Consider the following 123,871-nt stretch of genomic DNA (forward strand, 5'->3'; position numbering starts at 1 on the left):
TCATCAAAGCAAGTGCCATAAGGCGGTAAGAGAAGCCAAAAGAGACTACGAGGAAAAATTAGCCAAGGAGGCCAAAATATTTCAGCTGTTCTTTTGATATATTAAGGGGAAATGACCCGCGTAGGAAGCAGTGGGGCCATTAGATGACCAGGGAATAAAGGGAGTACTGAAGGAGGACAAAGCCATCGTCAACAAACTGAACACATTTTTTGCATCTGTATTTACTGAAGAGGATATATCCAATATACCAGAAGCCAACAGGCTATACACAGGAAATGAAGACGGGAAACTGACTGGGATGACGTTCAGTCTAGAAGAGGTATGCAGACAGATTGATAGGCTTAAAAACGATAAATCCCCTGGACCGGACGGCATCCACCCGAGGGTAATCAAGGAACTGAAAGGGGCTATAGCTGAGCTGCTCCAACTAATAGCAAATCTGTCGATCAAATCAGGAAAGATTCCGGAAGACTGGAAAGTGGCAAATGTTATGCCGATCTTCAAGAAAGGTTCGAAGGGAGATCCGGGAAACTACAGACCAGTGAGTCTGACTTCGGTACCGGGAAAGATGGTAGAGGCGCTGATAAAGGACCACATCATCGATCACCTTGACAGACACAAACTGATAAGGACCAGCCAGCACAGCTTCAGCAAAGGAAGATCTTGCTTGACAAACTTACTGCACTTTTTCGAAGGAGTAACTGGGCAGATAGACAAGGGTGACCCAGTCGACATCATATATCTAGATTTTCAGAAGGCGTTCGACAAGGTTCCGCATGAATGTCTAGTTTGAAAAATTGCAAGCCATGGAATCGAGGGTAATATACTTATGTGGATTAAAAATTGGTTGGCGGATAAGAAACAGAAAGTGGGGGTGAATGGACAATACTCGGACTGGAAAAGTGTCATGAGTGGAGTGCCGCAGGGTTCGGTGCTCGGATGGTCTTCAACATATTTATAAACGACCTAGAAATTGGCACAAGTGAAATGATTTAATTTTCAGATGATACAAAGTTATTCAGGATAGTGAGGACACAGAAGGATTGCAAAGACCTGCAAAAAGACATAAATATGCTGAGGAATGGGCCGCAAAATGATAAATGAGGTTCAACGTGAATAAGTGCAAGGTGATGCATGTCGGTAACAAAAATCATATGCACGAATACAGGATGTCTGGTGCTATACTCGGAGAGAGACCCCAGGAAAGAGACTTGGGAGTACTTGTAGACAAGTCAATGAAACCGTCCGTGCAATGTGCAGCGGCGGCAAAAGGGCAAACAGAATGCTAGGACTCATTACGAAGGGGATCACAAACAGATCTGAGAAGGTTATCATTCTGTTATACCGTGCCATGATATGCCCTCACCTGGAATACTGCGTTCAACACTGGTCACCGTACATGAAAAAGGACATAGTACTACTTGAAGGAGTCCAGAAAAGAGCGACAAAAATGGTTAAGGGACTGGGGGAGTTGCTGTACAATGAGAGGCTAGAGAGACTGGGCCTCTTCTCCCTTGAAAAATGAAGACTGAGAGGGGACATGATCGAAATGTTCAAGTTATGGAAGGGAATTGGCTTAGTAGAGAAAGAGAGATTTGTTAACCCTCTCCAAGGTGAAGAGGGCACTCACTAAAGTTAAAAGGGAAAAGATTCCTTACAAATGTAAGGAAGTTCTTCTTCACCCAGAGAGTGGTAGAAAAGGTTGGATAAGTTTCTACTGGAACAGAACATATGCAGGTAAGGCTAGACTCAAATAGGGCACTGGTCTTTGACCTAAGGGCTGATGCGTGAACTGACTGCTGGGCATGATGGACCACTTATCTGACCCAGCAGCGGCAAATCTTATGTTCTTATGTTTGAAATTGCAGTAAATAAAAAAAGAAGGTGCATTGCCACTTTAAGAACTTAAAGTTCGTGAACTGCCCATACCGCACATGCACGAGTGCCTTCAAGCCTGACGCCACTCGTGGCTCTTCAGTTCTTAGTTTTCAGCGAAGCTAAGAAGTCGTGTTCTTTGAACGTAATTCAGATTTTGCCTTTGCCTTCCTGCTCACACATATATTTTAGTCATATTTTTCTTCGTTTTTTAGATATGTGTTTTATTTGAGTTAAAAAACAAAAGGTCGAGGACTCACCTTGCATGCTCCTCCCATCGAGGCCTCGTCTTTTTTCCTCAGCCATTGAATTTAATTTGGCTGAGGCAGTTTTTCCATCGATATCCCGACCACTAACTGGTTTTAAAAAGTGTTGTAGGTGCCAATGCAAATTTCTATCACTAACCCACATAGTTGGTGCTTACAGTGCCTTGACCTGGAACACAGTGTTGAATCCTGCGCACGGTGTTCTACCCTGCAAAAACGTAGCGTTAAGAGTTGAAAGCTCCAACAAGAAAAGCTGTTCGGCAACGGTATGGATACTGAGAAGACATCGCAACCTTCAACATCGAAAGTGTCGATGTCGGGAGATATCTTTCCATTGGGTAAGCCAACTAAAAAGCCAGCTTCACAACAGGTCTCGCAGGTCAACATTGAATCGAGTCCCTTGATGCTGACCAAGTGACCACCGCTCTTTCGTCTGGTCTCTCCTACTTTAAGGTGCGCATCCTTTTCACGGTCACCCTCGCCGAGGCCAGCCAAGGCACCGATGGTACCGACAGAATGCCAAATGGTAACTTTGAACTCGTACCGTGAAAAGCTTGAAGCACATTTCCAAGTAAGTGACATGTTCAAGCTTCTTGCTCCGCTCTGACTGTCTCCATCAGTACCGACCCAGCCTGACCATAAGGTCACCAGGTCCATGCGATACCATGGTTCTCCGTTACGCATGCATAAAAGCAGCGTGTCTCATCGCAGATCCCATTCTCCATCACGGTATTGATTCAGTTCTTCAAGACATCAGCATTTTTCATCCTCTCGACAATTTAAATCAGCTCAGCATCGTTCATCCTCAGCTACTTCGAAGCGTAAACACCACTCTCCTTCCCGCTCTTCTAAGCGTAAAAGGAAGTCATATCACACATTGTCATCTTCATTGAATCGACACCGGACTCGACATCATCGATTCTGACGCACTCCTTTGCCAAAAGACTTTTTTGACTCAGACTTACAGTCTGACTCAGCGAGTCAGACTGAACCCACTACAGATGCTTATGATACTACTTCTGAGAAGTCTCAAAAGTCTCTCACAGAGCTAAATCTCCAACTGAAATTAGTCTTTTCTTTTACAAAATTCATCCGGCAATTGGGCAATGAGCTCCTAGTCAAATTAGAAGCTGATTCTGCTCATAGTGCTGAATATTTAGAGGCTTTGGACTATGATAAGCCTCCTAAAGAACTTCTGCAACTACCAATATATGGTATTTTCAAAGAGACTCTTCATAAGAACTGGGAGGACCCCCCTTACTATTACTGTGGCTCCCAGAAAATTGAATTCTTTATACAAAATTATCTCTTCTCTTGGTTTTGACAAGCCATAACTTCAGCACCACTCCCTGGTGATAAAGTCAACTTTGAAATAATCTACTCCATCCAGAGTTTATGCCTCAGTGCTCCTGGGGTGTGAAGGGTGCACTATGGACAAGTTTGGCCGTCGCCTATACAAAAATTCCATGTCGGCTAACAAAGTCCTGAACTACAATTTCTATATTTCATGTTATGTCAAGATTCTGGTTAAGAAACTCATCTTTTGATAGGTACATCCCTTTACAGCAATTACTGGATTTTCATCACATCTCTCGCACCCTTGCCCTGGCTAGAAGGTATATGGCGAGATTGGCTTATGATGCCTTTGAATTATCTTCCAAAGTCTCAACTATATCAGTGGTAATGAGACGTCTGGCATGGCTCAGAGTTTCCAATATGGATGTCAACCTCCAGGATAGATTGGCTAACATTCCGTGCTTGGGTGATGAGCTATTTGGTGATTCTATTGAAAATGCTCACTGACCATGAGAAACATTGGGATGCTTTGGTTAAATCCAAGCCTAAACCTTCAACTTTCAAGCGATTCTCTTCCTATCAGAGGCATTTTTTCTTCCAAATCTACTGCTCCTAGTAGACCAAAGCAGAAGAAACAGAAATAGCAACATCCTCAAAAAAAACCCAGACAGCACCTCCACAAAAGCCTGCTCATTCTTTTTGACGTGCTTCTTGAGAGCATAGGTGCTGTTCCTCTATCCAGTCTCTCCCTCAACCCATCGGAGGACGACTTCAACTTTATTATCCTCGCTGGGAACTGATTACCACAGACTTCTTGGGTACTAACAGTTATTCGAGAAGGATACTCTCTTCACTTCATCGATATTCCTCCAGATCATCCTCCAAGAGAAAGTCATCTTCTCACCCTCAGGAGATGTCTCATCACCATTATCAATACAATGCTACTACCCTTTGGCCTTGCATCCTCTCCCAGAGTGTTTACCAAGTGCCTGGTAGTAGTAGCAGCAGCACTACGGTCTCAGGGCCTTCAAGTCTTTCCTTACCTGGACGACTGGCTAATCAAGGACCCTACCTCATAAGTAGCGACTTGCATGACAATTCTCTTCCTTCAACAGTTGGGTTTCAAAATCAATTTTCCTAAATTCCAACTTCAGCCATCTCAGAATACAATTCATAGGAGCTCTGCTCGACACCATTCATCTCAGGACGTTTCTACCGCAGCAAAGACAAGACAACTTGATTTAGCTTTGCATTTTTAATGGGTATAACTAATGGACAGACTGAATGGACCGTTCAGGTCTTTATCTGCCGTCATTTATTATGTTTGCACTCAGTTTTATCTGCCATCAATATCAGCCAGACAAATGATGGTACTACTGGGTCATATGGCTTCCTTAGTGCATGTTACTCCATTTGTGAGACTTAATCTCAGGATTCCTCAGTGGATTCTCGCATCTCAGTGGTCTCAAGCATTCGACCCACTCTCTCAACACGTTACAGTCACTCCTTTGCTTCAACAGTCGCTGCAGTGGTGAATGAACTCTTCCAATCGGTCTAGAGGATTTTTATTACATACCCCTCCTCATCAGAAGTTTCTGACCATGGACTTGCCCACTTATGCTTGGGGAGCTCATGTGGATGGGCTTCACACACAAGATCACTGGTCTTCCCAGGACTGCCTTTGTCATATAAATCTGTTGGAACTCATAGCGATCTACAATGCTCTCAAAGCTTTCCAGCACATTGTGATCAACACCATCCTTCTTATCCGCATGACCAATCAGGTTGCGATGTATTACATAAACAAACAAGGAGGGGTCTCTGTCTTTGTCAGGAGGCCCAGAAGATTTGGACCTGGGCCATTGCTCACAATATATTCCTGAAAGCAATATATTCAAAGGGAGCAGATTTCTCTTGCAAACAGGCTTAGCAGGCTTCTTCAACCACACAAGTGGTCACTCAATTTTGCAGTTCTGCATTGTTCCGCCACTTATTTCTGTCAAATGGGATGATCAGTGACACTCAGAAAAGCACACAGACAATATAAAGCATAAACAATAGCACTTTATTATATAGATGAAAATAAGAATAAAATAGCATCACCGTATCTCAGGTAAACACTCCCTTCACAATTGGGAATCCCTCAATAGATAGGCGAGTAGACACGGGAGACTGCCCCTTTAGACATCTTTTGGATTCTGTTCCTGGAGACGTCTTGGATTCTAAGGTTAGAGGCAAGTCCCGTCTTTTATATTGGGTGAAAAGCTGTTGAGTTCAAAAGCATAAACAGCTGGTCCTGCTATTACGATTAGTAAAACAGCTGGTCCTGGTCTTTTGTTCCTTGTTTTGACAACACCCAGGTCAAAGAGGTTACTGTCCTTTTGATGTTATTAAGGAGGTGTTTGCAGAGACTGGTTTACCATCTTTCTTCACTATCCCTTTGATGCTATCCGGGCGACACGCAGGCAAAGGAAGTCAGAACATTTAGATAAACAAGGAGGTGTTGCAGTTTACTGTCCTTTGATGTTGTCAAGGTAACACTAAGGTCAAGGAGGTTAGATAAGCAGACTTGAGAAGACATGTCACGTAGTATGCTGAGTTCATTTACCCCCGGGCCCTAGGCATAACATGTATCACATCTTCTCTTAGTGGGGAACACCTCAGATAGACCTGTTTGTGCCTCTCCAAAACCACAAACTGCCCCAGTTTTGATCCTGGCAGTACTCTCCTCACCGTCTGAAAGGGTTTCTTACTAGATTGGACTCACAAGTTTCTCTATGCTTTTCGTCCAATCCCCCTAATTTCCAAAATGCTTGTTAATCTCAAGCAGGAATCAGCCACCATGATTCTTATAGCTCCTCAGTGGCCCAGACAACATTGGTTTTCCCTACTACTTCAACTCAGTATGAAGGATCCAATACCTCTTCAAATTTTCCTGTATCTTCTCACACAGAATCACGGATCTCTTCTGTTTCCCAATCTTCCAGCGTTGCACCTGATAGCTTGGTTTCTCTCAGTCTTAACATCGGCTGACCTTCATTTTTCTCAGCCTGTCAGATTAATTTTGGAAGCATCCAGAAACTGTCCCTGCAGCAGTGTTACCAGAAAGTGAACATGGTGTTTCACTTGGTGTGCATCATCATGAGGCTAAATCCACCTCTGTATCTTCAGTATTGGACTATCTTCTACATTTATCCAATTCAGGTCTCAAAACCACTTCAATTAAGAGTTCATCTCAGTGCTATCAATGCTTTTCACAGACCAGTTGATGGTAAACCTCTCACTGCTCATCCTCTTGTGTCCAGATTCATGAAAGGACTTTTCATTGTCATAGAAACATAGAACATGACGGCAGAAAAGGGCCACGGCCCATCTAGTCTGCCCACACTAATGACCCATCCCCTAATTACCTCCATGAAGAGATCCCACATGCCAATCCCATCTTTTCTTAAAATCTGGCATGCTGATTGCCTCAATTACCTGTTGTGGAAGATTATTCCAGCGATCAACCACCCTTTCGGTGAAGAAATATTTTCTGGTGTCGCCATGAAATTTCCCACCCCTGATTTTCAACGGATGCTCTCTTGTTGCCGTGGGTCCTTTAAGGAAAAAGAGATCCTCTTCCACCTCGATACGGCCTGAGACATATTTGAACGTCTCGATCATGTCTCCCCTCTCTGTGTTCCTTGAGTGAGTACAGCTTGAACTTACCCAGTCGTTCCTCATACGGGAGATCCTTGAGCTCTCTGTGTTCCTCGAATGAGTACAGCTGCAACTTACCCAGTCGTTCCTCATACGGGAGATCCTTGAGTCCTGAGACCATCCTGGTGGCCATTCGCTGAACAAACTCAACTCTCCGCACATCTTTTTGATAATGCGGCCTCCAGAATTGTACACAGTATTCCAGATGGGGTCTCACCATGGATCTGTACAACGGCAGTATGACCTCGGGCTTACGGCTGATGAAACTTCTACGGATACAACCCATGATTTGTCTAGCCTTGGATGAAGCTTTCTCCACTTGATTGGCAGTCTTCATGTCTTCGCTAATGATCACTCCCAAGTCTCGTTCTGCTACAGACCTTGCTAGGATCTCACCATTTAGGGTGTAAGTCCTGCATGGATTTTTGCTGCCTAGGTGTATGACCTAGCAATTTTTGGTATTGAAACTTAGTTGCCACGTCTTTGATCAATGCTCTAGTAGGAGTAGGTCTTGTGTCATACTGTCGGGCATTGAGCTTTTGTCGGGCACTGTGCTTTTGTCTACTATGTTGCATAGTTTGGCGTCATCGGCGAATAATGTAATTTTACCTTGAAGCCCCTTAGCCAAGTCTCTTACGAAGATGTTAAATAGGATCGGGCCTAAGACCGAGCCCTGCGGCACTTTGCTGATCAACTCCGTCGTATCGGAGAGGGTAGAAACATAGAAAAAAGCAGCAGAAAAGGGCTATAGCCCACCAAGTCTGCCTATTCCAAGTATCCCCTCCCCTGAGTTTACTCCCTTAAAGATCCCACGTGAGTGTCCCATTTTCTCTTAAAATCCGTCATGCTGCTGGCCTTTATCACCTGGAGTGGGAGTCTGTTCCAATGATCCACTACCATTTACCACCACCCTCTGAAGTCTACCTCTAAGCCAGTCCTTAACCCATGCAGTTAATGTTTCACCTAATCCCATCAAACTCATCTTGCTCAATAACCTGCGGTGTGGGACGCTTTCAAACGCTTTGCTGAAGTCCAAGTACATGACGTCCAGGGACTTCCCTATATTCAGTTTTCTTGTTACCCAGTCAAAGAAGCTGATCAGGACAGCTTGATCCAAGATGGCCGCACGAGGAGTCGCTTGAGTTTCACTCTCCCGGGAACTCCTTAAAATACTTTTTCCTACTTTCAATTTTTACCTGTCGTGATGCCGAAGAGGAGGGGACGTAGCGCTGCTAGAGCCTCGCAGCGCTCCAGAATGCCCGTCTTCGGGAACATTGAGGAGTTAATGAGGAGAATGCAGGGCACGCCGACAGCTTCGGGGAGTTCCCCGCAGGAGACGCTTGGAGGAGGCGCGTCAATGACGTTCACCATGGGGCCGGAGACATCGTTAAGCCCTGAAGTAAGAGCACCTCCCCCACACCCTCAGTCGACCAGTTCCCCGCGAGAGGAGGAACTTCCTGAGGTTGGAGTCCTCTCGGAGGCTAAGGAGAACTACGGGGGGGACTGTGCTGCAGGACTCCCTGCTGGAGCAGAGGAGTCTGAACGAGGAGACTGAGGAGGAAGCAGTGGGGGATGAGAGAATTCAACAGACTGCAGGAGGAGACACGCTGCCAGAGGGTGAGCTAACTAAATTAAAACTACAACCATTTCAAATTGTGAAGCCCCGAGAGGTTACATTAGACTCTGTGGGATCTGGTAGCCAATTTGGCAAGATCCATTAACCCGCAATTACAACAATTAGAAAAGAAGCTAAAAAATCATGAAATTGAGATTAAAAATTTAAAGATTGGACTTGAGGACTCAAAAACTTCAACACAAAATATTCATCAAGAATTAAAAGTTTCCCAACAAATTACTGAGGTATTAATCAAAGACAATACTAATTTAAGAAGGAAGATGGAGGCAATGGAAAACTTTTCTCGTAATAATAACCTCAGACTGATAAATTTCCCTAGGGTTTCTGTGATAGCCCCAAGGGAAATGCTGAAACGCTACATGACGGAAGTATTGGAGCTTCCTGAAGAGTCATTATCACCATTTACACAGGTTTACTATCTTCCAAATAAGCCTCAAGACCAACAACAGCAACAACAACAGAAATTGGGACCTGATTTAATGAATATATCTAATATTTTGGAAATGTCTGATAGAGAATTAGTGACCCCGGCAACTTTACTTTTGACAGTAGCTCTCGCACCAGATAAAAACTGGTTGTTGAGACTTTTCTTTAAAAATAAACAAAAAGAGTTTTTAGGTTGTAAATTCAGATGTTCCCAGATTTGGCCAAGGATACGCAGAGAAGGAGACGATAATTTTTGTTAAGGAAACCTGGTGTTTTATCTCTGGGGGCGACCTTTTACTTGCGACATCCATGTAAATGTGTTGTTAATTATCATTCTCATAAATATGTTTTCTTTGAGCCATCTCAACTGACAACTTTTCTTTCAACTGCATCTCTGGAGAAAGAAAGTGCTTAGTTTAAGAAAGGGTGCTTTAAACTCATCCGACTAGTTATTGCCTGGTTTAAATAATTTCTTTGATTCGCCTATTTCCCTTCTTGGATCTGTTTGTGGACTTGAGTAGAAATTTATGCTCATATTTGATATATGTTTTCATTTGTATTAATTTCTTGCTAAATTTCCTTTCTGTACAAGTTGTATGCTTGAATATATTGAAAAATTCAATAAATATTAAATTAAAAAAAAAAAAAAGAAGCTGATCAGATTGGATTGGCAGGACCTTCCCTTTGTAAATCCATGTTGATGGGGGTCTCGTAGATTCTCCTCGTTTAGGATCGTATCTAATTGGTGTTTGATTAGTGTTTCCATAAGTTTACTTACTATCGATGTGAGACTCACTGGTCTGTAATTTGCAGCCTCCGTCCTGCATCCCTTTTTGTGGAGTGGAATGACGTTAGCCGTTTTCCAGTCCAACGGGACTCTTCCTGTACTTAGGGAAAGATTGAAAAGCGCGGATAACGGTTCCGCCAGGATGTCACTCAACTCCCTGAGCACCCTGGGATGTAGTTTGTCTGGTCCCATAGCTTTGTTCACCTTAAGTCTTGATAGCTCATAGTAGACACTGCTGGGTGTAAACTCGAAATTTCGAAATGGGTCTTCCGAGCTCTCCGTTGTCTGCAGCTGAGGGCCGCATCCTGGCGCCTCGCAAGTGAAGACTGAGCAGAAGTATTCATTTAGAAGTTTGGTTTTATCGGAGTCCGATTCTACATATTTCCCGTCGGGTTTCCTAAGGCGTACTATCCCATCTGTGTTTCTTTTTATGTCATTAATATACCTGAAGAAGGATTTATCGCCCTTTTTGATGTTCTTCGCTAGATTCTCCTCCATTCGGAGTTTGGCCTCTCTGACTGCGGTTTTGACTGCTTTTGACTTGGCCAGATAGTCCTCCTTAGATTCTTGCTTCCCTGATTGTTTGTAGGAGATGAATGCTATTTTCTTCTTTTTTATGAGGTCTGAGATCTCTGCAGAGAACCACTGTGGATTATTGTTTCTTCTCCGTTTACTTACTAATTTTATATAGCGGTCGGTTGCTTCGTGTATGGTTGATTTCAGAGTTGACCACATTACCTCTACATTATCTGTTTTGACTTGGTTTTGCAGCGCCCAATGGATGAAGTCTCCCATGCTTTTGAAGTTAGTGAAGTTGAGGTCCTTGGTTGATGTGTTTGATTTAGTGAAACCTTTCCTGAGGTTGAACCATATCATGTTGTGGTCACTGGAGGCCAACGAATTGCCTACCGAGACCTCTGTGACACTTTCTCCGTTGGTGAGTATCAGATCTAATATCGCCTGATCCCTAGTGGGCTCTAATACCATTTCTCTGAGTCTTGCTCTCTTAATAGAGGTTAATAGCTTTCTGCTGCTGCTGGTCGTAGTGGAAAGTTTGTTCCAATCCACATCAGGCATATTGAAATCTCCTAACAACACTGTGTCTCCATGCAAAGTGATATTCTCTATGACTTTGACTAAATCTATATCCATGTCATCCTGTTGTCTTGGAGGTCTGTATACTATTTAAACACAAAAATAAAAAATGAGAGAAAATGCAAAAAACAGAAAATGATTCAGAGAAAATATAACAAGTCAAAAAGAATCCCTTTATAGAAAAAATGTTATCAAAAACATCCGATATAGTCAGTGTAGTGTCATATGAACATCTTAAACAATTTAAAATTGTACTTTTATTATCATAATAGTATATATCATATTATTAATTACAATCTTATCCAATAACATGCACATATAATGAATAGACAGGACTAAAAGCACACAAATAAAATCCAGTGCTAGGACAGCCAAGTATACACATAAGATATAGATTATAAAGCACTTAACTTAAGAAGGATATAAATTTCAACTTAATAGCGTTCTTGATGAAGTGCAATGATAAATGCTGTTCCTAGGCCATCCAGCAAACACAAACAAGTTCAACAAGTCCACGCCAAGGTTCGGAGACCATTGAAATGTGCATATAGGTGTACAAAGTGGAAGTTGAAATGGAAATTTCACCATTTGTGAAGTGCAAACACAAGTGCAAGTTCAATATTGGTGCAAAAAGTTCCAAACACAGAAAATCATCACAAGAGTCACCAGACTCGCTGCTCTTCCTCTCCTCGACACAGGCCGTGTTTTGATACCAATCTTTATCAAGAGGGAGAACTGGGCGGGCAAAGAGGCAAAGCAAGGTCTGCCAGGAGCAACCCCTGACCTTGCTTTGGATTGGCAACTTACCTCGCCTGGTTTGTTACTTACGGTGTTGATGCTCCTGTACAGGTCATTGGTAAGGCCCCACTTGGAGTATTGTGATCAGTTTTGGAGACCGTATCTGGCAAAGGACGTAAGAAGACTTGAGGTGGTCCAGAGGAGGGCGACGAAAATGATAGGAGGCTTGCGCCAGAAGACGTATGAGGAGAGACTGGAAGCCCTGAATATGTATACCCTAGAGGAAAGGAGAGATAGGGGAGATATGATTCAGATGTTCAAATACTTGAAGGGTATTAAAGTAGAATAAAATCTTTTCCAGAGAAAGGAAAATGGTAAAATCAGAGGACATAATTTGAGGTTGAGGGGTGGTAGATTCAGGGGCAATGTTAGGAAATTCTACTTTACGGAGAGGGTAGTGGATGCCTGGAATGCGCTCCCGAGAGAGGTGGTGGAGAGTAAAACTGTGACTGAGTTCAAAGATGTGTGAGATGAACACAGAGGATTTAGAATCAGAAAATAATATTAAATATTGAACTAAGGCCAGTACTGGGCAGACTTGCACGGTCTGTGTCTGTATATGGCCGTTTGGTGGAGGATGGGCTGGGGAGGGTTTCAATGGCTGGGAGGGTGTAGATGGGCTGGAGTAAGTCTTAACAGAGATTTCGGCAGTTGGAACCCAAGCACAGTACCGGGTAAAGCTTTGGATTCTTGCCCAGAAATAGCTAAGAAGAAAAAATTAAAAAATTTAAATTGAATCAGGTTGGGCAGACTGGATGGACCATTCGGGTCTTTATCTGCCGTCATCTACTATGTTACTATGTTAGTGTGTACCCGCCCCCAACTTACTTAGTTTAAAGCCCTTCGAAGTAGGCGGGATAATCAGTGTCCAAAGACATTCTTACCCCTTCAGGTCAGGTGGAGCCCGTCTGGTCCCTGTAGTCCTTGCAGCGCCTCTCCATGGTTCAGGAATCCGAAGTTCATCTCTCTGCACCATCCGTGCAGCCAGTCGTTTGTCCTCTGGATCCGATCCTCCCTGGCTCTTCCCTTGCCCCTCACTGGGAGGATCGAGGAGAAGACCACCTGCGCTTCCATCCTCCTCAGCTTCTCATCCAGGGCTCCAAAGTCTTCAGGTATGCTCTCCGGGGTGTTCCTGGCGGTGTTGTTCATTCCGACGTGGATGAGAAGCATGGGGAAGTGGTCATGGGGCTTGATTAGTCTGTCTAGGTAGGCGGTCACATCTTGGATCCTGGCTCCTGGCAGACAGCAAACCTCTCTCGACTGCATATCTGGTCTGCAAATTGGTCCCTTGGTGCCTCTCAGCAAGGAATCCCCAATAACTACCACTCTGCACCCCTCTTTGGGGGGAGCTGATCTGTTGTCACCGGAACCATCTGTTGGACAACATCCTGCACCTCATTGGTAGGTCCTTCCTCTAACAACTGGAATCTGTTCCTCAAAGTGATTAGTGGGGTCGATGCAAAACTGCCCTGTGTACGAGAGAAGGAGACAGAAGAAGAGGAAGGTCTCCTGTGTTTGCCTGTGGAGGAAGTTACCAGCTGCCAGTTGTGTCATAATATTTTGTATTCTTTTATATTCCCTCATTTTTTTTGTTAAAAATTCATTTTTCTCCCCAAACTTTAGGTTTTTGAGCCTTCAGTCACTTTTGAACCTGTTCCCTCACTGGGAGCATCTACTCTTTTTCAATTTGAGATCTACTCGACCTCTCAAGGCCATTGAGCTCTTTGATTTCACATTGGCGATTTTTCTATTGATGTCCAATGCACCTAGCAGCTTCAAACGATGCATTTGATGCAATAAGACCATTTTAGGCACTGACCTGCATAACTGGTGTGTATAGTGCCTAGATCCTGATTATTGGGATATTTCATGCACACACTGGTCTTGTATACAGAAGAGATCGCTTAGAGCCAGAAAATTGCAGTATGAAAAACTTTTTGGTACAATTTCAGGGACCGGATGTGGCTGGAGACTCCAACCCTGATGCTTAACCACATTCAATTCCAGCATTGGCACTGTCTGTGTCGACAACTCACTCTACTTCCTCATCTTTGCAGCTGTCTGAATCAGGGAAGCCTCATAAGTGAGCTAAGAAGCAGAAACATGTCTCCCCTACCAGACATGTATTGGCATCATCTCAGGTATCTACTGAATTAATGTACTCCAAATGACACACTGATGACCAATCCCCATCTTTACAGGTGGTGTATCCTCAGAGGCATGTCTTGGCATCAAGATTTGCAATGCCTCAACACCCAATTCAACAAGTGCCTATTTGTACCCATGTCAACATTGGTATCAGCACCCAAGAATTTCACCAAGAACAGGCCACCATGATTCTCATAGCACCTTGGTGGCCGTGTCAACCATGATTCCCTCTGCTCCTGCAGCAATGTGTACAGGAACCCATCACATTGCAAGTCTTCCCAACATTGCTCACACAGAGTGAGGGCTCTCTTCTCCATTCCAATCTGTTTGTTAGCTCTCAAAGCATGGTATCTCTCTCCCAGTCAATAGATACTTTTCAAATATCTATGCCAGTGCTTCTAGGAAACTCTCTACTCAGTGCTATCATTTCAAGTGGACACATTTCTCAATCTGGAGTAATCTTAATTCACTCCAGTTGATCACTTGCCGTCTTCAGCCAGTTCTGGACTATCTAATCTAATCTAATCTAATCCTTAGGTTTGTATACCGCATCATCTCCACGTTCGTAGAGCATTTGCACCTCTCTAACTCTGGTCTCAAAACTACTCGAGTTAGAGTTTATCTCAGTGCTATAAGTGTTTTCCATACACTTCTGGATAAAAAAACATTACTAGTACATTCTCTGGTTTCCAGATTGATGAAAGACCCTTATAATACCAAACTAGAGAATGACACGGTGGCGGTTTACCCGCGGCCACCGCATTTTAGCCGCGGGTCACCCGCCGAAAACGGGGAAGAAAACTAGCAGTCGCTGCGGCGACGGGGACAAGGCCATTCACCGCCCGCGGGGCGGTGAATGGTCTTGTCCCCGCAGTGAGGCATGAAGGATCGCGCGGTCCCCGCAGCTCACACCCGCCTGCCCAATCGATTCTAGTGTTTAGCCAGCTCTCTCCCTTCTCCTCACCTTAGTTTGTAGATTTTCTTTTTCGGCGACCCGCACGCTATCAGAGAGCCGCGCACCCGCTGCTGCTCAGTTTCAATCTTCTGCTCTGACGCAACCGGAAACAGGAAGTTGCAGCAGAGCAGAAGATTGAACACTGAGCAGCCGCGCGTGCGCGGCTCTTTGGGAAAGCGTGCAGGTCGCCGAAAAAGAAAACCTATAAACTAAGGTGAGGAGAAGGGAGAGAGCTGGCTAAACACTAGGATCGATTGGGCAGGCAGGTAGTGGCTGCGGGGACCGTGCGATCGCTAGTGTTCCCGGCTCAAATTGGAAGGAGGGAGTGAAAGGAAAAAGGATTCTGGGCCAAGGAGATGAAGACGGAAAGAAAAACCCACAGCAGGAAAGAAAGGGAAGTACTGGCAGGTGAGCCAGATGCTAGAAGCAGGGGGGGGGGGAAGAAAGAGGGAAAAAAGCTAGATGGGGTTGAAAAGAAGAGACACACTGGTATGGAAGAGGAAGATAGGGGAAATCTGGACACAGGAAGGTAACAGAAAGAGGGGAAATTATGTGCATGGGGCATAGGGACAGAGACATAAAGGGGACATGCCATGGGGATGGTATATGGACACAGGGGGGGCAATGACAGATACATAGGGGAGATATTAGAAATGGAGAAAATAGGAGCACAGAAGCGAGATGGTTTGTGGGGATGGGATAGGGACCGAGCTTGCAGGCTCCAGTGGCTTGCACAAATTACATTGTAACGTGCCATGAAAATAAGAGGAAGGAAGGTAGATAGGCCACGCGAGAGGAGCTGAAGGGTAGTAGAAAGGAACAGATGGTAAAGGAGGGAGGGAAGGGTGGTGGTGGAAAGGAATAGAACAGACATTGAAGGAGGGTGGAGAGGAACAGACCCCCAAGGGAAATGTGGAAGACATAGTGGGAAGAAGACAGATGCCAGACTATGCGGGAGCGGAGGGAAGAAGATGGGTGCTAGACCAATTGGGGGGGGGGGGGGTTAAGGGAGAGGCACAGTAACAGCAAATGGAAGACGCAGAGAGAAGACACACAGTGGATGGAAGGAATTCAATGAGAAGATGTGGAAAGCAGAAACCAGACAACAAAGGTAGAAAAAAAAATTATATGTATTTATTTATTTTTTGCTTTAGGATAAAATAGTATATTAGTTGTGTTGATAAAAATTTATAAACAAAGCCCTGCCAGCTAAACATCTCTTTCTCTAGTTCAGCAGCAGGAACTTTGATTTATAAGAAAGGAATAAGCTAAATATTACAGTACTAAGGCTTATATGGATGCAGCGGGGACTGTGACGGGGCGGTGAATGGGATGGCAGTGGCAGTGACGGGGCGGTGAAAGGGATGGCGGTGATGGTGACGGGGCGGTGAAGGGAACGGCGGTGACGGGGCGGTGCAGAGGATGGTGGGCCGGTGACGGGGCGGTGACGGGGACAGATTTTTTCCCCGTGTCATTCTCTATACCAAACCACCAAGCAAGCATCCTCCAGTTGCTTGAGATCTCAATGTTATCCTTTCCACTCTGATGAAGCCTCCCTTTGAGCCACTTGCATCTTCATGTCTCAAACATCTAACATGGAAAGTAGTTTTTCTCATATCTATCACATCTGTATGCTGAGTCAGTGAATTTCAAGCGTTTGTGTCAGATCCTCCTTATACAACATTCTACCACAATAAAGTGGTTCTTCACACTCATCCCAAGTTCCTCCCAAAAGTTGCCTCAAAATTTCATCTTAACCAGTCTATAGTACTTCCTGTCTTCTTTCCAAGACAACAAAAATTTGGGGTGAAATAACTATTGCAAAAAATCATAAATAATTCATCAATCAATACTGAAAAGAGTGGTAAGGCTGAGTTTTCATTCAAAATATAAAACTCATTAGTGGTGAGATCTCAGAAATTCATTCCCCAACTCAATAGGGCAACCTAAGCTGATCCATTTGGGGGATTAATTTATCAATCACTGGTCAATTACCACTCACCAACCTTAATGCAAAATCTTATCGTGTTAAAACAATAAATATCAAATATTCTGTAAACATTATAAGTGTGAAACATAGCTTCAAACAGCAATGAAACTTCACAATTGTGATCTCAACGGGACCCATTTTCGCCCATGGCTTTGTCAGGAGATCAAGAAAAATGATTATAACTGAACATGTTCCAACCACATTTAACATCCAGTGACCTGGAAGACAGAAAGAAGATCAGCCTCCCATCTTCATAAACATTCAAACTCCTTTTACATGCACATCCAAACATTACTAAACATATACTGAACAAACTATAAGTACTAAACAATGTCTGCAACATTGGAGGACCGGGTCAAAATTTACTCTTGAGTTATAACCTGCATTATGAATCCTCACACAGAAAGAACCCATACTTCCCAGTAACATATCTGTTTTTCATAATGCACAATTTCAATATTCACAAACCTCTCTTGCAAAACTGTCTTACCAGTTGGCAGAAAGCTTGATGTGACCCATGTCACTATGCAGTTATCCTCACTAGGACTTGTGCTCCATAACTTCTGCCCTGTAATGGTGTGAGCCTGAAAAAATGCCGTGGCAAAACTAAAGTGCCACCTATGCTGAAAACTCATCCTAACCCTGCTTGTAAAAAGACCGCCTTAACTCAGTCTCAGCCAATCAAAAAGCCTCTCAGTCATTCATCCAATCAGCCTCTCTCCCAAATCACAGTCAGTCACGGCTCACCAATCGGCTCTCTGTTTGACTCACACCTCAAAAAAATACCTTCCATTCAATGGCCCATTTCAGACCCACAGGTGTAATACATATTCAGTTATAGTCATTTTTCTTGATCTCCTGACAAAGCCACGGGCGAAACAGGTCCCGTTTAGATCATGATTGTAAAGTTTCATTGCTGTTTGAAGCTAAGTTCCACACTTATAATGTTTACAGAATATTTATGATATTTATAATATTTATTGTTTTAACACGATAAGATTTTGCATTAAGGTTAGTGAGTGGTGATTGACTGGTGATTGATAAATTAATCCCCCAAATGGATCAGCTTAGGCTGACCTATAGTGAGTTGAGGAATGAATTTCTGAGGTCTCACTACAAATGAATTTTATATTTTGAATGAAAGCTCAGCCTTACCACTCTTTTTAGTATTGATTAATGAATTATCTATGATCTTTGGCAATAGTTATTTCACCCCACAGTTTTGTTGTTTATCATTTTTGATTTTTCAGTGGGGGTTTTTTTTTGGTCTTTTTATTTTTTTTCTTTCCAAGAACACATTCTCACCCTGGTAAAGCTGCACTTCATACTTTGAACTGTAAATTTGCTGTAGCTTACTATTTAGATCGCACCAAGCCTCTCAGAACTTCTACTCAGCTGTTCCTCTCATTCGATCCTAACAGACTTGGAGCTTCTGTCATCATGAGAACCATTTCTACATGGCTCGCAGACTGTATCTCCTTTTGCTATTTTTAGGCTGACTCTTGAAGGCCTTGTCACTGCACATAAAGTTTGAGCAATCGTGATTTCAGTAGCTCATCTACATTCCACTCCCATTGAGGACATCTTTAAAGCAGCCACCTGGTCCTCAATCCATACCTTCATATCCCACTATTGTTTGGAGAATCATTCCAGATGGGATAGTTGGTTCAGCCAAGCAGTTCTACAAAATTTATTCTCTACTTAGATGACAACTTTCCTCCAACTAGGCTCGTGGTAGTTCTCAATAACCCTCTTCTCAGAGGCATGATCCTGGCAGCTGGGGATTCCCACATGTCCTCAGATAAAGCATAGTTGCTCACCTATAGTAGGTGTTGTCCAAGGAAAGCAGGCTGATATTTTCACAATCCTCCCACCTCCCCTAGTTGGCTTATTAACTTTGTTACTGAATTATTGGTCCCATGAGCTGACGACAGGTAGGAAGGCACCGACACATGTGCGGTTCAGCCAGTCTTCAAAAGACTTAGTGACAGTGCATTTTTGACTGTCTGTTCTGGGCTTCTTGGATGATGATACCCACATGTGAGAATATCTGCCTGCTGTCCTGGGGTAAAATCTGCTGCAGGTAAATAACTATTCTGTATCCTCTTAAATGTACAGGTTCTCATACTAGGGGAAATATTATTAAAGGAATTTATTTTTGTGGGGAGAACTGTATGTTGTCTTAATGCAGTGAGCGGAGGATATAGATTGAAAGGAGAGAAACGAGATCGCTTGAACAGAAATTCTAGCATGTGCTCTGAACTCAAGCAGGCCTCTTGTCACTTTTAATCCGTTTCTTCACTAGCGTTTGGAAGCTAGGAATAAAGGAGGAATTAATTCCATAGATCAGGAACAAGGATGCAAGGAATGGAACCAGCCAAGAAGATTAGTGTAAAATCACAACAGTTTATTGAAAAATGACCCAACATGGCTCTATTCTGTCGAATTGTGCTGATTCTACTCCTTCCACCCTGGTATGATGGGTGTTCAATGATTTATCTACCTGAGTAGAAAAGAGTTTAATAAAGTTTTGTTTTATTTTTCAGTATAGTTCTCTGATAACTCCATACACTTCATCCACTTTTCCTGCAATGACTTTAACCCCTTTGAAAAGAATTCTTCTGTTTGACCTTCAAACCAGGACATCACAGCTTCCTTGACATCTTCATCACTTGAAAACCACTGTCCACAGAGAGATTTCTTCAAAACTCAGAACAGGAAATAATCTGAGGCATAAAGGAGGTCAGGATTGAAGGGTGGATGGTTCAACTGCTGAAACCCACATTCTTGGATGGCAGCCTGTGATTGTCATGACGTGTACTGGCGCATTGTCGTGAAGAAGCAGCATGCCTTCTGTGAGGTTTCTTCGTCTTTTCTCCTTGATAGACTTCTGCAAAACAATCATTGTGTTGGCATAACTTTCCCCGGTTATGGTTGTCTTGTGTGAAATGAGCTCCAGAAGCAAAAGTCCGTCATCTCAGAAGACAGTTGCCATAACTTTGCCTGCAGATTTCTCTGTCTTGAACTTTTTAGGGGTGGGGAATGACTTGTGCTTTCTTTGCATTGACTCTATTTTGGACTCGGTATCTCTGTAATAGACCAGTCTCATCTCCAGTCACCAAACAATGAAAAGTTTTCATTTGGTCTTCATGGAGCATCTTCAATTTCTCGTGACAGCAAGAGCCTTCTAATCAGCATTCTTGGAACCCATCTTGCACTAACCTTTGACATGCCCGACTTTTCATGAATTATTTTCCAAACTGTATCTGCCATGATGCTCACTTCTTCATCTGTTCGGGGAAACCTTAATTTGTCTGTCTGACAAAGTTAAATCCTCAACTTTCTTGCACATTTCTGTATAAGTTGTATCTACAAGCCATCCATTGTGAGGGTCATCTTCAATGGACTCTCTACTTAAACTGCTTGCTCCTAAATTTTACTTTGTAGGATGATGGGGCAGACTTACCATAAACTGCAGTCATACGTTCATGGATCTCCTTTGGCTTTTTTCCTTCTTTTATGAGAAATTTTATCACTGAACAGTGCTCTAAATCTAGCAGTTTCTTACTTGATTTGCACAAGGACTCCTCTGTCTCTTGGAATGTTAGACTCGCACTGAGCCGCAACTGTGAATGAGTAACCTTGAGACATGTCACAACATGCACAGACTTATTTCAATACACTTGCTACTTTCTTTCATATTCAGGAGCCCTCGAGGAGTATTCTGTAATATATCTACCTGAGTATGAAAGAAAGTAGCAAGTCCTTTCCTGGCTCATATTATTTCCTATTCCGAGTTTTGAAGAAATCTCTCCGTGGACAGCAGTTTTCAAGAGATGAAGACAATCAAGGAAGCTGTGATGTCCTGGTTTGAAGGTCAAACAGAAGAATTATTTTCAAAGGGGTTAAAATCATTGCATGTAAAGTGGATAAAGTGTATGGAACTATCAGGGGACTATATTGGAAAATAAAACAACATTTTTTGAAAACTTTTCTTTCCTATTGATGTAGATAAATTATTGAACACCTTTGTATTTGGAAGCTGACATTCCTTTTCTCAGGTCCCCACAGTTTGATAGGATAATGAAGGAAAGTTTACATGAACAATTTGAACAATTACGTATTAAAATTGAGAACTATACTCCTATTATAATAGAATGTTCTGTTTATGGTACACTGTAATGACTTTGTTCTGCCTTTATTTAGGACAGTTACCTTGGTGATGAGTTTAAATCTCAAATTGACGTGGCGTTGTCACAGGACTCAACTTACCAGGGAGAACGTGCATATCAACATGGTGGTGTGACGGGACTGTCACAGTACTAGATCGTAAGCCACTTTATCTTGGTATTTTTTAAAATCTCAAAATGAAGTGAGCAAACTCAAGCTGATCTAGCAGCTGGGCTGTAAAATTTGTAATATGTGTTCTACTTCAGCTGATTTTGTTGTCAGACTATGCATTGGTGATGCTCTTGGACATTGATATTCATATTTCATCCATGAGTCAAAACAATTTAGTGATAAAGGGTTTCAAAAGAGGGCAGCTGCAGAGCAAGGGGAAATGGCTTACAGGGAAATTATAATGTTGATAGAACTATGCAAGCTACTCAAGCCCAGATGCACTATAGTCAGTGATTGTCTAACGATTGTTGCTAAACTGGTTTTGACTGGTTTAGCGACAATCAGATTTGCCGTCACAATGCACAAAACTGCTCATGGTGTGTGGTTTATTGCACGAGCGCTCATTCTCCGACTCGGCCATTCAAATAAGCTCTTTTATATTAAAACGCCATGTAAACTAGTCAAGTGACTGTGATGCACAAAAAAACCCCAATGACTTTTAGTGATCCGACATGTCTTACCGATAGTTCAGCTCTGAAATTAATATATTTATAACATTTACCATACTTTTCTTTTTAAATGGGCACAGATGCTGTGCATGTGTTACACATGCACAATATCTGCTCCATTTAAAAAAAAAAAAAAAAAGCAAGCCAAGTTGGCCTCCCTCCAACAACTGCAGGTCCTCGAACCCCACGATGATGATGGCCACCCCCACTACAGTGATGCACCCAGAGAGACAGGAGGGATGCCCACTCCCTCCTGCCTCAGCAACCCAGTTGTGCATCTGATCCACCCCTCGACCCCAAAAGACAGCCCTGATGTTCTGGTGGACTGGGGATGTCAGCTCAGAACCCCCCCCCCAGCCCCTCTACCTCATTGTAGAAGCCAGCAAGAGGGATGCACACTCCCTCTTGACAGTAGGCCTGCCTCTTCAAAATGGTTGGCCTTCCTCTTCCTGATGCATCTTGAGGTGCATCGGGGAGGGGCCTAAGGCCTTGATTGGCCAGGATACTTTACACCCTTCCTATGGGATGGGGTCTTAGGCATCTGGGCCAGTCGGAGTCTTGGGCCTCTTCCCAGTGCATCCCAAGACACACCAGGAAAGAGGCCTAAGGCCCTGATTGGTCCAGATACCTAAGGCCCCACCCAGATGCACCCCAGAATGCATCGGGAAGAGGAAGTCCCACCATTTTGAAGAGGTGGGCCTGCTGTCAAGAGGGAGTGGGCATCCCTCTTGCTGGCTTATACAAAAAGGTGCAGGGGAGGGGCTGGGGGGGGGGGGTGTTCTAAGCTGATCCCACTAGTCCACCAGAGCTGTCTTTTTGTGGTCGTGGTGGGAAGTGGGATCATCGTGTGTGTGTGTGTGGGGGTGGGTGGGGGAGTCCAGGATGCACAACCGGATTGCTGAGGCAGGAGGGATTGGACATTCCTCCTGTCTCTCTGGGTGCGTTGCTGTCGCGGGGACAGCCTTCATCATCAGGGATTCGGGGACCCGCCATTGTCTTATGTGGGGGGTGCAACAACTTTTTTTTCCGTAGGGACAGATATTGATTGTGCGTGGGTAACAAACGCACAACATCTGTGTCCATTAAAAAAAAGTTTTCTGCCCCGAACAGCTGAATAGCAGGAGGCAGCTTTGGGGCTTCCCCTTCCTCTTAGCTGTTCGAGTTTCCCCTGCCAGCTCTGCGCATGTGTGTTACTTTCACAGCGATTCATTGGCAGGATTGGAAAGAGATTCTAATCATTTGCTTGCAAACTTGTTTGAGCATCAATCACTCTTTTGGAATTGGCCAAAAATTGGACCACAGCGGACCCAAGCAGTACCAACCCTGTTTAGTACATCTAGCTTCCTAATTCTGTAGCCTTGTAGTGCAGCACATCGCTGTTCTCTACTGAGGTTTCCCTATAACTAAAGACCATTCCAGACTGGTGAAGTTGATGGGTCAAGAAGTAGGTGATAAAGTGAGAACCCACGTTCTCCATAATCCTTCCCTTATCTGCAACCATGGGCCTTCCTCATTTTCTTTTTGGTTAAGAACTTTTTTTAGGTGGTGTCATTGCTCCATTTCACCTATACTTAAACAACTGCTCCTAGACTGAACTTTTTTTTATGTATTCTGTTAACCATCTTTATGAAGAGATTTTTAAAGATGTCTAAAATGTGTTGTAAAATGTGTTGTTTTTTTCTTTTTTACCATCAGGTTGAGGAAGAAGAGCTAAGCTTAAGTGGAGCTTAGTTCATCTGCATTTTATTCTGGGTAATAAGAAAATAAAATAAAATGGATACCTGTTTTCCACTGCTAAAACTGAGGCACCACTGTGTGAGAGCAACAGGAGAGAGAGAGAAAGAAGGAGAGAAACCAATCAAGAGAGCGAGAGCAGGAGAGACCACTGTTAGCACACTGAGACAAGGAGAGTGGCAGAAGAGGAGAGAGAAGCGAAGGAGTGGTTTGTGCGGGACTGGATCTCGTATATCGACAAACCTGCTACCATCCAGTCGCCCTGACAGAATGAATGGTCAGCTGAGTCTCTGCTCCCGCAGCCCACCCAGGCTAGAGAGAAGGGCCTTAGGCAGCCACCATTTCATTCCATGCTTGTTTTTGAGAAGGGCATCATTTTTCAGAACAGGAGTAAAAATAAAACCCTTATCTCAAGAGTTCACAACATTAGCATTTTGTTCAAGCACCAGAACATAGCAGAAGTGTTCAAGGTTCAGTAGCCATCCAGAAGAGATTGTCAACAGTGTGATTAATTAACCAAAGTACCAGCCCTTCGTGTTGGGAGATTAATCTTGAAGTGTAGAGTTAAGTCTTCAAGCTGGCTTTGATATAACATATCATCAGGCCCACTTGCTCAAAAAGAGTGTTTACTACTAGCTGGCTTAAAAGAAAATCTGTTTTGGGAAGCAGGGAAGTACTGGGGTTTGAGAAGTTTGTTTCTGAAATCTTAGTGATGGATTTGGGAACTCCTCGTTCTGAGAAATGTTTTGGAAGTTTGAAACTAGTTACCAGCATTCAAGAGAACTTTTCAGTGTAATTCTGAGTTGCAGCAATGACTTGGTGATCAGCCGCCTCTTCCTAAAATAAGGGATAGCAGAGATAGTAAAGAGGAGCTCAGAAGCTCTTTCAAGAGAAGGGTTTTTCATTGTTTCTGTATGCTTTAATTGGCTACTGACTCTAATTTGTCAGACCAACCTTTCTGTAAGATGCTATATGCTTGAAAGAGAGTGGGTTCCTGTGCCCTTCATGAAACAATGCAAAAGAGGCCTATTAATAAACCCCAGTGAAATTGGGATGAAGTAATGGAAATCGGGGATTATACTGGTTTGGAAGTAAAGATTTTACAGTGAGTTTTGCAATGGGTTGGAAAAATAGGGAACCAGGCAGTTGTGTAGGGAAGGTGGCCTTTGGTAGCTAGGTCTAGTGAGCGATAGAATGGGTTAAGATTTCTGCACAACTTCTGTTCGGTGGTTTAAAATGGGTGGCCTAACAAATCATTGCAGCCATAGTGGAGGTAAATGGAGACCTCAAGGAAATAGAAAATGTAGTTTTGGCATTAGTAGATTTGGAAGAGGAGATACTCTGAGCACAAACAGCACAAGTAAAAGCCACCATTTGGCTTATAAATTACTCATTCCCATGGCTGGAAGAACCACTGAAACAAGTCAGAAATGGGAACACTGAAAACCTTTAGCTTTGTCTGCACGTGTAAACTGCTAGCATCTGTACACCAGAAAATGTGGATATTCCCTACCTCCACACCCACACCATTTTAAAGCAGGTCCCAGTTAGATTCTTCTGGGTACAAGTTACCAGTTGCAGGCACTAGAACAGTGGTTGATGTTCAGATTTATAATCAAGTGATTCCCAGGTGTGTTGGGTTTCATTGTTAAGAGAAATTTAAAATGTACTTTGAACTTAACTGTACTAGAAAAAAACAACCCCAAAAATTGACTAATTGTGCATTCTTGGCTCATTTTTTTTTTTAGAGAACTTGTGTGTGTGTGTTGTTTTTTTATTTTTATTTTTTGCAAAGTAGAAAGGTTGGGTGTGGCTGTTATTTGCCACAGCTTGTCTGAAGCAGCTGCCTTTGAGCCATGCACACCTCATATTGGTGAGACATTTTCTGGTCTCTCAGCTGAACATAGTATGTTTAAAGAACTATGGGGAAGAAATAGTCTCTAAAATGAAGCAACTGTTCTCCAACAATGAAAGCCTTCAATATTTAGACTTCTAAATCCACGAAGAATGGGCCACAGGCCACCTTCCTTCATGTAGGATGGACTTTTTTTATTTATTAACATTGCCGAAGGGCTTTTAATTTTTTTTCCTTCTGGGTAGGCTGCATATGTAGTTTTCGGACTAGGTTGAAGCTGTAACCCTTTGTGCAATGTGAATCATTGGGTAGTGTAATCCCCTCCCCTTTATTTCACTGGTTGGACTGCTTGCCTCTGCTTTGTGCTGCTTATTCCCCACCCTACCCCCTCCTTCCAATAGTAATTATTCCTAAGTTTTAGAAACCCATGAAGGTCAACGCTAGCACTGTTGTTTTTTTCCCCGTCTTAATTTGTTTTAAACTTTTGTCATCAATAAAGTACAATTAATAAACAATTTTTTTTTTTGCTATGACAAGAGTTTTATTTTAGTGTGGCATTAAATTTTGTGTTTCCACATGAACTATAACATTTTCACTAAATTTAGCATTGTATGGTTGCTTTATTATGAAAACTACCTTATATAAACTGAGACGTAAATATGGTGAAAGTGCTAAGTTGCATATCTTTGGTTAGGATAAAGGAATATGATTTTTATTAGGTCTAAAGTGAAATGTTGTGCATGTGTTAGTCCACTTTCCAAGGTAATATAAAGAAACAAAAAACATAGGAAATAAGGTGATACCTTTTTTATTGGACTAACTCAATTCATTTTATGATGAACTTTCGAAGGTAACACTTCAGATCATAAAGAAAGCAAATATAGACAGATATCAGTATACTGTATATAAGGAAAACATGAAAGCATTTTAAGGATAGGAAGAGGGAGGGGTAGGTGGGTGGGCAGGAGACAGAAAAGTGGCAGAGCTGTTTTAAATGCTTTTATAGTGGGAAAGAAAGCCCAGATCTCTGTTAAGTCCTGTCTGAAAGGTGTCAAAATACCTTGTTGTGATTTCAAAGGTTGTACGTTCTTGGATTGTTTTAAAGTTCCCTTTTATTCTCACCATAAAATCACGTCAGTATTGCAATTAATATATCTATGTAGGTTGATTCTGGTCTTTAGCATTTGGCTTGTTTCACTAATGTAACATACCTCTTTGTACTTTTTGCACTGAATGATGTATACCACATTAGATGATGAACATGTGAAGGATCCTTTTATGCTGAATATTTTTCCCATATGAATGAATGACCTTGGGATCCTTTGAAATGTGCTTGCACAGTTTGCAGTTTGTCACACCATAAGGATATGTGCTGTTCTCCTCTTCTTAAGAATCTCTCCAGACTGGAACAGCTCACTGATGGGATAATAGCTCACCATGATCAGCAAGTGGAGACTGAGACATAAACTTTTGACTGTAGTACAAGTGGGCTGTGCAGTCCCAAGTACTATCAGTCTATTCTCATTCTCTAGGTCAGGGGTGTCAAAGTCCCTCCTCGAGGGCCGTAATCCAGTCAGGTTTTCAGGATTTCCCCAATGAATATGCATTGAAAGCAGTGCATGCACATAGATCTCATGCATATTCATTGGGGAAATCCTGAAAACCCGACTGGATTCCGGCCCTCGAGGACCGACTTTGACACCTGTGCTCTAGGTGGAGGTGGTAAGCCTGTGCAGTCTTCCCTGGTTTAGTGTAGTGCTGTTGGAATTTGTTTAGTGGCCTTCTAGAGGTGCTGGATTGAGCTTGAGGGACCCTTTTGGAGGTCTGTCTGACCTCTGGGATGCCACACTCAATGTGTCGAGTCCCAGTCCCCCATTTCCCCCTGATGTGTGTTGCTGTTTATCGGGAGCAGCACAGAGCAAATAGCAGGACATAAGTTCTGGTCAGAATGTCTTATATGCAGACATGATTAAAACCTTTAAAAGATAATTAACAAAAGATCAGGAAATTAATGTATTTTTCGCTCCATTAGACAAACTCCCCCCCCCCCCCCCGAAGTAAGTGGAAATAAGGGTGCGTCTTATGGGGCGAATACCCAAAGTGCGTGCCCCCCCCCATGTTACCTTATTTTAATGCTGCCACCTTTCCTTGCTGGACGCTGCTTCCCTGAGAGCGGCGCACAAGGCTGGCTGGCTGCCTGGTCCCCGCCACTTCCCCTGAGAACTGACGGCTGATGCGGCTGCCTCTTCTGTTCTCTCGTGGCATAGCAGTGCACCAGGCTGCCTGACCAGGCAGGCAACCTGGTGTGCCACTATGCTGCAAGAGAACAGAAGAGGAGGCAGCCACGTCTTCCATTCTCAGGGGAAGTGGTGAGGGACCAGGCAGGCAGCCAGCCAGCCAGCCTTGTGTGCTGCTCTCAGCAAGGGAAAGTGCCAGATTTTTTTTTTTTTTTAAAGTAAAAGTACACGGGGAGGAGGAAGAGGGTCGGGGCCTGCCTGCCTGGGGGGTGAGGAGGGAGAAGCTGGGGCCTGCCTGCCAGCCAAATTAAAAATAGGGAGGGAGGAGGGAGAGGCCAGGGCCTGCCTGCCCTGACAAATTAAAAATAGGGATGGAAGAGGGGGAGGCCGAGGCCTGCTTGGGAGGGAGAGGCCAGGGCTGGCCTGCCTGCCAGCCCTGCCTAATTGAAAATAGGGAGGGAGGAGGGAGACGCAGGGGCTTTCCTGCTGCCTTCCTGGGGGAAGGAGAGGCCTTTCCCATCCGCTCACCCTGGCCCAGCCTACCACTAGACCACCAGAGGGAGGACATGGTGCAGAGCTTGGCAAGGAATGTGGGGTTGGGTGCAGAGCCTGGTAGGGAGAATTTGGTTCAGAATGGTTTTTCTCTTGTTTTCCTCCTCTAAATTTAGAGTGCGTCTTATGGTCAGGTGTGTCAAATGGAGCGAGAAATACAGTATAGAGAGGAAAAAGGAATAATATTCAGTATAATTGAGTAATTATGCTGATCAAGCAGAACTTAGGGAAATATTGGGTACATAAAACATCTGTAGAGGTAAAAGTTTAAAATTGTAAGTGTTCTTTCTCCTCTCTGTTCAGTTGAAATACATTTCAGTTTTCCCGCCTAAAGCCTGGTTTTCTGTATTCTTTGTCTAGAGCTTCTAGTAGTTGGAAGGAAGATAGATGATCTCTCACTCCTGAGCAAGGGAAGCCTGCATGTTAGAACCTCTTAAATGAACTTTAATAATTATTGAACATGTGAAATGTGTATATGTTTTGGGATCCCAAAGAATGAAAGAATGTGTGGATGTATGTGTGATATTTAAACAAGAAATGCAGTGTTCTCCCCAGAAATTTTTTTTAGCCGGATGGCATGAAGAAGTAGCCGGGTGGAGAGGGAGGGGGAAATTTGGGTCATTAAATCCAGTGGTGTACCTAGTATATATGACTGCCAGTGCTGATCTTTTTTTAACAACCCCCTCTATATAAAAAAGTTATTTTTAGTAATAATCCATTACACAACAAGGGTGCACATAGGAAAAGGCAGCATCTTAAACACTGCAGTGAGCACTAGAATACCAACACATGCATTGTAAAACTATATAAGCCAGATCCTGCATAGTAAAATGATCTTGTACTGTCAATGCTAACAGAAAACCATGTCCTTTTCATACACAAAGAAGACAAAAACACCTCCCAATATGGAATAATCACAAACTAAAAATAGAAATATATAAACAAAAGTTAAACTGAAACGCCAAGAAACCAGACTCTGCACAGCACAGAAACAGTGACACATGTCCCCTAATACTGTGTAAAATATAAAGACAGTAGATGTAAATTTGAAAAATCTGATACATAACAATCACCACTTTACAAATTAACAAATAAAAATAAAACAAATAACAAGAAATAAGAAAATACCATTTTATTGGACTAATCCATTTTTCAATTAGCTTTCAGAGGCCAAATCTTTCTTCAAGACAGTACAGTATACTGCTGTTATGGTATCCTGTCCTGACCTGAGAAAAGGGGTTTAGTCCCCCCTCCCCAAAATGTCTTATTTCCATTTCCTATTTATAAATTTTTATCAATACAGTTACAATACTACTTGATTCTACATAAAGCAGGGGTGTCAAAGTCCCTCCTCGAGGGTCGCAATCCAGTCGGGTTTTCAAGATTTCTCCCAATGAATATGCATGAGATCTTTTAGCATACAATGAAAGCAGTGCATGCAAATAGATCTCATGCATATTCATTGGGGAAATCCTTGACATAAAGCAACAAAAAAATTTTTTACCTTTTGTCGTTTCTGCTTCAATCATCTTCGCTCTCTTCTTTCTATACAGCGTTTGTCCTCTCTCCCTTCCATGCAACATCTGCCCTCTCTCTTTTCCCCTTCCACCCAGCCTCTTCCCTCTCTTTCTGCCCCTTCCATCTACTGTCTACCCTCTTTGCCCTTTCCATCCAGTGTCTGCCTTCTCTCTCTTCCATACGACATCTTCCCTCTTTTTTATGTCCCTTCAATAAACTATATCCTGTGTCCTTTCTCTCCTTTGTACATGATTCATCTCAGCTTCATCCCTCTCTCCATTTTTCTGTCTCCACCCTCTCCCCTATGCTCTGGCATCTCTCTTCTCCCGTCCTTCCTTCCCACTCCACCCCCATGGTCTGGCATCTCTCCTCCTATCTCTCCCTCCCTGCTCTGGCACCTCCGCTACTTACTTTCTCTCTGGTCTGGCATTTGTCTCCTTAGTTTCCCTTCCCTCCCCCCATGCCTTGGCATCTCTGTCCTCTCCTTCCATCTCCCCCTTCCCCTCAATTATCTGGCATCTCCTCTCCTTCATTTCCCTCCTTCCTTCTTTTCCCCTGGTCTGGCATCTGTCTCTCCCCCCCATATGCCCTGACATCTCTCCCTCCCCCTCCATGGTCTGGTATCTCCTTTCTTTTCCCTCCCTCCTCTGGTCTTCCTTCTCCCTCCTTCCCTCTCTCTTCCCAATTGAGTGCAGCAGCAGCATTTCTCTCCCCCCCATAGTGCAGCAGCAGCATTTCTCTCCCCCCCTCGTAGTGCAGCAACAGCATTTCTCCCCCCCTCCCATAGTGCAGCAGCATTTCTCTCCCTGCAGTGCAGCATTCACAATTTGCTACAGGCTAAGGCGGGAGATAGGAAGCGACAAGGGAAGCTTACAACTTGCTGCTCTTGCTTGCTTTGGGCCTTCCTCGCTGCCAGGTCCTGCCTTTGCGGAAACAGAAAGTAGGCAGGACCTGGCAGCGAGGAAGGCCCGAAACAAGAGCAGCAAGTTGTAAGCTTCCCTCCCTGCCCTATCTCTCGCCTTAGCCTGTAGCGAATTAAACCCATGCTCCAGGGCTCTAACAGTAACACTCTTCGTGCCGGCTTCCGTTCTTTTCCCTCCCCCCCTCCCTCGGGACGTAACTTCCGGTTTCAGAGGGGAATAAGGGAAGCCGGCACGCATAGTGCTAACGTTAGAACCCTGGAGCATGGGTTCAAATCGCTTGCTGGCGCTTTTTTTTTATTTTTATTTTTTTTTTTTAAAGTCGGCCTGAGGCAGAGTCGAACATTGAACTTCCGGTGGCTCTTCAGGCTGTGCCGAGTCAGCCTGGGGAATCCCCAAGCCGGGGCATTAAAAAAAAAAAAAAAAGATGTTTGAGCAGTGGCGGCAGCAGCAGGATTCACAATCGAGATGACAGCTGGACAGTCATCTAAATTAGCCGGGCAGAGCGCCCGGCTTAAAGGCTCTAGGGAGAACACTGAAATGTTTTACAAACTTTATACTTTAAGATGTAAACCTTGAGAAATCCAGAGAAGGCAAGGCATATGGAGATTGACCCTAGCTGACCTTTAGGTAAAGCTAGGGAGTGTTGTCATAGAAACTGTGGAATGTGGGAGGGGGTTGGACTGTTCCTATCCTGAGTATTATAACTTTAATTTTATAATACTGTATTAGATAGATTTTGGGAAGAATGATCCTTATAATTAAGCCTAGTAAACTGCAAGAAGTCTCTTTAGATTAGATTGTGTTGTTTTAAATAGTTTGGATTTCGGGCTACATTCTAATATAAACACAGCAAGATATGCAGGGGGCATTTTTGTCTGTGTAAACTGTTGGCTCTTTTTCTGGAGGGAATTATCTTGGTGAGCAAGAGCTCAGTGATTCATTCTTTAAGACTATATAAGAAGGGTACTGATTAAGAGAGATATCCTTTCTTTAAGGTTTGCATTTCTTTGGTAAATTGTCAGCTTAAGTGGTGCTAAGTGGTTATTTTAAGAATATATACATTATAATATTTTATGTAATAGAAATACATATCTAGAATATTTTTAGAAATTACTGTAATAGAAATATATATTTAAAGTTTATAAAACTTTTGTTTAAATAAGTTCCGCCTCTTAAGGTGACGTGCTAGCTGAACATTGGCAGACTAAAAGTGACGTGTCACTAATTTTAATAGTACTTAAGCAACTATGATGTCCTTTTTCAAGTGGAAACCTTCCCACATGCATGGACAACTTTTGTCTCGTGGGTGATATGACTCCCCCACACAGACTCTTTATGGGAATGCATGTAAGGTATATAATGAATTGGCATTTTAATTCTAATTTTAACCTCAAGGTTAATTTGATATAAATTGAATAAATATTATTTTTATGAAGATACATCTCTCTATGTGTATTAATTGGCATACGGGTCATTCCATATCAAGTGGACCAATACTGAAATCCGCCCACGCTCGACTCCCTTGAAATCCAACCAAATTTAACAGGGGTGTTATCTAGGGTCTCAAATGAAACTGCAAAATTTTTTGGATCTATCTTAATTTGGTCAGGAGTTAGGGGCGGTTGAACAAAAGCTATTGATCCACTCCCATGCCTCATGTGACCTAAAACGCCAACTTTGCTTAAGCACTGCGGCAGAAGGAAACTACCTAGGAGTCTGAAATTTTGTAGTTTGGTACAACCTTGGGGCAAGTTTCTGGCAAAGTTTGGCTCCATACTACTGCTGGTAGATAAGTTAGCTGAGGGTATAACTTTACCAGCAGACAAGTACCATGAGGTACTTCCAAAATTTGCAATATGAGCTTTCTACAGTCAAGTGAAGCTGAAGATATGACCATCCAAAAAATGGCTTTATGCATTTATGCAAATTTTCACTGTTTTTCAGATTCAAATATCTCTAATGTGTAGTTTTTTTTTGTTTTGTTTTTTAATATTTGAAAGAACATGTTTTTTTGCTACAGAAGCTATCCTGTTTCATCTTGGACCCATTCTTTGATGAGAATTGATGGTTTAAAGATAAGCATTACTTGCTTGCGTAAACGTTGTGTTGAAGGGTCATTGGCACTTCATTGTGAATATGCAGTGGAACTATATTGATTTGAAAACTCATAACCAAGCTTTGCAGCCACAAGTACTCGTCTCGTACTATGCTCAGCGTTTGACAAACTTACTGTGCAAGATGACAGTCAAAACATGCATTGGCTTGCACAAACTACTTACTGCATGCAAGCCCAAACACATAATCATGTGATTCACAAGAATGTACGCATAGCTGTAGTAGTATGTCTGATACATGTAGCTTTTCTGAACATGTTCTGACTTTCAACTATCACAGAACAGTGGCTGTATGAACAAGTCTGGCTTTAAGGTTCATCATAACCTTATAACACCATATGACTCCATTATTTGACAAAGCTTGCCTTTGGCGTGTTGCTTTCTGTCTATTCTTTCTGTGCAGCATATGGTTCTTTCCTTAGTTAACTAGGCTATGCCTGTGTAAATTTTGGAAACTTACTCTGCACCTGCTAACATGTACAACTTGCTTTGCTCTATTTTCATTGTGTTCTCACACTGATATTTTTCACTATACTTTTATTCTATATTTTTAGGTGACTATTATCTTATAGAGACTAATAATAAGCTAGAGCTCTGTGGTATTGGAGTCTATGATAGTTCTGAGTGCCAGAAACCATCTACCTTCTATTCTGGAAAAAGTTGCTTGAAGCTTATTTCTGATTTCTCTTTGCCTGACCAATAATTAATTAAAAGATGCTCTGGACTTCCTACTTTGTCCATGGAATCTAATATCTGTACTCATCATGAAGCCTTGATTTCTACAGAAAAACTGCTGTAATCCTTTCAGAAAACAGAATCACCGCAATATCAAAGGTCTACGCCCAATTAATAATAATAATAATAATAACAGTTTATATACTGCAATACCGTAAATTCTATGCGGTTTACAAAAGAATAGAGAAGGTACAGAATAATTGGACTTGGCGGAAAGGGTGAGTGAGTAAGGAGGAGAACAGGTCAGTTGTCTAGGTATTTCAGGAACAGGTATGTTTTTAGACGCTTCCTAAATTCTTCGTAAGTAGTGGGCGAGAGCAATTGCTCTAGGTCTTTACCCCATAGGGCCGCCTGGTGTGAGAGAAGGTGTTCATGGTGTTTTTTCAGTTTGCAACCTCTAACTGGTGGGGAAACGAAGTTTGAATGTGTGCTTCTCTTGCGTTTGTTGGTAGAGAAGCAGAAAAGGTCCGATATGTATTTGGGGGCTAGTCCATATAATACTTTGAAACAGGCAGGCAAATTTAAATTGATCTTCCTGTATCTGATCATTTAAAAGCTTTCGCAAAGCACACGTTTAAACCAGGCCAGAAGCTTTGCCCAAGATGCAGGCAAGACTTGTGTGTCAAACTGCAAGATCTAAGTAGCCCTAAGTCTGATTCTGACATTGATGACCCTACCAATGCATCTGAAAACCTCAATACCAGCTCTTCACCACTAGGAATCTCTCTTCTAAAGATTCAACGGATTAGCAAGCAAAATTCCTTATGCTAAACACAAACTCTCTGAAGCCCATAATGCAATTGTAGACCAAATTGTAGTTATTGGTGACTTAACTCCAACTGATATCAAAGTAGAACCAGAAAGTCGCCAATGTAAAAGGTGGTCTGACCTTCTATTGACTTAACTGAAGCAGAAGTTGAAACTATCTAGTAGTAGGAAGCAAATACAAATTCTCACTCTTGCTCCACACAGCAGGACTATTGAGAAAACTGCTTTGGAATTTGGCATTTCAACAAGAATGGTTAAAAAGGCCTCCTTGGTGTTCCAGCAATAGAGAGGAAAAGTGCTTGTTCAGCAGATTACACAGAAAGTCCTGGATTTTTATGAAAACAAAATCTCTAGAATATGCCCAGGCAAAAAAAGATTATGTCTCTGTTCAAATCAGTGATGAAAAAGCGCAAAAGCAGAAAAGATTGCTATTATATAATCTGAAGGAACTGTACACCACCTATCGCAGTCAGCATGGGCCTGAAATTGAGTTCTCAAAGTTCTGTGAGCTTCGGCCAAAGTGGTGTGTCACATTCAGTTCATCAGGGACTCATTCAGTCTGTGTCTGCACAAGCCACCAGAATGTGAAACTTATGCTTTTAGCAATTGCAATTCCAGATGACTACAAGGTGCTTCTGAATAAAACTGTCTTGATATGAACTCAAAAAACTGCATGTTGCAGCGGTGTGAAATATGTTCTGGGCAGATCCCTCTGGAGGAATATTTTACTGAGTTCTTTGATGAACATGATCCAGATGATATTGAATTTAAACAGCAGATTCACACTGATTGGGATACAATGGAAACTCGACAGTTATCCATAGAGGACTTTACTTCTGAATTAATTGGAAAAATTTCTAATTTGGCCAGCCACCATTTTAGTTCCAAGAATCAAAGTGCTTATCTGAAGGAACTGAAAGCAAATATAAAGGAGGGGTATGCTGTTGTTTTGATGGACTTCGCTGAAAATTATTTCTGCATCATTCAGGATTCAGTACATGGGTTTCACTGGGAAATAGCCAAGCAACATTACACCCCTTCGTTGTCTACTTCTGCAATCCTGATATCCAATGCATATGCATGATCAGTGACTTACTTGCATCACAATACTATTGCTGTTCATGCATTTTTGAGGAAGCTTATTCTGCATCTGAAGGAAGTCTTGCCTGTCTTAAGCCATATTCAGTACTTTAGTTCTGCGCAATATAAAAATTTCAAGAATTTCATTAACCTCTGCAGCCATGTTACTGACTTTCAAATTAATGTTGAGTGGAACTTCTTTGGCACCAGCCATGGCAAATCTCCATGTGATGAGATTGGAGGAACAGCCAAGCGTTTAGCTGCCCATGCCAGCTTACAACACCCTCTCAATAACCAAATTTTGACACCAAGGGATCTATTTGAATTCTGCGATAAATCTGTCTCTGGAATCAAATTTTTCTTCATTGCTAAGGAAGATATTGAAGCAATAAGACCTGCTCAAAAGCAAAGGTTTAGTATGGGCCACACAGTGGCTGGAACAAGAAAAAATCACCAATTTAAGCCCATAGACACTGCTAGACTCTGCATTAGCAAAATTTCAAGTGACACCAGCTTATTCATTGCCAATATCTTAAAGTCTGATACTGATCCTGAACATGTCCCTACCTTTCAAGTAATCCAGCTTTCAACCTGGACAATACTTAGCTTGCATATATGACAATTCTTGGTGGATTGGTCATGTATGTGAAATTTCAATGGAAGAATGTGACATCCTGGTTAATTTTTTTTGCATTCACAAGGTCCTGCACGGTCATTTCAATGGCCTTTCTGTAGAAACATATGCTGGATCCCTGAAAGCATATTTTTGCAGACCTTAATGCACTTATGACCACTTCATCAGGCAGACAGTACACTTATCCACAAGCTATTTTGGCAAACATTGACCAGACTTTCAAAACCATGTGCAAGAAACTGAGTTACAAGTTGAATTTATATGATTTCCTGATCTTTGTCAGTATGTATGCACACTTTAAATATGTGGTATTTGCACTTTTCTTTATTGTCTTTAATAAAACTTAGAAATTTATATGGTATTATCTGACTATTGGGAATGTCTTTCAGACAATGGATCAATAACTGATAAATATATGGTCTCAGTGTATAATACACTTATGATCTTCACGATTAGTGGCAGTGGGTATATGAAAATACATGGATACAGGGAAAGGGATCATAAAACAGTAACAATCTGAACTTAACTGTGACACTTCATATACCTTGTTCATTTGCATACAACATGGTTTGTCTTAAACGTGCCTCTTTTCAATATTAAACTGCAAACCATGTCAAACTTCCAGTATTATTTATACCAACTGCTTTTATACCAAACCTTAAACCAATTAAGGATGGTCCAGATCCTCAGAGGGTTAAACTACCCAGTGGATCATTTGAAACAAATCACTGAACCCAATCTTCATAGAGAACCAGCTTGGCTAACCAAAGAGGTGAAGGATGCAGTTAGGGAAAAGAAGGACTCTTTTAAAAAATGGAAATGCGAGAATACAGCCGAGGCTTGGAACAGTCACAAAGACGACCAGAAGAAGTGCCACAAGGCGGTGAGAGAAGCCAAAAGGGCCTATGAGGAAAAGATAGCCCAAGAGGCCAAAAACTTCAAACCCTTTTTTAGATATGTTAAAGGGAAAAAACCTGCAAAGGAGACAGTAGGCCCTCTCGACGACCAAGGAAGAAAAGGATACATCAAAGAAGACAAACAGATTGCAGACAGATTAAATTTCTTCTTTGCTTTTGTCTTTACCAAGGAAGACGCCACTTCAATACCCGAAACAGTGAAAGTTTTCAAGGGAGAAATAGAGGAGAGCCTCACCACAGTGAAGGAGGATCTGGACCAGATATACTATCAGATTGACAAACTAAAAAATGACAAATCCCCTGGCCCAGATGGAATTCACCCGAGAGTATTAAAGGAACTAAAGGTGGAAATCGGAGAACTACTGCAATCCCTCGCTAACATGTCAATTAGAACCGGACGGATACCAGAAGACTGGAAGATAGCGAACGTCATCTCAATCTTCAAAAAAGGATCAAGGGGAGAACCGGGAAACTATAGACCTGTGAGTCTCACATCGGTCCCTGGGAAAATGGTTGAGGCTTTGATTAAAGACAGCATAGTACAGCATCTAGATAACCATGACCTGCTGAAAGGTAGTCAGCATGGTTTCAGGAAAGGAAAGTCGTGCTTGACCAACTTACTTCAATTTTTTGAGGGAGTGAACAAACAAGTCGATAGCGGAGAACCGGTAGACATAATATACTTGGACTTCCAGAAAGCGTTCGACAAAGTACCTCATGCGAGACTTCTCAAAAAACTACAAAGTCATGGAATAGAAGGGGATATACTAAGATGGATAGGAAAATGGCTGGAAAACAGAAGACAGAGAGTGGGCATAAATGGGAAGTACTCAGACTGGAAGAAAGTAACTAGCAGTGTGCCTCAGGGCTCGGTTCTTGGGCCTATCTTATTCAATATCTACGTAAATGACCTGGAAGAAGAAACGACCAGTGTTATTGTCAAGTTTGCAGATGACACAAAGCTATGCCGGACAATCAGGACACAAAAAGACAGCGAGGAACTTCAGAGAGATTTGAAGCAACTTGAGAGATGGGCAGAAAATTGGCAGATGATTTTTAATGTGGAAAAATGCAAAGTGATGCACCTGGGCAGAAAAAACAAGGAGCATGAGTATAAACTGTTAGGTATAACATTGGGGAAGAGTGAACAAAAAAAAGACTTAGGGGTACTGATAGACAGGACCCTAAAGCCGTCAGCTCAATGCGCAGCGGCGGCAAAGAAAGCTAACAGGATGTTAGGCATGATAAAGAAGGGAATCACGAGTAGATCAAGGGAGGTCATAATGCCGCTTTATAAAGCAATGGTCAGACCACACTTGGAATACTGTGTCCAACACTGGTCTCCATACCTGAAGAAGGATATAACACTGCTGGAGAAGGTGCAGAGGCGAGCGACGAAGCTAGTTGAAGGTATGGAGAACTTGAGCTACAAGGATCGCCTCAGAAAACTGGGATTATTCACCCTTGAGAAGAGAAGACTGAGAGGGGATCTGATAGAGACTTTTAAATTGCTAAAAGAAATCAACAAAATGGAGCAAGCTCACTCACCAGCAGGGGGAAAGGATGGAGAGCAAGAAATAGCTTTATTCACATTGGCGAATGTGACCCAGACTCGGACCAGAGGTCATGGCCTGAAGCTGAGAGAGGACACGGCCAGGACAAATGTCAGAAAGTTCTGCTTCACACAGCAAGTGGTAAACGCTTGGAACTCTCTCCCGAAAGAGATGGTGGTGGAAACTACCATTCTAGGATTTAAGGGAAAATTGGACGCACATCTTCTTGCAGGACACATTGAGGGATACGAGTGACTAATGTATGCACCAGGGTACGCCTGGCTGAGCCTCCGCGTGTGCGGATCACCAGACTGGATGGACCCCCAGGTCTGATCCGGTGCAGGCATTTCTTATGTTCTTATGATCGATTATACCTACTTTTTATTTTATATCTGATTTTATAACAGTTCTTTTTTCTTTTTTCAATTTACTTTTGTAGTATTTCCTTTACGTAAAGTACTTAGCTGAAAAACCAAGGGAGCGCCTCCACCATCATGCTTTAAAGAAACTTAGTAGATGATGACGGCAGATAAAGACCCGAATGGTCCATCCAGTCTGCCCAACCTGATTCAATTTAAATTTTTTTTTTTTTTTTTTTTTTTTTTTCTTCTTAGCTATTTCTGGGCGAGAATCCAAAGCTTTACCCGGTACTGTGCTTGGGTTCCAACTGCCGAAATCTCTGTTAAGACTTACTCCAGCCCATCTACACCCTCCCAGCCATTGAAGCCCTCCCCTGCCCATCCTCCTCCAAACGGCCATACACAGACACAGACCGTACAAGTCTGCCCAGTAACTGGCCTAGTTCAATCTTTAATATTATTTTCTGATTCTAAATCTTCTGTGTTCATCCCACGCTTCTTTGAACTCAGTCACAGTTTTACTCTCCACCACCTCTCTCGGGAGCGCATTCCAGGCATCCACCACCCTCTCCGTAAAGTAGAATTTCCTAACATTGCCCCTGAATCTACCACCCCTCAACCTCAAATTATGTCCTCTGGTTTTACCATTTTCCTTTCTCTGGAAAAGATTTTGTTCTACGTTAATACCCATTAAGTATTTGAACGTTTGAATCATATCTCCCCTGTCTCTCCTTTCCTCTAGGGTATACATATTCAGGGCTTCCAGTCTCTCCTCATATGTCTTCTGGTGCAAGCCTCCTATCATTTTCGTCGCCCTCCTCTGGACCGCCTCAAGTCTTCTTACGTCTTTCGCCAGATACGGTCTCCAAAACTGAACACAATACTCCAAGTGGGGCCTCACCAATGACCTGTACAGGGGCATCAACACCTTATTTCTTCTACTGACTACGCCTCTCTTTATACAGCCCAGAATCCTTCTGGCAGCAGCCACTGCCTTGTCACACTGTTTTTTCGCCTTTAGATCTTCGGACACTATCACCCCAAGGTCCCTCTCCCCGTCCGTGCATATCAGCTTCTCTCCTCCCAGCATATACGGTTCCTTCCTATTATTAATCCCCAAATGCATTACTCTGCATTTCTTTGCATTGAATTTTAGTTGCCAGGCATTAGACCATTCCTCTAACTTTTGCAGATCCTTTTTCATATTTTCCACTCCCTCTTCGGTGTCTACTCTGTTACAAATCTTGGTATCATCTGCAAAAAGGCACACTTTTCCTTCTAACCCTTCAGCAATGTCACTTACATACATATTGAACAGGATTGGCCCCAGCACCGAACCCTGAGGGACTCCACTAGTCACCTTTCCTTCCTTCGAGCGACTTCCATTAACCACCACCCTCTGGCGTCTGTCCGACAGCCAGTTTCTGACCCAGTTCACCACTTTGGGTCCTAACTTCAGCCCTTCAAGTTTGTTCAACAGCCTCCTATGAGGAACTGTATCAAAGGCTTTGCTGAAATCCAAATAAATTACATCTAGCATATGTCCTCGATCCAGCTCTCTGGTCACCCAATCAAAAAATTCAATCAGGTTCGTTTGGCACGATTTACCTTTTGTAAAGCCATGTTGCCTCGGATCCTGTAACCCATTAGATTCAAGGAAATACACTATCCTTTCTTTCAGCAACACTTCCATTATTTTTCCAACAACTGAAGTGAGGCTCACCGGCCTGTAGTTTCCTGCTTCATCCCTGTGACCACTTTTATGAATAGGGACCACATCCGCTCTCCTCCAATCCCCAGGAATCACTCCCGTCTCCAGAGATTTGTTGAACAAGTCTTTAATAGGACTCGCCAGAACCTCTCTGAGTTCCCTTAGTATCCTGGGATGGATCCCGTCTGGTCCCATCGCTTTGTCCACCTTCAGTTTTTCAAGTTGCTCATAAACACCCTCCTCCGTGAACGGCGCAGAATCTACTCCATTTTCTCGTGTAACTTTGCCGGACAATCTCGGTCCTTCTCCAGGATTTTCTTCTGTGAACACAGAACAGAAGTATTTGTTTAGCACATTTGCTTTCTCCTCATCACTCTCCACATATTTGTTCCCAGCATCTTTTAGCCTAGCAATTCCATTTTTTATCTTCCTCCTTTCACTAATATATCTGAAAAAATTTTTATCTCCCTTTTTTACATTTTTAGCCATTTGTTCTTCCGCCTGTGCCTTCGCCAAACGTATCTCTCTCTTGGCTTCTTTCAGTTTCACCCTGTAGTCCTTTCTGCTCTCCTCTTCTTGGGTTTTTTTATATTTCATGAACGCCAACTCTTTCGCCTTTATTTTCTCAGCCACTAGGTTGGAGAACCATATCGGCTTCCTTTTTCTTTTGTTTTTATTGATTTTCTTCACATAAAGGTCCGTAGCCATTTTTATCACTCCTTTCAGCTTAGACCACTGTCTTTCCACTTCTCTTATGTCCTCCCATCCTAACAGCTCTTTCTTCAGGTACTTTCCCATTGCATTAAAGTCCGTACGTTTGAAATCTAGGACTTTAAGTATCGTGCGGCCGCTCTCCACTTTAGCCGTTATATCAAACCAAACCGTTTGATGATCGCTACTACCCAGGTGAGCACCCACTCGAACATTAGAGATACTCTCTCCATTTGTTAGGACCAGATCCAATATCGCTTTTTCCCTTGTGGGTTCTGTCACCATTTGTCTGAGCAGAGCCTCTTGAAAGGCATCCACAATCTCCCTACTTCTTTCCGATTCCGCAGACGGAACATTCCAGTCCGCATCCGGCAGGTTGAAATCTCCCAACAGCAGAACCTCCTCTTTCCTTCCAAACTTTTGGATATCCACAATCAGATCCTTATCAATTTGCTGCGATTGAGTCGGAGGTCTGTAGACTACACCCACGTAGATAGAAGTTCCATCTTCTCTTTTCAGAGCAATCCATATCGCTTCTTCCTCTCCCCAGGTCCCTTGCATTTCGGTCGCTTGGATATTGATCTTTACATAGAGAGCTACTCCTCCACCTTTATGACCATCTCTGTCCTTCCTAAAAAGATTATATCCCGGTATGTTTGCATCCCATCCATGTGATTCACTGAACCATGTCTCTGTGATAGCAACAATATCTAGATCTGCCTCTAATATCAGGGCTTGCAGATCATGAACTTTGTTGCTTAGACTGCGAGCATTTGTGGTCATCGCTTTCCAGCTATTTTTCAGCAATAATCTCCTTTTTCGTATGGATTTTTGTGTCGTTTCACTTTCCGTTGCAATACTAAGAAATGAGTTGCTGATTTTGCTTATGTTGCAGCCTTTACTACTATCACATCTTTTCTTTTGCCGGGGGTGGTCTCTATAATTGTCCTTCGTACATACACCACCCCCACCTTCTAGTTTAAATGCCTGGAAAAATATTGTCTAAATTTCTCTGCAAGGTTTCTTTTTCCTGCTGTAGTAATATGTAGCCCATCAGTGCAATATAGCTTCTTGTCCTTCCATGTATTTCCCCATCCTCCTATGTACCTGAAGCCTTCTTGATGACACCAGGCTCTGAGCCATCTATTAAAGTCCTCTGTGTTTTTCATTCTTTGCTCTCCTTTTCCATATGCAGGCAGTATTTCAGAAAAAGCTAAAGTCTTTACAAAAGGTTTCACGCCCTCACCAAGCTCCCGAAAAGCTTTCTGTGCTGCAAGTGTGGAGTTGTTGGCCAGGTCATTTGTTCCCAGATGGATAACAACATCAGTGTTAAAATCCTTAGTTTCTTCCTTAATTATAGTCAGTATTTGCCTGGAACTCCTGGTAGCTGAGGATCCTGGAAGACATTTCACTATTTTGGACTCCTCGCCCTGTGTTCCAAGGTTAATGCCTCTGATGATGGAATCCCCCAACAGTAATAGTTTTCTGTTTTTGGCTTTTTTATTTGTACTTAGGGTGCTCTTGTTCTCTTGAGATTCCTTCATTGGTTCCAGTCCCACCTCCCTTCTGTTTTCCTGAGTATCGCAGTGCACTAGTGGAGCGAAGGAATTCTGTAGAGGTAATATTAGTGAAGGTGGATGTTTCTGTGTTACATGTCGCAGTCTTCCTGAGCCTACTGTGACCCATTTATTCCTGGGCTGTTTTATTCTTTGAGGTAGAGGTGGTAAGTTGGTATGATTTTGTGGAGTGATGGAAGCTGCTTTAATTGTATTCAATTCCTGTTTAAGTTTGCAGAGCTCCTCCTTAATACTGGCAAGTTGAAGACAGATGGGGCAAGCCTTAAGCCTCCAAATAGTATGTCTTGGAATTAAAGCACCACAGTGATTGCATAGAATAAAGGTCATCTTGATTGGTTGTGAAGTCCTGATTATATGGGTCTCTATATATGAATAGTGGTCCCTGGGGTTGGTGGGACTATAAGTAAGACTACTAGTAAGGCAGAAATATAGGCTCTATACCACCTAAAACACAGTATTTTAAACAAAACTGCAGGAAGAAGAAATAAGATTTAACAGAGGAAAGAGAAGGATTTTTTTGTGCTTTTTTATATTTTTTTTTAGTAAGAAACAGGGAGGAGAAGAGAAATTAAGCAGATATAATGCTGAAAACCAGTGAAAAGAGCAGAATATGAAATGGTGAGTAACTTAGCTTTTAGAAGTTCACAGGGCAGCCTTGTTTCAGCAATGTCCCAAAGATAATGCAATTAACCTTAGAAGTAAAACAGAACCCCTCCTTTCTCCACCTAATCAGCAGAAAACAATGGCTGAATACTGGTAAGACAGAAATATAGGCTCTATACCACCTAAAACACAGTATTTTAAACAAAAATGCAGGTTCTATCAGTGCTACTCTAAAACACAGGATTTATAACAGGATTTTCCCTACTTTAGTCACCCTGAGCCACAGGCACCAGAAATATAGGCTCTATACCACCTAAAACACAGTATTTTAAACAAAAATGCAGGTTCTATCAGTGCTACCCTAAAACACAGGATTTATAACAGATTTTCCCTACTTTAGTCACCCTGAGCCACAGGCACCAGAAATATAGGCTCTATACCACCTAAAACACAGTATTTTAAACAAAACTGCAGGAAGAAGAAATAAGATTTAACAGAGGAAAGAGAAGGATTTTTTTGTGCTTTTTTCTGCTGATTAGGTGGAGAAGGGAGGGGTTCTGTTTTACTTCTAAGGTTAATTGCATTATCTTTGGGACATTGCTGAAACAAGGCTGCCCTGTGAACTTCTAAAAGCTAAGTTACTCACCATTTCATATTCTGCTCTTTTCACTGGTTTTCAGCATTATATCTGCTTAATTTCTCTTCTCCTCCCTGTTTCTTACTAAAAAAAAATATAAAAAAGCACAAAAAAATCCTTCTCTTTCCTCTGTTAAATCTTATTTCTTCTTCCTGCAGTTTTGTTTAAAATACTGTGTTTTAGGTGGTATAGAGCCTATATTTCTGGTGCCTGTGGCTCAGGGTGACTAAAGTAGGGAAAATCCTGTTATAAATCCTGTGTTTTAGAGTAGCACTGATAGAACCTGCATTTTTGTTTAAAATACTGTGTTTTAGGTGGTATAGAGCCTATATTTCTGTCTTACCAGTATTCAGCCATTGTTTTCTGCTGATTAGGTGGAGAAGGGAGGGGTTCTGTTTTACTTCTAAGGTTAATTGCATTATCTTTGGGACATTGCTGAAACAAGGCTGCCCTGTGAACTTCTAAAAGCTAAGTTACTCACCATTTCATATTCTGCTCTTTTCACTGGTTTTCAGCATTATATCTGCTTAATTTCTCTTCTCCTCCCTGTTTCTTACTAAAAAAAAATATAAAAAAGCACAAAAAAATCCTTCTCTTTCCTCTGTTAAATCTTATTTCTTCTTCCTGCAGTTTTGTTTAAAATACTGTGTTTTAGGTGGTATAGAGCCTATATTTCTGGTGCCTGTGGCTCAGGGTGACTAAAGTAGGGAAAATCTGTTATAAATCCTGTGTTTTAGGGTAGCACTGATAGAACCTGCATTTTTGTTTAAAATACTGTGTTTTAGGTGGTATAGAGCCTATATTTCTGTCTTACCAGTATTCAGCCATTGTTTTCTGCTGATTAGGTGGAGAAGGGAGGGGTTCTGTTTTACTTCTAAGGTTAATTGCATTATCTTTGGGACATTGCTGAAACAAGGCTGCCCTGTGAACTTCTAAAAGCTAAGTTACTCACCATTTCATATTCTGCTCTTTTCACTGGTTTTCAGCATTATATCTGCTTAATTTCTCTTCTCCTCCCTGTTTCTTACTAAAAAAAAATATAAAAAAGCACAAAAAAATCCTTCTCTTTCCTCTGTTAAATCTTATTTCTTCTTCCTGCAGTTTTGTTTAAAATACTGTGTTTTAGGTGGTATAGAGCCTATATTTCTGCCTTACTAGTAGTCTTACTTATAGTCCCACCAACCCCAGGGACCACTATTCATATATAGAGACCCATATAATCAGGACTTCACAACCAATCAAGATGACCTTTATTCTATGCAATCACTGTGGTGCTTTAATTCCAAGACATACTATTTGGAGGCTTAAGGCTTGCCCCATCTGTCTTCAACTTGCCAGTATTAAGGAGGAGCTCTGCAAACTTAAACAGGAATTGAATAAACTGCTCCTCTCGATATAGAATCATACTTTTCAATATTAAACATTTTGTGTGCATATACAACTAAAGCTTATCTTTGAAGCTTTAATTCTCACCAAAGAAAGGTCGGGTCCAAGATGAAACAGGATAGCTTCTGTAGCAAAAAAAAAACAAAACATGCTCTTTCAAATGAAATAAAACAAACAAAAACTACACATTAGAGATATTTGAATTTGAAAAACTGAAAATTTGCATAAATGCATAAAGCCATATTTTTTGAATGGTCATATCTTCAGCTCCACTTAGTACCTCATGGTACATATCTGCTGATAAAGTTGTACCCTCAGCTGACTTACCTACCAGCAGCAGTATTTAGCCAAAAATTTTTGTTCATGAATTTTTTTGCCTACTTTGCTGACCTGTAGAAATGGAAGCACGTTCGCAAAAGATTTCAAACTTGGCACAGAAACTTGCCCCAAGGTGTTGTACCAAACTACAAAATGTCAGACTCCTAGGTAGTTTCCTTCTGCCACAATGCTTAAGCAAAGTTGGCGTTTTAGGTCACACGAGGCATGGGAATGGATTGATTGTTTTTGTTCAACCACCCCTAGCTCCTGACCAATTGAGATAGATCCAAATTTTTTTGCAGTTTCATTTGAGACCCTAAACAACACCCCTGTATAATTTGGTTGGATTTCAAGGCGGTCGAGCGTGGGCTCCTGGTTCACTTGACATGGATTGACCCATATAGTATTTTAAATGTTGGATCGCAAGGCAATTTGCATGCTTATGCCAGCGCCCCAATTTTTTTTCTTTAGAGGTGCCTAAGCTACAGCCTTGCCAATGATATTGGCAAGGCATACGGATTAGAGAGCCAGTGGGGTCTGTTCAAGTAGTTATATTGAAAAAAAAAAAAAAAATCAATTCTGAGGCAGTGCCAGTCTGAATGGAAGCCTTCAATTGACCTTAAATGCATTTAATTGCTAACCGGCACTTTTTCTTTTCAGGTAGTAGTGGATTGCGCAATGAGCAATTTTAAAGGGAAAAAATGCTCATTTTCTACAGATGCGAGGTTGATGTGGCCAGTCTGCTCGCAGTGTGCTGGCCGACGAAAAGGGGAATCCCCATCTGCTTCAGGTGCCGGCGAGCAGGTTTCCTATTCATGAGTGCTTCACGCATCAGCAGCAGGCAGCAAGGAAGCCCGGGCTTGCCTTACTGCCCTCACAGTGATTTCTCCAGCCTCCAACGGTCAAGGAAATAAGGTTTCCTTGACTGCCGATAGTGCTGGGGATTCCCTTACCACTGCTGCTGGCTTGCCTGCTTTAGCGGCTAGAGCAGCTCAGACCTCTTTGCTGCTGCTGGCCTTGGGGCAGTTTTTTCAGTGGGTTTTGCGTTCATTTTGGTGGGAAGCTCCATTATCCCTGGACAATCAGGCAGGTATTCTCATTAGTGGGTGACATCATCCAACGGAGCCCCGATGTGGACATCTCACAAGCATACTTGCTTGTAGAAACTTTTAGAAGTTTCGAGTTGCCCACACCGCGCATGCGCGAGTACCTTCCCGCCCGATGCACCGGGCGTGTCTCCTCAGTTCTTTCTCTTCCGCAGAGCTGAGAAGTTTGCCTTTGAAACTCTCTGCGCGAAGTTCCTTTATTGTGCCTTCTATGCCCGCGGGTTTAGGTTTTGTTTGTGCTCATTCTTGTTGACTCACGTTGCGTTTTGTTGTTTTAACAATAAAAAAATTTTTTTTAAAAAATTTATTTCGATCGTTCAAACGGGCAGGTCGCGTGGCTGCGGCCCCGCAGCTTCGACCTTGCGGTGGAGCTTTTTTGGCCTATGTCCCGGCCTGTTACCGGTTTTAAAGTGTGTCAAGTGCCAGCGCGCAATTTCGTTGACTGACCCGCATCGACGCTGCCTTAAGTGTCTCGGACCTCAACACCTTCCGAAATCGTGCCAGCCTTGCTACACGCTCACACCACGTGCGTTTAAGCGTCGCTGTATTTTGTGGGAGTCACTGTTTGGCATGGAGGCGTCCCCGGTGCTGCCCTCTTCACAGAGCGCCACGCCTTCGACTTCCGATTCTACATCTTCGGCCTTGAGTCTGCTCAAGCCTGCCTCGTTCGTGTCGGCCTCAACTCCGATGCATGCTGCGGTGCCTTCCGATGTCTCTTCAGGTCAGGTAGTGCAGCCCCCTATCCCTCCAGTGGTGCTTAAGGTGCCTAAGGCCTCTAAATCCTAGCCCCCTGGCGGCCGAGTGACCGATGTCCATGCGGGAGGTTCAATTGCTGATGCGGATCCCTCTTTGCCGGCGTCGTTCCACGCTCTGATGGAGAAGCGCTTTGTTGAGCTCTTTACCAAAATTGGGCCGATGCTTATCTCCCAGATCCAGCCTGGGCACGCGGAAGCTTTCCGCACGGTCGAGCCGCCTCCGGTGCCCCCTCGGCACACACTCTTGCTGCTGGGAGCAGAGTCTCGGCGAGTGGTCTGGCTTCGGGGCATATCTCGCATGGAGCAGAGGCTTTGCCCATGCCACCTTTGGAACCGATACCCTCGATGCATGGCTTGTCTGGCCCGGACCCTTCCTCCGCGATGCTGGGCCTCGAACCTTGGGGAGCGCCTCGGGGAGCCTCATCTCAGCCTCTGATGCTTCGATCCACAGCCTCCAGTCCCATCTACTCGGTGGCTGCCTTGTCACTCGAGGCCTGCTTCTCGACAGCTCCGGTCGTCGATCGAGGCATTCATCGAGAGACGCCTCACCTCGTCGGAAGCAACCTTTCCGGGAGTTTTCTCCGGAGTACTCGCCCCCTCCTCCTATGCCGGAACTCGAGGACTGCGGGGGTTCGTTCTCGCCGTGCCGGTCCTCGGCATCGGTGGACCAGGCCGCCTCATCTTCTTCGAGCCCGCCTCGAGGCCTGGCCCTGGCGGACCAGTTGTCTTTCTCGTCCTTCCTGAGGCAGATGGCGGTGGATCTGGATATCACCCTGGATTCGGGTTCCAAGTTCTCGAAGGAGTATCTGGAGACGATGCATCTTCCTCAACCTCCTGCCGAGTCTCTACACCTGCCTCTACACAAGCTTCTGGACCAGACTTTCATGAGATGCTTCGAGACCCCATACTCCATCCCGGCAGTCCTGGGGAAGTTGGATGCTCGATACCGCACGGTGCACCATAAGGGCTTCGATGGGGCACAGCTCTCGCACCAGTCTCTCTTGGTTGAATCCTCTCTGAAGCGGTCTCATCCCTCCCAGGTCTATGCTTCTACTCCTGGCCGGGAGGGCAAAACCATGGACAGATTTGGCAGGCGCTCCTACAAGAACTCGATGATGGCTTCTCGAGTCCTAAATTACAGCTTTCATTTTGCAACCTACTTTTGAGTTTTTTCTATCCATTCTTCAGAAATTTTTACTTTATTTGGACTCTCAGCTCGCTTCGAGTACTCGGAGGTGCTGGCCTCATTGTCACAACTCCGCCTGCAGATGATGCAATCGTCTTACGACGCCTTGAGCTCTCGGCCAGAGCGGCTGCTTGTTCGGTGGCCATGAGACGTTTGGCGTGGCTTTGCACCATTGATATGGACCCGAATCTCCAGGACAGGCTGGCGAACGTTCCCTGTGTGGGAGCGGACCTTTTCGACGAGTCCATCGAGGCGGCAACGGAGAAAGCTGTCCAAACATGAAAAATCTTTTCAGTCTATTCTCCACCAGCAGCCCAAGCCTGCTATCTCTCGTCCGTCTCGTCCTCCTATGATTTATCAAAGGCGCTACCCGCTGAAACAGGCCCCCGCCATTCGGCCGCCAGTAAAGAGGCAGCATCAGCAGAAGTCCCAGCAAAAACCTCAGCCTTCTACTGTCCCCAAGGCTCCCCAGCCTTTTTGACTGTCTCGTAGGGAGCATAACTTCCATCATTCTGCCCTCCCCGCTTTTGCCCATCGGAGGTCGTCTCCATCATTTTTACCATCGATGGACGACTATTACCACCGACCTCTGGGTCCTTTCCATCGTAAGAGAGGGATACTCTCTTCAGTTCCATCATGTTCCTCCGGAACATCCTCCAAGAGAGTATTCTTCCAACTTAACCCAGACCACCCTTCTTCTTCGGGAGGCTCAGGCTTTGCTCCAACTTCGGGCAGTCGAGCCAGTCCCTGTGGACCAACGGAACAAGGGGTTTTACTCCTGGTACTTCCTTGTTCCGAAGAAGACGGGCGACCTGCATCCTATTTTGGACCTCAGGGTGCTCAACAAGTTACTGATCAGGGAGAAGTTTCGCATGTTGACCCTAGCCTCTCTCTATCCCCTCCTCGAGCAGAACGACTGGTTATGCTCCCTGGATCTCAAGGAGGCCTACACTCATATTCCCATCCATCCGGCCTCCCTTCAATACCTCAGATTTCGGGTGGGACATCTTCATCTTCAGTACAGAGTGCTCCCTTTCGGCCTCGCTTCGTCTCCCAGAGTCTTCACCAAATGCCTGGTTGTGGTGGCCGCAGCACTCAGGAACCATGGTCTGCAGGTGTTTCCCTACCTCGACGACTGGCTCATCAAGGATTCCACGTCTCAGGGTGTCGTCCAGGCCACTCAGAGGACAATCTGGTTTCTACAGAGTCTGGGATTCGAGATCAACTTTCCCAAATTCCATCTTAACCTTCACAGACTCTTCCCTTCATCGGAGCTGTTCTGGATACTATTCAACTCAGAGCGTTCCTTCCTCCTCAGCGCCTGGCGGCTCTACTTCATCTTTGTCACTCGGTCTTTTCTCGCCTTTCCATCTCGGCGAGACACATGATGGTGCTCCTGGCCACATGGCCTCTACAGTTCATGTGACTCCTTTTGCCAAACTTCACCTGCGGATTCCTCAGTGGACCCTGGCTTCTCAATGGTCGCAGATCTCCGACCCTCTGACTCGTCACATTCAGGTCACTCCTGCTCTGCTGCAGTCGCTTCGCTGCTGGATGCTCTCTTCCAATCTTTCCAGAGGTTTGCTGTTTCACATGCCTACCCATCAGAAGGTCCTCACGACCAACTCCTTGAACTATGCTTGGGGGGCTCATCTGGACGGTCTCCGCACCCAGGGCTGTTGGACGAGTGTGGATCATCTGTGCCATATCAATCTCCTGGAACTCAGGACGTTTTTCAATGCTCTCACTGCTTTTCAGCATCTGCTTCACGACATGGTGGTCCTCATCCGTACGGACAATCAGGTCGCCATGTATTATGTCAACAAGCAGGGAGGCACGGGATCGGCCTCCCTCTGTCAGGAAGCTCTGAAAGTTTGGGATTGGGTGATTCGCCACAACGCCTTCCTCAAAGCTGTCTACATTCAGGGGGCGGACAATACCTTGGTGGACAACTTGAGTCGTCTTCTCCAGCCTCACGAATGGGCTCTCCATTCCACGCCCCTTCATCAAATCTTCTCCCTGTGGGGAACGCCTCAAATAGACCTCTTTGCAGCTCCCCACAACTTCAAACTGCCTAAGTTCTGCTCCAGGATCTACACTCCTCATCGTCTCGAGGCAGATGCTTTTCTTCTGGACTGGGGGAATCTTTTTCTGTATGCGTTTCCTCCGTTTCCTCTCATTCAGAAGACTCTGGTCAAGCTCAAGTCCGATCGGGCCACCATGATTCTGATTGCTCCTCGGTGGCCCAGGCAACCTTGGTACTCCCTTCTTCTGCAACTCAGCCGCAGGGAGCCCGTCCTTCTACCAGTGTTTCCATCTCTGCTTACGCAGCATCAGGGATCTCTGCTTCATCCCAACCTGTAGTTTCTACACCTGACAGCTTGGTTCCTCTTAGCGTAACTCCCCTTCAGTTTTCACCAGCTGTGCGGGATGTTTTGGAAGCTTCAAGGAAGCCTGCTACTAGACAATGCTATTCCCAGAAATGGACTAGATTCTCTACTTGGTGTTTTTCTCAGCACAAGGAGCCTCAACATGCCCCCTTGTCCTCTGTTTTGGACTATCTTTTGCACTTGTCTCAATCTGGCCTCAAGTCTACATCGATTAGAGTCCATCTTAGTGCAATTGCTGCTTTCCACCAGCCTCTTCAAGGGAAACCTCTTTCTGCATATCCTGTGGTTTCCAGATTCATGAAAGGACTTTTCCATGTCAATACTCCCCTCAAACCGCCTCCAGTGGTTTGGGACCTCAATGTTGTTCTTTCTCAGCTTATGAAGCCTCCATTTGAACCTCTTAACAAGGCTCCTCTGAAATTTCTCACTTGGGAAGTGGTGCTTCTCATTGGCCTCACTTCTGCTCGTCGAGTGAGTGAACTTCAAGCATTGGTTGCGGATCCGCCCTTTACAGTGTTTCATCATGACAAGATGGTCCTTCGCACTCATCCCAAATTCCTCCCCAAGGTGGTCTCGGAATCAATCCATTGTTCTTCCTGTGTTTTTTCCGAAGCCGCATTCTCATCCTGGAGAATCAGCTCTTCACACTTTGGAACGCATCAAGCCTCGCAGAACTGCTCCTCAACTTTTCATCTCCTTTGATCCGAACAAGTTGGGACGCCCTATCTCTAATCGCACCATCTCCAACTGGATGGCGGCTTGTATCTCTTTCTGCTATGCCTAGGCTGGATTACCCCTTCACAGTAAAGTCACAGCCCATAAGGTCAGAGCATTGACAGCATCTGTAGCTTTCCTCAGATCAACACCGATTGAGGAGATTTGTAAAGCTGCCACTTGGTCCTCGGTTCATACCTTCACCTCACACTATTGTCCGGATACCTTCTCCAGATGGGATGGACAGTTTGGCCAAACAGTGTTACAAAATTTATTCTCCTAAGTTGCCAACTTTCCCGCCATCCCATTGTGGTTAGCTTGGAGGCCACCCACTAGTGAGAATACCTGCCTGCTTGTCCTGGAATAAAGCAATGTTACTCACCGTAATAGTTGTTATCCAGGGACAGCAGGCAGCTATTCTCACGTCCCACCCACCTCCCCTGGGTTGGCTTCTCTGCTAGCTATCTGAACTGAGGAGACACGCCCGGTGCATCGGGCGGGAAGGCACACGCGCATGCGCGGTGTGGGCAACTCAAAACTTCTAAAAGTTTCTACAAGCAAGTATGCTTGTGAGATGTCCGCATCGGGGCTCCATTGGATGACGTCATCCACTAGTGAGAATAGCTGCCTGCTGTCCCTGAATAACAACTGTTACGGTAAGTAATATTGCTTTTTGTATGCATCCTCAGGTGATCTTCACCCTGATTTGGAGAAACGGGCAGGTTTCTGCTGGTTCTCCTGCCTTAGCAGTGAGTCTTAATTTGCTGCCGGGGTTGGGGGGGGGGTTCCCCAGATTTTCTGTTAGCCTTGTGCAATGCTTATCTTCAGGTGGCTGAGGGATCCTGTTTCCTCCCCGGGGTCTTGGGTTTTTTGGTGAGTCTTTCATCCTTTATGTCCACCCCCTTCAGCCCACCTCAGCGCTGATTCCTACCCTGTTCCCCCAGCTTTGTCCTAACGACCGAGGGTCTCATGGGACATTTATTTTCTGTTTGGGGAAGCATTTTCGCTTGATGAGGACTTGAACTCCTTGGTGGACCCCCAAGATCCTCTTGGGACAGATGCCACTATCGGGAGTTTTATGTAGCTGCCAGCTGGTGAGGATGCGTCGGTGGTGCACATTTTTCAGCAGAAAGCTTCAGGAGCTTATTCAGGTTTTGTTGGAGCTTATTCAGGTTTCAGGAGCTTATTCAGATTTTGCGTTTTGAGGAGAAACCAATGGAGCCCCCATGTGTGGTGGACCCCCTGCTTCAGGGGATCCACTTGGCCTATGCAATGGAAGGCACCAGAAACATCTTTTCATTTTGCGCAGTCTATGACCCGCCTATATCCCATCCCATAGGGGGTATGGTACCTTGAAGTCACCTGTTGTGGATGCGTTGGTCTTGGCCATCGCACGTCAGCATAGGGTGCCGGTTGACGACGGCTCGGCTATGTGGGACTCTGAGTATCGTAGGATAGAGTCTTTTCTTAAGCAGTGTTGTGATGTGGCTGCCCTGTGGTCCAGGTGGCGATGTATGGTGGTCTAGATGCTCAGTCTTGTCCTTGACTTGGAGCAAAATGACTGGTCATTGGTGGATTAGAATGTGGCTAAGATTGAGATGGGTGCTTCATATCTCTCAGATGCCATGCATGATTTGCTGCAGGCTTCAGCCAAGTCCATGGCTCTCGGTGTGTCCATTGAGGGTGGCTCAGCCTTGGGGAACTGAGGAGCATAGGTTAGAGTCGCTCCTTAAGCATAATTTTGATGTCACTGTTCTTGTCCATATGGCAATGTGTGGCGGTCTGGTAGCTTGGGCTTGTTTTTGGTGGACCAAGCGTGTCCTTGACCGAGTCTAGTCTGATGACTGGTCCTTGGTGGAACAGGAAGTAGCCAAAATTGAGATGGGTGCTTCTTATCTCTCTGATGCCATGTATGACCTGTTGGCATCGGCCAAATGCAAAGCTCGTAGTATGGCTGCTCATAGTACCTTGTGGCTCCGGGATTGGTCAGCGGATGCAGCATCCAAGACTAAACTTACAAAATTTCCATTTCTGGGATCTTTCTTGTTTAGCAAAGATCTGGATAAGTTGGTTCAGACCTTGACTGACTCTAAGGTGCCCTCGTATTCCTGAGGACCGTGCTTGCTCGCCTGGGGGGGAGGGTTTGTGATTTTGTCGTTACTGCCCTGGTTGAGGGGCATCGGCTTTTCCTTCCACCTGGTCTTCCCGGGGCCGGTTCAGCACATGCAGTCCTTTCAAGGGGCCTGCCAGGTAGAGAAAGACTCCTTCAGCCCCTCTACTACCCGTCCAGCACAATGACTCTTTGTGGGCCCTTCCCCTGGTACCGGTGGGCAGCTGATTGTGGGAGTTTTACCAGGGGTGGGCCACTATCACGACAGATCAGTGGGTCCTGGAGATGTTTCGGGATGGATATGCTCTGGAGTTTGCCTGATTCTTGCCGGATAGTTTCCTCTTGTCAGGCCACTTGAAAACAGGCTTTTCATCAGACCCTACAGCAGTTGCTCGACCTCAAAGCTGTAGTATCCGTGCCTCCTTGGGAGTTTTACACCGACAGGTATTCCATTTACTTTATGGTGCCCAAGAAAGAGGGGTCATTTCAGCCCATCTTGGATCTGAAGGGAGTCAACAGGGTACTCTGGGTTCCCTCTGAAGACCCTGAAATCTAATTCTGGTGGTTCAGCCGGGGAATTCCTGACCTCTCGATCTGACGGAGGCCTACCTGCATGTTCCAATGTGGGCTTCCCATCAGCGGTTCCTTCGCTTTGCGATCTTGGGAAAGCACTATCAGATTTTGAACTTCCTTTTGGTCTGGCTTCGGTTCTGCAGATGTTCACCAAATTTATGTTGGTCGTGGCAGCGGCTTTATGTAAGGAGGGCATTCTGGTTCATCACTATCTGAACAACTGGTTGATACAAGCGAAATCTTTGCAGTAGGGGAGCTATACAAAGTTTGAATCATTTGCATAAATCCCAAACCTATACCAAACCAATCCATTGTTTGATACATAAAGGTCCATTCCACATGATCAAATGCCTTCTCTGCATCCAAGGAGACAGAGAAAGCAGGATCTTCCATAGCTTTTGTTAAATTTAACATATGAAAAGCCAATCTGGAATTATTAGAATACCTCTGAGCAACGAACCTCATTTGGTGCATACCAATTATATGTGGAAGAATTTTAGCCAAGCATAAAGCCAGTAACTTAGCCAGTAATTTAGCATCCACATTAATTAAATAGGCCTGTAGTTTGAAACCAACATAGGATTTTTATTTGGCTTCGGCAACTATAATTAACGATTCTGCCATAGTACCTATAATGCAACCTTTAGTCAGTTGAGCCTGATATAAATTTAATAGATGGGTAATAGGGTAATTTGAAATGACTTATAGAACTCTACAGTGAAACTATCACCACCTGGAGTGGATCCAATTCTAAGAGACTTCAACACTTTGTAATTATTTTAGCGATATAGACACTTCAAGACTTCCTTTTATATGTTCGGGAATTTTCGGTCCCTTGATTTTAAAAATTCTAAACCTTCTAATTCCTTATTTGAATAAGGCTTGGAAAAATATAAAGCTTTATAAAATTTCAAGAATCGTTGTAAAATAGATCCAATTTGAGAATGGGAATCTCATCTTTGACCGCATCAATTTTAACCTTTCTTTTCTTTGCCTTGTGATAATTTGCCAATAATCTTCCCACCTTATTTGAGTTTCCATAATACAAGGCCTGCTGAGAAAACAAATCTTTCCTGACCAACTGCGAATAAATCTTGTTGTACTTACATTTAACTTTTAATATTCCTGCAGAGTTGCTTGTTCCCGTTTTTCAGCCAATTTTAACTCTAAAACTTTAATTTCATGTTCCAAATTTGAAAATTCTCTTTTTAACTGTTTCCTAACATTTGCTGAATATGAAATAATTTGTCCCCTCATGGTTGCCTTAAAAGCATCCCATAATGTTTCTAATGAGATTTCCTCTGAAGCATTAATTTGGAAATATTCATTTTCAATTGAAATTCTTCAAGAAAGTTTGGATCTGCAAGCAGTGTATTATTAAATCTCCACACAGGTCTACTACAATCTTGCTAAGCAAATTTAAACTCAATCCAAACTCCACCATGACAAAATGATTTGTTACTTGCTGCACTAATTGATCTGAAACAAAAATATAATCTATTGTTGAAAATGATTTATGAACCTGGGAGCAAAAGTAAAATTCCCGTACATTAAAATGAAGGATCCACCATATATCTTTTAAACCACAAGATTGTACAATATTTTCTAAACCCAATGACTTCATAATCTTGCTAGGTTTTTAATCTATGAATGGATCCATTACAGTGTTAAAATCTCCTGCCACTACTAAATTAGAAGCAGCCAGTGGTAGAATCAACTTTTGTAAATTTTTTAAAAATTCAATTTGACTTGAATTAGGAACATATACATTAAATAGCGCCAGTGTATTTATTTCCCAAGCTCATATTCACATGTAACCATCTTCCTAAAGGATCTGAAGCAACCAATTTAAACGTAGCTGAACATTTTTTTATGCACCAGAATTGCTACCCCAGCCTTCTTTCCTACAGCAGGGGCAAAAAAGCAATGCTTTACCCACCCCCCTCTAATTTTTTTTTCTACATTCGACAGGTGTGTTTCTTAGAGCATATATCGGCATTCTGTTTCATGAAATAAAGCATTTTCTTCCTTTTTATTGGATGATCGAGGCCATTAACATTTAACGAAAACATTTTTAAATCCATTATAATATTTTAATAAAAAGGAACAAAAAGAAATACCACCATATCAGTAAATTTATATTTCCCCTGCACATCGTTTCAAGTTTATTAGGATTTTATATACCGCCTATCAAGGTTATCTAAGCGGTTTTTACAATCAGGTACTCAAGCATTTTCCCTCTCTGTCCTGGTGGGCTCACAATCTATCTAACGTACCTGGGGCTATGGAGGATTAAGTGACTTGCCCAGGGTCACAAGGAGCAGCGCGGGGTTTGAACCCACAACCCCAAGGTGCTGAGGCTGTAGATCCAACCACTGCGCCACACACTCCCCTAATTATAAAAAACCCTCCCCCCCTTCCCCTCCCCAAATGAAATGACTACCTTGGAGCATGCATAGGATTAGCAATCACAATATTCCCTCCCCCATGCCACTGTACCTCTTCCCAAAATCAAAACCTTCAAAGAAATAACCCCTACCTTAATAATGTGAATAATTGCTAATGTAATATCTTCGTACACATTTATGGAATTAAAATCCTACATCAATACATTTGATAACTCCATACTCTCTGACCTGCTAGATTATCTGAATCTACAGAGAAAAAACAATAAAAGCATGTCTATGAACAACATAACAGATAAACATCATATATATATATACACAAATGACCCAAAAACAATAAACCTATAAAGAACTCTTCTGTATTACAGATGAAATTAATTTCCATTCCATTGAGCCCAACAGACACCTTTGTAAAATCCTCGGGAACCCTTTTTTTTCCAGTAACTCCATCTGCATTATCCAAGTTTGGAAGATATGTTTTTTTATTTACTTCTTCAGCATGACTATAAGTTTTCTTAAGACAAAGTCTCCAGGATTGACACACTGTCAATAACTTCCTCATCTTGTATATCTTCAATTTCATCCAATTTCAGACAACAGGAACTTGAACTTTATTTTGTGTAACAAGCAAATCAGCATTAAGAACCTTGTAGCCATACTTCTTCATTTGTTATCCATTCTAAATAGACATTGGTTCCGTCTTTGACAAAAAATCCTTTAGTTTCTCATGATCATCAAAATGTAATGTTTTATTTCCACATGTAACTCTCATCGTTGCTGGATAGTATAAGCCTGTGGGCCCCAACCCTGTCCTGGAGGACCACCAGGCCAATCGGGTTTTCAGGCTAGCCCTAAATGAATAAGCATGAGAGAGATTAGCATATAATGGAAGTGACAGGTATGCAAATCTGCTTCATGCATATTCATTAGGGCTATCCATAAAACCCGTTTGGCTTGGTGGTCCTCCAGGACAGGGTTGGGGATCACTGGTATAAGCCATATGTGATCCCTTTTTCTCTCATCTGTGGCCATAGCACAGGGATTGGCAATTCAGGTCAAGAGCCGGAGCCAGGTCAGGTTTTCAGGATATCCACAATAAATATGCATGAGATAAATTTGCATCTGAAGGAGGCAGTGCATGCAAATCCATCTCATACATATTCATTGTGGATGTCCTGAAAACCTGACCTGACCTGGCTCTGGTTCTCGAGGACCGGAATTGCCACCCCTGCCTTAGCATAAGGAACTGCTTCCTGGTGTTTGCAAAATCCGGCACCAGCATCAACTTAGAACCCTTGTAGTTCAAATTTCTATCAGCTTTAGCCAGCTTCAATATCTCTGCTGGAAGTGTAGTAATCTAAAAATTAATGGTCTTGGGCTCACTTGGTTTGCTGACCGCCTTGTTGGAATCCTGTGAGCTCATTCGATTTCCAACAGGCTTTTTGAATTTAACTAACAATTTAGGTAAAAGGCTTTCTAAAAACTGGATAGTATTCCCCTTCTTCTAAGCCTTCTGCCAATCCAATAATTCTTATGTTTCTTCTTCCCCTGTTTTCTTAATCTTCAAGTTGTTTCTTCATTTCTTGTATAGTTTGTCCTTTTTACACTGCTGCACACTAAGTTCAGTCTGTTTCACTCTTATCTCCAAATGTGAAACTGGTTTGCAATCTCCATTTGTTTAGTTAAGTTCACCACTTCTTTCACCTCCATAAATTGACCTGCATTTTCCTGAAGCATTTGTTTTATGTTTAGCAGTTCTGCCATTACATCCATATTATCAGATATTTCTGCAGCATCCTTAAGGAAAGGCACTTTCGATGGTGTCAGCTGGTCATGTTTTACATGTTTCGCAATCCTTCCCACTGCGAATGCCGTCTCCAATTTCATGTGATGTGCGATTCTTTTACTTCGCTCACTATTTTAGGGGAAGAAAAAGCTCTGACAAACTTGACAAATTTCCTGCCTTTTCCTGGGTTTGAGGAACTCTGCGGTTAAGCCTCCATCTTGTGCGCTGCCAAGCCATGCCCCCCATATATGTATATTTTAATGTATTGATTTGGAATGAAAAATTAATAAAGATTTATATGTACAGTGGAACCTTGGTTTACGAGCATAATTCATTCCAGAAGCATGCTCATAAACCAAAATACTCGTATATCAAAGCGAGTTTCCCCGTAGGAACTAAGGGAAACTCGCTTGATTCGTTCCCACCCACCCCCATCTCCCGAGGCCAGCGGCAGTGCTCTACACCCCCAAGAACCGGCATTGCTCCCCCTGCTCATGAAGGCCCCCCGCGTGATCCGCTATTACCCCACTCATGCCCCCTCCCGGCGATCCGGCACCCCCCCCCCCCGCTCATGTCACACCCCCCCACCGCGATCCAACATGCCCCAGGCACCCACCCACCTGATCACATTCCTTACCCCCATTTGGCACCGGCACCAACGCACAGGACATGCCGGTGCCCGAAGATCTGTCTTCTTCATGCTGGGCCTTGAGCATCTGCTCATGCTCAAGGCCTTCGGGTTCCCAAGAATCTCGGAGAGAATGGGAACTCGAAGGCCTTGAGCATGCGCAGATGCTCAAGGCCCAGCGCGAAGAAGAAGGCAGATCTTTGGGCACCAGCTCATCCTGTGCATTGGTGCCGGTGCCAAATGGGGGTAAGGAATGTGATTGGGTGGGTGCCTGGGGCATGCCGGATTGCGGTGTGTGTGTGGGGGGGGGGGGCGCTCGTAAATTGAGGCATGCTCGGTTTCTGAGGCGCCGATTTTGTGAATGTTTTGGCTCATCTTGTAAAACTCGCAAACCGGTGCACTCGTAAACCGAGGTACCACTGTGTGTGTATATATATATATATATATATATATATATATATACATACACTAGCCCGTTACATTAACAGGTGCTAGAATATATGTCTGTCTTTTTCTGTCTCTCTCCCTGTCTTATTTTTGTTTCTCTCTCCTGCTTTCTTTCTGTCTGTCTCGCTATCTGCCCCTGTGTATTTCTTCCTTTCTGTCTCCCTCCCGCTGTCTTTCTTTATATCTGTCTCTCTCCCTGCCCCCTATGCAGCAGCATTCCCTCCCCCTCCATTTCCCTGTGCAGTTTGGGAGGGTTTTTTTTTTTTTTGGGGGGGGGGGGTTTCAAGATGGTGCCTGGTTAGATTTTAGGTTGTGTTGCCTCCCACCCTTTTTTTTTTTTTTTTGTTACAGCAATCTCGAACAAAGAAAAGGCAAACTTGTTAAAGAAAATTAAAGCAATAAATTGTGTACAGTGAGTGCTGCAAGAAAACGTTCAAGCCTTTTGTTAGAGCTGAATATGTAAAACCGCACAAATCATCTTGAAGTGCAGTGCAACAGCTATAGAACAGCAAAAACCATCTCCCACAGGTGAATTTCGACCAGACAGATCAGTGTGGAGTCCGGGCTTTTTTTAATTTTGAAGTTGCCATGGTGGCTATCATCAGTCGCAGCGGTGCGAGGTGGAGAGTAGGGGGGCCCGATGCCTTGCGCGCTTTTGCCGCTTCCGCTGGCTTCTTAGCCCTTTTTGGGGTCTGCCCTCCGCCGACAGCCCTCCTCCCAGCAGCCGCCACTCAGCGCGTCCTGGAAGCGCACATGCGCACTCGTGACGCCACATCCTGACAGATCAGATCTCAGGGAACACGCAGCGTGAGTGCGCATGCGCGCTTAGCGTTTTATTATATATATATGTGTATATGTTTCCTTCATGCTTAATAGATATTAATTTAAACACTACATTGATATATCCTGATTTTTAAATGGGTGAGCAGAGTGAAGAGTTGTATACGGCACATGTTCTATATCTCAAATACCAGAACTGCTAGGAGAAAAGTGTGATTTCTTGGATCAGCAGGTCAGATATACCCAGAAACAGGTCTAACATTTGAGGCGCCAAAATGAGTCTAGTTCCAGTAATAGGTTAGCATGTCTACATAGCTCATGAGCTCTTACCACCTAGAAATTAGAGCCTCTTTAACAAAGCTGCAGCAAACACACCAAAGCCCATTCAATTCTACAAGCTTCGGTGCGTTTACCATGGTAGCATTGCTACGAGGGCTTTGTAAAAGGGGCACTAGGTGCGAGAGAGAGCAATAGGGTGGTGGGCGTAGATATGATTAACCATTGCAGCCTTTAGGAATATTGTTTACTTATCTGTATTTTTCCTACCCTGGTATTTCATGGAAAATGTTTAATGAAGCTCAGTTGAGTTTCTATTCTAAATGTCAATCTGGGACCAAATAACCTCCCTGTTCAACCAGAGCCCCACCTCCTAACCCTATAATACTGCACCTGTTTTCAAAGTCATTGCTTACACACACACACACACACACACTTTCTCTCGTTATACATACATACTCTGATTCATCTGCATTCTAGGAATCAATAAATGATCAGTGCTTTAAAAAAGCTAACAGAGGTCTTTAAACATCTGTGAGCCCCAGCTCTCAGTGGCAAGGTTTGAAAAACCCGCCCTGTATAGTGATTGGTCAGACAAAAATTCCTTCCCTTTCCAGAAGCCTTTACAAATCATTCTTGCCAAGGTGTTGTTCGTGGGACGGAAAGTTTTTATTCCAAACCCTGTTTTCCCTAGACGGCTCAAAGCTATCACCTACCTAATTTTGCCTTCTGTTCTAAAACCCCATTGCTATTCCAATCTTTCTGGCTAAGTTATGTCTTTTTCTCGCCTTTCTTTGACCTCTTTCTACTACTAAAAGGTAAGACACTGCACACCTCTCAATTGCATAAATCATTTTTGAGAATCTATTACATTTTTGTCTCAGATACTTTAATTCAACAGGTTACAATCCTTTTGACGGATCATGCTGGAGTTTGGATTGAATATAAGTTTGGTGGAGAAGAAATTACAAGACCTGTTTGAAGATTATGGGCTCCTTTTATCAAGCCGCGCTAGCGGTTTAATGCGCATAATACCACGCGCTAAACTGCCGGCTGCACTAGCTGCTAACACCTCCCTTGAGCAGGCGGTAGTTTTTAGGCCAGCACGGGGGTTAATGCATGATGAAAAGTTGCACGCATTAACCCTGCTAGCGTGGCTTGATAAAAGGAGCCCTTAACATTGCTTGCAGATTCAACCTTTCTTGAGGAAATTCAAATAAAAATGAGTATTTCGACTCAATACCTCCGAGGAAATCTCGTTGGAAAACCTATGGGATGCTTTCAAAGCTACAATTAGAGGGCAAATAACTTCCTATTTGGCACATATTATAAAACAGTTAAAATTGGAATTTTCTAAATTGGAACAAATTATTTCAAATTTAGAATTACAATTGGCCTCAAAATGGGAGCATAATACTTTGAAGGCCCTTTTGAAAGCTAAATATAAATTTAATGAGATTTCCTCAAAATTGGCTAGGAAAGAATTGTTTTCTCAATAGGCTTTGTATTATGGAAACTCGAATAAAGCAGGAAGATTATTGGTTAATTATCTCAAAGCTAAAAAAAGGAAAAGATTAGAGATGAGATAGGTAAAATTCATTCTCAAATTGGACATATTTTAAACAATTTCTGGAATATTACAAAGCTTTATATTCTGAGCTTTATTCATATAAAGAAGTTGAAGGAACGGTCATGTGACGCTATGAGCTGCTGAGGACGCGTTCCTGCTCAGCTCCGGCGCCCCGATCCATCTTCACGAGCTTCGATCTGTTTCACAGCACCCTGGCCGCCCCGATTTGTGGCACAACGGATCCGGAACTAATGGATCAATATTTGACCCGCTCGCAAGAAGCGGCTCGCCCTCCCTCCACCCAAAAAACTCCGGCACGCTTGCAGCCTGGCGACAAGAAAATGGCGGCGGCCTCGGCCGCAGCGGTGTCTGTGCTAGCCGACACTGCTATTGCAGACATCCAGAAGGCAGTGGCACAGGTGCTCAGGCTGCAGCTTGAGACTTTAACAGCCCAAATGAATCGTTTGGAGCACCTCTTCACAGACACTGCGGCGCGCACTACAGAGTTGGAACAGCGGGTGTCTGCAGCGGAAGACTCTGTTAATTCCCATGAATTGGACTTAGCGGCCCTGCAGGAAACGGTACGCCTACAGGCTGACAAGCTGGACGACCTGGAAAATCGGTCGCGCCGGAATAATTTACGGTTTTTGGGTGTACCTGAAATAATTCCAGACGCGCGCCTTCTGGCTGAATTGAAGGGTTGGCTCGAGCTGGAATTTTCTGATGCTGTGGCGCCTGGCTCTTTCTGTTTGGAACGGGCCCATCGGGCCTGGCGCTCTTATCCGTTATCCCTTTTGGGGAAAATTGCCCTGTACAACATGATGGTGGTCCCTCAATGGCTTTATCTTTTTCAGACTTTACCTATTCTTTTACAGCATTGTCACTTGCGGCTTCATCACCGTTCCCTCTGCTCCTTTTTGTGGGGTGGTAAGCGGTCTCACATTCCCCTATCTTCTCTATCTTTACCAACTACACAGGGAGGACTTGGGCTGTTACATCTGGGTAGATTTAATGTGGCTTGTCAACTTAGGCATTTGAATGATTGGTTCTGTGCTACATCTTACTTTTCCGCTGCGGCAGTGGAGTGCAATTCCTTTGCTCCTTACCATTTCAGTTACTTACTTCATGTGAAATGCTTGCCCCCCCCGGCGGCAGCTTTATGGGGATTTATTTCTCCTTCCTTTACGTAAAATTTGGAGACAGCTTTGTACTCAATTAGCTCTTCGGTTTGATATGACACCGTGTCTACCCATTACTGGTAATGGTGATTTTCTCCCTGGTATGGGCTTGTACGCTCATCCCAGGTGGCCGGGGAGGGGCATGCATTACTTATTTCATGTTTTACAATCTGATGGCACGTTACAGTCTTTCCAGACGCTCTGTGATTCCTCTGCCTTGATGGCTGGGGATTGGTTTTCTTATGGACAATTGCAACATTATGTTCATTCCCTTCCTTGTTCGTCCCTAAGTGAAGATGTTCAGGGGAAGCTGTCCGAGGCCATCAGTCTCACTACTCAGATGCTCATCCCTCTACGATTTCATCATCGCTCTCTTCAGGAGATGGCTGGAGAATTGGATTATGCAGCTTTGGCTACTAAGTGGTCTGCGGACTTACAGTTCCCCATTTCTGAGGATATGGTAAAGCGTTGCATCCTTCATGGGACGAAATCCTTGGTCGCTGTGACTGAAAGGGAACGTTATTATAAATTTGTGATCCGGGCCTACTTTGCCCCTGTCCGAGCCTTTCATGCACATATTTGCCCAACTGATGCTTGCCCCAAGTGTGCGGCCCCTCGAGCTTCCTTGGGTCATATGTTTTGGCTGTGTCCAGGAGTTCGGGCTTTCTGGAGACGCCTTTGTCTTCATATAGCAACATTCTGGAATTGTACCTGGACTCCCACGACCACTTTTCTTTTCACCCTGAAGTTATCTTTGCATCCAATTCGTCCTTGCGCAACGGTATTTGTCCGGAAGGCCATCCTGGTGGGCATCAAAACCATACTTCAATGTTGGCTGTTGCCCAATACACCTACTGTTTCGCATTGGCGAACTCAGATGATCCACCTAGCGGGATGTGAACGCTTAGACATTGCTAATGTGGACTCTAGACGTGGTGCCCTGCATCTTCGCTGTTGGTTACCTTTCTGTTCGACTTTGACACCGACGGTGCGCAGCAGATTATTGAACTGATCTGTTGGCCTCTGAGTACTGTTCCCATGGGATGGGGTGGGTGGGTTGGGTGGGTGGGGTTTTGTTGGGGATTCCTGATTGTATTTGGATGGCTGTTTTCATGTATATTTTTTGAAACTAATAAACAGATTTAAACATAAAGAAGTTGAAGGTTTACAATTTTTGAAGTTAATTCATGGGCAAAAAATTTCTGAGCATATAAAAGAAAACTTTATGTCCCTATATCACTTAAGGAACTCCATGCAGCGTTGAAGTCCCTCAGAGTTGGGTCCGCTCCGGGTAGTGATGGGTTCACTGTGGAGTTTTTCAAATCATTTCAAATTACACTTTTACCACATCTAAATTTATATCAATCACAACTAACTAAAGGTTGTATTTCAGGTACTATGGCAGAATCTTTATTGTTTTGCCGAAGCCAAATAAAGATCCTATGTTGGTTTCAAATTACAGGCCTATTTCCTTAATGTGGCTGGAAAACTTTTGACTAAGCTACTGGCTTTAAGATTAGCCAAGGCTCTCCCATATATGATTGGTATGCACCAAACGGGTTTTGTTGCTCAAAGGCATTCTTCAAATAATACTAGATTGGCATTTCATATGTTAAATTTATAAAAAATAATAATGATCTGGCTTTCTCTGTCTCTGTATGTAGAGAAGGCCTTTGATCGTGGGGAATGGACTTTCATGTATCAAGCGATGGATTGGTTTAGTATAGGAGCTGGCTTTATTCAAATGATTCAAACCTTGTATAGTTCCCCTTGTGCCAGGCTATATATTAATGATACATTTTCTGAACATTTTTGTCTGGAGAGAGGAGTTAGACAACATTGTCCCTTATGTCCATTGCTTTTTGATATTGTTCTAGAACCCTTGTTGGCTATACAGGAGGCAAAGGAGATACAGGGGATTCCTTATGCAGGTCGGGAATATAAGAAATCTGCTTATGCAGATGATATCTTGCTTCATTTGAAGAATCCTGAATCCACCATCCCACATTTACTGGAATTGATAGATAGATTTGGCAAATTTTCTGGATATAAAATAAATTGGAGCAAATCGAAGGTTCTTCTGTTAAATGTACATTGTGCAAAAGGATTATTTGATCCTTTCCCCTTCCTTTGGAGGGAAGAGGGTATATAATATTTAGGTATCATGATTCAAAAAAACATTGGAAGACACTGTAACAGTAAATAAAACATCTTTATTGCTGAAAGTCAGAGAATTGTGTGAGCATTGGAACCCGTTACATCTTTCTTGGTGGAGGGGAGTCCAAACCATAAAAATTATGATTTTGTCTGTAGTTTGCTACCAAATGAGTATGTTGTGGGTTTATTTTCAAGGGTCCTTATATAAATAATTAAATGGTATTCTCATGAAATTTCTTTGGCTGGGTAAAACTGCTAGAATTGCTTTAGTATTTTTGCAAAAAACAATTGCGGTGGGTGGAGTAAATTTTCCAAATTTCTACAGATACCATCAAGCTTTTATTATGCAGCAGGGTAAGTATTGGTTCCCTCCTGAAGTCTTGGAACATCTCCCGGATTGACTTTATTTAGAATGGTAACTCCTATCCTCATTGCGAATGTGTCATATTTTAAGTATCAAATTACCTTGGATTTATAAGGACAATAGAAATTTATTCTCCACATGGCAAATGTTAAGATTTATCAATAACACCTATTCAGATTCATCAATCCACGTGTCAGTCCTTTTGGTTGAACTCCAATATTCAAATTGGCGAGTCTAAGATCATCTGGAAGCATTAGCTGCAGGCAGGTATAATATGCACGTTAGATGATGTGATATCAAATGGGAAAATGCTTGATTTTTCACAACTGCAACAATCATTCAGCATTTCAAAATCTCAAGCATATAAATGGTTGCAATTGAAGCAGGCCATTCAGAAGGGGCTCCCTGATTGGCAAAATCAGTATAGCTTGCCGGGCCTGTGCTTCCAGACAGATTTGCTAGGGCATCAGGCAGCCAAGTGGTATAAATTAATATCTGAATATTTGAATAAGAAACCAAAAACTAGTCTAAGACATTTGGAGCATTGAGACTAAGCAACAGTTTCTTCTACTCAATGGCCACGGATCTAGTCTTGGAGGATGAGATGTACAATGTCAGTGTCAATGAGACAGACTTGTTTTTTTTCTGTTGTATAGAATTTTTTTGACCCCTGGTCGTTTACAGAAGTTAGATAGTTCTAAATCTAATAGATGCTGGCACTGTCATCTTGATATAGGGACACTGGACTATCTACTGTGCTATTGTCTCTTGATAATTAAATTTTGAAGATCTATATGGGGTCAAATCATTATGATATTGGAAGTCCCATTATCTTTGTCGTATGATGTAATGTTGTTTGAACACTTAAAGTCCAAGAGCCCAATAACTACAAATAAAAATAGATTACTGCTCGTCATGATGAAAAATTGGGACAGGTTAAACTATACCTTTTGGTGGGAATCCTTATTGCTTATAAGTTGGAACATATGAATTTGTTACAATTGAGACACTATAAAAAAATTCAAAGAAATTTGGGATCCATTATCAAAATTTTGTTTGACTTGATCAGTAGTATTTCCCTTTGTTCGCTGTAGCATTTTTACAAATCCGGGGAGGAGGGGGAAGATATGTACTTATTAGTATTATTTGATTGTTCAGAGTGCTGTTTACTGTGTTAATTGCTTGATTATCTGTTGCCCTTTATGTTGGCTTTTAAAATGAATAAAGAATTTTTTTTTTTAAGACACTGCACACCTTGCCTCGTCTTCTTATAAGCTTAAGGTGTGCCAAAATACTACAACGATCGATGCAAGCTGCAAACATGGCTAGCCCATAGTTAACAAACATATGTCCACATAGTGCATTTAAGTTGCCGAGTTTACAACTAGTCTTTACAAAAGAAAAACGTGTTCATACAGCAAACTAGCACTTTATAAGATGAGAGTAGGTGGCTCTGAAAAGAGCCTTTGGGCTTCTTGCTGACGTCCTCTCACCGGGACAGCTTTACTTGCTCTTGGCCGCTTTGTGGCTTTCGGTTTTCTTGGGCAGTAGCACAGCCTGGATGTTGGGCAGGACGCCGCCCTGCGCGATGGTGACCTTCCCTAGCAGCTTATTCAATTCTTCATCGTTGCGGATGGCCAGCTGCAAATGCCTGGGGATGATGCGAGTCTTCTTGTTATCGCGCGCGGCATTGCCTGCCAGCTCTAAAATCTCAGCGGTCAGATACTCCAGCACCGCTGCCAGATAGACCGGAGCGCCGGCACCCACACGCTCTGCATAGTTGCCTTTCCTCAGCAGCCTGTGCACGCGCCCTACGGGGAACTGCAGCCCTGCCCGGGACGAGCGAGTCTTGGCCTTAGCCCGAACCTTTCCACCCTGCTTACCACGCCCGGACATCTCGTTACAAACCCCCTTCTAAAGATACAAAGAATCAAAAACGTCTCAGTTCTGGAGCTTTTATACGTTCTTCAAGCTTCGCTATCTCGTTTTTGATTGGTTGGACGAGTTCAGCTCCGCCTATGAGACTGATTATCCTCCAAGGTTTGCTCGCGGACCAATCCCAGTCTAGAAAGTAACCCTATCGCCAACGCTTAGCTGGGTCCAATAGCAAGGAAAGGCGCTCAGCAAGACGAATTTGCATAAGCATGCTATAAATAGAGCCATGGGTCGGAGATCACACTCTGTTATTTCCTCACTTTGAAGCTAAAAAGGCAGTGTAGGAAGCGATGCCTGAACCGGGCAAATCCGCTCCCGCAGCCAAAAAGGGCTCCAAGAAAGCGGTGAGCAAGACTCAGAAAAAAGATGGCAAGAAGCGCAGGAAACAGAGGAAGGAGACCTACGCTATCTACGTGTACAAGGTATTGAAGCAAGTTCATCCCGACACCGGCATTTCCTCCAAGGCCATGGGCATCATGAACTCCTTCGTGAGTGACATCTTTGAGCGCATCGCCGGGGAAGCCTCCCGCCTCGCTCATTACAACAAGCGTTCCACCATCACCTCCAGGGAGATCCAGACCGCAGTGCGCCTCCTGCTGCCCGGTGAACTGGCCAAACATGCCGTGTCCGAGGGCACCAAGGCAGTCACCAAGTACACCAGTTCCAAGTAATAGGGGGCTCGGCCTTCAGTCCTTGCAAAGCAAACTGAATCCAAAGGCTCTTTTCAGAGCCACCTACCTGCTACATACAAAGAGTTGGAGTTCTGTAGTTTATTGCTGCAAAGTTAACTTTTTCCCTCCCCTCTATGTAAAATCTCTTTGCTCCTAGCCCCCATACAGTAAACATTGTTAGAGGGTCAGACGCGCTCCTGGGTATTTTATGCTAAGACAATTTGTTGCAACAAATAGTTCAAGAGACACTGAAATCCCAGCTCTGTTCTTGACAGCGTGGGTGGCTCTTAAAAGAGCCTTTGGGTTTCTGTGAATTAACGCAAGTGGGATGGACGCTGACATACTCTTTAACCTCCGAAACCGTACAGAGTGCGGCCCTGGCGCTTCAGGGCATATACCACATCCATAGCGGTTACGGTCTTTCGCTTGGCGTGCTCGGTGTAGGTGACGGCATCTCGGATGACGTTCTCTAGGAAAACCTTCAGCACCCCACGAGTTTCTTCATAGATGAGGCCAGAAATACGCTTCACGCCGCCTCTGCGCGCCAGGCGCCGGATCGCAGGCTTCGTGATACCCTGGATGTTATCGCGCAGCACCTTCCTATGCCGCTTAGCACCCCCTTTCCCCAGACCCTTTCCGCCTTTACCACGTCCAGACATCTCAAGCTAGCAAAAAGTAAAAACAATTCACTGAGAAATGAGCAGACGAAGTGCTTTTAATATACAAGATGAGCCGACCTGAAGGAGAACAGTTTTCTGCAAACGCGGGAGAACCAAGCAACAATGAAAGCCTCCAAATCTCTGTCCATTCTGCAAATTCTCCAAGATCTTATTCAAAATGGATAGAAATGAACTGAACTGAATGGATCCTTTGCCCTGCTCCACACTCATGCTTGCGTTGTTAAATTTATGTGAATGAAATTAACTTGGAATATAAGTAAGAGTGAAGAAATGAAGTGTCGTCTACCCTGTCCAGCTCAAACCTCCACTCACTCACATTTTAAAGCTACTTCCCTTCTTCTTGGGTTCCCTTTTGCTGGTTATATCACTGCTGCTTTATTTTTTTATATATAATTCTTTTTTTAAAGAATTACAAAATATAAAATCTTTAAAATCCTGTTTCAAAATAGTCATGCTATTATTATACTAACCGTAATTAACCCCTTCCTTCATTAGAAGCTTTTCAGCCATTAAACTATTATAATATCACACAATAAAAAAGAGACAAAGCAAGAAAAATACAACTAATCAAAATCACATTCTTTCCTAATATAATTATCCAAATCTCAATCACATGACCCCCCCTACCTCCCCTCCTCCCAGGTCACCCCCTCCCAAAAAGCCAGAAAGTAACACAACTTTTATAACTTCAAACCACTGTGGTCTATTTTAAAATAGCAGATTCTTCCCAAATTTTATATTTAGACCATACTTTTTGAAAAGAGGATATCTGATTTCTTCTGAATGCAGTTAATTTAGACATGTTATAAATAAATTTTAACTTGCATTGTACTATATAAATTGATTATATATCTCTTTTTCTCCAATCTGCAGCTAATACCAAAATGAATAATACCAATGAAAATCAAATTTGCCTAGAAACCTGAGTACTCCAGAGAGCAGGGGAAAAATCAGTAGTGATCTATGGAAACTTGAAGAGAGGGCAAGATTTAAGATTTTGTGCCCAAAAAGGGTAGGACGGTGTATCTGGGGGGTACGGTAACCCTAGGGAGCTGTACATGACATGGAAGTGAAGCGCAAATGTTGCACTTCAGAGCAGACAGGATAACTACCAGTATGTCCATTGACCATGATTCATCCTGATTCTGAAGCCATTGTAAAACCCACAAAATGTGGCCTATATATGATAAAGACAACATTCTCATCTGTGACCTCTGCCTTCTCCGCTATCCTTTTCACCTTCTGTCACCTATGGGGCTTAGAAGCAGGATGTTTGAGACTGAGCAACAGGGGAGAAGGAGAAGAAATATATAATAAAGGTTTTGTACCACTCCTATGCTACTAACAATCGTAGAGGGTAAATGATGATGTCCAGGACCGGAGTAAGGTCGCTATAGCAATGAGGAAGAAAAGTGGGACATGATCAGGGCTTAATCCATGGTGGGGATTGTATGGGAAAATGAGTGGGAGGATAGGAAGGCAAGCCAGAGGACTGGAGAGAGATAGGAAGGATTCCAAGGTGGAGGAATGAGGGTGGAAACTGGCTAATGGAATTTAGGGCTTCTTTTACAAAAGTGTGCTAAAATGCCGCGCGCGCTAGCCGCTACCGCCTCCTTTTAAGCAGACAGTAATTTTCGGCTAGTGTACGCTAAAAATGCTAGCGCACCTTTGTAAAAGGAGCCTTTACTTTTAGGAACTTGGCCAAACCTTTCTTAAACCCTACTATGCTTATGCTCTTGCACATTCTCTGGCAACAAAATCCAGAATGTAATAAAAAGTCCGAGAGCTTGTCTCGACGGACGGCTCTAACGCGGAGCTGGGAGTCCCACGGGGCCGTCCGTCGGGAAGGGAGTAGTGAGGGGGGGGAGTTAAGGAAGGAGGGAAAAGTTTAAATCGGGGGGGATAGAGGCCTTCTCACCGTGGGATTGGTCTCTGATAGGGCAAAAATCACGGCCCTAGTGGGGGGTGGGTAGAGCATATAAGGAGGGCACTCGGAGGACCTTAACGGTTTCCGGTCCTCTGAGACAACTTTCCCACCCTCCCGCCTGGGGGTGAGTGTTTGATTCAATTGGCGGTATCCCGAGCTACTGGCAGCTGTTCTCATCATGGGAATGAGCGGTGGGCAGGTTGGGAGCCGTGTCTGGTGGGTCGAATGACCCTGGACAATGGGGCACTCGGACACTCGCTTAGATGGCAGGGTCGGGGGCCATTTACATCTGACTCACTAGCTCGGGATCTGGGTCGCAATGGTGATACCATTGTGCTGGTTTAAGGGATAAATTGTTATTTAATGTTGTTGGTTATGTTATTTATAATATGTAAATGTTATTTAAATATGTTAATTGTCAATAAACAGGGCTGCGGCCAGGTTTCTCCACTCAGGTTTACGTGTCTTCTTTGGGTTTGATTAAGGGTTTGATGGGCAGGAAGATGTTTGCATTAAGAAAGTGGGCCGCTCCAGCTTCCGCTGTTATTACATTTCAATGAAAAAATGTTTTCTCTGATTTGTTTCCTATTAATTTTAGGCCCAAAACACACTAGGTCTTATTTTTGGGGTATGTAGATAATCATCTCTCCCTTCCTCTTCATCACCCAAATTCTTCCTCTTTCCTTTCTCTCCTCCAAATGTGCAGCATTTTTCCACCCCTCCCTCGTGCAACAGGAACCTTGCACAGCTTCTGTTACCGCCCGCCCATCTCTCATGTAGCATGACCCTTGCCCAGCTTCCCTTCCCTCCCTCCCATCCCTCATGCAGCAGGACCCTTGCCCAGCTTCCCTCCCTAAAATCCTTTGTGCGGCAGAACCTTGATCGAGCACCCGCACCCGCTGTGCAGGCGAATCCCCATCCTTCCCTCCTTCCCATCCAAATTCCGCCGCGAGCCCTACATACCTTCTTCCTAAGCAGCTTCAGGCCGGTAGCACTCTAAACAGGCTGGTTCAGCCTTGTCTGCCCATGAATTCACTCCTCCGCATTACTTATATTAAGTTCTACCCTGAAAATACTGCTGGGGCTTATTTTCATGGTAGGTCTTATTTTCAGAGAAACACAGAACTTAGCAACTTGGTTGCATGCAACCTAATCCTTGTATTCTAGGAAAAATAAACTAAGTGATTTATATCTACCTGACCACTCCTCAGAATTTTATAATTTTCTACCATAGGTATCTCCCCTCTGCTGTCTTTCATCTTAGCTGAAGAGTCATAGCCCCCACCTCCCCATCATGCTTGTCACTCATCTTGGCAGTGGGGTAGAAAGAGGAGCATGGTCCGCCCCATGCACTATGTTAGAGGAGGCACCAACACCCCTTCTCCTCTCTACCACCTCTGCCTCTTCCCACATCTCCCCTCGTCACACAACAACTTCAGCGTGTTCTTCGCGACCGCATCAGCTCTCCTGCTGACATCACTTCTGGGTTCCATGCATAGAAAGTGACATCAGAGGGAGAGCCGCCGGTGTCACGAGGAACACATTAAAGTTGTTACTCGCAACAGCGAACAACTAGAGGTACGGGGGAAGGTAAGGGGGGCACACATGGGGGGGGGGGGATCAGGAATAGAGCGGGAGCGGAGATGAGGGTGAAGGAGGGGCTCCTCGACCCTTGGTACGCCATTGTATTTCAGTACCTTTTGTATTTCCTCTGTATCTTTTTCTTGAGTTGCGGTGACCGCTGTATAGCCATTTCATTACCTGACACTTCATCGCCGTTGATATTTTATCATCACTCAACACTTCATAATGCACTTATAATTCGAATAGATTTATCTTGAAAGCGTATTGGAATGTCACAACCTAGACTGTACTTTGCACAGAGAAAATTACCTCTATAATTTGATCCAATTTGTATTTCGTTTATTACTTTTTTTTTTCTCCTTCAGATACAGTTATCTTTTGCCCCCAACACATTTGATATTTCTGACCTTAAATTTTTGCCAAAACCCTTGTGATAAGCTGTACTCTATTTAAAGCAGTAGTGTCGATTTTAAGAGCAAAGCCCTAGAAATCCTCAGGTTGCAGCCGGTAACTGAGAAAAAAATGTCCAATCACAGCGCAGGGCGGGAATTTCAAACCTCTGGATCGGGCTACTCAAAAATGTACAAGATTTTAAAAAGAGCTAACCTTATCTATCAGAGTGGCAAAGAAGGGGCTCTCAGCTTAACCATGTTCAGGTTCTCCAGCACTTTTATCTAACATGCAAGTACTAACTGGTTATTTTATTTCTCCAGTTGGCGGGAATTTAAGACTTTGGATGCTCCGTTTTTAAAAATAATTATTCCCCCACACCCATTAATTCAGATAGGTCAGTATTTAAATCAACAAATACAAATCTAAATTTGGAAAGTCCATGGCAGCTTGAGCCCAAGCTTCACTTTACTCTAAAGGATAGAATATTGACCGACAGAACTGGGAAGTTAAGAAAGAAAAGCAGTAACGCCGTAACAATATTAACAATAACTATCATTGCTTGTTCTTATAATTTCATCTTTTCTTCAGCCCAATCCCCGATATTTTCTCCTTCACTATCAAGAGCAGATAAAGAATACGAACGAAAGAAAATGCACAGCTTCTAAGGTTGGAAAGTATTTTAAAACCCAACCATCAGTGTTCCGTAGAGAGAAAAGGAGTTATAGCTCTGACCAATCCGGGCACGGGGCGGGGCTTTTCATACTTATCAGCAGACAGGGCACAGCCTATAAAAGAGCCGAGCAACGGCGCTGTTGTCTGTTTCTTTGTGGTAGAAGAAGGAGGGAATTGTGTGTCCGGTATGGCACGTACCAAACAGACCGCCCGTAAGTCCACCGGAGGAAAAGCTCCTCGCAAGCAGTTAGCGACCAAAGCTGCCCGCAAAAGCGCCCCAGCCACAGGAGGTGTGAAGAAACCTCATCGCTACCGACCGGGCACTGTAGCGCTTAGAGAAATCCGCCGCTATCAGAAGTCCACCGAGCTGCTTATTCGCAAGTTGCCCTTCCAACGCCTGGTGCGAGAGATCGCGCAAGATTTCAAGACCGACCTGCGCTTCCAGAGCTCGGCTGTCATGGCCCTGCAGGAGGCTAGCGAGGCTTATCTGGTAGGGCTCTTCGAAGACACCAATCTCTGCGCTATCCACGCCAAGAGAGTCACCATTATGCCTAAAGATATCCAACTGGCCCGCCGCATTCGTGGGGAGCGGGCTTAGAAAGGCGTCGCTGTTCTCCACCCATTTAACCCAAAGGCTCTTTTAAGAGCCACCAAATTCCCACCTGAAAGGGGCTTAAATGAGTCTTTTCCTTATAGATGGCCTTCCAGGCAGTTCTAGTGCTTGATGGCTAGTGCAGATGTTTTTTTTTTGTTTATAATTTGCTTAAAAAAACCTAACCGGCTCCCAATAAAACACACTAAATTAACACTATTGGCCTGGAGGAAAGGGGTGTCTTACTCCCAACGTCTAGTGTCCACTCTGTTAATCTTGCATAAGTCAGCCCGGTCTCCTGTTTGCAAAGGGAAGGGGTTGAATTGGAAGGTTTGTTTATTTCGGGGGAGGGGGTGGGGTGGGTGTATCGGGGTGACACTTCCTTTGAGATCATCGCACTCTTTCATTGATCCGTGTGGTGGCTCTGAAAAGAGCCTTTGGGTTGAAGAAGCATTGAGGATTCTCGAGCAAAGCTTCACTTTTTCTTAGTCGCCCCCTTGGCGGCTTTTGCTGCCTTGGGCTTGGCAGCCTTTGCCGGGCTCTTCTTCACCTTGGCTTTCACCGGTTTGGCTTTCGCCGGGCTCTTCACCGCTTTCTTGGCTTTCACCGCTTTCGACTTCTTGGGGCTCTTGGCTGCTTTCTTGGTAGCGGCTGCCGACGGCTTCTTGGCCCTCTTCGGACTCTTTTTCACTCCAGCCGCCGCCGGCTTTTTCGCTTTCTTCACTGCCGCTTTCTTGCTTTTGGGAGGGCTCTTCTTCTTGCTCTCCGGCTGCTGCTTGTTCAGTTTGAAAGAGCCCGAAGCTCCGCTGCCCTTAGTCTGCAGCAGGCTCCCCTTACTCACCAGACTCTTGACGGCTAGCTTCACGCGGCTGTTGTTCTTCTCTACATCGTAGCCAAAAGCTGTCAGAGCCTTTTTCATTGCAGCCAGGGAGATGCCGTTGCGCTCCCTTGAAGCTGACACCGCCTTCACGATCAGCTCAGAAACGCTGGGGCCCGATGCCTTGCGCGCTTTCGCCGCTGCCGCCGGCTTCTTCGTCTTTTTCTTAGCCGCGCCAGGAGCAGGAGGCGGCGCAGCGGCGGATGCTGCTGGAGCGGTTTCGGCCATGCTCTGCTGTGTCGCACTCGAACCAGAGCCAAAAATGAGAACCCAAAGCACAACTACCCCGTACACTAAAAAGCACAGTTACTTTCCGTAACACGTGTTATCCAGGGAAAGCAGGCATATATTCTCACATGTGGGTGACGTCATCTACGGAGCCCCAGCGCGGACAGCTTTTGAAGCAAACTTGATTGAAGTTTCAAGTTTGCTATGCTGCACCACGCATGTACATGCCTTCTTGCCCATTAGAGGGCGCATCCCCACCTCGTGGTCCTCAGTTCCATAGCCAGCAAAAAAAGCCATCCCCGGGGAGGAGGGCGGGTTGTGAGAATATATGCCTGCTGTCCCTGGATAACACCTGTTACGGTAAGTAACTGTGCTTTATCCCAGGACAAGCAGGCATGATATTCTCACATGTGGGTGACCTCCAAGCCAACCAAATAAGGGCAGGTGGGAGGATGGCAATTTAGGAAAACAGATTACGCAAAACTGACTGGCCAAACCGGCTGTCACTCCTGGATAACGTATCCAGGCAGTAGTGGGAGGTGAAAGTATGAACCGAAGACCAAGTGGCAGCCTTGCAGATATCCTCCACCGGAGTAGACCGGAGGAACGCCACAGAAGCTGCTATCGCTCGGACCTTATGTCCCGTGACCCGACCATGAAGCGCGAGACCAGCCTGAGCGTAGCAAAAAGAAATACAAGCAGCCAACCAGTTGGACAAGGTGCGCTTGGAAACAGGACGTCCCAACCGATTAGGATCAAAGGACAAAAATAATTGAGGAACCTTCCAATGAGACTTGGTGCGTTGAAGATAAAAGGCCAACGCTCTCTTACAGTCAAGCGTGTGAAGCGCCGCCTCCCCAGGATGAGAGTGGGGCTTCGGAAAAAACACCGGAAGAACAATGGACTGATTGAGGTGGAAATCAGACACAACCTTAGGTAAAAATTTAGGATGGGTGCGAAGAACCACCTTGTCATGATGGAACACAGTAAAGGGCGGGTCCGCAACCAAAGCCTGCAGCTCGCTGATCTGACGAGCGGACGTGAGCGCAAGCAAAAAGATCACCTTCCAAGTGAGAAACTTAAGATGAGATTTGTCAATAGGCTCGAAGGGAGGCTTCATCAGTTGAGCCAAAACCACATTAAGATCCCAAACTACAGGAGGAGGTTTCAAAGGAGGATTAACATTCACTAGACCCCTCATGAAACGAATCACCAGAGGATGAAGAGAGAGAGATCGACCCTCGAGATGCTGATGGAAAGCAGCAATCGCACTGAGATGCACCCTAATGGAAGTCGTCTTCAGCCCAGACTTGGACAAATGCAACAAATATTCCAGAACCGAAGACACAGGAATCGAACTCGGATCCAGATGATTCAAGGAACACCAGGAAGAAAATCTGGTCCACTTCTGAGAATAACAAAGCCTAGTCGAGACCTTGCGCAAGGCTTCCAGAACCTCCCTCACAGACTGAGAAACCTGTGAAGTCATGGGGAAAGGAACCAAGCCGTCAGATGTAAAGACTGAAGATTGGGATGCAACAGCGAACCCCGACTCTGAGACAGCAGAGAGGGAAAGACAGGCAGAAGCAGAGGCTCCCTGACACTGAGTTGAAGGAGCAGGGAGAACCAGTGCTGACGAGGCCAACGAGGCGCAATGAGAATCATAGTGGCTCTGGACGCCTTGAGATGAACCAACGTCCTCAAGATCAGAGGGAAAGGAGGAAACGCATAAAGGAACCTCCCCCCCCCCCAGTCGAGAAGAAAGGCGTTGGCCTCGAGACGGTCCGGGAAGTACATCCGAGAACAATAGAGGGGCAGTTTGCGAGTCTCCGGGGAGGCAAACAGATCCACCTGAGGAGTCCCCCAGCGGTCGAAGACCTCGCGCAGAACTCGGGAGTTTAGCGACCACTCGTGCGGCTGGAGAAGACGACTGAGTTTGTCGGCCAGACAATTCTTCTCTCCCTGAATGTAAACCGCCCGCAGGAAGATGTTCTGGGAGACCGCCCATTCCCAAAGGCGCAGGGCTTCCCGGCACAGGGACCAAGAGCCCGTTCCCCCTTGTTTGTTCACATAATACATGGCCACCTGGTTGTCCGTCTGCACAAGGACTACCTGATCGTGCAGCAGGTGGCAGAACGCTCGAGCAGCCAGAAAAATGGCACGAAGTTCTAAAACATTGATGTGACAACTCCGGTCCTCTGCCGACCATAGCCCTTGAGTCCGCAGACCGTCCAGATGAGCTCCCCACGCGTACTCCGAAGAGTCCGTGGTCAGGACCTTGCGATGCGGAGGAACGAGAAAGAGCAAACCCCCGGAAAGATTGGAAGAGTTGGTCCACCAACGGAGCGAGCGTCTCAAGGAAGGAGTCACAGTTATAGGGGAGGAGACTGGGTCCCGATCCTGACGCCACTGGGAGGCCAAGGTCCACTGAGGAAGCCTCAGGTGCAAACGGGCGAACGGAGTGACATGGACCGTTGACGCCATGTGCCCGAGCAGAACCATCATGCGCTGTGCCGAAACTGAGGGCAGCAACGAAACCTGGTGACTCAATCGAAGCAGGATCTCCAACCGTGGCGGGGGGAGGAACGAACGGAGGTGAACCGTGTCCAGCACGGCCCCGATAAACTGAAGGGATTGAGTCGGGCACAACTGAGACTTGGGGAAGTTCACTTCGAACCCCAGACGTTGAAGGAAGATGATAGTCTGTCGGGTCGCTGAAATAACCCCTTCCTTGGAGGACGCCTTGATCAGCCAATCGTCCAGGTAGGGAAACACCTGCAGCCCCCGAGATCTCAGGGCTGCCGCGACCACCACCATACACTTCGTGAAGACTCGAGGGGACGAAGCCAGTCCAAAGGGGAGGACCCGATACTGGAGGTGCAACTCCCCCACCTGGAACCTGAGGAACTTGCGGAAGGCGGGATGCACCGGAACATGAGTATATGCTTCCTTCAGGTCCAGGGAGCACATCCAGTCCCCCGATTCTAACAGAGGGTACAGGACTGGAAGGGACAACATACGGAACTTCTCCCGGACAAGGAACTTGTTGAGCCTCCGGAGGTCCAGAATGGGGCGTAAGTCCCAAATCTTCTTCGGGACCAAAAAGTAACGGGAGTAAAACCCCCGTCCCCTTTGGTTCGGGGGCATGGGCTCCACCGCCCGAAGGCTCAACAAGGACCTGGCTTCCGACAGGAGAAGAGGAAGCTGGTCTCGACAGCCAAGAGAAGCCCCCGGCGGATGTTCTGGCGGCATGGCTAAGAAGTTTAGCGAGTAACCCTCGGAGATGATCCGGAGCACCCAAGCGTCCGACGTGATCTCGGCCCAGGCTGGAAGAAAGGCCTGCAATCGGCCCCCGATAGGAAGGGGGTCCTTTGACAGTGCGGAGGGGGCCCGCCCCCAACCGCGCATCACGTCAAAAAGATGGAGACGGTTTAGACGCAAGGTCTGAGGCTTTGGTTGGGACGCTCTGCCCTGCTGAGGGGGACGCCGGGGCGGAGGCCTCGAGAAAGCCGGCGTCGACTTCTGCGGGTATCGCCGCGGAGGAGGTCTAAACGGCTTCTGCGGCGGGGCCCGGGGTTTAGGACGGACCAATGAGGCGATAGAGAGCTCATGTTCAGACAAGCGTTTGGTCGCCGCCTCCAAGGACTCATCGAACAACTCGGAGCCCACACATGGAAGATTGGCCAGACGTTCTTGCAAGTTCGGTTCCATATCCAGGGTATGAAGCCATGCGAGACGGCGCATCGCCACCGCAAAGGCGGATACATGAGAGGCCAACTCAAACACATCGTAAACTGCGTGAAAAAGGTAGAGACGCAGCTGAGACAAATTGGCCATAAAGATACCAAAATCCCCCTTATGGGAATCCGGCATGACCCCATAATACCTGGGCAACGCCTTCACCATCTGCCTTAAATAGGATGAGAAGGTGAATGCGTAATTAAGGACCCTGGCAGCCATCATGGAGTTGGAATAGAGGCGACGACCAAACTTGTCCAGGTTTCGTCCCTCCCGCCCGGGGGGGGGGGGGGGGACCGCAGCAGAGACCCTAGAAGGCTGAGACTTCTTCAACGCCGACTCCACCAGCAATGACTGGTGGGACAGCTGTGCTTTGTCGAAGCCTTTGCAAGGGACCGTACGGTACTTCGACTCCATCTTTGATGGAACCGCTGTGACTGTAAGAGGGGAGTCCAAGTTTCTCAGGAAGGTCTGATGTAGAACCTTGTTGAGAGGCAGACGAGGAGTCTCCCTTGGGGGAGAGGGCAAATCCTGCTCCTCCAAAAATTCCTTCGTGTATTGAGAGCATGACATAAGGTCAAGGTCCAAAGCCCTCCCCATCTCAAGCACAAATCTGGAAAAGGAGGAGGGCTTCGAAGGCGGAGAGGGAGATCGAGAAGCCCGCGTCGCCAAAAAAGAAGGGGAAGCCTCATGGGAGTAACGAGGCTCCTTACCGGTGCCAGACCCCAAACCCCAAGAAGCTGCACCCAGCGACCTCGATGGGGTCGGGGACCGCCCATGCCCCGAGGAACCCCTGCGGGAAGTCCCCGGGGTATGAGGCACCGAGGCACGCCCCTTCCGTCTCGGCGAAGAGTCCCTCGAAAACTCCACCTCGGAGGAACGGAAAAGCCTCGGATTATCGAGGCGGAGCTCGGAGACCCAGGGGTCTCAGCCTTGGTCGGCGGGGAGCGACCGCGGCGTCGAGGAGAGCCCTGTTGACGTTTGGGCTTCCTCGGCCAATGCTTCGCCCGAGGCCGACCCGAGGGAGAGGAGCCCCGGGAGGACCTCGACGAGGAAGAAGAGGAAGAGATCCTCCGAACCCTCCGCACCTTGTCCCGAGGCAGCACACTCCGCTCAGGCTGGTCAACCGAGGTCGAGGGCAAGGTCGGGGTCGAGGCCGAAGCCACCCCGGGGGCCGAAGTCGAGGGTACCGAGACCGAGGCCGCCGAAGCCGTGGCCAACGAGGCCGAAGACGGCTGGAGGTGCGCGAGGGCACCGGACAGTTCCGAGGAAATGAGCGCATGGAGCAAGTCTTGAAAGACGGGAACCCCCATCATAGTCGGCAGATCCTGGGCCGGTGGGTGCTCCCTCGAGGGCGACCTCGGTCTCGAGTATTCCCGCGGGGCACCCGACTTCGACGCTCGGGGCGGGGCTGAGGACGACCCACTCGCCCCCGTCGATGAGCCCGAGGATGGCTTCTTCGAGGCTGGAAGAGAAGAAGGAAGTGAGGACTTACCCACCATCGACTTCGGGGTCGAGGACGCCGGCTTCGACGAAGCAGGCTGTCGGGGCGAGGTCGAGGGAGTCGAGGCCGATGTCAAGGCCGGGGCCGAAGACGAGGCCGATGTCGAGGCCTTCCCCGCCGCGGGGTCGACAGCGAAGAGCTCCGCCATCCGAGCGCGACGGCGGCGGAGAGCTCTCGGCTGAAAAGTAGAGCACCGAGTGCAGGAGTCAGTCGGGTGCTCAGGACCCAGACAAAGTAAGCACCACAATTGGGGATCGGTGATGGAAAGCAGCCGATCGCACCGGGTGCACTTTTTAAAGCCCGTCAAGGGACGGGACATGGGCCCAAAAACCGGCCGGGAACGAACGAGGTCCCGCGGCCGCGGCTACCGGGAGCCCCCGGAGCCGAACGAAAAAGGTTATTTTTTTTATTTTTTACAAAAAAAGACACACAAACAAAATAAAAACACAAATTAAGCACAGCGACCGAGAAAAAACCACTCAGCCGCGGTGTCAGAAGGCAAATTAGAAGAGCACAAATTCCACAGGGCTTCTGGCTCCGCGGAAAAAACTGAACTGAGGACCACGAGGTGGGGATGCGCCCTCTAGTGGGCAAGAAGGCATGCACATGCGTGGTGCAGCACAGCAAACTTGAAACTTCAATCAAGTTTGCTTGAAAAGCTGTCCGCGCTGGGGCTCCGTAGATGACGTCACCCACATGTGAGAATATCATGCCTGCTTGTCCTGGGATAAAAGGAAGTTGCTTCTCTTCGGCCCAAGCCGCTCCCACTATTTATAGCAGATGCTGCCCACTGATTGGCTGCCGGCTCATCCCCTGCCTGCTTCAGAGTAGACACCCTGGGCAAAGGCTCCTCTCGCCCTTGTGTTTCTTAAGCCCTCTCAATTCACTTTTTACACTCGAATAACATTCGTTTGCACAACTATTCTCGTTCCGATCAGTAAAGAAGAGTTCATAGTTTGCACTAAACTGGGCGTTTGCTTTTCATGTATGTTAATAAAGTCTAAAAGAACTCTCCCATTGCTTCTTTCCGTCTTTCCCACCTTCCCAAGAGGCGCAACTGTCTTTTATTTGTGAAAATAATATCGCTGTCAGGATCGATGTGGGCAGTAATTCCCTGCAACAGTTTTTAAGGAGGTGTAATACTGCTTTGGTCACAAATCAGCCTTTCCTCTTGGAAAATATTGACTCAAAACCCAGATCTAAGGGGGAAAGAAATAACACACACCATTCTGCACTGTCCTAAGAATCTGCCACAGAGCTTAGCTGGTCTATTCTCTTATCCAATAAAAACAAAACTTTTGATTATAATTGATAGTCTCTTTAATATATTAAAGCTGAGGATACAGAAAAGGAACAAATGAGGTTTAACAAAGAAAAGTTTGTCAATCGGCTAATAATTATTATTAATCTTTATTGATTTTCAAACTTTGACAGTGCAATACAATTAATTGAACATAAAATACTGCATAAAACGCACTATTAATTATACAAGTAATATATAAAACAATCCTTTTCTCCCACCATCCTGCCATTTATTAATACAATAAAACATATTATTTGACTACAATTTTTAATTAAGTACACTTCCTTCCCCTCACCCAACCACCCTGGATGTGTAAGGAAATCTAAGAAAAAGAGAAATACCTGACCATTATTGTGATGTAACAAATGTAGTCAATGGACTCCACACTTTATTAAATGAATTACTAAACCCCAAACATTCCACATTCATTCTCTCATATTTCTATGTGGTACACACATTTGCCCGCCAAAATGCATAATTAAGTCTGTCATGGCTCTTCCAGTTATGTGTGACCATTTGGACAGCTATTCCCATCATGATCAAGAAAACATGGCTTTTATATTTGCCCAAAGTAGGCTTAACGTGTAGTAAGGTACCACAAATTATGGCTTCATAAGTTAAGGGAATAGATGACTCAAGAATAAGATTTATTTGTCCCCAACTTGATCTCCAGAAATTAAGTATCAATGGACAAAAATATAACAGATGATCCAGAGTCCCTATATTAATATGACAATGCCAGCATCTATTAGACTTAGAACGGTCTAGTTTTTGTAAACAAACTGTGGTCCAAAAATCCTATGTAATAAAAATAACCAAGTTTGTCTTATAGCTGCTGACGCTGTATATTTCATCCTCCAAGCCCAAATTCGTGGCCAACGAGATACAGAAATATACTGTTGTATCTCGATGCTCCAAATGTCTCTAAGTCTATTTTTTGGCTTCTTATTTAAAAATTCAGAAATTAATTTGTACCACTGGGCGGCCTGATGTCCTATTAAATCTGTCTGGTAGCAAAAGATCTGCAAGCTATAATAAGCGTGTAAGTTTTTCCATTCAGGGAACACACTCTGAATAGCCTGCTTCAACTGCAACCACCTACACTGTTGTGATTTTAAAATGCCAAATGATTGTTGTAGCCCTGAATAATCAAGCAGTTTCCCATTAGATATAACATCATCCAATGTCTGCCTGCAACCATTGCTTCAGGAGATCCCAGCACCACCTTGGAATTTAACCATAAGGACCGAGAAGTGGATTTAATTATAGTAATATTTGTTAATTTATCCATAAGTTTATTTGTTTTCCATGTGTCCAATATTATAATGTTGTCCTTAGCATATCTAGGTTTATCCCAGGACAAGCAGGCAGGTATTCTCACTAGTGGGTGATGTCATCAGACAGAGCCCCGGTACGGACGTCTCACAAGCACGTGTTGCTTGTAGAAACTTAAAGTTTCTAGATGCCCGCACCGCGCATGCGCCGGTGCCTTCCTACCCGGAGATCCGGGCGTGTCTCCTCGGTTCTTTCTTTTCCGCGGAGCTGAGAAGTTCAACTTCATCATGCGCTAGCTGAATTCAGTTAAATTTGCCTTCCTTGTCCGCGTTTTTCGCTTTCTTTTAATTACAGTTAAACAGTACTTTTCTTTTTCAGTAAAAAAAAAAAAAAAAAGAAGATTATTTCCTCCGGCGGGTCGAACGGGCCGGCCACGTGGCTCAGCCCCACTGGCTTCGACCTCGCGGCGGAGATTTTCCGGCCTATGTCCCGGCCAATCACCGGGTTTAAAAAGTGCAGCAAGTGCCAAAGCGCGATTTCACTCACGGACCCTCACTGGCGCTGTTTGCAGTGTTTGGGCCCTGACCACATCCCGAAATCGTGCAGGCCTTGCTCTACCCTTACGGCACGCTCATTCAAGCGGCGTTGCCTATTGTGGGAATCGATGTTCAAGATGGACGCAGCTAAGGATCCCTCAGCCTCCACTTCATCTGATACCTCCCCGGTTCGGGCGAAACCGGCATCGACCCCTCCTGCATCGAGTGTGGTGAAACCGGCATCGCTCGCCCCGACACCATCCACGAGCTCGACGTCGGTGCCTGCCCCGGTCTCCTCGGTTCAGGTACCTCTTCCTTCCACAGTGCCACCAATGGTCATCAAAGTGCCGAAAGCTACTAAGCAGAAGCCCTCGGCCTCGAAGGAGCGCGATGTCCGTGCAGGAGGACCCCCTTTCGGTGCGGATCCCTCCTTATCGGCTTCGCTACGGTCCGTGCTGGAAGCTCAATTCGTTGAGCTCATGCAGACCATCGGACCCGGGCTCATCGCTGCCATACAGGGTGACCTCCCGGTACCGGTCCAAAGGGGCGGTCCGCCCCCTCCCCCTCCCCCACACCGTTCGACCTCGACAACCGACGAGGACGAACGGGGGAGGGCGGCGATGCCCACGCGGCAAGCCTCGCTTACCGACATGCCGCCATTAGAACCCATTACGCCTCCGCGCCAACATGGGACCAGACCTCCGATCGATACTCGAAGCCCTGGGCATAGTCAGGAAGAGTTCTGCCGCACTCCTTACCAGACTTGGGTAGCATCGCAAGAACCCGCATCGCAAACCCAGTTGCGATCCACCGCTTCCAGCCCTATCCACTTGGGGGCCTCGGGAGACCATGCGATGCACAGACGATCCCGATCCCCGTCCCGCCACCGAGACGGGCACTGATCGAGACACTCATCCTGGCACTCCTCACGCCATTCGGAGGTGTCACCGCAGAAAAAACTGCAACGTAGGGGATACTCCTCATCAGAGGTGTCCCCTCCGGGGGGCCCGGAGTACGAGGAGACATCGGTGCCCGATTCTCCTTGCCACTCCCCGATGTCCATGGACCTGGAGGCCTCCTCCTCCTCCAGCCCGTCCCACAGACCGACGCTGGCGGAGCAATTGTCCTTCTCATCATTCCTCCGACAAATGGCGGATGATCTGGATGTGACCCTTGACACGGGCTCCCGATACTCCAAAGAGTATCTGGACACCATGCATTTACCTAACCCTCCAACGGAGTCGCTTCGGCTCCCCTTGCATAAATTACTGGACCAGACCTTCATGCAGTGCTTCGAAACACCGTATTCCATACCGGCGATCCCCAGCAAACTCGATGCTCGATACCGCATCGTGCACCATAAAGGGTTCGAGGGCCCTCAACTCTCCCACCAATCCCTACTGGTCGAGTCCTCCCTTAAACGCTCTCATCCCTCCCAGGTCTACGCCTCTGTACCGCCGGGCCGATAGGGGAGAACGATGGACAAATTTGGTAGAAAATTCTACCAAAACTCCATGATGGCGTCAAGGGTGCTAAACTACAATTTCTTTTTCTCTTCCTATCTGGAGTTCTTCTTGCCGGTACTCCGCAAGTTCACTCCGTTCATAGACAACCAAGCTCGATTCGAGTTCGAGGAAGTGGTAGCCTCCCTCTCCCAATTACGCCTCCAACTGATGCAATCCTCCTTCGATGCATTCGAACTCTCGGCACGCGCCGCCGCAAGCGCGGTAGCTATGCGTCGCCTGGCATGGCTCCGTACTAATCGATATGGATCCCAACCTACAGGACAGACTCGCCAACGTACCATGTGCTGGAGCTGACCTGTTCGATGAGTCTATCGAAACTGTTACCAAGAAGCTGTCGGATCATGAAAAATCTTTTCAATCCATCCTGCGGCCCAAACCCAAACCTCAACAGTCTCGACCTTCCAGGCCACCCCTGATTTACCAGCGGCGTTACATGCCCAGACAATCGCCTGCTGCGAGACAGCCTGCGAAGAGACAACCTCCCCAGAAGTCTCAGCAAAAACCTCAGCCACCGGCTGTACCTAAGGCTCCCCAGCCCTTTTGACGCCCCTCCCGGGAGCATAACCTCGGCCTCTCCCATAGGGGGCCGCCTCCATCTTTTTTACCATCGATGGGAGGCCATAACCACGGACCTATGGGTCCTCACCATCATAAGAGAAGGATACTCTCTTCAATTCCACTGGGTCCCCCCCGGACCATCCTCCAAGAGAGTATCCTTCAAGCTCGACGCAGACCTCCCTTCTTCTTCAGGAAGTCCAAACCTTACTTCAGCTTCGGGCTGTCGAGCCGGTCCCGTCAGACCAATTGAACTGAGGGTTTTACTCCCGGTACTTCCTCGTCCCGAAGAAAACGGGCGACCTGCGACCCATTTTAGACCTTCGAGCCCTCAACAAGTTCCTGGTCAAAGAGAAGTTTCGCATGTTGACTTTGGCTTCTCTATACCCCCTCCTCGAGCAGAACGACTGGTTATGCTCCCTGGATCTCAAGGAGGCCTACACTCACATCCCCATTCACCCGGCCTCCCGAAAGTTCCTCAGATTTCGGGTGGGAAATCTGCACCTACAGTATCGAGTGCTATTAAATCTGTCCTATTAAATCTGTCTGGTAGCAAAAGATCTGCAAGCTATAATAAGCGTGTAAGTTTTTCCATTCAGGGAACACACTCTGAATAGCCTGCTTCAACTGCAACCACCTACACTGTTGTGATTTTAAAATGCCAAATGATTGTTGTAGCCCTGAATAATCAAGCAGTTTCCCATTAGATATAACATCATCCAATGTCTGCCTGCAACCATTGCTTCAGGAGATCCCAGCACCACCTTGGAATTTAACCATAAGGACCGAGAAGTGGATTTAATTATAGTAATATTTGTTAATTTATCCATAAGTTTATTTGTTTTCCATGTGTCCAATATTATAATGTTGTCCTTAGCATATCTAGGTTTATCCCAGGACAAGCAGGCAGGTATTCTCACTAGTGGGTGATGTCATCAGACAGAGCCCCGGTACGGACGTCTCACAAGCACGTGTTGCTTGTAGAAACTTAAAGTTTCTAGATGCCCGCACCGCGCATGCGCCGGTGCCTTCCTACCCGGAGATCCGGGCGTGTCTCCTCGGTTCTTTCTTTTCCGCGGAGCTGAGAAGTTCAACTTCATCATGCGCTAGCTGAATTCAGTTAAATTTGCCTTCCTTGTCCGCGTTTTTTCGCTTTCTTTTAATTACAGTTAAACAGTACTTTTCTTTTTCAGTAAAAAAAAAAAAAAAAAGAAGATTATTTCCTCCGGCGGGTCGAACGGGCCGGCCACGTGGCTCAGGCCCACTGGCTTCGACCTCGCGGCGGAGATTTTCCGGCCTATGTCCCGGCCAATCACCGGGTTTAAAAAGTGCAGCAAGTGCCAAAGCGCGATTTCACTCACGGACCCTCACTGGCGCTGTTTGCAGTGTTTGGGCCCTGACCACATCCCGAAATCGTGCAGGCCTTGCTCTACCCTTACGGCACGCTCATTCAAGCGGCGTTGCCTATTGTGGGAATCGATGTTCAAGATGGACGCAGCTAAGGATCCCTCAGCCTCCACTTCATCTGATACCTCCCCGGTTCGGGCGAAACCGGCATCGACCCCTCCTGCATCGAGTGTGGTGAAACCGGCATCGCTCGCCCCGACACCATCCACGAGCTCGACGTCGGTGCCTGCCCCGGTCTCCTCGGTTCAGGTACCTCTTCCTTCCACAGTGCCACCAATGGTCATCAAAGTGCCGAAAGCTACTAAGCAGAAGCCCTCGGCCTCGAAGGAGCGCGATGTCCGTGCAGGAGGACCCCCTTTCGGTGCGGATCCCTCCTTATCGGCTTCGCTACGGTCCGTGCTGGAAGCTCAATTCGTTGAGCTCATGCAGACCATCGGACCCGGGCTCATCGCTGCCATACAGGGTGACCTCCCGGTACCGGTCCAAAGGGGCGGTCCGCCCCCTCCCCCTCCCCCACACCGTTCGACCTCGACAACCGACGAGGACGAACGGGGGAGGGCGGCGATGCCCCACGCGGCAAGCCTCGCTTACCGACATGCCGCCATTAGAACCCATTACGCCTCCGCGCCAACATGGGACCAGACCTCCGATCGATACTCGAAGCCCTGGGCATAGTCAGGAAGAGTTCTGCCGCACTCCTTACCAGACTTGGGTAGCATCGCAAGAACCCGCATCGCAAACCCAGTTGCGATCCACCGCTTCCAGCCCTATCCACTTGGGGGCCTCGGGAGACCATGCGATGCACAGACGATCCCGATCCCCGTCCCGCCACCGAGACGGGCACTGATCGAGACACTCATCCTGGCACTCCTCACGCCATTCGGAGGTGTCACCGCAGAAAAAACTGCAACGTAGGGGATACTCCTCATCAGAGGTGTCCCCTCCGGGGGGCCCGGAGTACGAGGAGACATCGGTGCCCGATTCTCCTTGCCACTCCCCGATGTCCATGGACCTGGAGGCCTCCTCCTCCTCCAGCCCGTCCCACAGACCGACGCTGGCGGAGCAATTGTCCTTCTCATCATTCCTCCGACAAATGGCGGATGATCTGGATGTGACCCTTGACACGGGCTCCCGATACTCCAAAGAGTATCTGGACACCATGCATTTACCTAACCCTCCAACGGAGTCGCTTCGGCTCCCCTTGCATAAATTACTGGACCAGACCTTCATGCAGTGCTTCGAAACACCGTATTCCATACCGGCGATCCCCAGCAAACTCGATGCTCGATACCGCATCGTGCACCATAAAGGGTTCGAGGGCCCTCAACTCTCCCACCAATCCCTACTGGTCGAGTCCTCCCTTAAACGCTCTCATCCCTCCCAGGTCTACGCCTCTGTACCGCCGGGCCGAGAGGGGAGAACGATGGACAAATTTGGTAGAAAATTCTACCAAAACTCCATGATGGCGTCAAGGGTGCTAAACTACAATTTCTTTTTCTCTTCCTATCTGGAGTTCTTCTTGCCGGTACTCCGCAAGTTCACTCCGTTCATAGACAACCAAGCTCGATTCGAGTTCGAGGAAGTGGTAGCCTCCCTCTCCCAATTACGCCTCCAACTGATGCAATCCTCCTTCGATGCATTCGAACTCTCGGCACGCGCCGCCGCAAGCGCGGTAGCTATGCGTCGCCTGGCATGGCTCCGTACAATCGATATGGATCCCAACCTACAGGACAGACTCGCCAACGTACCATGTGCTGGAGCTGACCTGTTCGATGAGTCTATCGAAACTGTTACCAAGAAGCTGTCGGATCATGAAAAATCTTTTCAATCCATCCTGCGGCCCAAACCCAAACCTCAACAGTCTCGACCTTCCAGGCCACCCCTGATTTACCAGCGGCGTTACATGCCCAGACAATCGCCTGCTGCGAGACAGCCTGCGAAGAGACAACCTCCCCAGAAGTCTCAGCAAAAACCTCAGCCACCGGCTGTACCTAAGGCTCCCCAGCCCTTTTGACGCCCCTCCCGGGAGCATAACCTCGGCCTCTCCCATAGGGGGCCGCCTCCATCTTTTTTACCATCGATGGGAGGCCATAACCACGGACCTATGGGTCCTCACCATCATAAGAGAAGGATACTCTCTTCAATTCCACTGGGTCCCCCCGGACCATCCTCCAAGAGAGTATCCTTCAAGCTCGACGCAGACCTCCCTTCTTCTTCAGGAAGTCCAAACCTTACTTCAGCTTCGGGCTGTCGAGCCGGTCCCGTCAGACCAATTGAACTGAGGGTTTTACTCCCGGTACTTCCTCGTCCCGAAGAAAACGGGCGACCTGCGACCCATTTTAGACCTTCGAGCCCTCAACAAGTTCCTGGTCAAAGAGAAGTTTCGCATGTTGACTTTGGCTTCTCTATACCCCCTCCTCGAGCAGAACGACTGGTTATGCTCCCTGGATCTCAAGGAGGCCTACACTCACATCCCCATTCACCCGGCCTCCCGAAAGTTCCTCAGATTTCGGGTGGGAAATCTGCACCTACAGTATCGAGTGCTATTAAATCTGTCCTATTAAATCTGTCTGGTAGCAAAAGATCTGCAAGCTATAATAAGCGTGTAAGTTTTTCCATTCAGGGAACACACTCTGAATAGCCTGCTTCAACTGCAACCACCTACACTGTTGTGATTTTAAAATGCCAAATGATTGTTGTAGCCCTGAATAATCAAGCAGTTTCCCATTAGATATAACATCATCCAATGTCTGCCTGCAACCATTGCTTCAGGAGATCCCAGCACCACCTTGGAATTTAACCATAAGGACCGAGAAGTGGATTTAATTATAGTAATATTTGTTAATTTATCCATAAGTTTATTTGTTTTCCATGTGTCCAATATTATAATGTTGTCCTTAGCATATCTAGGTATTCTGATATTTAAAATATGAGATAGTCGCATAGGGGGAACATAATTTTCCATTCTAGGTACAGCCAATCTGGGAGATGCTCCATGATTTCTGGGAGGATCCAATACATTCCCCTTTGCATTATATAGGCCTGATGGTACCTATAAAAATTGGGAAAATTTACCCCGCCCTCTGTAATCGGCTTTTGTAAAGATACTAAAGCAATTCTAGCATTTTTACCCAGCCAAATAAATTTAGTAAGAATACTATTCAATTTCTAATAGAAGGACACTTGAAAATAAACCAGTAACATACCCATTTGGAAACAAACTACAGGCAAAACCATCATTTTTACTGTCTGAAGTCTCCTCCACCAAGATATATGTAATGGGTTCCAAAACTCACACATTTCTGAGACCTTTAGCAATAAGGATTTTTCATTGACTTGCATCGTCTCTTCCAACATCTTCTGAATCCAAATGCCTAAATATTTTATACCTCCTTCCTTCCAAAGGAAAGGGAACGTGTCAAATTATCCTTTGGAACAGTGAACGTTTAAAGGAAGAACCTCAGATTTACTCCAATTGATCTTATCTCCTGAAAATTTTCCTAATTATCAATCAAATCAAGTAAATGTGGAATGGTTGTCTGCGGATTCCTCAAATGAAGCAAAATATCATCTGCATAAGCAGAGACTTTATATTCCCAACCTGCATAAGTAATATCCTGAATCTCCTCTGCCTGTTGAATAGCTAATAACAAGGGTTCCAGAACAATGTCAAACAGCAAAATAGACAAAGGACATCCTTGCCTAGCCCTCCTCTCCAGACGAAAACACTCTGAAAAAGTATTATTAATATATAATCTGGCATAAGGGGAGATATACAAGGTTTGAATCATTTGTATAAATCCAGAACCAATCCAAAACCAATCCATTGCCTGATACATGAAGGTCCATTCTACACGATCAAAGGCCTTCTCTGCATCCAATGATACAGAAAAGGCCAGATTATCCAACTCTTTTGATAACATTAACATATGTAAAGCCAATCTAGGGTTAGAAGAATACCTCTGAGCAACGAACCCTGTTTGGTGCATTCCAATAATATAGAGGAGAGCCTTGGCCAATCGTAAAGCCAATAACATAGCCAAAAGTTTTCCATCTACATTTATCAACGAAATAGGCCTGTAATTTGAAACCAACATAGGATCTTTATTTGGCTTCAGCAAAACAATAGTTAAAGATTCTGCCATAGTACCTGTAATGCAACCTTTAGTTAGTTAGTTGAGCCTGATACAAATTTAATAAATTAGGTATTAAGGTCTTTTGGAATGATTTGTAAAACTCCATAGTTGAAACCATCACCACCTGGAGCAGATCCGACTCTAAGGAACGTCAATGCTGTTTGTAACTCATTCAATGATATAGGTACCTCAAGATTTCCGTTTACATGCTCAGGAATTTTCGGCCCCCTAATTAATTTTAGAAATTCTAAACCCTATACCCCAACTAGATTACTGAGGTCTTATGATCAACATTTATTAGTTATTCCCTCACTTAAAATTATTAATACACGGCGGCATTCTATTTTTTCTGTTATAGCTCCTCAAACATGGAACACCCTTCCCATTCACTTAAGAAGAGAAAGCAATTTAGATAAATTTAAGAGCAAACTAAAAAGCTTTCTTTTCAAGGATGCTTTTGATACTTATAAAGCTTGACTAAGAGTTTAATTTCATTTCCATAACCTTGTTAAGGTTCATTGTTTATTCCCTCCCTATTGTTTTTTTTACCATAATTGTCTTCTTTTCTATCAGCAATTTGTATTTATCTACCCATCCTTTCCTCTCGTTTTTACATGTTTGTAATATTAGTCTTTATTGAAATAAACACTTTCACCAAAGTAATATAATGGATGTCACAAAAATCAGTGCTGCTGCAGTTTCAATAAAGGAGGTTTCAAATGAATGGAGGAAAAAGCCTCAGATTGGAACCCTTCCACCACCACAATGGTGGTCCAAGGTGGTTGGGCGAAAACCTCACTGGCAAAAAACCTCCAAACTGACTCCCAATAGTTGTAAACTTAAAGCAGGGCTGTGTTGTGCAAAAAGATAGAGGAAATATCCACTTATCTAGTCGGTTGATCGGTACACCGGTAACCTCCACAATAATGACAACCATAAATAAACCACAGACTCTTCATTGATGGTCATAACCAGGCTGCAGCTTTGTTTATTACAATTGCGTCACCTCCCGAGCTACAAAAACATTGCAATTTTGACAAATCAAAATTAAATTCCACCTGACCCCACCATGAAGCAAGAGTCTAGGGGGGTGGCATGGACCTCCATGCCCCTTTTCCGTGACACATGCCTAAAATCCCATTAGCTCCCCTGAGCTCACTTCCCCCTAACGGTTCATCTCCAGAGGAGCATGTACTTTCATGCCCCCCATGGCGGGTCACATGACCCGTGACATCACCCCTCAGCAGATCACACTACCACATAACTGCTCATCTTCTGATGACCCAAAGCTTGTAGCTCGGGATCACTGCCACAGGCCTGTAAACTACAGGCCCCCCACCCAAAAACAAAGCTGCGGCCCCATGCGCTCGAGGCACAGAAATGCCCCCACCCAGCCCTGCGACTAAGCAACCACGAGGCAGTCACCCCCACCAGAAGGGGATTGCCAAATACGCCACCGAAAGCAGACAAGGCCACCCAACTGAACCCACCAAACGCAAGCTTTCTACCGTGAGACCACCGCCCATGGCCGCCACTGCATCCTGAGAATAACCCCTGAACCCCACGCATCCCAGGGGCCCAGAAGGAACACAGACCCACAAGAATGGCAGTAGAATGGCCAGAAGCATCCTCTACCCCTGGACAAGGCCAGCTGTAGCACCCCGCACTGGAACCGCTGCAAAACAGCACCTCCAACTCGCACTTCGAGGAGCCTGCACACCCGAAAACCAGACAGGGGAGGAGAAGACTCACACCACCTATGGCCCCAAACCTATCCACACTCCGTGAAAACCCTCATCAGAACACACATCCCCCTACAGGCAAACCAGCCCCTCCGCCAGAAAGATGTAATACCCTGCTATCCCAGCACAAGGCAGCTTCAAAGAAGGAACCAAGCAAGGCCCACCCCCCGGGCCAGCAGACCTCCAAGCCCAACACTAAAGCCCCAGGACCCACCTCATCGGGTGGGCCAGAACCCAGAATCGGACCCCCATGGATGAGTCCCAAACCCTGCTGAACCCACCCCACTACCAGATAGGGAATGACACCCAGCCAACCCCACACCTCCCCCATGGAGGAACCCCCCAGAAAAGTCAGCAAAGCCCAGGCAGGACAAACCAAGTCGACACCCAGGACACCTCCATAACAGCCCCCCTGTCCCTGAGTCTCCAGACTGTAACCCTAAGGCACCGACCGCCCGGCAGAGCAGATGAGAAAGACTGAAGGGAAGGAACCACAGAACACAACCACAGAGAGATCCCCCGCAGTGCGCAGCCGACCCACGCCCAGGCGTACCCCGCACAGGCACTAGATGCAAAGGGGACCAACCTAACCAACGAAACTATGCCATCATGGCACCAGCACAACCCACAGCCCCAGGTCTAGGTCCCCAAACCAATCCCGCCACTATACACCAAAGGGCCGGCAAGAAATACCATGCCCTCATCTGGCCCCAAACCCCGCACACAAGTCCTGCCCCAGGACTCCCTGAAGGAACCGTCCACCACGTGCCAAATCCAAAACCGCGGCTCCCCTCGACACAGCCCCATCAGGGCATGCGCCAAACGACCCGTATCCAACCCAACAGAGCCACCGAATACTACCCCAGGTCCACAGTACACCTCCCAAACAAGGGGGCGGGGGAGTTAGCCAGAAACTCAGGATGGGGCCCACCATCATGCAACCAACAGATATACCTAGCCCGAACGTGCGATACTGCAGGACCACTCCCAGCCCTGCCAACCCAATTCCACCAAAGAACAGCACTAGTCAGCAATACACCGACCAAAGAAGAAGGGGAGGAAAAAAGGGGCATACCGAGACACTCAGACTGCACCCCACATTCCGCAGGCACTCATACAGCCCATGCCCCAAAGAACCAGGACCACCTGCTCCAGCCACTACCAGATCGAACCACAAGCCAGCACATGGTCCGGGCAGGAGAACCACCAAGCAGGTGCCACACACTTGAGGGGCCACGATAGCAACCCCATAGCTCCTCCTGCCACCAGCATGCCCACGCACCCCCAGGGCCCCCTTCTCCAAGAACCCACCTAACCACCCATTCCTACCACAATCCGCCACCGACACACCCAGAAACAACCCCACATGCAGGGCGGGAGAATAGAGGCCTTCCGCACCTAAACCAGGGCCCCGCAGTACTCCCCAAGAACCAGGAGCACCCAGCGCCATCCTTGACAATCACCAACCATCCAGCACCACCCCAAGCCATAGGGGGACACCGCAAACCCACGGACTCCTGGCAGCCGCCGCGCACATCCACCTACCACCGGCGTGCAACCAGCACCACCCACCCACACCAGAAAACCCCCAGACCTACCCAGGAGTCCACAGAACCATACCCATTCCTAAACATTCTCAAAGGAGATCCCCAGAACCTCCACAGCCCCACCCCTGCCTTGGATACCAAAGAACCGCCCCCAGGCTGTCCCCAAAGACACCAGCCAAACCATGCCAGCCCTGGTCACTCCCAGGAGTCCATAGAACCAATGCCCGGGCTTGCCCCTCCAGGAACCTGTGAGGCAGCGGCGCCATTTGCAGCAACCACCAATCCTTGTCGCACACTGCCAAAGAATCCGAAGTCCTGTCCACTGACCAGCAGCGAAGAAGAGATGATCCCCTGAGACATCCACCACCGGACCTGAAACAAAACCAAAAGAACAGCAGCAACTGGCCAGTAGCGCCCCAGACCCGCTCCTAAAGCACCCGCACCCGATTGAACAATCACCATGGCCTTGGCCCCAACTGCCATCCCCCCTCCTGTCCAAGCCCCACTCCGCCTGGACCCCTGCCCCAGCAAAGAAGGAAAATATGCTGAGGGAGCCGATTTCCTAGGGGACCAAATGCACACCCATAGAAAAGGGGGAACAAGGCCCTAGAGCACCGAGCCACAGGTGCAAACCCCCAGCCTGCCTCCGAGGCAACAACCCGCCAATGGAAAAGCCCCGACTCCCGCCCCGTAAAACCGAAGCCCGCGCGCAACAGTAGCGCCCACATACAAGAGAAGTGCCGAGCAACTGATAAGAGCCGCAAGGCAGTAAACCCACAAATGCTGGGAGCCGAGGCAGATGCTGCATCCACCGAACCCTCAGCCTTGCACAGGCTGAGGGACATGATTCATTCAGTTATAGATTCAGGGAGTGATTGATTGAGGGATTTATTTAGGTAGTCGATTTTTTTTTTTAATTGTATTGATACATAGGAAAAGGGGAGCCAAAATCCGCCCCACCTCCACATCACAAGGCCTAGCAGCCGCCCACGAGGCATGCCAAAACGGCAGCCTGGCACCCCCTACCCCGGCAAAGAAACAGGCAGCACCAACGAGCACCCCACTCCAGCCCCAGCGATTCAGGACCCTTTGCTAAGGCAGCCGGGAGAGGGGCAGCAAGCGTGAGCCCCACCGCGCGCACATGGCGCTGCCCACTGCACGGAACAAGCCCCATGTAAACATGAATGAGGCGACTGTCCACAAATGTGCACCCTTATCACGCACCGTCGGAATGGCCAGAACCGTCAGCTGCCACAACAGGAGGGAGCTTCCGGAGACAGGGGGATGCCTGCTGAACCAGAGGCCTGGCGCACTGCTCCCCCCACTCAACCACCGCACGCCTGCTGGGGATAACAACACGAATTCCCACCCACAAGACAGCCCCAGAAGGACACCCGCAGAGCGAAGCAACCCGCGTTCCAACACAGAGCAAGATCACATCCAAAACCGCTGCAACTCAAAGCAATAAGGAGAGGTTGGGGGGGGCTGATTCAGTGAAATTGACTATCCCACAGTCTCAGCCATCTGCACAAATGCAACAAAACGCAATAACATCCCCAACGTCGCCCATCCACAGGCCCCAGGCACGTGCAGCACCCGAGGCCTAGCTGAGGCCAGCACGAACCAACAGGCAGATGGCGGCAACTGCAGCAACTCTTGCTCGGCGAACCTCCCGGTCCCAGATTAAAGAAGACATGGAGACAGCGAACTATTAACAAGTATGCAAGGGCAAACGCTCAACAGGAAATTAAACAAGGAACAGAGCAAGGAACACGGTACCTGCAAAGCTGCTTCCGATGGGCAGGAAAGTCCCTGAACCTCGTAGGCACATATTGATCACCTCCTCCCATCATGCCCTGCTCCTCCTCCACCCCTCCCCTCCCCTTCCCGTCACCTATAAGCTGCTTCTCCATGGGTGACCAACCCGGGCCATCCAGCCCCTCGTTATAGTTGCCCATCAAGACCAGCTCTCGGGCTCTTTTTTATATTTATATTTAGCTTTTAAGAGGGCCTGTAAAGTAGTATGTTCCTACTTTGTAGCCAATTTGCCTCTAATTCTGGCAATCAGCTAATTAGGAGTTGAATACTAGGATACCCGTCTGTTTTGTATTGGAGAGACCCTGAGCAGACACCTGCCCTTCCTGGACTCATGCCTAGGAAGTGACATCAGAGGAAGGCAAGGAGCAGCTTGGAGGTTGTTGCTCTGTTAGGAATGTTAGAGGTACAGGGGAAGGGAAGTGGCAGAAGGGGGTGGGGAAGGAGCATGTGGAGGTGGGAGAGGGGCATCACTCCCAAGCGTCTCTCACCTTCGCTACGCCACTGTCCCTGAGTTTATTCTTCTAAATGCTGGGTGTTCCTACTATAACGGTACTTCTTTTCTTTTTCCTTAAAGTACCAAAGGTCAAGAAAGGGGGAAAAGAGGAGTCGTGGCTTGATGGGAATTAATGCCTGAATTCAAGTTCTTTTTTTTTTTTTTTTTGATGGGGTGGGCTAAATTATTTAGAGGCATGTTTACTATGCTGTATTAAGCACTAAAAAGCTTGCGTACAGAAGGATAAAAACCACTAAAATAAGGCAACCTCAGACAATCCACAGTACTTTTATATTTGGCATGGCCTAACCACGTGCTAAAGAATAGAATATTGCTTTGACGTTAAGAGAGGGTATTAGGTGTACCCAGTTCTTCTTTTTAAAAAAAAATTGACAATGTTTATTGGAAAAACAAAACACAGCCAATGTGACAGCAAGAAACACAGGAGTACAGTAGTTCTTCAGTACCCCTCGCATAGAGCAAACAATGAGTGATCCCCCCTCCCCCAACTGCTAACATCAAACTGCATGAAGTTCCATCCAGTGGCCAAATCTTCCCCATATTCGAGTAAATACCCCCATGTTATGATTTTTTTGAACAGTGAGAAAGTACAGTGTATACAAGTATCCAGTTTTTGAAGCAACATAGCACATTTCGGGGAATGTGTTTGCTTCCATACCACAGCCACCACTAGCCTAGTCACAGTCAATTTATTAAATACCTCTTCCACCACCTCAAAGTCTGGAGGAAATAAGTGTAAGAACACCAAAGTGGGTAGACACTGAACCCGTCTGTTCAATAAATCGCTGTACAACAGGACAGATCCACCCGATGTGAAAATAATTGTCCCTTTTGACACACCGTCGCCAATACAGGTCTGTCCCTCCTCCCCATTATGCACAACGAACAGGAATATGGTACCAGCTCAGCAATACTTTGAATCCATTCCCCCAAAATAAGCGAGGCCATCTCCAGAGACTTCATCTGATGCCAGATAACCATCCACTCAGCTTGGGACAGAGTCTTACGCAAGTCTTTCCCCAAGTCCACCATATATGGAAATGAAGAACACAGTCTAGCATTCAAGCGCAGGTAAATTAGGGAAATTGAACCTTTCTGCAGGAATGGACCCAAGAAGCACTCAAATTTAGTCTTACTCTTTACCAAATCAACCATCATCCCGATCTTTGAATATAATGCTCGACCAGGAGATAGGGATATAAATATCTGGGCTCCAGGTCATATTGGTCCTGCAATTCCCCAAACCCCTAAGTGTATGACTCACTGGATTTATCAATTGGCCCACACAAACCAGCCCTTTGAGTCCAAGTTTCAAAGACCCGGCCCTCACGCCATGGTTGAAACTCCCAATTAAGAAGCAAGGGTGTATACTAGGAATAAATATGTCCTGCTAATAATAAAGCCCTCATTTGTCTCCATATGCAAAGGGTCATATAGATCACCTCTAGTATCCCCCATTTGGGCCCATGGTTGAACAAAGGGGAGATGCAACAAAATATCAGGAGACAGGCTCACTTGTTCTATCACCACTGAAGGTTTACACTCCTGGGCCTGAAATTCTACCAATGCTCGTAACTGCGCAGCCTGATAGTATTTTTGCAAGTTTGGTACTCCCAAGCCTCCTTCAGCAGTAGTCAAATAAAGGACCTGCCTCCTAATCCTAGGGGCTTACCCTCCCAAATAAATCACCAGAAAGTCTTTAGCACCCCCATCAAGTACATTTTCCCCACCCATATAGGCAAGACCCGAAACAAAAAGAGAAAATGAGGCAAGATCATCATTTTGATGATCACAATCCTCCCCAAGAAGAAAAATACAAAGCCTTTCATGCAGGCAGATCCCTATGTATCTGTGAGATAATAGGAAGATAAATAAGGTAAAATATGGAAGAGCTTGAAAACTCCAAGTGAACCCTAGGTAATGCAGGGAACGTCTCACCCAGCAAAAAATAAAAAAATCATACTGTAGAGATCGTACATGTTCTAATGGCAAAGATATATTTAGAATCTCAGACTTGGTCATATTAATATGAAACCCCGAGAAGCAACCATAGCCATTTGGAGCATCAAGATAAAACAGTATATTTCTTTATCTCATTGGCCATGAATTTGGATTTGAAGGTTGAAATGTACAGCGTCAGCATCTATGAGATAAACTTGGTTATTTTTATTACATAGGATTTTTTGGACCCCAGTTCATTTACAAAAACTAGACAGTTCTAAGTCTAGTAGATGCTGGCATTGTCATAGAGATATAGGGACTTTGGATCATCTGTTATATTATTGTCCTTTGATACTTAATTTCTGGATGTCAATTTGGGGACAAATCAATCATATTCTTGAATCAGCAATTCTCTTAACCTATGAAGCCATAATTTGTGGTACGCTTTTACACATTAAGGATAAATATTGGATAAATATTAAAGCCATCTTTTTTTGATCTTGACAGGATCAGCTATTCAAATGGTTACACATAATTAGAAGAGCTACGACAGACTGAATTACACATTTTGGTGGGCAAATGTTTGTACATTACATTAGGGATTTCTATTTGTACATTACATTACATTTCTGTTTGTACATTACATTAGGGATTTCTATTCCACCATTACCTTACGGTTCAAGGCGGATTACAATTGGTTTTGTCCAGAGATTAGAAGTATTTAGGGAGTAGTTTGTACATTTCTTAGAGTTGTTGAGGATTACATCTGAGTTGACATGATATTAGAAGTTCATATGTAGTCGATGCAGGTGTTAGTTCGGTTTTATGTGTTTTATGAAAAGAAGGGTTTTTGTTTTGTAATCTGTGGTCGTGGTCAATGGGTTGTAGAGCTGTAAGTCGAGTTTTGCAGCTTGAGTGGCTAGGAGGTTGTCGTATAGTTTTTTCTTTTGACGTTTTTGGTTTGAGGGTGTGTGAATGGTTTGTGGGTTCTCCTATGTCTGGTTGAGGTGGATTGAACAAGTCGATTGTTTCAATAGGCTGGGCTGTCTCCGTTTATTGCTTTAAATAGTAGGCAGTAAAATTTGAAGTGTATTCTCACTTGAATTGGGAGCTATTGTGAGTCGTGGTATGCCTCTGTGATGTGGTCATAAATCTTCAGTGAGTAGACCTTGTTTGTCTAGGTAGGAGCTGAGAGAGGCAATGCATAGGTTGAAGAGTGTGGGAGAAAGAGGTGATTCTTTGGGTACTAAGCAGGGGTTAGACCATGGCTCAGATTTTTCTTTAATAACTGCAGCAAAAACTGTTGCAACCAATGTTATAAGCCAAGTGGTAGAAATATCCTTTGAAAAAGCTTCAACTAGTTTTATATGCAGACGGCAACCCAATGAGTTGGGTTGCCGTCTGCATATAAAACTAGTTGAGGCTTTTTTCTCCACTTTACTTAAATGATTTTTGAAAGGATATTTCTACCACTTGGCTTATAACATTGTTGCAACATTTTTTGCTGCAGTTATTTATCTATTTAGATTGTTATTGCTTGTATTGTTTCTAGACAGATTTTTCTTTGTTTTAACTCTGTATGTTCTGGATTGTAGGAATCCTTTAAATCAGGGGTGCCCACACTTTTTTGACTCGTGAGCTACTTTTAAAATGACCAAGTCAAAATGATCTACCAACAATAAAATTTAAAAAGAACAAAACGCACACTGTACGCATGGAATTTTTAATTATCATTCCTATTCTGGGTTTTTTTCAAAGAGGTCAAAGCAGATGACTCTATGCACTGTCACCTAAGTAACAACCATACACAAATAGACAAATACCCACCCCCTCTCTTTTTACTAAACCACAATAGCAGTTTTAGTGCAGGGAGCTGCGCTGAATGCCCAGCGCTGCTCTCGACGCTCATAGGCTCCCTGCGCTAAAAACCACTATTGCGGTTTAGTAAAAGGGGACCATATTGTAAAATATAGACAGCAGATATAAATTCAGACACATTTTAATCACTAAATTTAAAATAAAATCATTTTTCCTACCTTGTTTGGTGATTTCATGAGCCTCTGGTTGCACTTTCTTCTTCTGACTGTGCATCCAATCTTTCTTTCAGCCTGTATGATTCCTCTCCTCCACACCTCATTCCCTCCTCCAACTTTTTCTTCCTCTCTCCCTGACCTTTCCTTCTTTCTCTCTTCATGCCTCCTTTCTTTTTTTCTGTTTCTATTCTTTCCTTCTGTCTCCCTGCCTGTCCCCTTTCTTTCTATCTCCCTGCCCTTCCCCAAGCCACTGCCACTGCCACTGCCATCGGGGAACAGGACCCAAACCACCACCAATGGATAACAGGCCCCAAAGCCAACGCCGCCCCATGCTCTTCCTGCTTCGGGCCGACCAGCATTCCTCTCACCAACGTCAATTCTGCTGTTGGAGAGGCGATTCCGCCCAGCCAGGCAGTGATTGGCTGGCCCTAACTTCCTCCCCGACGGCAGAATTGATGTCGGGGAGAGGAAGACTGATTAGCCCGATAGATCGCCAAGGCAAAGTGATCGACTCACTTTGCTTTGGCGAGTTACCGGATGATCGCAATCGACCTTTTGGACACCCCTGCTTTAAATCATGATTGTATCTTACCACTGATTCCTATTGAGTCCAGTATCTGTAGAAGGATGTTATGGTCTACCAGGTCAAAGGCTGCAGAGAGATCGAGTTGAATAATTAGTATTTTTTTGCTGTGCTGAGGTGTTGTCTGGCGGTGTCCATGAGTGAGCCAAGTAGGATCTCAGTGCTGTGGTTGGTTCTGAAGCCTGATTGTGTTTGGTGGAGTAGGTTGTGGTTCTCTAGGTATGAGTTTAGGACTTTGGCTATGAGGCCTTCTATTAGCTTGACATAGAGTGGTATTGAGGCTATTGGTCTGTAGTTGGATGGTTGGTCAGTTTCTCCTTTGGGGTCTTTCAGGGCTGGAGTGATGATAATTTCACTAAGATCTTATGGGAAAAGGCCGTCAGTTAGTAGGGTTTGTATCCATTGCAAGAGTAGAGTGCAAAATAGTGTACTGGAGGCTTTCAATAGGTATGGTGGGCAGTGGTTGAGGTCGCAAATTACGTGGCTATATTTATTGTAGAGTTTATTGAAGTTTAACTATAGTATTGGTGAGAAATGGGACCATGTTCTGTCTGCTGCAAGTATGAGAGAATGAATGTGGAATGTTTAGGGTTTAGTAATACTTTTAATAGGGTGTTGCATCATAATAATTGTCATGTATCTATTTATTATTTATTTATTTATTTATTTATTCAATTTTTAGCCCGTCCTCCCAAAAGAGCCCAGAACGGGTTACAAAATACATCCATAATAATCCAGACAGAGCAGAGATGACATTTTACATAAATTACAATATAGATGACAGTTTACATAAATTACAATATAGACATGACAATAAAACATATGTACTAAGTAGCATCTGGTGGAAATTAAGTGACAAAGGTGAGTTGACTGGGTGGCATTTCAGGGTGAATAACTTTAAGGCGCTGGGTTAGTAAAGAGGAAGGTTTTCACGGCCTTCCTGAATTTTCAGAGTCCATCTAGTGATCTGACAGATGGAGGGATTGTGTGCCAAAGTTTGGGTATGAAATGTGAGTAGGAGCGTTTGCGGGCAGTTTCAGTTTTGAGGGAACGGCCAGAAGGTATGGTCAGTCGTTTTTCTCTTGGGACCTCAGTGGTCATTTTGGGAAGTAGATCTGTAGTTTAGTTTTCATGTAGTACGGAATCGTTTCATGGAAAGTTTTGAAAGCGAGGAGCAGGGCCTTGAAGGTGCAGCGTTTTTGAATGGACAGCCAGTGCATGGAAGCTAATGCAGGGGTAACATGGTCGCGGATGCCTAGGTTTCTCAGAAGGCGGATTGCAGCGTTTTGCACCCTTTGGCTGCGGACGTTGTCTTTGGGTGTAAGGGTGTTTGTGGCCCAGGAAAAGGACGGACGGGGGTATACGCATAAATCTTTGTGGATCCAGAGAAGTTCTGTCTTGGATTCATTTAACTGTAATTTGTTTACGGTCATCCAAGACTTTATTTCAGTTAAGCAAGACTGGAGATATTTGATTTGTGTGTCTCGGTGATGGCCTAGGGGAAGATAGAGTTGTAGGTCGTCAGCGAAGGAGTGGATTCTGATGCGGTGTTTACCTGCTATGTCCAGTACTGGTTTGACATAGATGTTGAAGAGGAGAGGTGAAAGTAAAGCTCCCTGAGGCACTCCATAGTGGAGTGGTTTGGGTTCAGATAAGGTTATTTTCCTAGTAGGACTCTCTGTGATCTGTCGTTCAGGAATGAAGAGAACCATTGAAGTGCATTGTCACGGATTCCAATGGACTTTAGCCTGGACAAGAGGAGAGAGTGGTCTATGGTGTTGAAGGCGGCACTGAGGTCTAATAGTACCAGCAATGCATCATTTCCATCATCTAGGATTTTCCAGCAGTCATCTAGGATGTCCAAAAGCACAGTTTCTGTGCTGTGGTGTTTCCTGAAGCCTGATTGGAAGTTGGAAAGGGTGGCGTTTGTCTCCATGAAGTCTTGCAATTGCGTGAGTACAATCTTTTCCAATATTTTTGAGATGAATGGGAGGTTTGAGACAGGTCTGAAGCTGCATGGGTTGTCTGGGTCCATGGTTGTTTTTTTCAGGAGTGGTTTTACTATGGCTGATTTCCAGCTCCGAGGAACTACACCTGTCAAAAGGGACTCATTTATTAGAGGTAGGATGGATTCCAGGAATACCTCATTTGTGTTCAGCAGTGTAGTGGAGGGACATGAGTCCAGGATCGAGGTTGCGGGCCGTACGGAGTTGATTATTGTTTTGAGGTCATTGTGGGAGATCGGTTTGAAACTGTTCAAGGTTTCCATCTTGGGTAGATTGTCATCTTGGGCTGTCTCTGGGATGTATGGGAGTGCTTTGGCCTCAGAGTCCAGATTTGCACGTATCTTTGATATTTTGTCATGGAAGAAGGTGGAGAGGGATTCGCAGTCTAGGTTCGTTTGCAGGGAATGCATTGGACCTTGGGATAAGGAGAATAGTTTTTTCGTTAATGAGAAGATGGCCCTCGATCTGCTTGGGTACTTTGATAGTAGAGCAGTGAAATGAGCTTTCTTTGCTTCATGTGTGGCTAGTTTGTAGTTTTGCAGCAAGTTTTTCCAGGAGGATTTGTCCTGGTCACGGAGAGTTTTGTGCCAAGTATTTTCTGCTTTTCTAACTCTCCTTTTTTGTACTCTCAGGTCTTCTGTAAACCAGGGTGAAGAGAATGGTGGTGAGTTAGGTTTAATCACCTTGACTTTTGCTAGGTTCTCATAGAGTGCTTTAATGCCTGAGTGCCAGGTCAGTGCCTTTTTACTTTACATTACATTAGTGATTTCTATTCCGCTTGTGCCTTGCGGTTCTAAGCGGATTACAAGTTAGAAGACTGGACATTTCCAGTAGCATTGCAGTACATATAATCAAGAATGCGTTAAGTTACAATTGTTGTTCTGGACTTTTCCAGGATAAATTGGTAGTAGATAGTAGATAGTGATAGGTTGTTTAGACGAATAGAGATAATATTGTCCGGATTCTGTTGTTTAGACGAGTAGAGATAATACTGTCCGGATTCGGGTGTTGCTGGTGGTGGTGTTAGGGTAGTCATGAGAGCATTTTCTAATACTTTTGTGAGGTTATGATGATGGGAAGTGTTTTTTGAAGAGATGAGTTTTGATTTCTTTTCGGAATGCTTTAATGTCTATTGATTTGGTCAGTAGATTGGTGATGGTAGTATCGATCTTTGCTGCCTGTGTCGCTAAAAGGCTGTCATATAGTTTCTTTCGTCGTGTTCCTTTGAGAGGGGGGTGAGTGAATAGGCTCTGAGTTCTCCTTAATCTGTGTGAGAGGTTACGGTGTAGTCTGTTGTTTAGGTAGCTGGGTGCTGTTCCATGTATTACTTTGTATAGTAGACAGTAGAATTTGAACTGGGATCTTGCTTTTATTGGTAGCCAGTGTGAGTCTAGGTATGCTTTGGTGATGTGGTCATATTTGCCTAGTGAGTAGATGATTCTGAGGGCTGTGTTCTGAACTGTCTGAACTTCTCTTCTAGGGAGTTAGTGCCTAGTTGTAGTTTGGAGATGCCGTGGGAAAATGTGGTTGGGTTTACTGATTTTGGGTCCAACGTAATTGTTTCCTGGGAATTTGTTCGGTCTGCTGCCTCTTTAACTCTGGTGTGCAGGCTGAACGTGATTATATGGTGATCTCTTTTTATCAGATTTCCTTACATATGCGGGGGGCGGGGGAGGAAATGTATTTTGATTATTAAAATTACTTAATTATAATATTGTCATAAGATAATATGTCTTATTGAATTAATAAGTGGGAGGAAGGGGAAAGAAAATGATTGTTTTATGTATTAATTGTGTATTTAATAGTGCATTTTATGCAGTGTTTGTGTTCAATAAATTGTATTGCACGGTCAAAGTTTGAAAATCAATAAAGATTTTTTTAAAAAGCTAAAATGAATAAAGATTTATATAAAAAATAAATAAACGATCAGTGCTTTATAAAAAGCTAACAGAGGTCATTAAAAGGGAGAGTACAGGTCCCAGCACTAGGTGGCAAGGTTTGAAAAGCCCGCCCTGTGTAGCGATTGGTCAGACAGAAGAGAAGCAATTACAAATCGTTCTTGCTAAGGTGGTGTTCGTGGGAGGGGAAGTTTTTTTCCTAACCCTGTTTTCCCTAGACGGTTCAAAGCTGTCACCTACCTAATTTTACTTTCTGTTCTAAAAACCAGTTGATATTCCAATCCTTCTGGCTATGTCATGTCTTTTTCTCGCCTTTCTTTCTAATACTAAAAGGTAAGCTTGAGAGGTGTGCCAAAATACTGTAGCGGTGACCAAAGAGCAAACACGGCTAGCTCAGTTAGCACACACACTTCCATATAGTACATTTAAGTCTTGCCGAGTTTCCAACTAAACTTTGCAAAAGAAAAACGGATTCATACAGCAAACTAGCTCTTTATAAGACGAGAGTAGGTGGCTCTGAAAAGAGCCTTTGGGCTTCTTGCTGACGTCCTCTCACCGGGACAGCTTTACTTGCTCTTGGCCGCTTTGTGGCTTTCGGTTTTCTTGGGCAGTAGCACAGCCTGGATGTTGGGCAGGACGCCGCCCTGCGCGATGGTGACCTTCCCTAGCAGCTTATTCAATTCTTCATCGTTGCGGATGGCCAGCTGCAAATGCCTGGGGATGATGCGAGTCTTCTTGTTATCGCGCGCGGCATTGCCTGCCAGCTCTAAAATCTCAGCGGTCAGATACTCCAGCACCGCTGCCAGATAGACCGGAGCGCCGGCACCCACACGCTCTGCATAGTTGCCTTTCCTCAGCAGCCTGTGCACGCGCCCTACGGGGAACTGCAGCCCTGCCCGGGACGAGCGAGTCTTGGCCTTAGCCCGAACCTTTCCACCCTGCTTACCACGGCCGGACATCTTGTTACAAACCCCCTTCTAAAGATAAAAAGAATCTAAAGAGCCTCAATCCTGGAACTTTTATACTTTCTTCAAGCTTCGCTATCTCGTTTTTGATTGGTTGGACGAGTTCAGCTCCGCCTATGAGGCTGATTATCCTCCAAGGTTTGCTCGCGGACCAATCCCAGTCTAGAAAGTAACCCTATCGCCAACGCTTAGCTGGGTCCAATAGCAAGGAAAGGCGCTCAGCAAGACGAATTTGCATAAGCATGCTATAAATAGAGCCATGGGTCGGAGATCACACTCTGTTACTTCCTCACTTTGAAGCTAAAAAGGCAGTGTAGGAAGCGATGCCTGAACCGGCCAAATCCGCTCCCGCAGCCAAAAAGGGCTCCAAGAAAGCGGTGAGCAAGACTCAGAAAAAAGATGGCAAGAAGCGCAAGAAACAGAGGAAGGAGACCTACGCTATCTACGTGTACAAGGTATTGAAGCAAGTTCATCCCGACACCGGCATTTCCTCCAAGGCCATGGGCATCATGAACTCCTTCGTGAGTGACATCTTTGAGCGCATCGCCGGGGAAGCCTCCCGCCTCGCTCATTACAACAAGCGTTCCACCATCACCTCCAGGGAGATCCAGACCGCAGTGCGCCTCCTGCTGCCCGGTGAACTGGCCAAACATGCCGTGTCCGAGGGCACCAAGGCAGTCACCAAGTACACCAGTTCCAAGTAATAGGGGGCTCGGCCTTCAGTCCTTGCAAAGCAAATTGAATCCAAAGGCTCTTTTCAGAGCCACCTACCTGCTACACACAAAGAGTTGGAGTTCTCTAGTTTATTGCTGCAAAGTTTATGTAAAATCTCTTTGCTCCTAGCCCCCATACAGTAAACATTGTTTAGAGGGTCAGACGCGCTCCTGGGTATTTTATGCTAAGACAATTTGTTGCAACAAATAGTTCAAGAGATATACTGAATTCCCAGCTCTGTTCTTGACAGTATGGGTGGCTCTTAAAAGAGCCTTTGGGTTTCTGTGAATTAACGCAAGTGGGATGGACGCTGACATACTCTTTAACCTCCGAAACCGTACAGAGTGCGGCCCTGGCGCTTCAGGGCATATACCACATCCATAGCGGTTACGGTCTTTCGCTTGGCGTGCTCGGTGTAGGTGACGGCATCTCGGATGACGTTCTCTAGGAAAACCTTCAGCACCCCACGAGTTTCTTCATAGATGAGGCCAGAAATACGCTTCACGCCGCCTCTGCGCGCCGGATCGCAGGCTTCGTGATACCCTGGATGTTATCGCGCAGCACCTTCCTATGCCGCTTAGCACCACCTTTCCCCAGACCCTTTCCGCCTTTACCACGTCCAGACATCTCTAAATAGCAAAATTAAAAACACTTCAATGATCAATGCGCAGACAAAGCGCTTTTAATATACAGGATGAGCCGACCTGAAGGAGAACTGAGTTTTCTGTAAACGCGGGAGACCCAAACTATAGTGCATGCCTTCAAATCTGTCCATTCTGCAAATGCTCCATGATATTATTCAAAATGGATAGAAATGAACAGAACTGAACGGATCCTTCGCCCTGCTCCAGCACATGCTGGCGTTGTTAAAGCTGTGAATGATATTAACTTGAAATATAAGTAAGAGTGGGGACATAAAGTATCATCTACCCTGTCCAGCTCAAACCTCCACTCACTCCTATTTTAAAGCTACTTTCCTTCTCCTTGGGTTCCCTTGGCTGCTTGTTTGTATCACAAGTATTACAAATTATAAAAACTTTAAAATCCTGTTTCGAAATAGTCATACACATTATTATAGTAACAGTAATTAAACACTTTCTTCATTCCAAGCTTTTCAGCCAATACACTATTATAATAAAAAAGAGAAAAAGCAATAAAAATACAACTAATCAAAATCTCATTATTTCCTAATAAAATTATCCAAATCTCAATCACACGACCCCCCCCTACCTCCTCCCAGGTCACCCCCTCCCACAAAGCCATAAGGTAACACAACTTTTATAACTTCAAACCACAGTGATCTATTCAAACATAGCAGATTCTTCCCAAGTTTTAGATCATACTTTTTGAAAAGAGGATATTGATTTCTTCTGAATGCAGTTAATTTAGACTTGTTATAAATACATTTTAACTTGCATTGTACTATATAAATTGATGGTATATCTCTTTTTCTCCAATATGTATCTAATACCAAAATGAATAATACCAATAAAAATCAAATTTGCCCCAACCTGAGTACTCCAGAGAGCAGGGGAAAAATCAGTAGTAATCTATGGATACTTGAAAAGAGGGCAAGATTTAAGATTTTGTGCCCAAAAAGGATAGGACTGTGTATCTGGGGGTACGGTAACCCTAGGGAGCTGTAAATGACATGGAAGTGAAGCGCAAATGTTGCACTGCAGAGAAGACAGGATAACTACCAGTATGTCCATTGACCATGATTCATCCTGATTCTGAAGCCATTGTAAAACCCACAAAATGTGGCCTATATATGGTAAAGACAACATTCTCATCTGGGACCTCTGCCTTCTCCGCTATCCTTTACACCTTCTGTCACCTATGGGGCTTAGAAGCAGGATGTTTGAGACTGAGCAATAGGGGAGAAGGAGAAGAAATATATAATAAAGGTTTTGTACCGCCCCAATGCTACTAACAATCGTAGAGAGTAAATTATGATGCCCAGGACCGGATTAAGGTCACTATAGCAATGAGGAAGAAAAGTGGAACGTGATCAGGGCTTACATGGGAAAATAAGTAGTAGGATAGGAAGGCAAGCCAGAAGACTGGAGAGAGATTGAAAGGATTCCAAGGTGGAGGAATGAGGGTGGAAACTGGTTTATTGGAATGTCATAAGCTAGACTGTGAGCTCACTTTGCACAGAGAAAATTACCTCTATAATTTGATCGTATTTTTATTTCGTTTATTACTTTTTTTTCTCCTTCAGATACAGTTATGTTCTGTCCCCAACATCTTTGATATTTCTGACCTTAAATGTGTGCCCAAACCCTTGTGATAAGCTGTACTCTATTTAAAGCAGTACTGTCGATTTTAAGAGCAAAGGCCTAGAAATCCTCAGGTTGCAGCCGGTAACTGAGAAAGAAATGTCCAATCACTGCGCAGGGCGGGAATTTCAAACCTCTGGATCGGGCTAATCAAAAATGTACAAGATTTTAAAAAGAGCTAACCTTATCTATCAGAGTGGCAAAGAAGGAGCTCTCAGCTTAACCATGTTCAGGTTCTCCAGCACTTTTATCTAACATGCAAGTACTAACTGGTTATTTTATTTCTCCTGTTGGCGGGAATTTAAGACTTTGGATGCTCCGTTTTTAAAAATAATTATTCCCCCACACCCATTAATTCAGATAGGTCAGTATTTAAATCAACAAATACAAATCTAAATTTGGAAAGTCCATGGCAGCTTGAGCCCAAGCTTCACTTTACTCTAAAGGATAGAATATTGACCGACAGAACTGGGAAGTTAAGAAAGAAAAGCAGTAACGCCGTAACAATATTAATAATAACTATCATTGCTTGTTCTTATAATTTCATCTTTTCTTCAGCCCAATCCCCGATATTTTCTCCTTCACTATCAAGAGCAGATAAAGAATACGAACGAAAGAAAATGCACAGCTTCTAAGGTTGGAAAGTATTTTAAAACCCAACCATCAGTGTTCCGTAGAGAGAAAAGGAGTTATAGCTCTGACCAATCCGGGCACGGGGCGGGGCTTTTCATACTTATCAGCAGACAGGGCACAGCCTATAAAAGAGCCGAGCAACGGCGCTGTTGTCTGTTTCTTTGTGGTAGAAGAAGGAGGGAATTGTGTGTCCGGTATGGCACGTACCAAACAGACCGCCCGTAAGTCCACCGGAGGAAAAGCTCCTCGCAAGCAGTTAGCGACCAAAGCTGCCCGCAAAAGCGCCCCAGCCACAGGAGGTGTGAAGAAACCTCATCGCTACCGACCGGGCACTGTAGCGCTTAGAGAAATCCGCCGCTATCAGAAGTCCACCGAGCTGCTTATTCGCAAGTTGCCCTTCCAACGCCTGGTGCGAGAGATCGCGCAAGATTTCAAGACCGACCTGCGCTTCCAGAGCTCGGCTGTCATGGCCCTGCAGGAGGCTAGCGAGGCTTATCTGGTAGGGCTCTTCGAAGACACCAATCTCTGCGCTATCCACGCCAAGAGAGTCACCATTATGCCTAAAGATATCCAACTGGCCCGCCGCATTCGTGGGGAGCGGGCTTAGAAAGGCGTCGCTGTTCTCCACCCATTTAACCCAAAGGCTCTTTTAAGAGCCACCAAATTCCCACCTGAAAGGGGCTTAAATGAGTCTTTTCCTTATAGATGGCCTTCCAGGCAGTTCTAGTGCTTGATGGCTAGTGCAGATGTTTTTTTTTTGTTTATAATTTGCTTAAAAAAACCTAACCGGCTCCCAATAAAACACACTAAATTAACACTATTGGCCTGGAGGAAAGGGGTGTCTTACTCCCAACGTCTAGTGTCCACTCTGTTAATCTTGCATAAGTCAGCCCGGTCTCCTGTTTGCAAAGGGAAGGGGTTGAATTGGAAGGTTTGTTTATTTCGGGGGAGGGGGTGGGGTGGGTGTATCGGGGTGACACTTCCTTTGAGATCATCGCACTCTTTCATTGATCCGTGTGGTGGCTCTGAAAAGAGCCTTTGGGTTGAAGAAGCATTGAGGATTCTCGAGCAAAGCTTCACTTTTTCTTAGTCGCCCCCTTGGCGGCTTTTGCTGCCTTGGGCTTGGCAGCCTTTGCCGGGCTCTTCTTCACCTTGGCTTTCACCGGTTTGGCTTTCGCCGGGCTCTTCACCGCTTTCTTGGCTTTCACCGCTTTCGACTTCTTGGGGCTCTTGGCTGCTTTCTTGGTAGCGGCTGCCGACGGCTTCTTGGCCCTCTTCGGACTCTTTTTCACTCCAGCCGCCGCCGGCTTTTTCGCTTTCTTCACTGCCGCTTTCTTGCTTTTGGGAGGGCTCTTCTTCTTGCTCTCCGGCTGCTGCTTGTTCAGTTTGAAAGAGCCCGAAGCTCCGCTGCCCTTAGTCTGCAGCAGGCTCCCCTTACTCACCAGACTCTTGACGGCTAGCTTCACGCGGCTGTTGTTCTTCTCTACATCGTAGCCAAAAGCTGTCAGAGCCTTTTTCATTGCAGCCAGGGAGATGCCGTTGCGCTCCCTTGAAGCTGACACCGCCTTCACGATCAGCTCAGAAACGCTGGGGCCCGATGCCTTGCGCGCTTTCGCCGCTGCCGCCGGCTTCTTCGTCTTTTTCTTAGCCGCGCCAGGAGCAGGAGGCGGCGCAGCGGCGGATGCTGCTGGAGCGGTTTCGGCCATGCTCTGCTGTGTCGCACTCGAACCAGAGCCAAAAATGAGAAGCCAAAGCACAACTACCCCGTACACTAGAAAAGGAAGTTGCTTCTCTTCGGCCCAAGCCGCTCCCACTATTTATAGCAGATGCTGCCCACTGATTGGCTGTCGGCTCATCCCCTGCCTGCTTCAGAGTAGACACCCTGGGCAAAGGCTCCTCTCGCCCTTGTGTTTCTTAAGCCCTCTCAATTCACTTTTTACACTCGAATAACATTCGTTTGCACAACTATTCTCGTTCCGATCAGTAAGGAAGAGTTCATAGTTTGCACTAAACTGGGCGTTTGCTTTTCATGTATGTTAATAAAGTCTAAAAGAACCCTCCCATTGCTTCTTTCCGTCTTTCCCACCTTCCCAAGAGGCAAAACTGTCTTTTATTTGTGAAAATAATATCACTGTCAGGATCTATATGGGCAGAAATTCCCTGCAACAGTTTTTAAGGAGGTGTAATACTGCTTTGGTCACAAATCAGCCTTTCCTCTTGGAAAATATTGACTCAAAACCCAGATCTAAGGGGGAAAGAAATAACACACACCATTCTGCACTGTCCTAAGAATCTGCCACAGAGCTTAGCTGGTCTTTTCTCTTATCCAATAAAAACAAAACTTTTGATTATAATTGATAGTCTCTTTAATATATTAAAGCTGAGGATACCGAAAAGGAACAAATGAGGTTTAACAAAGAAAAGTTTGGCAATCGGCTAATAATTATTATTAATCTTTATTGATTTTCAAACTTTGACAGTGCAATACAATTAATTGAACATAAAATACTGCATAAAACGCACTATTAATTACACAAGTGATACATAAAACAATCCTTTTCTCCCACCAACCTGCCAATTATTAATACAATAAAACATATTATGTGAGTACAATATTATAATTAAGTAATTTTAATCCTCAAAATAAACCTCTCTCCCCTCACCCACCCTGGATGTGTAAGGAAATCTAAGAAAAGGAGAAATACCTGACCATTATTGCGATGTAACAAATGTAGTCAATGGACTCCACACTTTATTAAATGAATTACTAAACCCCAAACATTCCGCATTCATTCTCTCATATTTCTATGTGGTACACACATTTGCCCACCAAAATGTGTAATTAAGTCTGTCATGACTCTTCCAGTTATGTGTGACCATTTGGACAGCTATTCCCATCATGATCAAGAAAACACGGCTTTCATATTTGTCCAAAGTAGGCTTAACATGCAGTAACGTACCACAAATTATGGCTTTATAAGTTAAGGGAATAGATGACTCATGAATAAGATTAATTTGTCCCCAAATTGACCTCCATAAATAACACACACCATTCTGCACTGTCCAAAGAATCTGCCACAGAGCTTAGCTGGTATATTCTCTTATGTAATAAAAACAAAAAACTTGATAGTCTCTTTAATATATTAAAGCTGAGAATGCAGAAAAGGTATGAATGAGGTTTAACAAGCCCACTGGAGATGCACCGGGGCGATGCGGAAGCGATCTCCTTGGGCCCGGAAACCACCTTGAGCCTCGACGCTGGAGTGCCTCCCCTTCCTCCCCAGAACGCCAACTCCCCGTGAGTGGAGGAACCATCGGGAGTTGTTGTGGGACTCTTTCCGAGGCTAGTGGCAACATGCAGGGGAGCTTGAAGTTGGACTCTCTGCATTTGAAGACTGTTCCTTTGTTATTTGGGGACTTACTAACACCACAATTTTTATGTGAGCAGGAGACCAGCAGCCAGGAGGGAACCCCAGTTGGTGAGGATATTGCTTCCTCTAAAAAATTATTCTTTACATTGAAGAAACCCCAAGAGGTAACCCTTGAGGCTATCTGGGATCTAGTGGTGGGTTTGGCTAAATCTATAACAGCGGAATCTGGATAGGCCCGTTTCCTATATATCTCAAACCCTTACCCCTCCCCTACATTCACCCACAAAAACTCAACACTTATTATGGTGAAAAAATAGCCGCAGCCCTGTTTATTGGTCATAACAGGTTGTTAAATAACATATCAATGTATAAACAGTATAAACATTATAACACAAAATTATTTCAAGCTACTGTAAAACAAGTTATGCCCCCGACCCCGCCATGAAGCAAGGATCTGAGGGGTGGCATGTCCCCCACATGCCCCATTAAACCCGGGTCACCTGACCCACCAGGCACGGCTCCCAGCCGGCCCACTGCTCATCCCCTGATGAGCCCAGCCAGTAGCTCGAGATACCGCCATAGGGCCTGTAAACTCTTACAGGCCCCCCCCAAATGAACAGAGCTGCGACTAAGACAGCGCCCAACGGTCACAACCCGATGAGAAATCATCCAACAGCAAATCCCAGCCCACGTCAGACAAATGTACCTGATCCCTCGCAAACAAACCCAAACAGGACACATCCACCCAGTCGTGTCGTAGTTGCACCCCCCACCCCCCTAGACTCCACCCAGCGCCCAACCTGACGGTTAACCTTGCACAAACCCCTGGTCCATCTCCGGGACTCCAGCCGGCGTGGTCGAGGAATAATGTCCGACCACAGCAGCGTCGTGCCAGGGAACCATTTCAAAACCATCCTAAGATACCCAGAATAGAGTCAATCAGGTGCTTCCCCATCTGGGAATCCACGTTGTTACCACCCAAATGCAGCAGCAGTACATCTGGACGACGAGGGTGACGACGGAAGTCAGCCTGCAACAGTAACAGCTAATGCCATCGCATGCCCCACTGACCCCACCAGGACACGCGAATGCCCAAGTGCTGCAGATCCAGGTGCTGACCCCCAGGCCGGATCGCGGTACGCTCTCTTGCCCAGTGGACGAAGGAGTGCCCGACAATCCACACCGTACGCTGTCGCCATACCGCATCTGCAAGGCAAACCCAGCAATCAAACCAGCCCAATTTTAAAACAAAACCCCGGTTAGTAAAGTGTCAGTCCTGAGCATGCATCAACCAGCTATAGCCAGACACTTCCCAAGAACCAAAGTACCCATCTGTGGAAACCAGAACTGATCAGCCCAACCTAGGTCCCTCCCCGATCCAAACCCCGTGCCATCCCGTAAGGCCGAATGTAACTCCTGTAACTTCCCGAGGACCAACGCCCCAACCGCTGAATCCCTTCACACCGCACCCCAGCCAGAAAGGCACAAGTGGCAGCCCCAATCCGAAATGAATGAGTACCAAATCGCGCTGGGTCCTCACCACATCGGCGCAAAACTAGACGCAGCACGGCTAAGAACTGATAACGTGTAAGGGGCCCGCCGTCCTCATGCAACAACAAGGCCAACCCCAACGGGGGACGAACCGCCATATAGGCACACAGAGTCGTAACCGGGCAAGTAACACAGCCCACTATCTTATGCAAAACCACTGTACGGCCCCTGCCCAGCTGGTCCGTCTCGGATCTGGCAAGATATAAACTAACGGAGCTGTCACCACACTGCACATGCCGCAATAAGAGGCCACGTGCACCCACAGAATCAGCTGGATGCACTAGTAGCTCCCCGATGCGGAAGGCTCCGAAAAACGCTAGCGAAAAAGCAGCAGTAAACAGCAGCTCCTCGTATTAGGACCGAGCCACCTCTGGCAACTCCGCGAGCAACCTCACCAACAAGTCGTGAGATATTGGCCGCTGGGCATCGGGTTGCTGCGGCGCAATCCGAGCCATAGCCACCAGAAGTCTACGCACCAGGAAACCCGAAGACGGGCAACGCCACCCCAAGGCCTTGGAGAAGAATGTAAAACCAGCTAAGTGGCCAGCCACAACTCCCCGCAACAAACCCCCCACGATGCGAATCTAGTACAAATTCCGCCAGCAGGGTCTCAGATACTGGTCCCGGGGTCCAACCCCGGGAAGACAGAAAAGCGGACAATCGACGGAATCCAGCATTGTAGCGAGTACAGGTGGTAGGAGCCACCGACTGTCTCGGCAAGTCTCAGAGCCCTTCTCAACCAGGCTCCATAAATGATCCAGCATCTGCAACCCCCGGAGCTGCGCGTCTGGAGCCAGCCGACGAAACTGCGAAAAGTTAAAGCGAGAAAGAGCATCAGCAATACAGTTGCGACTCCCTGGCACATGCCTAGGCCTAATGTAAAAATTGAGCCGCAAACAACGCAGAACGATCTCACGCATCAACTGATTAGCCTGCAAACATTTAGCGGCATGCCGATTAACGACCTCCACAACCCCCATATTATCGCACCAAAATACTACGCGCTTATTACACAGCCGAGCATGCCAAAGTTCGCAGGCGACCAGTAGCGGGAAAAGCTCCAAGAGAGTCACATTTCGCGTAACACCACTCCGCTGCCAGGCAACAGGCCACGGCGCTGCACACCAGTCCCCCTGGCAGTAAAGGCCGAAACCGAGGCCACCGGCCGCATCCGAGTAGAGTTCCAAATCCAGGTTAGACAACTCGGGCTGTTGTATCAGAATCGATCCATTAAACCACGTAAGGAACATGACCCACATCCTGAGATCCGCCCGAATACCAGCAGAAATACGCACGAAATGACGACGATCACGAACACCCGAAGTGGCAGCAGCAAGCCGTCAAGCAAAAGCCCGTCCCATAGGCAGTACCCGACAAGCGAAGTTAAGAGACCCCAGCAGCAATTGAACATCTCTGAGGGTAGCCTTACGGGACTCAGCCATCCGAGAAATCTGCAACAACAGGAGTCTCACCTTAGCCAGCGGCAACCTGGTGACCATTGCTACGGTATCGATCTCTATACCCAGAAAAGTAAGCACCGTAGTTGGACCCTCCGATTTATCCGCCGCCAAAGGAATTCTGAATTCAGCGGCCACGCGTTCAAATGATGCTTTCAAGCGGGAACACACCGCAGACCTCGCCGCTCCCACGAAGAGAAAGTCGTCCAGATAGTGCACAACCGAATCCGCCCGCGCTATGCGGACCGTAACCCAGTGCAAGAACGTACTAAACATCTCAAAGTAAGCGCAAGAAAAGGAGCCAAAAGCAGGCCATAGTCCTGAGGACGAGCCTGGCCCCAGACGCTAGCAAGCCAAAGAAACGCCTGCGTCCAGTTGACCACATTACGGGAGACCTGACCCGATTTAACATTGCCCTCCTCCTTCTTACCCTTCTTTTTACTCCTACGCGCCCTGCCCTCTAAGAGCCGAAAAACATCAATGCACGCTCGCTTCCCAATTTTATGACGCAACCCTCTAGGTACCTTCTCCCAAAGCTCGGTGAGCGCCACCAATGCCGGAGCTCCCCTATCCTGGCTCTCCTGCCCTGCCTGCTCATCCAATGCCCTCGTCCGAGATCGGGAGGAAGACGAAGAAGAAGTGGAGGTTAAAGAAGAAGAAGACAAAGAAGAGGAGGAAGCCCTAGCCCTCCGCTTGCGCTTACTCTTCCCCTTCCCCCTACCCCGTTCCCCACACTCAGCAGCCTCTATGGCCATGTTACCCATGTCCTGTGCTCCTCCAGCGACGATCGGTCCGCTCGACTCTCCAGCGGCGCCATCCGCAGCAGCCACCGTGTGTGGACCCCGCTGTCCGGACATCGCAGACGAGATTCCTCCGCCAGTAGCGCCATCTGCAGCAACCAAGCGACCAAGTCCACTCCGCCCGAACTCCGCTCACCGAACTCCTCCGGAACTCCGCACTTCCTCCGGGGAAAAGGTGGCCACGGCCTCTCGTCCCACCGAAGAACCAGCGAAGACCTGTGAAGAAAAATCCGAACAAGGACCAGACAACTGCACAGCACCAGCAGGATGAACCCCATAGGGACCCCCAGAACCCCCAGCTCCCCCGAGGGCCTACCAATCCGCAGGACCACCGCCGCGACCAGTCCCACAGCCCCACGCGGATACATGTTCAGACAGGGCAGCACCCCCCAGCAGCCAGGGCACAGGACTCCAACCCGAACCCCAGGACCCCGAAGCCCAGGGAGGCGAGAAGGGAGAATGAACAGGGGTCAGGAAGGCTCTGAGGTGTAGCAGTGACACCCACACCCAAACCTCCAACAGGAGCTCCAAGACCCCCACTCTCCACAGACCCCGAGCCGCGGTACCCGAAACTGGACAACACCCTCCACTGACCCAGAAACCGCACCCCTGCCAAGGAAATGGTCACCAGTCTGAGGGAAGACACAGTCCTGAACCACTGGTGCTGCTTGCAGCACAGCCAGCTGGCTCAATATGGCAGCACGTGGCTCAGGTCCAGCCATACCTGGCACCTCCCCCGCGGTCGGCAATGCACGCCCTGACGCTGCCACAGCAAAACCCCGGACCCAGCACCCCTACGGGCCCTCCCACCGGACCTCGCGACTTCCACGCTACCTCCTCCCGCCCCCAACGCGATCAATTCCCGGGTGACAGCACGAGAACGCCTTGGCGGCAGGGAACGCTCCCGGTCCGGCGCAGTACTCACCGGCTCCTCCTCCTCATCGAAGGAGCTACAGGCCGCGAAGGAGAACTCAGCCACACCGCCACCGGTTCCCGAACACGACTCTATACCCCTAAAGCTGCTTTGGAGGACCAGGAATGCCCTTAGTCCTCCGAAGCCCGACTTATAAACCCTCCCCCCCTCCCGACGCCCTCCGCGGCTGCAACTAACCAATGGCAGGTCTTCCAGACGGCGGGAAGACCTGCCGACCAATCTCCTGCTCCCCCCAGCGTCCCCACATCTCCGACGGGCTACCACGCGGGCCTCCCAGCTCCGCGTTAGGTACGCCCGTCGAGACGAGCTCTCGGACTGCCTATTAACCCTCAGCTCTCTCAGTTAGAGCACAAAATTAATACTCAAGAAAAGGAAATTAAGAATATTAAAGTCAACTTACAAGATTTAAAAAATTCAACTTTGTATTCTTCCAAAGAAGCGAAAGTTTCTAAACAAATTACAGAAACACTTGTGAGAGATAACATTAATCTAAGGAGAAAATTGGAGTCTTTAGAAAATTTTTTTCATAATAACAATCTTAGACATTAATTTTCCTAGAATTGTGGCAGTAACTCCTAGAGATATGTTGAAATGTTATATGATGGAGGTATTGGAAATTTCTGAAGAATTGTCGCCGCCAATTACCCAAGTGTATTATTTACCAATAAAAAGGGAAGAAAAGTTAAAGGAAGAAGATGATCAACGAGTACTTAATACTTCTACAATTTTGGAACTTTCAGACAGCGAACTTGCAAAGCTGGCAATACTTCTCACAGTAGCCTTGACACCAGACAAGAATTGGTTATTAAGACTTTTCTTTAAGAATAAACAGAAAGACTTTCTAGGGTATAAAAGACAAATGTATCCAGATCTGTCACGAGATACACAAAAATGTCAACGAGAATTTTGTTGTTAACGCCGGGAGTTATAGCTCTTGGGGGTGACCTATTTTCTTCGTCACACATTCAAAAATATGTCTTCTTTGATCCTAGTCAACTGACAACCTTGTTGTCAGCTGCTCGCCTGAAAATAGGAGTGGATACATTAAGCACTTGTAGATTTTGATTTCCTATCTCAGCCAATAACTGAAAATCTTTATTCTTATTTTTATCTCTTTGTTATTATCTCGCTGATTCTACCTCTTGGTTCTTATTGAGGACTTGAGTTAAAGTTAAGCTATATTAAATTATATCGAATTAGTGGATTAGTAGGATATAATTTATACTGTTCTTTATTTGTTGCTTAACTTTATCTTTCTGTACAAGTGATAACTTGATTGTAATTTAAAATTGATAAATAAATAAATTAAAAAGAAAAGAAAGAGGTTTAACAAAGAACAGTTTGGTAATCGGCTAATTAGGAGTTTGATACTAAGATACTTGCCTGTTTTGTATTGGAGAGTCCCTGAGCAGTGGTGTGGTGAGGGCGGGGAGCGTTTTGCACTGGTGCTGTCTTATTGAGAGCGCAGGCACCCGCCCTTCCTGGACTCATGCCTAGGAAGTGATGTCAGAGAAAGAGTTGACGTTGGCACGACAGTAGCTTGGAGGTTGTTGCTCTGTTAGGAATGTTAGAGGTACAGAGGAAGGGAAGCGGCAGAAGGGGGTGAGGAAGGAGCATGTGGAGGTGGGGGAGGGGCATCACCCCCGAGCGTCTCTCACCTTCGCTACGCCACTGTCCCTGAGTTTATTCTTCTAAATGCTGGGTTTGCGGCTATAACGGTACTTCTTTTCTTTTTCCTTAAAGTATCAAAGGTCAAGAAAGGGGGAAAAGAGGGGTCGTGGCTTGATGGGAAATAATGTCTGAGTTAAAGTTCTTTTTTTTTTTTGAGGGGGGGGCTAAATTATTTAGAGGCATGTTTACTAAGCTGTATTAAGCATTAATAAGCTTGCGTACAGAAGGATAAAAACCACTAAAATAAGGCAAGCTCAGACAACCCACGGTACTTTTATATTTGGCATGGCCCATCCAAATGCTAAAGAATAGAAAATTGCTTTGACGTTAGGAGAGTGTATTAGGTATACCCAGTTCTTTAAAAAAAAAATAAAAAAAAAATTGACAGTGTTTATTGGAAAAACGAAACACAGCCAATGTGACAGCAAGAAACATAGGAGTACAGTAGTTCTTCAGTACTCCTGGCATAGAACAAGCAATAAGTCAGTGGTATCAAACTCAAACCCTTAGTGAGGCCACATTTTTAATTTGTAGGTACTTGGAGGGCCGCAGAAAAAATAGTTAATGTCTTATTAAAGAAATTACAACTTTGCATGAGGTAAAACTCTTTATAGTTTATAAATCTTTCCTTTAAAAGTTTTACCTTATGCAAAATTGTCATTAACTATTTTTTCTGCGACCCTCCAAGTACCCTATTTTTTCTGCAGCCCTCACATTTAAAGCTTAATATCTTTCCTTTCTCAAAACTGACACATTTCAATCACTATATTGAAAATAAAATTATTTTCCCTACCTTTGTTGTCTGGTGACTTTATTTTTCTGTGCATTTAACTATGTTTACAGGGTCTTCTTGTCCTTTGACTGGCCGGAACTTCCTCCCGACGTTAGAATTGACGCCGGGTGGAGAGAATTAGTTGGCTCCGAGCTGGGGAAGATATGCAGAGAGAGCTAAGACCTCGGGTGATGGTCTGTTTCCCGATTGCGGTGGCTTGGGGGAGGGCAGTGGGAAGGGATGTAGATTGGGGACCCCTGCTTTAGGCGAGGACAGAACGCGGGCCGCAAAGTAGTCCCTGGGGGGCCGCATCCAGCCCGCAGGCCAAATGTTTCAGACCGTTGCAATAAGTGATCCCCACCTCCCCCAAACCTCAAACATTAAACTGCATGAAGTTCTCCATGGACAAGCAGTCTAAGTCAACCATACTTTGGTGATGCCATCTACCTTTCCCAATTTGGAATTGCTCTCCCAGAGCTTAGGTGAGGCATTTGGGGCACTCATCTGAGCATGTGCACGTAGCCCTATATATACCTTTGCTGGCCCTCACTAATCCAGTTTACCCAACATCTGGATCAAAAACACTATCCACTTTAAAAAAAAAAAAAGGGAAAACCAAATAAAAAAGAAGAATAGCTGAAAGAATGAAAAAACCACAGCAAAAACGAACTTTATGTGCTCTGAATGCAAAAGGAAAATGAGCTCCATGGACCCCCACGAGGTGTGTGTCCGATGCCTGCAGGGCCGGATTAATGAATAGGCCCAGAAGGCACGTGCCAGGGCCCAAAATGGTCAGGGGGGCCCGCTGAAGGTGAACACTGAAAATTATTTTTTTTAAACAGCGACGGCCCCCTCCCCCATCGATTGGCAACACCAGGGACCCCCTTGATTGGCATCACTGGACACCTCTCAATCGGCAACACCGGGCCCCCCTCCACTGAAAGAAACAGGACCTGCAACTGCTCTCTTTCTCTCCCACCGCTGCCGAATCCTGTATTGTAAACAAATTTAACACATGCCGCGGGGCTCTAACAGTGCGCATGACTCTGCCGGATTCCCTCCTCCTCCTCTATAAATGAAATGGGAAGTTACGACATAAGGGGGAGGAAGGAGAAGGGAAGCCATCAGCGGCACGCGCACTGTTTGAGCTCAGCGGCATGTGTTAAATTTGTTTACAATATAGGCTTCTGGAGAGAGAGAGAACATTCGCAGGCCCTGTTTCTTTCAGTGGGAGAGGGGGCCCGGTGTTGCTGATCGAGGGGGGGGCCTGATCAAGGGGGGAAGCCATCAGTGGCACGCGCACTGTTTGAGCCCTGTGGCGTGTGTTAAATTTGTTTACAGGCTTCGGCAGCGGTCCAGCGGCAGGGGAGATAGCACAGGTCAGTAAATGAGTTGAAGTCGGCAGGCCTGGGGAGGGGAAGATGCTAAATGGAAGGGCAGTCAGGAAGAACAACAAATGCGGTTTATTGGATCAGGGCATGAGAGGGAGGGAAAGAAGGGGAAATGTTAGACAAGGTCAGGTGGGGGGCTAGATCATAGGGTGACAGGAGGAGAGAACAGCAGGAAAGAAAGCGGAAGCAATCTTGGACCCTGAGGAAGAGGGAAAAGAGAGATGGTAAGATGATTGATTATGAGGGGAGGGAGGAGAGAAGGGATAGAAGATAGTGAAGGAAAAAGGACAGGGATATGTCAGGCCATCAGAGATGGAGAGGAGATTTTGGGCTACAAGAATGGAGAGAGGTGATATGCTGTAAATTGTGGAAATCATGGGAAAGACCAATGGACAGGTGTGGCAGGGAGATGAATTAGAGAAAGATAGCCTCTAGACCCTCACCTCCTCACGGACGGAGGCAGAAAATAGAGAAGGAAGACCAGAGAAGAAAAGGGAAGAGAGGAGAGTTGCTAGGAAATGGGAAAGGAGACAGAGTTATCAGATTTGAGTGGAAGAAATGAGAAGAGAGAGATGCTAAAAACCACAGGGGGGAGAGAAGAAGAGAGAGACCATGAGGGGAACAAAGGGAAGATGATGGATGTCAGACCAAGGGGGGGGGGAGCAGGAGGAGAGATGGCAGATGGAAGAAGATGTTTTCTGGAAGGGGCAGATACTGGATGGAAGGAAGAGAATGACAAGAAAATGAGGAAAACAGAAATCACATGAGAAAGGCAGAAAATAAAATTCTATATATTTTATTTTTTTTGCGTCAGGATAATGTAGTATTAGAGCTGTGTTGATAAGTGTTTAGAAATAGAAATGGTGATCCTTTTATTGGACTAATTTGAATATGTTTGACTAACTTTCAGAGACCAAATTCTCCTTCTTCAGATCAGGACAGAATACTGTAACAGCAGTATACTTTACTGACCTAAGGAAAGAGGGTTTGACCTCTGAAAGCTAACTAAAAAAATGTATTAGTCCAATAAAAAGGTACCTTATTTTCCATTTTTTGTTTTATTTGTATTTGTTAATTTGTAAAGTGACTTGTTATTTCTCTTTTTTTCAAATTTACATCCTATCTTTATATTTTGTTCAGTATTGGGGGATATGCATCACTGTTTCTTCACCCCTAAACTGTATCGTTCCTTCGATTTGTAACACAAGCCAGCATGCTGAATGCTCTGCACTGCTCCGATGGGCACAGAATTCCTATGATCATCAGAACAGCTGAAGACCCTAGACCTTCACAGACTGACCACTCAACTCTCTTTATGCTGATACAAATAATATGAGTTTTAGTAATCAAATAGTAATAGCTTACAGGAACAAATCACACAGCATACAGAGTGATAGAGCATACACCAGGCTGGCCAGGCTGATGGAGAACTTCCAAAGAGTTCTGACTCCTTGGTTCAAGCTTTCTTTTATATGATTCTGACAGCTCTGGCACATGTTGGTGCAGGTTACATTTCATACTTTCATTGGTTAATCATA

At 45.5% G+C, this 123,871-nt stretch overlaps 9 protein-coding genes and 1 pseudogene across 9 annotated transcripts in view; 4 read left to right on the forward strand and 6 right to left on the reverse strand.

Annotated features, from left to right (window-relative positions):
* Positions 1–25,943, forward strand: part of UPF1 (UPF1 RNA helicase and ATPase) — a 357,405-nt gene extending 331,462 nt beyond the window's left edge. The window contains exons 24-25 of the mRNA XM_033955970.1: positions 21,181–21,303; positions 23,520–25,943. Of these exons, the coding sequence (XP_033811861.1) occupies positions 21,181–21,300 (120 nt within the window). The 3' untranslated portion in view covers positions 21,301–21,303; positions 23,520–25,943. The remainder of the gene's footprint in view (positions 1–21,180; positions 21,304–23,519) is intronic.
* A 40,901-nt stretch (positions 25,944–66,844) lies between these two features.
* LOC117364481 (histone H2A.J) lies at positions 66,845–68,089 on the reverse strand. The gene has a single exon (XM_033953700.1). The coding sequence runs from the start codon at positions 68,065–68,067 to the stop codon at positions 67,675–67,677; it is 393 nt and encodes a 130-aa protein (XP_033809591.1). The 5' UTR covers positions 68,068–68,089; the 3' UTR covers positions 66,845–67,674.
* A 217-nt stretch (positions 68,090–68,306) lies between these two features.
* Positions 68,307–68,841, forward strand: LOC117364485 (histone H2B-like). Its single transcript, XM_033953703.1, has one exon. It carries the CDS (start codon positions 68,397–68,399, stop codon positions 68,775–68,777), a length of 381 nt encoding a protein of 126 aa, XP_033809594.1. The 5' UTR covers positions 68,307–68,396; the 3' UTR covers positions 68,778–68,841.
* A 216-nt stretch (positions 68,842–69,057) lies between these two features.
* Positions 69,058–69,448, reverse strand: LOC117364486 (histone H4). The gene has a single exon (XM_033953704.1). It carries the CDS (start codon positions 69,434–69,436, stop codon positions 69,125–69,127), a length of 312 nt encoding a protein of 103 aa, XP_033809595.1. The 5' UTR covers positions 69,437–69,448; the 3' UTR covers positions 69,058–69,124.
* Positions 69,449–74,156: 4,708 nt separating this feature from the next.
* Positions 74,157–111,046, forward strand: LOC117365495. The gene is made up of 4 exons (XM_033955972.1): positions 74,157–74,621; positions 104,527–104,558; positions 107,112–107,457; positions 110,357–111,046. The coding sequence occupies exons 1-4, from the start codon at positions 74,221–74,223 to the stop codon at positions 110,991–110,993; spliced, it is 1,416 nt and encodes a 471-aa protein (XP_033811863.1). The 5' UTR covers positions 74,157–74,220; the 3' UTR covers positions 110,994–111,046.
* On the reverse strand, positions 74,947–75,800 carry LOC117364480 (histone H1.01-like). The gene has a single exon (XM_033953699.1). It carries the CDS (start codon positions 75,728–75,730, stop codon positions 75,101–75,103), a length of 630 nt encoding a protein of 209 aa, XP_033809590.1. The 5' UTR covers positions 75,731–75,800; the 3' UTR covers positions 74,947–75,100.
* Positions 106,290–106,761, reverse strand: LOC117364482 (histone H2A.J). The gene has a single exon (XM_033953701.1). It carries the CDS (start codon positions 106,749–106,751, stop codon positions 106,359–106,361), a length of 393 nt encoding a protein of 130 aa, XP_033809592.1. The 5' UTR covers positions 106,752–106,761; the 3' UTR covers positions 106,290–106,358.
* Positions 107,051–107,500, forward strand: LOC117364484 (histone H2B). Its single transcript, XM_033953702.1, has one exon. It carries the CDS (start codon positions 107,081–107,083, stop codon positions 107,459–107,461), a length of 381 nt encoding a protein of 126 aa, XP_033809593.1. The 5' UTR covers positions 107,051–107,080; the 3' UTR covers positions 107,462–107,500.
* Positions 107,727–108,098, reverse strand: LOC117364487 (annotated as a pseudogene).
* A 263-nt stretch (positions 111,047–111,309) lies between the features above and the next one.
* On the reverse strand, positions 111,310–112,163 carry LOC117364479 (histone H1.01-like). The gene has a single exon (XM_033953698.1). It carries the CDS (start codon positions 112,090–112,092, stop codon positions 111,463–111,465), a length of 630 nt encoding a protein of 209 aa, XP_033809589.1. The 5' UTR covers positions 112,093–112,163; the 3' UTR covers positions 111,310–111,462.
* Between the last annotated feature and the right edge of the window lie 11,708 nt (positions 112,164–123,871).

The sequence above is a fragment of the Geotrypetes seraphini genome, chromosome 8, assembly GCF_902459505.1.
Source record: "Geotrypetes seraphini chromosome 8, aGeoSer1.1, whole genome shotgun sequence".
In the NCBI taxonomy this organism is placed as follows: domain Eukaryota; kingdom Metazoa; phylum Chordata; class Amphibia; order Gymnophiona; family Dermophiidae; genus Geotrypetes; species Geotrypetes seraphini.

Bases quoted from the DNA above. Each gene is read 5' to 3' on its own strand.
- LOC117365495 (XM_033955972.1), top strand. From the start codon at position 74,221: ATGGCACGTACCAAACAGACCGCCCGTAAGTCCACCGGAGGAAAAGCT. The intron at 74,622-104,526 runs GCGGGCTTAGAA...TTGTACTCTCAG, and splicing joins GCCCGCCGCATTCGTGGGGA to GTCTTCTGTAAACCAGGGTG. The intron at 104,559-107,111 runs GTGAGTTAGGTT...CCGCTCCCGCAG, and splicing joins CCAGGGTGAAGAGAATGGTG to CCAAAAAGGGCTCCAAGAAA.
- LOC117364485 (XM_033953703.1), top strand. From the start codon at position 68,397: ATGCCTGAACCGGGCAAATCCGCTCCCGCAGCCAAAAAGGGCTCCAAG.
- LOC117364479 (XM_033953698.1), bottom strand. From the start codon at position 112,092: ATGGCCGAAACCGCTCCAGCAGCATCCGCCGCTGCGCCGCCTCCTGCT.
- LOC117364484 (XM_033953702.1), top strand. From the start codon at position 107,081: ATGCCTGAACCGGCCAAATCCGCTCCCGCAGCCAAAAAGGGCTCCAAG.
- LOC117364481 (XM_033953700.1), bottom strand. From the start codon at position 68,067: ATGTCCGGGCGTGGTAAGCAGGGTGGAAAGGTTCGGGCTAAGGCCAAG.
- LOC117364480 (XM_033953699.1), bottom strand. From the start codon at position 75,730: ATGGCCGAAACCGCTCCAGCAGCATCCGCCGCTGCGCCGCCTCCTGCT.
- LOC117364482 (XM_033953701.1), bottom strand. From the start codon at position 106,751: ATGTCCGGCCGTGGTAAGCAGGGTGGAAAGGTTCGGGCTAAGGCCAAG.
- LOC117364486 (XM_033953704.1), bottom strand. From the start codon at position 69,436: ATGTCTGGACGTGGTAAAGGCGGAAAGGGTCTGGGGAAAGGGGGTGCT.